General features: G+C 43.1%; 1 protein-coding gene across 6 annotated transcripts; it reads right to left on the bottom strand.

The window, feature by feature from the left end:
- Nucleotides 1–13,769: 13,769 nt before the first annotated feature.
- fhl2b (four and a half LIM domains 2b) lies at nucleotides 13,770–89,899 on the bottom strand. 6 transcript variants are annotated; one of them, XM_068033813.1, is made up of 7 exons: nucleotides 89,855–89,882; nucleotides 74,670–74,845; nucleotides 69,429–69,607; nucleotides 56,708–56,882; nucleotides 46,214–46,383; nucleotides 26,692–26,878; nucleotides 13,770–14,683 (listed from the first exon to the last, which is right to left on the bottom strand). In XM_068033813.1, the coding sequence occupies exons 3-7, from the start codon at nucleotides 69,582–69,584 to the stop codon at nucleotides 14,532–14,534; spliced, it is 840 nt and encodes a 279-aa protein (XP_067889914.1). In that variant the 5' UTR covers nucleotides 69,585–69,607; nucleotides 74,670–74,845; nucleotides 89,855–89,882; the 3' UTR covers nucleotides 13,770–14,531. The 6 variants fall into 6 exon arrangements, with proteins under 6 accessions (XP_067889914.1, XP_067889915.1, XP_067889913.1 ...); XM_068033814.1 differs by lacking the exon at nucleotides 89,855–89,882 and adding an exon at nucleotides 85,961–85,988; XM_068033812.1 differs by lacking the exon at nucleotides 74,670–74,845 and having other exon boundaries at nucleotides 89,855–89,899.
- Nucleotides 89,900–130,743: the final 40,844 nt, after the last annotated feature.

Below are 130,743 nucleotides of genomic sequence, written 5' to 3'. Positions count from 1 at the left end.
TGATTTCAAAATACTACTGTAAGGAATATACTTAACACCCCTGAACACCTATTGATTGTTGTTTGGCATCCTTCTATCTATGAAAGATGACGGACATGCAGCAAACAATCCATTTAGGTGGGGTGTCTTCTCTTTGTTGATGGCTGTGAAGGCTAACCTTTGAGAGGCGGGTTCTGCCACAAGTGCTGCACATGAAGCTGCCAAGTGATGCTGTGAGTTGTTGTTTTTGATGTTGGTATCTGTTACCAACCTGCTGTAGCAACTGGCCATCATGGTAGTGCGCACCAGTCCACAGGATGTGCCACCATTTCCCTCTTTCACCAGCTAGTGACTCCCAAGTGCGATAGTCAGTATTTAATGCCCTCGTGTCACACTTGCAAGTATCCCTGAAGCGGAGCTTTGGGCGCCCAACTGGTTGCCTGGTCCCGGCTACCTCACCATACAAAAGGTCCTTGGGTCTGCAACAGTCCTGCCGACGTGTCAAATCCACTGAAGCCGTCTCTGTTTGATTAGTACCAACACACTTGCAAGCTTTGCCTTTGAGTGCACTGCCACATTTGTCTTTTTGTCCTGCTGGGATATACCTACAATGCACTGCAGATAGCAAAGATGGAAATTATTGAGCTTTGTTTCCTGGTAGCTGTAGGTTGCCCATGTTTCACAGCCATACAGAAAGGTGCTGAGAACACATGCCTTATAAACCATCAGCTTAGTCCTAAGGGTCAGCTTGGTTAGCTATTATGTGACTGATAAAAAGTGAAACGTGGGGGTGTCTTTATATACTGCACAAATATGGGCTGGTCATTATTATTTCTTTTTTTACAACCGCACAAACAAGATACTAGGTCTTATTTTGTAGAAAACAAAACTTTATTATAATGATTTTAGTTCCAAAATATCCTTCAGCTATTATTTGAATGAAATGCAGGGCTAATTGTTAATTCCAGATGTAATACTCAGATTTCACCACTAGATGTCACATGAATTACACACAAAATCAAGAAGGCTTGAGTGAATAATTTCTAATTAAAAGCTATGTAATTTCTGTCTAAATGGTGTGAACTTGAAGGGTTTGTGCCAATTGCATTGACTTCAATAGTGAATTATGGCAACTGGAATGTATAATAGGGAAATTCAAGGCAAATAATCGGTTGTGGATGGTGGAAACAGCTGTGGGACAATTGAGGAAGTGATAATGTAGAGCTGGGCATCATCAGCATGCATGCAAAAGTTGGTCTCATGCTTCTGAATAACACTGAAAATGGATAATTTATAAATGAAGAAGAGGAGTGGGTCAAAGATGGAACTCTGCAATATACAAGTGGTGACTGAAGCTGAAATAAAAACAAAAAGTGCTGGAAATACTCAGCAGGTCTGGCAGCATCTGTGGACAGAGAAGCAGAGTTAACGTTTCAGGTCAGTGACCTTACATCAGATCGTCTCCCATGATCTACCCTCTGTAAATTTGAGATCATCCAAGAAAATGCACCAAGTCCCATTCACTCATCCCCATTATGCTACATTGGCTCACAGTTAGGCAATGCCTTGAATTTAAAATTCTCATCCTTGTTTTTATATCTCCCCACGGCCTCACACTTCCTTATCTCTGTAATTTCGTCCAGCCCCACAATCCTCCAAGATATCTGCGTTCCTCTAATTCTGATCTCTTGAACATCCTCGATTTTAATTGCTCCACCGTTGGTGGCTGTGCCTTCAGCTGCCTAGGCCCCAGGCTCTGGAATACCCTCCCTAAATCTCAATGCCTCTCTACCTCATTTTCCTCCTTTTAAGATGCTCCTTAAAACCTACCTCTTTGACCAAGCTTTTGGTCATCTACCGTAATATCTCATGGCTCAGTGTCAAATTTTGTTTTGTAATGTTCCTGTGAAGTGCCTTAGGCATTTTATTACATTAAAGGTGCTATATAAGTACAAGTTGTTAATAATGACCTTGCTGGGTGTGGTTTTGGTACTGTACGCTTTAAGTGGCAGCATATTTGTGAGGTACTGGCATGATTTACAGCTTTAGAAGAAAGGTATGAGATAGGGCAATAGTTGGAAAGGATGAAGGGCTTGCGAGTAAGGGAAAAATTTGTTCATGCCTCAAAACGAGCAGGCAGGGAGCATGGGAAGCAATCCATGTGCCTGAATGGATAGGCCCAAGGCATGCCTAATAATTGGCCTCATTCCTCATTATCATCAAACCAGCGAGCTGCTTGCCAAAGAAGGAGCATCGAAGATCTGGCTGCTGTGTCAGCAGTAGCAGCTCTTAGATAAGTCCTTAAAGGGGACCTGAAGAAGGAGGGAAGACAACCAAGATATTTTGGGGGGGGGGGGGGGGGTGCAATTGGGAGGGGAGCAAGTGATGCAGCCAGCAGGGAGCAGCGGCCGAGATCATGGAGGATGGTTCTTTTTAGGCACCTCGGGCAGGATATAAATCCTTGGAGAGCGTACAGTGCAATTTGGTCGGATTTAAAGGATTAAAAGGTAAATTATGAGGACAGGCTGCATAAGCATAGCTTGTGTACCCTTGAGTTTAGAGGCTGAGGGGTAATCTAATCGAGGTGTTTTAAATGATAAAGGGATATGAGAGGGTAAATAAAAAGACACTATTTCTTCTGATGAGGAAATCCAGATTAAATTGGAGCTTGACCCTTTAGGACTGCAATCAGGAAGTATTTCTTCACATAAAGTGTAGTAGAAATCTGAAACTCTTGCCCCAAAAAGCTGTAGGTGCTGTGTCAATTGAAATTTGCAAGACTGAGATCAATAGATTTGTGTAAAGGTATTAAGGGATATGGATGAAAGCTGGGTACAGGGAGTTTAGAACATACCATGATCTAACAGAAGAGCAGAAGTGTTGAGAGGGTCTCGGGCCTTTTCCTGTTCCTATCTTCCTATTTGTAAAATATTTTGTTTCCCTGGGTTAATATTCTTTTCTTTATATCTTAAGAGTGGTCCTCTCCGAAAGGTGGTAATGTGGAATTAAAAAGGGGCAAAATAACAGAATTGTCATTTGGAATATCAAAAAGCAGTAAATTTTATAGTTAGAATTTCTAATTAAGGGCAATTTATTCAGTTTGCAAAAATGTAACTTCAGTTTATTAGTCAATATGGTGGGGAGTTTTAGGGGACATTAACTGTGAAATTCCATGGGCAGTGACCCTGGTTGTTATGATTGGAGGGCACCTCATTTGCATCGGGTAAATGGGCACAAACAGCATTTGGGGGATAACTTTGGCAAACTGTCTGTCCCATGCCAGTAAAGATTCAACCAACCGCCTGCCTATCAGCGAAGGGGAGGATGGGTTTCTCAGGTCTTTGCCCCCACTCTGGCAATAGTCGTCAACAAGGTGAGGCAATCCAGCATAACATTTTTATAAAGTGTTCTTTTTCTTTTTCAAGGTTACAGGCAACTTGCCATGCTTGGAGCTCAAAGATGGGGTCCCTATGCACCCCAATGGAGGCTGGTACACCTCTTGTTTCTTGAAGTACTGACTACCACTATTATACCAAGTTCACAGTGAGTATCAGGAGTGGGAACTCTAGTTTACTGGCCTTCTGTCCTGGCCTTGTCCCTCATAGCCTGTCATTTGGCTTATTTCCACCCTTTGCAATGTATCCAAGAAATTCCTGGAAATAGTGGAGTCCTGACATATCCAGGTCTCCTTGGGGGTTCTGCTGATCTTCCTCCAGAGTTATGGCAGGAGACCAGTAGAATTCCTGTGGAATTTCAGGGCCATTGTCCATGCCGACTGCTATTATTTGACAATGCACACAGATTGCTCTGCTACAGATATTTCTATATAATTTTCTGTCCAAAATGGAAGATGTGAAATGCGTTCTTCTCCTCCCCAGCAGCTGCCTCTCCCCAGTCCCACCCACTGGAGAATTTTGTTTCATGTTTAGGTGAAGGGCACCAGTGTTGTGAGCTAAATATTTTTTCATTATGTGTGTTCAGTGCCAACATAACTTGCAGGGTGAGGAAGAGTAGGGATTACATAAATGATGAAGCGCTCTCACAACAGTGTGCCTGTGTGTTACATTTGATTTCCCATTCTGACAGCAGACACCTCTGTGGCCTTCTCTATGTATTGTTAATTTATTGTCAATTAGTTTTGCACTATTGACTCTGTCCTTCATTGCCTGATACAATGGCACAGTTAATCTTTATCATTGTATTTATAAATGGTTGCTAGCTGACATTCTACAATATAAAAGCAATAACACAATTTATGAAAGAAACAAAAATTCACACTTTTGTTAAAAGATGAAAGCTGATGGAGCTTTTTTTGCAAGAAATCCGGTAGCTAAATGTTATACTATTTGTACCATAAAGTGATAAATTAATATCATAGAGGAGGCAAACCCTCCCTTTTTTGTTCATGATAGTCCAACACACTGATGTTCAATTCATATCAAACTTTTTCAGTCCCAACACCAATAAAAATTGACTCTCTGAGGTTTGCTTTCAACATTTTTTAATCCTAGTTCTATATTTGGGGCAGAATGCAATGCTGAGTTGGAGGTATCTTGGTAGTTTGAATTGTGAAAAGGGTACACTCCTTCAGAACAGCCAAGATGATAGTTCAGTAATGAGTGAACCTTGGCCTAATACATGCCTGGAGAAAAATATATCCTAGGTTTTCTGATTAGTAATTCTTCTCTAATCCTCATCCTTACTACATTGATTTGTTTTTGAGCTTCAGGCTCAACTCTAATATTTCTGCCTCTAAGATAGGGTCTATGCTGCTGTATAATCATGATCTCGTGACTTTTTTGAGTGTATATAACAAATCTCCACTTAAATCATGGACTTGGAGATTGAAATTTCTTCCTGCATGATCCCAAATTTGTTCTGTTCATCCATGCTCAGTTAACAGCATTTTTGGATATCAAACAGGACCTTTGATATTTCACCAGTTTTCTTAAGGGATAATGCCAAGGCTATTCTTGCAAAGACAAATAGCAGCCTAAATTTGTAAGCGGACAAAAATGAGGGCGAAATGGTTAGCATGCTCCAATAGCACACCTGTTCTTATGAGCTCAACTTTGTGCTAAATTGGTCCCTGTGCCTACGTAGCATGGTATAAGCGAGCCGCCATCGCCTCTCGTGCTCTTCATTGACAACATGCCTAACAAGGGGGTGGTAAATTGAATGTCACTTGCATCAGTTAAAACCAGCCAGCACCTCTTAAAGGGGAGATGCATTCTGGCTGCAAATAACTTCATTCTGAACACCACTGAAATGGCAGGCAGGACAGATGTTGGAAGGGCATCCTGCTTTTCAGATGCAGTTTTGGAGGTGTTGGTGGAGGAGGTCAGCAGGTGGAGGAACCTCAACTTTCTAGCAGCAAGAAAGTATCCTGGCTAGCTATACTGCAACAAAGGTAGCTGAACATGTCAATGCCAGAAGCCTTGCTCCAAGGACCTGACTGCTTCACCCTGTATTACTTGTAGCCTCATTACTCATAGCCCTTCGCTCCCCCACTTTCCACCACTCTCCTCCAACCATGCAGCCAGTGCACTTCGCACCACCTCCTTCTGCTCTTACTCCAGCAATCTAAACCTGCTAATGTCCTCATTATCACTTCCCTCACCTCCGCCATCTTTCATACACCAGCAACACTATTCTATCCTGACATGCGCAGCCTCAAAACCTTTCACAGCCTAATACTAACACACTCCCTTCTTTCTTCAGGAGAAGCTGGCATGCAATAACAGGAAGCAGGCAGCCACAGGAGGAGGTGCAGCATCAATACACACTCTGGTCCCTCGAGAAGAGAATAGTCCTGGGATTGCTGCAGTGTTCCAGTGAACATCAACGCAAGATCGAGGAACAGCATCTCATTTACTGATTAGGCACGCTACAGTCTGCCCGACTGAACATTGAGTTCAATAATTTCAGAGCATGACGGGCTCCCCATTTTACTTTTATCTTTAGTTATTTTTTCTTTTTAAATTTTTTTTTGTGTTTATTTTATTTTAGTTTGTTCAGTTTGTTTCTACTGTGCCTACCCACTTTTTTCATGTTTGTGTTTGTGACTGTTCAGTTTTAAGTCCATTAACACCTTATCTGTACTAATGCTTTGTCTTTCAGCACACCATTAACATATTGTTTGCCTTTGCTCCATGGCCTTCTGGTCAGCTATTCTGGGACCTTGTCCTATCAGTGGTGCAGTGGTTAGCACCGCAGCCTCACAGCTCCAGGGACCCGGGTTCAATTCTGGGTACTGCCTGTGAAGAGTTTGCAAGTTCTCCTTGTGACCGTGTGGGTTTTCACCGGGTGCTCCGGTTTCCCCCCACCGCCAAAGACTTGCAGGTTGATTGGTAAATTGGCCATTGTAAATTGCCCCTAGTGTAGGTAGGTGGTAAAGAATATGGGATTACTGCAGGGTTAGTATAAATGGGTGGTTGTTGGTCGGCACAGACTCGAAGGGCCTGTTTCAGTGCTGTATCTCTGAATAAAAATAAGCACCTCTTTTGTTATCTCTTGCCCACCCCTGCTTTACTTGCTTAAAATCTTTTACATTTCTTATATCTGCCAGTTCTGAAGAAGGGTCACTGACCTGAAATGTTAACTCTGCTTCTCTTTCCACAGTTGCTGCCAGACCTGCTGAGTATTTCCAGCACTTTCTGTTTTTATTTCAGATTTCCAGCATCTGCAATATTTTGCTTTTATTTTAGAATATAATGGGCATTGTGCACAGGGTGCTGTCAGGAGTGTGGCTTCTGGAGAGGCTGGAGGAGAAGACCTGCAGGATTTTTAGCCTCTATTTCTTCTTACTTTCTTCTCACCCTTCCTTATACACTGTGCATGGCAAAGGTCTGCTGCTTTCAGCAGTCACTCATCTGTCTCCGCTTAGCTGCCACTAAATGCTAACTTTTTTCTCTTACCTTTCAGAACTTGAAATTCTAGAAGACCCAGCAGGACTGGAGGAAGAGGAGGACATCCCTCCAGAAGATCCAGTATTACTCAACCTTATTCAAGCAAGCACTAGCTCAGAGACTAGCATCCCATGTAGTTTAGGGGCTAGATTGGAGAGGTCTGCACTGGAAATTCACCAAGCACAACTTGCAGGTGGACAGGTCGGCCTGGAGGGTGACCTCCCAACCTAGTCCTGCTGCAGAGGTAGGAGGTGAAAACCATGAGGAACCAGCCTACAAAAGATAACTGTTGGCTATACAGTACAAACTTCTATTGCAATGGACAGCCTGCCACTGAACTTCCGTACAATGGCATGGAGCATGGAGGATTCGAGCTCCAACGTGTGATGGGTCTTCATGTATAGCATCCAGACCATGGAGTCAACCATGGTGTGAGTGGTTAACTGTATGAACACTGCAAAGGGATGCACATGATAGAGGCTCTGGTCGAAGCTGTGACAGCTTTGAAAGAAGCTCAGACTACTGCCATCTTGGCTCTGAGTGCCAGCATGTCTTCTGGCTTGCAAAGCATGAAGGGTAGCAAGAATGTCTCATTACTCCTGCACTCTGTTCAAGCACAGAATAGCTGGTGCTGAGGAACAGCTAGGGGCAATGGCACCATGGGAAAGGCAGATTCTTTTCTCTCACTGGCTGACAGCACGCTTACACCCCTGTTACACTCTCAACCAATACCCTTGTTGGTCCCAGGCAGCCAGCTGGGCCTGACTGTCCTGGCTGCTGCTGAGATATTGCAGTCTACGGCAGAGCCCAATATGGTCAGAATTACTTGATGTCATCCAATGTAGCCATCTCAGAATCCTTTAACAGCCTTCCACTTCCCTGTGTAGCCACTGAAGATGCACCTTGTAGGAGCACTCGAGAAGGTAGCCAGCACACAAAGCAGGTACCAGGATTTTTTTTCAATTTATTTCATCATGAGATGTGGGCATCGCTAGCAAAGCCAGAATTTATTACCCCACCCTAATTGCCCTTCTTAAACTGCTGCAGTCCATGTGGTGTAGGTACACCCATAGTGCTGATAGGAAGGGAATTCAGCAGTTTTGATTCAGCAACAGTGAAGGAACAGTGATATAGTTCCAGATCAGGATGTGGCTTTGAGGGGAACTTGCAGGTGGTGGTGTTCCCATGCACCTGCTGCCCTTGCCTTCTGGGCGGGATAGGTCATGGGTTTGGAAGCTGTTGTCGAAGCAACCGTGGTGAGTTGCTGCAGCGCATCTTGTAGATTGTACACACTGCACCAAGGTGCACCAGTGCTGGAGTGAGTGAATGTTGAAGGTGGTGGATGGGATGCCAATCAAGCAGGCTGCTTTGTCTTGGATGGTGTCGAGCGTCAGGCAAGTGGAGAGTATTCCATCACACTCCTGACCTGTGCCTTGTAGATGGTGGAAAGACTTTGGAGAGTCAGGAGTGAGCTACTCACTGCAGAATACCCAGATTCTGACCTACTGTTGTTGCCACAGTATTTATATGGGTGGTTGAGTTAAGTTTCTGGTCAATGGTGACCCCGCCCCCCACAGGATGTTGATGATGGGTGGATTCAATGATGGTAATGCTGTTGAACATTAAAGGCAGATGGTTAGATTCTCTCCTATTGGAGATGGTCATTGCCTGGTACATGTGTGGTGCAAATATTACTTGCCACTTATCAGCCCAAGCCTGGATGCTGTCCAGGTCTTGCTACAAGTGGGCATGGACTCCTTCTTTATCTGAGGAGATGCAAATGGAACTGAGTACTGTGCAATCATCAGCAAGCATTCCCACTTCTGACCTTACGTTGGAGGAAAGGTCATTAATGAAGTCGCTGAAGTTGGTTGGACCTGAGGAACTGCTGCAATAATGTCCCGGGACTGACATGAATTGGCCTCCAACAATCACAATCATATTTCTTTGTGCTAGGTATGACTCCAACCAGTGGAGAGTTTTACCCCTCATTCCCATTTTCAATTTTACTCAGGCTCATGATGTCACACTTGGTCAAATGCCATCTTGATGTCAAGGGCAGTCACTCTCACCTTCCCTCTGGAATTCAGCTCTTTTGTCCATGTTTGGACCAAGGCTGTAATGAGGTCTGGAGCCAAGCGTCCTGACAGAACCCAAACGGCGCATCACTGAAAAGCATATTGGTAAGTAACTGCCTCGATAGCACCGTCGACGACACCTTCCATCACTTTGCTGATGACTGAGTGTAGACTGAATGGGGAGCAAATGGATTTGTCCTGCTTTTTGTGGACAGAACATACCTGGGCAATTTTCCACATTTTCGAGTTGATGCCAGTGTTCAAGCTGTACTGGAACAACTTGGTGAAGGGGCAGCTAGTTCTAGAATACCAGTCTTCAGCACTGTAGCTGGGATGCTTTTGGGGCCCATAGCCTTTACTGTATCTAGTGTGCTCTTGATACCATGTGGAGTGAGTCAAATTGATTGGAAGTTTTGCACAAGGGTGATTTTTGATGTGCCATGTTCAGTGTAAGCAATTGTCAAATGAGGAGAAAAGAAGCATCTTTGTAAACATTTTTCTTCTTGGATTACTGTTGATCTTGATTCTCTTAGTCTTGTAAGGACAACAACCATGAAGTTGAAATATGAGGGCATTCAGATGGCAATTGTGAGGCCTCGGGTATGTGGATAGAGGGTCTGCTGATGCATTGAGGTGGAGAGGGAACATTCTGATCAATATCATGGAATACATTAAAGAATTTACAGTCAATGTCACCCAATATTAGCATGTTGACATTTCAGCCTGCTGAAGGTGAACTAGTAAGTTGTAGCATGTGGACCAAGTAGACAACCAGGCTTTCCATTTACAGCTGACATTACTTGCTTACCAGACTCAATATGAACAAAATATTTCCCATTACTGGAAGAGCTACCTTTGTATCACTTGGATTTAGTTCAATGTATGTGTGGTCACATTTCATTTGAGAATTAGAACCAGCAACGATAGATTATTAACTGGGCTTATCAATAATATTCCACGGACACCTGAAATAAACAAATACAAATTGGTGGCTCAGTGATGGATCTCTTGCCTCTGAGTTATAAGGTTGTATGTTCAAGTCCCACTCCAGAGACCTAGCTACAAAATCTAGGCTGACACTCCAGCGCAGTACCAAGGGAGTGTTAAGCTGTCAGAGGTGCTTGTCTTTCAGACGAGATGTTAAACCAAGGCCTCATCTCCCCTGTCAGGTGGATGTAAAAGATCCCATGGCACTATTTCAAAGAATAGCAGGAGAGTTCTCTCCAGTGTCCTGGACAAGGCATATCTCTCAACCAACATTTCATTTAAAAAAAATCATCTGGTCATTATTATCATGTTGCTGTTTGTGGGACCTTGCAGTGTGAAAATTGGTTGCTATGTTTCCTGCGTTACAATAATGACTGGACTTCAAAAGTACTTGACTAGTTGTAAAGTGCCTTGGGACATTCTGAGGTTGTAAAAGGCGCTATAAAAATTAAAATTCTTCTTTTTTCTTTATGAATGCACATAACTTCCAGTAGGTTGTTTTTCAAAAATGCGCTACATATTATGCTTTTTTGGACTGGCTATATTTCCATAGATATGTACCTGGCCATGTTTCATCAGATATTATTTTTGTAGAGTTCTACAATCAGATGATTGACAGCACTGGGAGAGTGATTTTGTTTCTCCCATTCACAATTTTTTTTTTTTGCCTTTTACTGCACGATCACAAGTATAACAGAGACTTTCCACCAAGGCACTGCCACAAATAATTGGAGTTAACCTGGCCTGACTGTGCTTTGGGTTCGATGTTTCTCCAGTTGAGAGACTTGTTGCTTAGCATCCACATCCGCTGCATAATATTTGGTTAAAACCTCAGAAAATTCGTGTTTACAGCACAGAAGAAAGCTGTTCGGCCCATTGTGTCTGTTCTGTTTCTTTGTTAGAGCTAATCCAAAACTAAATCGCTGCACTATCCCTATAGCCCTGTATCTTCTGCTTCAAATATTTATTCACATTAGCCCCAAAAGATGCAGTAATCTCTACTATTCCATGCTCCAATATGTGTAGAGAATTTTTTTCCTAACCTCTCACTCCCTTAGTGTCAATTTTAAATTACTAACTCCTTACCATTGACTCCCCACCTGGGGAAATAGCCTTTCCTTATTCACCCTACTAAAACTCTTCATTTTAAAAACCTCTGTTAAATCTCTGCTTAGCTTTTTCTGTTTCTGCACACTTTACTCAAACTGTAGCCACCAACATGTTGAATAAATTTATTGTTACTTCTTTACTCTCTCTCTCTATGCTCCTACTTATAAAACCCTAATTGTATTGACATAAGTTACTCATTTAGTTAACTGAACTTGCATTTTTAGGGAATTAGGCGTTTGAATGCTAAGGTCATTCAGCATCCTTCCATTAATTATATAAAATACTCTCACTTCTTGTTTTAATTTCTGAAAATGTATTACCTTACACTTATCTATGGTAAATTGCTCCTGTCATCAGGCTATCCATTCTTTAACATGTCGATATCTTCCTGAACTCTTTATAATGCTCACTGTTTGCCAGAACTGTTATTTTTGTCAGTATTAGCAGTAAATGTCAAGACTCTTTTCCCTACACCCAAGTCCAAATCATCTATATACACTGAAAACCCCAACATATATCACTTCCCATCCTTATCTCATCCAAAGAATATCCTTTTACTCTTAACTACTTCCTTTCTACCAACCAACTTTCTATCTTTGCTACCACATTTCCCCTTAAACCATATGTCTCATTTTTTACCAAAAGGCCACTTGTGAGACACCTTATCAAAATGCCTCTGAAGAAGGGGGCAGCACAGTGGTGCAGTGGTTAGCACCGCAGCCTCACAGCTCCAGGGACCCAGGTTCAATTCTGGGTACTGCCTGTGTGGCTTTTTGCCGGGTTCTCCGGTTTCCTCCCACCGCCAAAGACTTGCAGGTGATAGGTAAATTGGCCATTGTAAATTGCCCCTAGTGTAGGTAGGTGGTCAGGAATATGGGATTACTGTAGGGTTAGTCTAAATGGGTGGTTCTTGGTCGGCACAGACTCGGTGGGCCAAAGGGCCTGTTTCAGTGCTGTATCTCTAAATAAATAAATGAACTGTTGGCACATGAATCTATTCCCTTTTACTAACTGATCATTTTTTCAAACAGCTCCATTAAATTTGACAAACACAGTTCACTTTTTCTCCATATTTATTTCAGCCAAACTTTCTGTTGCTGTTCTAGTAGGTCTGTTATCAATCCTGTGCTCCTAGTCTCAAACCTAACCTTACCCAGATCCCTTATATATTAGTCCACCCTCTCTAAAGAGAGTGCCATTTTGTCTCCAGTGAAAACAATCCCTTTAACACAGCTCTTACGGAAATTACTACAATGTTCCACAAATGTGATCTCTTCCTTCCTGCACCAGCCCTTCCCAATCTTCCTTTCCTTAATTTGTCCAGCAGATGGTGCAGAAAGCAATCCAGAGATTACCACCCTTAAAGTCTTGTTTTGAAATCTGCCTGAGCACTTGCTGGATGTCCTTTAGCAGCTGGTCAGGACATCAGCACTGGATTTCAGGCTGCTGCATCACCAGCAGCTCTCAGGAAGGTCTGGGCTGGGATGTGGTGGAAAGGAGAGGAGAGAGGTTGGGAAGAGAGGAGAGGGGTGACGATCAGGAGGTGGGAGGGGGCTGAGCAGGAGCTGTAAATGGTCTGAGGCACTGCAGTGGTGTAGGGAGGAGTAGGAGCGCTCCTCCAAGCTTCTTCTGTAAGCTTTTTTTTTAAATACAAATTTACCTTTTGGACTGTTGTCTTGGTTGCAGTTAGATCCCATTTTTCTGAATGCAGCCTGTCTGGCGCTAGTTATGTTCAAGGCAAACCAATTTGACAATGAAGCCTCAAACAGGCCATAGGCCCATTTATTTGCAGATACAAAGGCCCAGGATTCAGGCACAATCCCCAGATGCCTCCTTTTCTTCCTTTACCAAGGCACACATCACCTACCATATTGGAAGCTTTGCCATCTGTTTTATGTGTCTTCTAATTGCTGGGTTATTTATTTTATTTTTTATTTTTATTTAGAGATACAGCACTGAAACAGGCCCTTCGGCCCACCGAGTCTGTACCGACCATCAACCACCCATTTATACTAATCCTACATTAATCCCATATTCCTATCACATCCCTACCTGTCCCTATATTTCCCTACCACCTACCTATACTAGGGGCAATTTATAATGGCCAATTTACCTATCAACCTGCAAGTCTTTTGGTGGTGGGAGGAAACCGGAGTACCCGGCGAAAACCCATGTAGACACAGGGAGAACTTGCAAACTCCGCACAGGCAGTACCCAGAATTGAACCCGGGTCCCTGGAACTGTGAGGCTGCGGTGCTAACCACTGCGCCACTGTGCCACCCTAATTCCTTTGATTTTAATATGCACATGTGCATTTATGAAAACCAATCTCCCTTTGCCAGTGCTATCATTCTCTACTCTTAAAAGGGAATTACCTTCATCAAAAAGAGGAATGTCTCAATGAATCTGGTTGGAGCTTTGAACAGAAGAAAGGTGAATCCAGATAAAGGTAATAATTTATCTAAAGTAGCTGCTCCACTGGGGGAATTGGTTGTAACTGGGTTTTTCTAAAAATACTTCGAATAGTCCACTGAACATAATAGAGAGCACTATGCCTAAGAACTAAACAATCAATTTCACAAAATGTTCCATATCTTAACGTAATTTTTAAACAAATGTGGGCCATTTAAGAATAAGAGGGAAGTCAATACTGACCTTTAAAAAACAATCAAAAGTCACATTCCATCCATTATGCACCATGGTATAATTGTTGTGTATTTTTTAATTATAGTACAATAGAATCAATGGCATGAGGAACCTACAGTCAGGTTTCTGGGTTCAGATGCTGCAGTTATCGATACTTTCTTCACAAGTTCAGGAAATTGGAGAAATACAGAAGCATATTTCTTCTTTGACACACTTAATGCATTGAAATACTTAATGTCTGACAAAAATATTGAAATGCAGGGTGGTGCCTTCAACCAATATTCATTTCACCTATATATTCATGCGGTATAATAAACATTTTACTTTCAAATATGTTTTACTAGATGTGAAAGCATACAGCAGGTCAAAGTTAGCTTATTATCAGAGTCTGCACATGGACCTTTACAAGTCATTTACAATTTATCCCAAACTTTTAAATTTGTACCACATTACTTCTATAGTAAAAAAAACCCCCTCCAATGTTCTTCCACAAACAATAAAGTTAATTCTTTACTGAACTAATGTAGACCACTATGTTTTGGTATTTTAATGTTATAGGGATATTTAATTTTGATTGGCATGTTGGTACATGTTTACTAGATTAGAATACTGAATTTTCACTTGAAAACATTACAGTGCATTCATGCAAACCCTCTGTGAAATCTTAAACATTTTGTAAACTGTTTTTATCAAACTGTCAACCTCAGTAACAGTAAATACAATTGTGGACAATTCATATTACAGTACATGACTGCCAGGTTGGTTTGTATTAATGCAACTGCAGTCAAAGTTGCTATAAAATCTTTTACTGACGGATTTGCTCTCACAGATTCTTGCCACACTCAGGGCAAAGGATATCATCTCGTTCTGTGAGGAAACCACGCCCCACTAGCGATATAGAGCATTTTTTGCAGTTGAAGCAATCATTATGCCACTGACGCTCCTCAAATGAGATGTACTTGGTTCCTCCAAGACCTGAAAAAAATTAATTGCAAAAGGAAGGCAGTTAGATAGGTTAGGCTTAACTATATTACACAGAGGGTGATAATTATATGGAACAGATTGCCAAGGAAACTGGAGGGAGATGGTACCAGGAACCTGCATAGATATTTGACACAAATGCAATTTAGGACTATTCTGTTCTGCTTTCATACCTTTACCCCAATTCATTGACTTGTTCATTCTAAACCAAACAATGCACAACCTCCCTATGCTGCTCAATTCTGAACTGAGTTTCAATCCAAAATTCATTCCATAACCAAGACCATTTATTTCCACTTCCACTATATTATCTGCCTCACCCCAATCATCACTGAAACTCCTGTCCACATCTTTGTCACCTCCAGGCTCAACAGTTTCAAAGCCCTCCTAGCCAACTCTCAAATACAAGCCTAATCTGTCTTGAACCTGCTCACTTCTGGTTTTAATGGAGGCAGGACGGGGAGTGTGGGCAGAAAATCAACACCCTCCCAGGAGACAGACTGCTCATTTAAATATCTTAATGAGGATGCATGCCTCAGATTTTAATCTCTCTTCGAGCTTTAACAGTGGCCAGCTGGGTTTCCTGGGCCTCGAGAAATCTCTCAGCTAAAAGGAGGCAAGGACTGTTGCATGGGAAATGCATTTTCCACACTGCTTGATGGCCAGGAAGCAAGATCCCCCCCACCCCCCCGACCCCAGCCTATCAAGCAAATCCGTTTCCCACTCCATGTGATAGGACACACCTTGCCCAACAATCACCGACCCCCACCCACAAAGATCCCTGACCATCCCCACCCGTGTTCAAAACTCCGCGATTACAGCACACCAGTCCCACCACGATCACCAATCCCAGCCACAATCACCCAACCTCCACCTGTGATCAATCCCCACGCATGATCATTGACAGCCCCACTATCAATGACCCTCCTCACAATCAGTAACCCCAACACGGAATCACCAACTCCTCTGTGAACAATGATGCTCCCCTGCCCCACTGCGATCACCAACTCACTGTGATCAAAGACCACTTCACCCATAATTACCAACCCATGCACGCGATCACTGACGCCAACCCACCACCCCAATCACAGAACCCCTCCTCTGTGACCACCAATCCCTGTCAATCAGGTTGGCTTCCAGGAGGGGAACAAGTTAAAATAAAACCACGCATGATGTGGAGTTAAAACTCTGCGTCATTTGGGGAAACCCAGACTTCCCAACAAGAACCCACACCGCACCTGCCCCTCCCACCCCCAACCACTTGGAAATTCTGCCCCAGTAAGTATCAGGGTCATTGTGGTGGTCATTATATCTAATTAGCTGGCTATTGTCAACTTTAAAGAACTCTATTTTAAAATAAAGTAATCCCATGGTACACTACTACTGAAAAATCCCTTATATTAGGAGTGCACGGGAAGTTTATTTTGTAATTCACTATACATATTAATCCAATTTGGAAACTTGATCAGTGTTAAATATCGATGCAAATTTAACAACATTATCCACCATAACTGAGAGGGCCCATATTGCACTATGGAAACTGTCAAATAATCAATGTTCAACTTTTGGTCTTAACAAATAGTGCACCAGGAATTGAGATTAAACAAAGCATTTTGTAGTTTTAGTCACCAAGGAAAGATGAAACAGAGTCAGAAGACCTTTAACTGTGCAATGAGGTTCCATTGTAATTTGCATACGTAAAATAAATTGATTACAAATTATAATTTATTTCATAATTCCCGTCAGATAAGATAACTTAGAAAGGGTAACACTTTTCTCACTGGAACCCATTTCTGCCATCTCCAGCGTGATACCACCAGCAACGCATGTGCCCCTCCTATCTCCTTTCAGCATTCTGAAGGGATCGTTATCTCCACGATACCCTGGTCCACTCCTCTGTCACTCCCAACATTCTCTCCCCTTCCCAAGGCATCTTTCCATGCAAGTACAGGAGATGCAACACCAGTCCTTTTACCTCCTTCCTTCTCACTGCCCAAAGGCCCCAAACACTGCTTCCAGGTGAAACAGCTGTCATGCCAACTTGCTTTGTTGAATGATAATTTTCTTCAATCCACTGAGTGAAGATCTGAATTTATATATTTTAAAGCAATTTAAAAGAGAACAGATAAAAGATGACTTGCTAGCAGCTTAAGATGGCCACCTAATTTGCAACACTGTATCCTAGATTGCAAGGCCTGTGAGGAGGGAGACGAAATGTCTGCTCATTCCAGAATCTCAGAATTCACAGAATTGTTACAGCACAGAAGGCGGCCATTCGGCCCATCATGTCCACACTGGCTCTCTGAAAGAGAAACTCCCTCAGTTCCAATCCCCTGCCTTCTCCCCGTAACCCTGCACATTCTTCCTTTTCATATAACTGTCTAATTCTCTTTTGAATGTTCCAATTGAACCTGCCTCCACCACATTATCAGACAGCACATTCCAGACCTTAACCACTCGCTGCGTGAAAAAGTTTTCCCTCATGTTACTTTTGCTTCTCTTATCTTTAAATCTGTGCCCTCTCGTTCTCAATCCTTTCATGAGTGGGAACAGTTACTCTCTATCTACTCTGTCCAGACCTCTCATGATTTTGAATATCTCTATCAAATCACCTCTCAGCTTTCTCTTCTCCAAGGAAAACAGTCCTGACTTCTTCAATCTATTGTTGCGACCAGGTCAGAAAGAGGTCTAGGGTTCCCTTTCAGCCTTCACCTGGTCTTACTGTAACAGGGTTTAATTTTAAACACGCTGTGTTTTTAGCATCCCCTTGGTGAATCCTTGTTCACCGCTTTCCAATTATAAGGCCAAAAATAAGCACAAACAGGCTTTCTTAGGTTTAAAGAAGAAAAGTTGAAATTTATTAAACTTAAACTCTAATTCAGTTAATGCCTACGGATACAGGTCATGCCCCACGCTAGTATGCACATGCGATATACACATGCAAATAGAGACAGAAAAGAGCAGAAGAAGAATAAAGTTGAAAGGTTTGAGGCAATATCTGAAGAGTTGTTGTTACGGTTCTTCAAGCCCACTGTACAGTCCTTGATTGTAGGTAGATCTTGCTTTTCACTGGGGCCCAGTATTCTTCTGAAACCTTGTTCGCTGTAGGAGACTTTTTTCTCTTGGGGTTCATGTGTCTTCAGTGGAATCAGAGGCTTGTGAGAAAGAGATGGGAGCAGACAGGAGAGAGATCTTCTCAGTCCAGGAGCAAGCAGCTTTCTGCCCAAACTGTTTGTACAAGATCAAAAAACTCAGGTTGCCCAGCAGGTTAGTCATGTGGGTATACCTACCCCACATGGACTGCAGTGGTTCAAGAAGGCAGCTCACCATCAGCTTCTCAAGAGCAATTAGGGATGGGCAATAAACGCTGGCCTAGCCAGCAATGCCCACATCCCATGAATGAATAAAAAAAATGTGACTAGCTGGTTTGACCATGTCCGTTTGTGTATTTGGCCATCTTAGCAGTCAACCTGGAATGCGAGCTCCCCCACCTTCAACGTCTGGTGATCAAAAGTCCATTATGGATTGAATGTCAGAGAATGGCTGCTTTGTTCTTCCAAACACTGTCTGTTAATATGCAAATGTCTTTTCCAGCCACAGCTGATCTGTTTAACAAGTCCTTTCTTAACTCCAGTAACAGTTTAAAATCAATGTTCATGACAAAATTAATGTGCCTCGTTCTTGGCAGGTGGGGGCCTAGCATGACACTATCTTCATAACTGAAATTCCTCGTCCCTGGAACCATTCTTGTGAATCTTTTCTGTACTCTCTCCAATGTCCTCACATCTTTCCTCAAGTGGGGCGCCCAGAATTGGACACAATACTCCAGCTGAGGCCGAACTAGTGTCTTATACAAGTTCAACATAACTTCCTTGCTCTTGTACTCTATGCCCCTATTAATAAGGCTCAGGATACTGTATGCTTTATTAACCGCTCTGTCAACCTGTCCTGCTGCCTTCAATGACTTATGCACATATACCTAGGTGCCTCTGCTCCTGCACCCCTTTAGAATTGCACCCTTTATATTATCTGTCCATGTTCTTCCTACCAAAATGAATCACATCACATTTCTCTGCATTGAACTTCATCTGCCATCAGTCTGCCCATTCCACCAACATGACTATGTCCTTTGGAAGTTCTACACTATCCTCCTCACAGTTTACAGTGCTTCCAAGTTTTGTATCATCTGCAAACTTTGAAATTGTGCCCTGTACACCAAGTCTAGGTCATTAATATATATATATATATATATATATATTCTTTTTTTCTTTTGGGCCTCCTTATCTCGAGAGACAATGGATACGCGCCTGGAGGTGGTCAGTGGTTTGTGAAGCAGCGCCTGGAGTGGCTATAAAGGCCAATTCTGGAGTAACAGGCTCTTCCACAGGTGCTGCAGAGAAATTTGTTTGTTGGGGCTGTTGCACAGTTGGCTCTCCCCTTGCGCCTCTGTCTTTTTTCCTGCCAACTACTAAGTCTCTTCGACTCGCCACAATTTAGCCCTGTCTTTATGGCTGCCCGCCAGCTCTGGCGAATGCTGGCAACTGACTCCCACGACTTGTGATCAATGTCACACGATTTCATGTCGCGTTTGCAGACGTCTTTATAACGGAGACATGGACGGCCGGTGGGTCTGATACCAGTGGCGAGCTCGCTGTACAATGTGTCTTTGGGGATCCTGCCATCTTCCATGCGGCTCACATGGCCAAGCCATCTCAAGCGCCGCTGACTCAGTAGTGTGTATAAGCTGGGGATGTTGGCCGCTTCAAGGACTTCTGTGTTGGAGATATAGTCCTGCCACCTGATGCCAAGTATTCTCCGAAGGCAGCGAAGATGGAATGAATTGAGACGTCGCTCTTGGCTGGCATACGTTGTCCAGGCCTCGCTGCCGTAGAGCAAGGTACTGAGGACACAGGCCTGATACACTCGGACTTTTGTGTTCCGTGTCAGTGCACCATTTTCCCACACTCTCTTGGCCAGTCTGAACATAGCAGTGGAAGCCTTACCCATGCGCTTGTTGATTTCTGCATCTAGAGACAGGTTACTGGTGATAGTTGAGCCTAGGTATATATATATATATATAAATATATATCAGGAAAAGCAAGGGTCCCAACACTGATCCCTGGGGAACTCCACTACAAACCTTCCTGCAACCCAAAAAACATCCATTAACCACTACGAGCAAGAACTAAGACCCAGGAAGTTCAAGGGAACTGCCTGTTTTGTTTTCTTCTAGCAAGAAGAAATACTGCTAACTATTATGCATGAATCATTGGGTGACTGTCATGTGACAAGCCCCCTCCCCATCTGTGCTTTTAAGCTTGTGTTTCTCTGCAGCAGCAAGGAGGAGCATCTGGACTCTGACATGTGCAGCCCCAAGTGGGGGTCCCTCTCTCTCTCTCCATTTCAACTTGCATGCTTCAAAACCTGCCTGTTGGCTGACCACTTTTGCAATCAGAAACCATGTTGCAGGAAATCATCCACATCGCTGTCTCCAGGAGACCCACCCGAACCCTAACCCTAACCCTAACCCACCGAACCAGTCATCTACTTCTTCAAACTAAAAGCCTCAGGACCACTGAATTCAGCTAGAAGCCAGCCAAATCACCGAACGCCACAGACTGTATACCCCTTTTTTCTATAGACTCTAACTCAACCGATCTACCTTTCCCCACTCTAACCTATTTGAGTGTGTGTAAATCTGTAGTGTGTGTGAGTGAGTGAAAGTTGATGCATAGTTTATTTTTTCATTAGTTTGCTTTAGGTACAATAAAGTTAACCTCTTTCTTTGTTAAACTCAAGAAAACCTGTCTGATTGGTTCTTGTTATGAACATAGCAAGTCAGTAATCAAACACCTACTGAATTGGCAAGTACATCCACTTTAAGAAAGAATTAAACCTGTCATAATCAAACAAGGAGAGGGAAAAAGGGAAGCCCTTCGACCCCTCCTCACTTGACCGTAACATAGCGATTTACTTGTACTTTCAAATGAGTATATTGTATTCACTGCTCACGATGTGGGCTCCTCTACATTGAGGAGAACGAACGCAGACTGGGTGACCACTTTGTGGAACACCTCCATTCAGTCTGCAAACATGACCCTGAGCTTCCTGTTGCCTCTCATTTTAATTCCCCATTTTGCACCCAGCCTGACCTTTCTGTCCTCAGCCTCCTGCAGATCCACTGAAGCGCAACGCAAGCTCGAGGAACAGCACCTCATCTTTCAACTGAACTTTACAGCCTTCTTGACTGAACAATCAGTTCAACAATTTTAGATTGTAACCTCTGCCTCCATTTTGTTTCCTTTTTCTTAGCTGGTTGGGTTTTTTCTCTCTTGTTTCTCTCTCTTTTTCCTTTTCTTTGCTTTCAGACAGCAGCCATTCAAGATCATGCTTTTCAAACCTCTTCTGGACACATGTTTTGTTTCTTTACTTGTCACATTACCATTTCCTTTGGCTGTGCACCATGAACATTTTTGGCATTTAATCTCTCCTGCTCTCCACCTGTCACTGATCTTCCCTTTGGTTCTTTTTCCCACCCTCCCCACTTTACTTGCTCAAAACCTATTGGCCAAAATTTTACATTGGATGGGAGGCCCCGCCCACCGGCCAAAATGTCAGGGGCGAGCCTGCCTCCACCAGGCGTGGGGAGCCATGCCAGGATTTTATGTGGCCCAGGCCTTTAATTGGACTTGGGCAGGACTTCAACCTCCTTGAAGCAGGAGGTCCCACCTCCAAGATCTGCTGGCCAATCAGCGGGCCGGCAGCTCTTAGTCCCAGCAGCGCCAGTGGGAGCTGTGACCACTGATGGGACTGCACCCAGCATCGGCAACAAGAGGGACGCTGGACCCAGAAGAAAGATAGGTTTTGGGGCCTTGCTGGCCGGGGATAATCAGCCAGGCTCTGGCAAGGCAAGGGGGCTGTCGGATGGGGGGGGGTCCTTTATTTTAGTGGGGGCAGTTGGGGCTTTGCAGCTGGCCTTCATGAGGCACAGGGTGCCCAATCAGGACGGTCCCGCCCCCCAGCCCACAAGGTGACTGCCAGGTTTTACCTGGCTGCATTCTGGGGGCCTAAGGCACCCGCCAGCCACTGGTAAAATACCAGTGGCAGAGGGAGAAAGCCCTTAATGCACCGTTAATTGGCCACTAAAGGGCCTTGATTGGCCTGGGACTGGCGGGCTGTTTCTCGCCACCGTCACCACTGGTAAAATTGCAGTAGGGGCGGGAAGGCATCAGGAATGCCTCCCCCAACCCTCCACTCAATTTTACGTACCCAACACTCTGCTACTGTTGGGGGGGGCATAAAATTCCAGCCATTATATTTTTTAGTTTTTGCCTGAAATGTTGACTCTGTTTTTCTCTCCACAGCTGCTGCCAGAGCTGCTGAGTATTTCCAGTATTTTCTGTTTTTATTTCCGATTTCCAGCATCCACAGTAGTTTGCTTTTGTATATGTGCTCAGATGTAATGTTTTCACAAATAACTACCTCTTGATTCTCATCATCAAAGCTCCTTTTCATTGCAGCAGCTTATTCGGAAGCAGAGAGTGCTGAGCGAGTGATCAGCTGGGAAGGTCAGTTTCAACTTAAACTTAATTTTCCTTTTGTTTTCAGGGGGCTGCTGGGTAAGTCAAAACCTATATATTTGGGCTGTTTCTGAACCCGAGACACTACACATGTGGTGTCTCCCACCCGCCCTCCTCCTCCAACCAAAAAAAAAAAGGACTCGGTGGTGTGTAGATAAGGTAAGGCTTTTTCTATTTCTTTTTTTTTTATCGTGAGATTGGTAAAAACTTTTCGTTCCTTTTTCATTTATCTAAGTTAAGCTTAAGATTAAAAATGGCAGGAGATCTCAGACCCGTGTTATGCTCCTCTTGCTCAATGTGGGAGCTCAGGGACACGGCTGATGTCCCTGACTCCTTCACGTGCAGGAAGTGTGTTTAGCTGCAGCTCTTGTTAGACCGCATGACAGCTCTGGAGCTGCGGGTGGACTCACTTTGGAGCATCCGCGATGCTGAGGAGGTCGTGGATAGCACGTTTAGCGAATTGGTCACACCGCAGATTAGGATTGCTGAGGGAGAAAGGGAATGGGTGACCAAAAGGCAGAGAAAGAGCAGGAAGGCAGTGCAGGTGTCCCCTGCGGTCATCTCTCTCCAAAACAGGTATACCGTTTTGGATACTGTTGAGGGAGATGGCTCACCAGGGGAAGGCAGCAGTAGCCAGGTTCATGGCACCGTGGCTGGCTCTGCTGTTCAGAAGGGCGGGAAAAAGAGTGGAAGGGCTATAGTCATACGGGATTCGATTGTAAGGGGAGTAGATAGGCGGTTCTGTGGTCGAAAACGAGACTCCCGAATGGTATGTTGCCTCCCAGGTGCACGGGTCAGAGATGTCTCAGATCGGCTGCAGAACATTCTGAAGGGGGAGGGTGAACAGCCAGTTGTCGTTGTGCACATAGGCACCAATGATATAGGTAAAAAACGGGATGAGGTCCTACAAGCAGAATTTAGGAAGTTAGGAGCCAAGTTAAAAAGTAGGACCTCAGAGGTAGTAATCTCAGGATTGCTACCAGTGCCACGTGATAGTCAGGGTAGAAATGAAAGAATAGTCAGGATGAATGCGTGGCTTGAGAGATGGTGCAAGAGGGAGGAGTTCAGATTTTTGGGACATTGGGACCGGTTCTGGGGGAGGTGAGACTATTACAAATTGGACGGTCTACACCTGGGCCGGACTGGAACCAATGTCCTTGGGGGTGCTTTTGCTAACGCTGTTGGGGAGGATTTAAACTAATGTGGCAGGGGGATGGGAACCAAATGAGGAAGTCAGTGGACAGTAAGGAGGTAGTAACTAAAGCCTGTAAGGAACTAGATAATGAAGTCAGCGTGACTAAGGGAAAGAGTAGGCAGATGATGTACGCAAAGGGACTGGTGGTCTGAGGTGCATTTGTTTTAATGCAAGAAGTGGAGTAGGTAAGGCAGATGAACTTGGGGCTTGGATTAGTACCTGGGAGTATGATGTTATTGCTATTACTGAGACTTGGTTGAGGGAAGGGCATGATTGGCAACTAAATATCCCAGGATATCGATGCTTCAGGTGGGATAGAGAGGGAGGTAAAAGGGGTGGAGGAGTTGCATTACTGGTCAAAGAGGATATCACAGCTGTGCTGAAGGAGGGCACTATGGAGGACTCGAGCAGTGAGGCAATATGGGCAGAACTCAGAAATAGGAAGGGTGCGGTAACAATGTTGGGGCTGTACTACAGGCCTCCCAACAACGAGCGTGAGATAGAGGTACAAATATGTAAACAGATTATGGAAAGATGTAGGAGCAACAGGGTGGTGGTGATAGGAGATTTTACTTTTCCCAACATTGACTGGGATTCACTTAGTGTTAGAGGTCTAGATGGAGCAGAATTTGTAAGGAGCATCCAGGAGGGTTTTCTAGAGCAATATGTAAATAGTCCAACTCGGGAAGGGGCCATACTGAACCTGGTGTTGGGGAATGAGCCCGGCCAGGTGGTTGAAGTTTCAGTAGGGGACTACTTTGGGAATAGTGATCACAATTCCGTAAGTTTTGGAATACTCATGGACAAAGACGAGAGTGGTCCTAAAGGAAGAGTGTTAAATTGGGGGAAGGGCAACTACACCAAAATTCGGCAGGAGCTGGGGAATGTTGATTGGGAGCAGCTGTTTGAAGGTAAATCCACATTTGATAAGTGGGAGGCTTTTAAAGAGAGGTTGATTAGCGTGCAGGAGAGACATGTTCCTGTGAAAATGAGGGTTAGAAATGGCAAGATTAGGGAACCATGGATGACAGGTGAAATTGTGAGACTAGCTAAGAGGAAAAAGGAAGCATACATAAGGTCTAGGAGGCCGAAGAAAGACGAAGCTTTGAAAGAATATCGGGAATGTAGGACCAATCTGAAACGAGGAATTAAGAGGGCTAAAAGTGGTCATGAAATATCTTTAGCAAACAGGGTTAAGGAAAATCCCAAAGCCTTTTATTCATATATAAGGAGCAAGAGGGTAACTAGAGAAAGGATTGGCCCACTCAAGGACAAAGGAGGAAAGTTATGCGTGGAGTCAGAGAAAATGGGTGAGATTCTAAACGAGTACTTTGCATCGGTATTCATCGAGGAGAGGGACATGACGGATGTTGAGGTTAGGGACAGATGTTTGATTACTCTAGGTCAAATCGGCATAAGGAGGGAGGAAGTGTTGGGTATTCTAAAAGGCATTAAGGTGGACAAGTCCCCAGGTCCGGATGGGATCTATCCCAGGTTACTGAGGGAATCGAGAGAGGAAATAGCTGGGGCCTTAACAGATATCTTTGCAGCATCCTTAAACACGGGTGAGGTCCCGGAGGACTGGAGAATTGCTAATGCTGTCCCCTTGTTTAAGAAGGGTAGCAGGGAAAATCCAGGTAATTATAGACTGGTGAGCCTGACGTCAGTGGTAGGGAAGCTGCTGGAGAAGATACTGAGGGATAGGATCTATTCCCATTTGGAAGAAAATGGGCTTATCAGTGATAGGCAACATGGTTTTGTGCAGGGAAGGTCATGTCTTACCAACTTAACAGAATTCTTTGAGGAAGTGACAAAGTTGATTGATGAGGGAAGGGCTGTAGATGTCATATACATGGACTTCAGTAAGGCGTTTGATAAGGTACCCCAAGGTAGGTTGATGGAGAAAGTGAAGTCGCAAGGGGTCCAGGGTGTACTAGCTAGATGGATAAAAAACTGGCTGGGCAACAGGAGATAGAGAGTAGTAGTGGGAGGGAGTTTCTCAAAATGTAGACGTGTGACCAGTGCTGTTCCACAGGGATCCGTGCTGGGACCACTGTTGTTTGTGATATACATAAATGATTTGGAGGAAGGTATAGGTGGTCTGATTAGCAAGTTTGCAGACGACACTAAGATTGGTGGAGTAGCAGATACTGAAGGGGACTGTCAGAGAATACAGCAGAATATAGATAGACTGGAGAGTTGGGCAGAGAAATGGCAGATGGAGTTCAATCAGGGCAAATGCGAGGTGATGCATTTTGGAAGATCCTGGTATGGAGGGCGCTAGCTATGAAGAGAGGTTGAGCAGATTAGGATTATTTTCATTAGAAAGACGGAGGTTGAGGGGGGACCTGATTGAGGTGTACAAAATCATGAGAGGTATGGACAGGGTGGATAGCAAGAAGCTTTTTCCCAGAGTGGGGGATTCAATTACTAGGGGTCACGAGTTCAAAGTGAGAGGGGAAAAGTTTAGGGGGGATATGCGTGGAAAGTTCTTTACGCAGAGGGTGGTGGGTGCCTGGAACGCGTTGCCAGCGGAGGTGGTAGACGCGGGCACGATAGCGTCTTTTAAGATGTATCTGGACAGATACATGAATGGGCAGGAAGCAAAGAGATACAGACCCTTAGAAAATAGGCGACATGTTTAGATAGAGGATCTGGATCAGCGCAGGCTTGGAGGGCTGAAGGGCCTGTTCCTGTGCTGTAATTTTCTTTGTTCTTTGTTGTTCTATATGAATCATGATGCTTGATTAGCTATGAGAAGAGAACCTTCATACCCCAGCAAGGAATCGCACAACTTAAAAAAGAGCAAATTTAACATAAAAAAGGGGAAAATGCAGCTTGCAGACTAAACAGTGGGGGTAACTTACACCTTCATCATGTGAGCAGCAACAGGGCAGAACAGATTGTCAGTGCATTGGAGAACCAGCTTGACATTTATCCCATTGCTTTTAATGGGATGAAAATTGGGCAGTTTCTACAACAGGCAGCTGCTCCATTCTGCTGGATGAAAATTGGGCAGTTTCTACAACAGGCAGCTGCTCCATTCTGCTGAATTACTGCCCAGATGGTAAAAGTGAAAATTACTCCCCATGCTTTACAGGAATCAGATGAAGTCCAAATATTTTTCTGTAACAGATGTCAAGTGAATATGTCTCACTGGGTAAGCAGCTCACAGATTCAATTGATAATTTCCTCCTTTCACAATTATGTCATACTGAAGAACTTACCAGTGATTGGATTGGCACAAGCGGCACATTTTTTGGCATAGAGATTACTGAAGCAATCCAGGCAGTAGGCAAATTCATCTCGTGAGGTGAAACGTTGTCCAGCCAGTGGCATTTTACATCCTGTGCAGAGAAAGCACTCTTTGTGCCAGGGTTGATCTTGGTAAGTGACGCCTCCAGTAGTAATGGCCTGGTTAGCAAGGTGAAATATGGGCAACTATTAGTTACTTCATCTTCAACAGGTAATGATTGTTAGCACTGTAGCAGATCTTTGGTGAAAATATTGATCATACAATGGAGAGTGGAGAAATTATATTTATTTTATTACATAAGTGAGAATTTGTTCATATAACAGAAGAAAAAAATTGAAATGAAATTAATAAGTTACTTTTGTTTGTGGAAACAGAGTGATGACAGACTTTTATGATGTCATAACAATACTATTAAAATTATTCAGCATGCCGTTTCACTGCAAATAAGTAGTAATAATGTCATACAATGGCTTTAAATATTAGCAAATGTTCCCACAGCATTACAACAGCTGGTTAGGTTTTCATAGCAGAAAAGGAGTAGACTGTTCAACTCTACTGCAACATTGTTGGATAGGCAGCTCTATTGTTTAAATCTCAATTACACACACTTAAAGCGTGGCCACCTGACCCGAACCTGACCAGACCCAATGATGTGTTGGATTGGGTCGGGTCGGGTCGGATTTCTCTTCCGGTTCAGCATTCGGGCTCAGGTCGGGTCGGGCTGGACGTGGACAGTGCTGTCTTACTCCAGGAAGTAATCTTCAAATGAACATTCATGACGTCAAGGCAGGAAATGTGCAGTCCGGACTCCGCACTCTGCAGTAAAGCCTGGCTACCTGACCAAACCCAACTACATGTGTCGAGTTCGGGTCGGGTCGGGCGTTTAAAAAAGTTAAAGGACTCGGGCCCGGGTCAGGTTCTGGTTGGCTGTTGTCGGGTCGGGCCTGGGTCAGGTTTTAACTTTACACCTGAGCCAGGCTTTACGCACACTTCCTCCATATCCCTTAATACCTGTACTTCCCAGGTAAGTACCTATCTCCATCATCACCATCATCAACATTTATGGCCTTCTGGGACAGTAAGGGTAATGTTCTCTTTGGGCGTGGGCAGAAAACACACATCTGCAGATGGGTTGTGAAAAGGAAATTCAGGTGGTGTGTATAACAGGTGACCAATCTAAAACTGCCAGTTTTTCACCCCACCATTATTCTTATTCATACAACACTGAAACAGGCCCTTCGGCCCACTGAGCCTGTGCCGACCAAGATCCACCCATTTATACTAACCCCACAGTAATCCCATATTCCCTACCACCTACCTACACTCGGGGCAATTTACAATGGCCAATTTACCTATCACCTGCAAGTCTTTGGCAGTGGGAGGAAACCGGAGCACCCGGCCAAAACCCACCCGGTCACAGGGAGAACTTGCAAACTCTGCACAGGCAGTACCCAGAATTGAACCCGGGTCCCTGGAGCTGTGAGGCTGCAGTGCTAACCACTGCGCCACTGTGCCGCCCACCAGAAGTGAAAATTCGCCAAGGTGAATGTTATAAATGCGTGAAGAATTTTTTTTCCTGGATTTTCTTAACCAACTAACTTCAAAATTCTAAGATTATATCCATTTGTTCCGGATTCACCTGCTAGAAGAATAAGTCATCCTCTATCTACCATTATCTACTTTATTTTAAATGTATTAATCAGTTGACTCCTTAATCTCCTCATCATTTATGAGTATACTCCACAGTTGCATAGTCTATGGTCACCTATAATTTATCTCCTGTAAATCATTAAGAGCAAAATTTTCCTCTTAAAGTGGGCTACCCAAAACTGAACAGACAACTTCTTCGCATGCCTTGTGATGAAGCCTAAAATTTTCGACCTAAGAAAAATAGATTTTACACCTCTGAGCTGGCTTTTAATGATTCATGTACCTATACTTCTAATGCCTTTTGGTAACTTACACCCCTAAACTTCCCCTCTTAAATTGGATTTCTTTCTGCTATTTTTATCTCACACTTTTCTGCATTAGACTGCATCTATCATTGTTTCACCCATTCACTTTATCCATCATTGCAATTTTCCTTTTTCTTGCAATTCATCATACATCTTAACTTAGGATCACCTGTCATATTATACAATTTCCTCTATTCAAAAATCTAGGAAATCTATTCCCAACCAGCTTCGCAGCCATAACACAAGGTTACCTCAATTCTGTGCCCCTCAATTTTAGTTGGCAGTATCTTGTGCAGAATATTATCATATTGTTTCTAAAATTCTGCATATTTGATATGTCAAATCCTCCTCTAAACACCCTTCAGTGACATTCAAAGAATTTTAGATTAGTTAGACATGGTCAGCCTTTTTCCAAAATCATCCTGATTCTCCCTAATCAATTTATACTTTTCCAAATGTTCTGATAATGGATTATTCTTGTTAGTGACCTTAAGCTCACTAGACCAGTTATTTGGTTTGTTCCTTTTCAGAAGAAGTGTTTCTTCAAGATTCTAAAGTCCACATAAATATTATCAGTAACCGTCTACCTAATATTGCTGGTTAACACCTGACTTTGCAGACACACCAATTGGTCAGCAATGGTCAGGTGACAACATCTAACCCTGTGATAAAGATGTTGGTGAGCGTTGACCAGATGGTTACACTTTATTAATACATTTAACATTTTGAAGTCAACAGTCAGGAAAACATGCTGTGCTGACTGGACCTTTGAATTCATCGGTTGGAAATCTACATTAAACTTAAAAATAAAAGCTGGAATCCGACATGCAACTTTTCAAAAACTGGCAGCTAAGATGGCCACCACAATTTGCATTGAAATAGCTCACATTCTAAGGCATCGAAGTGGAGGCACATGTCTAAAAAGTTCCCATCCAGGACAATGGCTTGAACGGTTGAGTAAATTACCTGCTGTCACCCTCGTTAGCAAGACATTCAAAGCCATCTTGGAGTGTGGTTTATTATTTTCATTTAGATCGAGATTTGATTTTAAGTACAATAAACTAAACTCTTTTTTGTTTAAACTCAAGAAAGCCTGTCCGATTGGTTCTTTTATGATCATAGCACATAAAGGGTTAAACACTCACTGAATTGGTAAGCACATCCGCTGTTTTAAAAGGAATAAACCCTGTTGTGGTCAAACAGGGAGAGGGACAAGAGGGGAGCCTTTTAACCCCTCCTCACCTGATCATAACAGAAATTTGGGGGCTCATCTGGGATCAAAACCCAAAAGACAAACGAGAAATTGGAAGTGGGAAATCAAAGTGATCCCTAGCAAAAATTTTAAAACTTCAATATAGGTTCTCTTGTGGTTTTCACTGCTAGAGTATTAAAATGTCCACATTTGAGGGCAGTACCTTCCTAGACCAGAGTGAAGTAACTCTTCAGGGCCACTCAGCTCTTGACGTCATTCCAGCCTTGGTCCAAACATGGACAAAAGAGCTGAACTCCAGAGGTGAGGTGAGATCGACTGCCCTTGACATCAAGGCAGCATTTGACCGAGTATGGCATCAAGGAGCCCTAGTTAAACGAGTCAATGGGAATCAGGGGGAAAACTCTCTGCTGGTTGGAGTCATACCTAGCACAAAGGAAGATGGTTGTGGTTGTTGGAGGTCAATCATCTCAGACCCAGGACATTATTGCAGAAGTTCCTCAGGATAGTGTCCTAGGCCCAACCCTCTTCAGCTGCTTCATCAATGACCTTCCCTCCATCATAAGGTCAGAAATGAGGATGTTCACTGATGATATTCACACCATTCGCAACTCCTCAGATACTGAAGCGGCCCATGTCCATATGCAGCAAGACCTGGACAAAATCCAGGCTTGGGCTGATAAGTGGAAAATAACATTTGCACCACACAAGTGCTAGATAATGACCTTCTCTAACAAGACAGAATCTAACCATCTCCACTTGATGTTCAATGGCATTACCATTGCTGAATCCCCCATTATCAACATCCTAGGGATCACCATTGACCAGAAACTGAACTGGACCAGCCACATAAATGCTATGGCTACGAGAGCAAGTCACCTCCTGACTCCCCAGTACCTGTCCAACATCTATAAGGCACAAGTCAGGAGTGTGATGGAATACTCTCACTTGTCTGGATGGCTGGATGGGTGCAGCTCCAACAAAAGTCAAGAAACTCGGCACCATCCAGGACAAAGCAGCCTGCTTGATTGGCACCCCATCCATCACCTTCAATAATCAACGCACAGTGGTAGCAGTTTGTACCATCTACAAGATGTACTGCAACAACTCACTAAGGCTCCTTAGACAGCACCTTCCAAATCCGCTCTTAAAGTTCTCCCAGTTGATCCCAAAGTTCAATGAGGGGGATGTGGAAGCATTTTTCATCTCTTTTGAAAAGCTTGCAAGGCAGCTGAAGTGGCCGGCAGAGAGCTGGACCCTGTTGTTGCAAAGCAAACTAACAGGAAAGCCCATGAGGTTTATTCACTGTTGCCAGATGAGAGTTCATCAGACTATGAGATGACTAAAAATGCAATCCTGTGCGCATATGAGCCAGTACCGGAGGCATACTGCCAAAAATTCCGAACCCTCCGAAAGCAGCCTGATCAAACTTACCTCAGGTTTGAAAGAATTAAGCAACTCACTTTTGACCAGTGGACACGGACACTTAAGGTACAGCCCACATATGAAAATCTGAGAGAGGTGATCCTTCTCAAGGAGTTCAAAAACTCACTTCCCCTTTCCATTAAAACCCACAGAGAGGAACAAACGTTTCCAAGAGCCAGCCAGGCAGCAATCCTCGCTGATGAATTTATGCTTGCCCTCAAGCCCTTACCCCAACGGAAACCCTTCCCTAGTCACCTCCAAAAACCAGAAATGAATAAAAGGTGGGCGGGTAATAGACAGATAAACAGCCATCAGTGAGAAGCTGGACATACTCAGGTCAAAAACGACAGTGGGAAGTGCACCCAACTCCAGCTCCTCGAGAACCGCGTTAGGGAGCTGGAGCTGGATGAACTTCAGATCATTCGGGAGGCGGAGGGGGTTATTGAGAGGAGTTATGGGGAGGTAGTCACACCTCAGGTAAAAGAAGTAGGTAGATGGGTTACCGTCAGGGGAAGGAGAGGGAACCAGCAGGCAGTGCAGGGATCCCCTGTGGCCGTTTCCCTCAACAACAGGTATACCGTTTTGGATACTGTTGCGAGGGACGACTTACCAGGGGTAAGCAATGGGGTACAGGTCTCTGGCACAGAGTCTGTCCCTGTTGCTCAGAAGGGAAGGGGGAAGAGGAGCAGAGCATTAGTCATTGGGGACTCCATAGTTAGGCGAACAGATAGGAGGTTCTGTGAGAACGAGAGAGACTCACGGTTAGTGTGTTGCCTCCCAGGTGCCAGGGTTCGTGATGTCTCGGATCGTGTTTTTGGGATCCTTAAGGGGGAGGGGGAGCAGCCCCAAGTCGTGGTCCACATAGGCACCAACGACATAGTTAGGAAGCGAGATGGGGATTTAAGGCAGAAATTCAGGGAGCTAGGGTGGAAGCTTAGTGCGAGAACAAACAGAGTTGTTATCTCTGGGTTGTTGCCCGTGCCACGTGATAGCGAAGCGAGGAATAGGGAGAGAGAGGAGTTGAACACGTGGCTGCAGGGATGGTGTAGGAGGGAGGGTTTTGGTTTCCTGGATAATTGGGGCTCTTTCTGGGGTAGGTGGGACCTCTACAAACAGGATGGTCTTCACCTGAACCAGAGGGGTACCAATATCCTGGGGGGGAGATTTGCTAGTGCTCTTCGGGGGGGTTTAAACTAATTCAGCAGGGGAATGGGAACCTAAATTGTAGTTCCAGTGTACAGGATGTTGAGAGTAGTGAGGTCAGGGATAAGGTTACAAGGACGCAAGAGGGCACTGGCAAGCAAGAACTTGGTTTAAAGTTTGTCTACTTCAACGCCAGGAGCATCCGGAATAAGGTGGGTGTGCTTGCAGCATGGGTTGGTACCTGGGATCTCGATGTTGTGGCCATTTCGGAGACATGGATAGAGCAGGGGCAGGAATGGATGTTGCAGGTTCCGGGATTTAGATGTTTCAGTAAGAACAGAGAAGATGGTAAAAGAGGGGGGGGTGTGGCATTGTTAATCAAGGAGAGTATTACAGCGGCAGAAAGGACGTTTGAGGACTCGTCTACTGAGGTAATATGGGCCGAGGTTAGAAACAGGAGAGGAGAGGTCACCCTGTTGGGAGTCTTCTATAGACCTCCGAATAGTTCCAGAGATGTAGAGGAAAGGATAACGAAGATGATTCTCGACAGGAGCGAGAGTAACAGGGTAGTTGTTATGGGGGACTTTAACTTTCCAAATATTGTCTGGAAATACTATAGTTCGAGTACTTTAGATGGGTCAGTTTTTGTCCAGTGTGTGCAGGAGGGTTTTCTAACACAGTATGTAGACAGGCCAACCAGGGGCGATGCCACATTGGATTTGGTACTGGGTAATGAACCCGGCCAGGTGTTAGATTTAGATGTAGGTGAGCACTTTGGTGATAGTGATCACAATTCGGTTAGGTTTACCTTAGCGATGGGCAGGGACAGGTATATACCGCAGGGCAAGAATTATAGCTGGGGGAAAGGAAATTATGATGCGATTCGGCAAGATTTAGGATGCGTAGGATGGGGAAGGAAACTGCAGGGGATGGGCACAATCGAAATGTGGAGCTTATTCAAGGAGCAGCTACTGCGTGTCCTTGATAAGTATGTACCTGTGAGGCAGGGAGGAAGTTGTCGAGCGAGGGAGCCGTGGTTTACTAAAGAAGTTGAAGCGCTTGTCAAGAGGAAGAAGAAGGCTTATGTTAGGATGAGACGTGAAGGCTCAGTTAGGGCGCTTGAGAGTTACAAGCTAGCCAGGAAGGATCTAAAGGGAGAGCTAAGAAGAGCAAGGAGAGGACACGAGAAGTCATTGGCGGATAGGATCAAGGAAAACCCTAAGGCTTTCTGTAGGTATATCAGGAATAAAAGAATGACTAGAGTTAGGTTAGGGCCAATCAAGGATAGTAGTGGGAAGTTGCGTGTGGAATCAGAGGAGATAGGGGAAGCGTTAAATGAATATTTTTCGTCAGTATTTACAGTAGAGAAAGAAAATGTTGTCGAGGAGAATACTGAGATTCAGACTACTAGGCTAGATGGGATTGAGGTTCACAAGGAGGAGGTGTTATCAATTTTGGAAAGTGTGAAAATAGATAAGTCCCCTGGGCCAGATGGGATTTATCCTAGGATTCTCTGGGAAGCCAGGGAGGAGATTGCAGAGCCTTTGTCCTTGATCTTTATGTCGTCATTGTCGACGGGAATAGTGCCGGAAGACTGGAGGATAGCAAGTGTTGTCCCCTTGTTCAAGAAGGTGAGTAGAGACAGCCCTGGTAATTATAGACCTGTGAGCCTTACTTCGGTTGTGGGTAAAATGTTGGAAAAGGTTATAAGAGACAGGATTTATAATCATCTTGAAAAGAATAAGTTCATTAGCGATAGTCAGCACGGTTTTGTGAAGGGTAGGTCGTGCCTCACAAACCTTATTGAGTTTTTCGAGAAGGTGACCAAACAGGTGGATGAGGGTAAAGCAGTGGATGTGGTGTATATGGATTTCAGTAAGGCGTTTGATAAGGTTCCCCACGGTAGGCTATTGCAGAAAATACGGAAGTATGGGGTTGAAGGTGATTTAGAGCTTTGGATCAGAAATTGGCTAGCTGAAAGAAGACAGAGGGTGGTGGTTGATGGCAAATGTTCATCCTGGAGTTTAGTTACTAGTGGTGTACCGCAAGGATCTGTTTTGGGGCCACTGCTGTTTGTCATTTTTATAAATGACCTGGAAGAGGGTGTAGAAGGGTGGGTTAGTAAATTTGCGGATGACACGAAGGTCGGTGGAGTTGTGGATAGTGCCGAAGGATGTTGTAGGGTACAGAGGGACATAGATAGGCTGCAGAGCTGGGCTGAGAGATGGCAAATGGAGTTTAATGCGGAAAAGTGAGAGGTGATTCACTTTGGAAGGAGTAACAGGAATGCAGAGTACTGGGCTAATGGGAAGATTCTTGGTAGTGTAGATGAACAGAGAGATCTTGGTGTCCAGGTACATAAATCCCTGAAAGTTGCTACCCAGGTTAATAGGGCTGTTAAGAAGGCATATGGTGTGTTAGCTTTTATTAGTAGGGGGATCGAGTTTTGGAGCCACGAGGTCATGCTGCAGCTGTACAAAACTCTGGTGAGGCCGCACCTGGAGTATTGCGTGCAGTTCTGGTCACCGCATTATAGGAAGGATGTGGAAGCTTTGGAAAGGATGCAGAGGAGATTTACTAGGATGTTGCCTGGTATGGAGGGAAGGTCTTACGAGGAAAGGCTGAGGGACTTGAGGTTGTTTTCGTTGGAGAGAAGGAGGAGGAGAGGTGACTTAGTAGAGACATATAAGATAATCAGAGGGTTAGATAGGGTGGATAGTGAGAGTCTTTTTCCTCGGATGGTGATGGCAAACACGAGGGGACATAGCTTTAAGTTGAGGGGAGATAGATATAGGACAGATGTTAGAGGTAGTTTCTTTACTCAGAGAGTAGTAGGGGCGTGGAACGCCCTGCCTGCAACAGTAGCAGACTCGCCAACTTTAAGGGCATTTAAGTGGTCATTGGATAGACATATGGATGAAAATGGAATAGTGTAGGTCAGATGGTTTCACAGGTCGGCGCAACATCGAGGGCCGAAGGGCCTGTACTGCGCTGTAATATTCTAATGTAATGTTCTAATGTTCTAAAGTGTTGACAGCAGGAGCGACGCCTGGAAAACTGTGTATTTCCATTGTAATGAGGCAAGTCACCTTCAAGCTGACTGCTGGAAGTTACGGGGAAAACCTATAGGATTAATCAGGGCAAACCAAACCAAAGCAGGGACAGAGGCCCTGATGGAAAGTACAGCAGACCAGGCTGTAAGACCCAGTAAACCGACCACTGTGAGTGCGGGAAAACTTAACAAAAGCCCTGAGAGTTTCCAGGATTTTGTGTCCAAAGGAAAAGTGGCCTCATACCCCTCGAGTGAAGCAAGCAAGCCCATAGTCATACTTAGGGATACAGAGGCCTCCCAATCCCTTCTGCTGGGAAAAGGCATGACCTTTCCTGCAGAGAGTGCATTGAATGCGAGAGTTTTAGTAAATGGTATCGGAGGAAGGTATATGCTCATACCTTTATATCGGGTGCACGTGGAGTGTGACCTTGTTTCAGGATTGGTAACCTTGGGGATTGTCTCTTGTTTACCTGTGGATGGAGTCGACCTGCTCCTGGGTAATGATCTGGTGGGGGCAAAGGTGGTAGCTTCCCTAGTGGTTTTATAGAGACCGAAAGAGGTCAGGGAGACAGAGTAGTTACAGGAGAAGATCCCCGGCATTTTTCCTGACTGTGTGGTGACTTGGTCCATAGCCAAACAAGCTCTGTCAGAGGAGGCTGAACTGGCACTGCAGACAGATTGACCCTACTGTCTGGTTATCCGAAACCTTCTTTGGGAAGTTCGAGGACCCTAAGGATGTGTTAAACTGCTCAGTGAGGATGAGTTAGAGGAGGTCTGGAGGGTTTCCAAAACAAACCCCCTACTGTCCGGTTAGCCAAAACTGAAATGTTAGGAAAGTTAGACACTGTACTCCCCTACTTAAATACAGAACAAAGAGAAGCCCTTATAAGGCTGCTTACAGCACTGAAAGGATTCTGCAGGGACACACCAGGGTGCACAACCTTAATCCTACATGATGTTTACAAAGTTATGAGCGGCATGGACAGAGTGGATCGTCAGAAGCTTTTTCCCAGGGTGGAAGAGTCAGTTACTAGGGGACATAGGTTTAAGGTGCGAGGGGCAAAGTTTAGAGGGGATGTGCGAGGTGAGTTTTTTTACACAGAGGGTGGTGAGTGCCTGGAACTTGCTGCCAGTGGAGGTGGTGGAAGCAGATACGATAGCAACGTTTAAGAGACATCTTGACAAATATATGAATAGGAAGGGAATAGAGGGATATGGGCCCCGGAAGTGCAGAAGGTGTTAGTTTCGGCAGGCATCAAGATCGGCGCAGGCTTGGAGGGCCGAATGGCCTGTTCCTGTGCTGTACTGTTCTTTGTTCTTTGATGTGGATGTAGGAGAGACCCCTCCCATAAAACAGAACCCCTATCACCTAGGTCCAAGGAAACTGACCCAGGTTCGGGAGGAAATTCAGTATATGCTGGAAAACAAGCTGAATGAGCCCAGCCAGAGCAGCTGGTGTTCCCCAGTTGTGCTTATGCCCAATCCTGGATGAAAAAAAAGTTAAACCAGAGACTAGCTATGGCAGTGTGAGTTTGAGAACTGAGTGTTTAAGAATGAATGTGTGTGTACAGTTTTTTTTTTACCTACGACCTTATAATGAAATGCTCCTGTTGTCGCATTCCATTACACATGGTGGGGAGATGCCAGGAAAACATGCTCTGCTGAAAGAGGATTTTTAATTCATCGGTTGGAAACTGACATTAAACTTAAAAATGAAAGCTAGAATCCTACATGCAACTTTTAAAAACTGGCAGCTAAGAGGCCACCACAATTTGCATTGAAATAGCTCACATTCCAAGGCATCAAAGTGGAGACGCATGTCTAAAAAGCTCCCATCCAGGACAATGGCTTGAACAGTTGAGTAAATTACCTAGTATCACCCTTATTAGCAAGACATTCAAAGCCATTTGTGTAGTTTATTATTTTCAATTAGATCAAGAATTTATTTTAAGTACAATAACCCACCTCTTTCTTGTTTAAACTCAAGAAAACCTGTCCGATTGGTTCTTTTATGATCATAGCAGATAAAGGGTTAAACACTCACTGAATTGGCAAGCACATCCACTATTTTAAAAGGAATAAACCCTGTTGTGGTCAAACAAGGAGAGGGACAAGAGGGGAGCCTTTCAACCCCTCCTCACCTATTTGTAGCATAACATGAAGGAATATTAAAATTCAACAGTTATTAATAACAATGCCATTAAGACAAAAGGTGCAATCTTGCTCAGGAGCGGAATATCAAATCACACTAAGGTGCTAATCATCTTTTCAGCTAATTAGGTTCTAGTGGATGCATATTTTGATGGTTTCTCTGTACTTCTTCTTTGGCCTCCTTGTCTCGAGAGACAATGGGTAAGCGCCTAGAGGTGGTCAGTGGTTTGGGAAGCAGTGCCTGGAGTGGCCATAAAGGCCAATTCTAGAGTGACAGACTCTTCCACAGGTGCTGCAGATTAAATTGGTTGTCGGGGCTGTTACACAGTTGGCTCTCCCCTTGCGCTTCTGTCTTTTTTCCTGCCAACTGCTCAGTCTCTTCGACTCGCCACCCTTTAGCCCCGCTTTTATGGCTGTACGCCAGCTCTGGCAATCACTGGCAACTGACTCCCATGACTTGTGGTCAGTGTCACAGGACTTCATGTCGTGTTTGCAGACATCTTTGAAGCGGAGACATAGACGGCCGGTGGGTCTGATACCATTGACAAGCTCACTGTACAATGCGTCCTTGGGGATCCTGCCATCTTCCATGCGGCTCACATGGCCAAGCTATCTCTGGCGCTGCTGGCTCAGTAGGCTGTATAAGCTGGGGATGTTGGCCGCCTTGAGGACTTCTGCGTTGGAGATACGGTCCTGCCACCTGATGCCAAGGATTCTCCGGAAGCAGCGAAGATGGAATGAGTTGAGATGTCGCTCTTGGCTGACATACGTTGTCCAGGCCTCGCTGCCGTAGAGCAAGGTGCTGAGGACACAGGCTTGAAACACTTGGACTTTTGTGGTCCGTGTCAGTGCGCCATTTTCCCACCCCCTCTTGGCCAGTCTGGACATAGCAGTGGGCGCCTTTCATATGCGCTATTTGATTTCTGCATCGAAAGACAGGCTACTGGTGATAGTTGAGCCAAGGTAGGTGAATCTTGAACCACTTCCAGAGCGTGGTCACTGATATTGACGGATGGAGCATTTCTGATGTCCTGTCCCATGATGTTTGTTTTCTTGAGGCTGATGGTTAGGCCAAATTTGTTGCAGGCAGTCGCAATCCTGTCGATGAGTCTCGACAGACACTCTTCTGTGCGGGATGTTAATGCAGCATCGTCAGCAAAGAGGAGTTCCCTGATGAGGACCTTCCATACTTAGGTCTTCGCTCTAAGACAGGCAAGGTTGAACAACGTGCCATCTGATCTTGTGGAGGAAAATTCCTTCTTCTGAAGACTTGAACGCATGTGAGAGCAGCAGTGAGAGGAAGATCTCAAACAGTGTCGGTGCTAGAACACTGCCCTGTTTCACGCCACTCAGGATAGGAAAGGGGTCTGATGAGGCATCACTATGCTGAATTGTGCCTTTCATATTGTCATGGAATGAGGTGATGATACTTAGTTGCTTTGGTGGACACCCGATCTTTGCTAGAAGTCTGAAGAGACCACATCTGCTGACGAAGTCAAAGGCTTTGGTGAGATCTATGAAAGCAACGTAGTGGGGCATCTGTTTCTCTGTACAAGCACTCTCTAATCCCATGTTCAGAACAAATCAGCCTTGTTTTATGTCTTTTTAGTTTATGCTCATCTGTACTATCTGGTTATTATCACATTGGTGTTTGTGGGAGCTCTAGGTGTGCTAATTGGCTGCCGCATTCCCTACATTATGACAATGACTATGGTCATGCAGGCCCCCACCTGCCAAGAATGAGGCATATTAATTTGGCCACATGGACATTAAATTTCAAATTGTTGCTGGGAATAAGGAAAGGCCTATTACAAGGACTGCCAGACCTTGGCTGAAAATAAAAATGTACATACTAACATACATTGAAGAGACAGGAGAGAAAAGTCTCCTACAGCGAATACGGTTTAAGAAGAATACTGGGCCCCAATGAAAAGCAAAATCTACCTCCAATTAAGCACTCTACAGTGAGCTCAAAGAACTGTAACAACAACTCTTCAGATATTGCCTCAAACCTTTCCACTTTATCTTTCTTCTGTCTCTATTTGCATGTGTGTATCACGTATACATGCTAGCGTGGGGTACGGCGTGTATCCATAGACGTTAACCGAATTACAGTTTAAGTTTTATAAATTTCAACTTTTCTTTTTTAAACCTAAGAAAGTCTGTTTGTGCTGGTTTCTTTGCCTTATAATTGGAAAGCGGTGAACAAGGATTCACCAAGTGGGAGCTAAAAACACGGTGTGTTTAAAATTAAACCCTGTTACAGTAAGATTAGGTGAAGGCTGAAAGGGAACCCTAGACCTCTTTCGCACCTGGTCGTAACAAAAATTTGGGTGCTAGCTTCCAGAATTTTACCCACAGACAAACAAGAGAAATTGGAAGTGGGAAGCCAAATTGTTCCCAATCAAAAAAAAAGAGCAAGGTTTCAATACAGGTTTTCTTGTGGTTGTGTGTGCTTGAATACTAACAGGTCTGCAACTGAAGCTAGTAGCTCTCCAAGCCAGGGTGAAGTAACTTGGGATAAGTTGAAAGTCTATGGAGGAGTTGAGGAAAATGGCTGAGCAGTGTGGGATCACTGTACGTGGCAAGGCTAGGAAGTCTGATCTCCTAAGGCTAGTGACCAACCATTTTTCCCTTGAATCTGAAGAAGCAGAAACAGGGTTAGAAGCAGACTCTGACAGGATATTGTTAGCAAAGATACAATTGGAACAAAGGAAACTTGAATTTGAGGATAGGGAGAGATAAAAATTATTCCGGTAGGAATACGAAGAGAGAGAGTTATAGTGGCTTGAGTTAACTAGGGGGTGACAGAGTAGCCCCAGTGAAAGCATGGTCAATATGGAGAAGCATAATTCAGGGCTGGGTACAAAATTGTTAAAACTAGCTCAACTAATTCCAATATTGAATGAGGAAGATGTGGAGGAATTTTTTCTGTCCTTTGAGAAACTGGCAAGGCAGCTAAAATGGCCAGCTGAGATCTGGCCTCTTTAATTGCAAAGCAAACTAACCAGAAAAGCTCATGAGGTCTTTCTTTTGTTGCCAGATGAGAGTTCATCAAATTATGAACGGACCATAAATGCTATCCTCGGGGCATATGAATTAGTACCCGAAGCCTATCACCAAAAGTTTAGAACCATCAAAAAGCAAGCTAATCAAACTTATCTGGAGTTTGAAAGAAGTAAGCAGATGGCTTTTGGCCAGTGGCTGAGGGCTCTTAAAGTACAGCTCAGCTATGAGAATCTCAGAGAAGTAATTCTGTTAGAGGAATTAAAATACTCTCTCCCACTCTCCATAAAGACCCACATAGAGGAGCAACGTGTTCAGAGAGCCTGGCAAGTGGCCATTCTGGCCGATGAGTTTGCTTTAATTTATAAGCTGGTTTCCCAGGGGAAAACCTTTCCTAATCACTCCCACAAATCTGAAAAGGACAAAGGGTGGGAAGGTGATAGAAGCCCAAGCAGTCCTGGATGAGAAAGGAAAGCAGGAGACATGGTGGGGGGGGGGGGGCCCTCCTCTAGCCAAAAAGGAAGGTGCTGTGAGCAAGAGTGAGACCCAGAGACCTGTGTGCTTCCATTGTCATAAAGCAGGCAATTTAAAAGCTGACTCCTGGAAACTAAAGGGAAATCCGGTAGGGTTAATCAGGGCACACCCGCTCAGTGAAGAAGGGAACTTGATGGAAAGCACAGCAGAATAAGCTGTGGCTTTAACTGCAGTAAGACTGAGACCCAGGAAGCCTACGGCTGCAAGTGGAGGAAAATTTAATAGGATTCCTGAAGGTTATCAGGATTTTGTGTCCAAAGGAAAAGTAACCCCATACCCCTCGAGTGGGCCAAGCAAGCCAATAGTGATTACTGGGGACACAGGGGCCAGTAGATCCCTTTTACCAGGAAAAGGCCTGACCTTTCCCCCAGAGAGTGCAGTGAATGCCAAAATGGTGAATGGTATTGTAGGGCAGTGTATGCCTGTACCTGTACTGGATGCACCTGGAGTGCGACCTAGTTTCGGGACCGGTGACCGTAGGGATTTCACCTAGTTTGCCTGTGGATGGGGTTGATCTGCTCCTAGGTAATGATCTGGCAGGGGTGAAGGTGGTAGCCCCCCCAGTAGTGAACAAAAGACTTCAGAAGGTCAGAGAGACAGGCCAGTGGCAGGAGACAGACCCCTGCAGTCTCCCTGAATGTGTAGTGGATCAGGCCATGATCAAACCAGCTCCCCCAGAGGAGACTGCATTGATACTGCAGGCAGATGACCATGAAATCTGCCTGTCCGAGACTTTCTTTGGAAAATTAGGAGACCCAGGGAATGAATTAAATGGATTTTCCCTAGCTGAGGCTCAGCGAGCCGACCCAGTATTGCGAGAGTTAGCACAGACTGGCCAGTCTGAAAGTGAAGCAGAGGGAGTCCCTGATTGCTACTATTTAAAAAATGAGGTACTGATAAGGAAATGGAGTTCTCCTCACAGACCTGAGAGCAAGGAGAGGACAGTAGTTCACCAGTTAGTGCTGCCACAGAGGTACCGGGGAGAAATATTAAAAAGGGCCCATGAGACTACAGTGGCTGTACATGCCGGTATACGAAAGGCCAAAGCCCACAAAAGACAGCAGTTTGACTGGCCAAAACTCGACTAAGATGTGGTGGAGTACTGCAGGAGTTGCCACATGTGCCAGGTTGAGGGAAAACACCAACCTACAGTGAAACCGATACCCCCAAGCCCTGTACTTGTGTTAGGAGGACCCTCCAGCTGATGATGAACTGTAAGGGACCCCCGCCGAGAACAAAAGGGGACAGGCAAGTACAAGGCTGGCAAAAGTTTAGAAAGAGATGGGGAAAAAGTGACCAAGACGGCAGGTTAAAGGTAGTCCAGGAGGAATCCTGGATGAAAACCCTTACTGTCCAGTCAGCCAATCCCGAAAAATGTGAAAGGTTAGAACCCACATCCTCCTATGTAAATGCAGACACTAGAAGCATCCCACCAGAGTTGCTAACAGCATTTACAGGAGCCTGCAGAGACAAAGAAAGACCTCTAGGGGGCAGAGAAACCGTAAGGGTGATGCCTCAACTAGTCAAAGTGCCACTGGGGAGTGCAGTAGAATCTGCACAAATACCTGCAGGCAGGAATGTCCTCTGGGACAAAGGGGAGATTAGCAAAGAATCCTCCCCCACGGTCAGAAAAAAGAAAACCAGCCATCCCCCTAAAGTCAAAAGTCTTTGCATGACTCAGCAAAGCACTGAAAGAGAGTTCTGTATAGACCCACCCACTATTGACTCTGTTGGGAAAAAAAACTCCAACTGAGTGCTAATTAAATTTAAATGCCCCCCTACACCCCGCCCCCCCCCCAGCACCGGCTTGCAGACCTCAGCCGGAACAAAGGCCCTAGGCAGTCATGGAAATGGGCGAACTAAAGAAAAACTTCCCCAAAGAAGCACATGTGTATTGGGATGCCAAAGAGTAGGCAATTCAAGCACCACTGGCACCAAGAAAAGACAGGCAATTTGAATAAGTTTTATAATTTATGAATGAATGGAAATGAAGGAGAGAATTGCATGTTTTTTTCTGTGTCATATTTTCTCTCAACCTTTTTAATTAAATACACTTTTCTCAAATCGCATTTCCTTCCCTTGGGTGTGGAGGTGTCATGCAGGCCCTCACCTGCCAAGAATAAGGCATATTAATTTCGCCACATGGACATTAAATTTCAAATTGTTGCTGGGAAGAAGAGAAGGCCTGTTACAAGGATTTGGCTGATAAAAAAACATTTACATACTAACAGACATTGAAGGCAGGGAAGCGCATTCCATTTCTTGCTGAGATGATACAATACACAGAGACAAGACGTGGTCAGACCAGTTCGTCACATGATTAACCTGCTTGGCAACCTGGGGGTTGCTGAATTGTACAGTTTGAACTGACAGCCTGCAGAAAAGCAGAATGTTCCTGGACTGAAGAAGACCTCCTGTCTGTCTGACTGCTCCCATTTCTTTCTCACAAGCCTCTGATTCCACTGAAGACACATGAACCCCAAAGGAGAAAAGTCTCCTTCAGCAAACAAGATTTAAGAAGAATATTGGGCCCCAACGAAAAGCAAGATCTGCCTACAATCAAGGACTCTATACTGAGCTCAAAGAACCCTAACAACAACTCTTCAGATATTGCCTCAAACCTTTCCACTTTATTTTTCTTCTGTTCTTTTCTGTCTCTATTTTCATGTATGTATCGTGTATTCACGCTAGCGTTGGGCGCGGTGTGTATCTGTAGGCGTTAACTGAATTAGAGTTTAAGTTTAATAAATTTCAACTTTTCTTCTTTAAACCTAAGAAAGCCTGTTTGTGCTGGTTTCTTTGCCTTAGAATTGGAAAGCGGTGAACAAAGATTCACCAAGGGGGAGCTAAAAACACAGTGTGTTTAAAATTAAACCCTGTTACAGTAAGACCAGGTGAAGGCTGAAAGGGAACCCTAGACCTCTTTCTCATCTGGTCATAACACTATACTCCAAAAAGTATTTCATTAGCTGTAAAGCAGTTTCTGATGTCCTTGGAAAGGCACTATATAAATGCAAGTTTTTTTCTTTTACTGTGCACTTAGCCAAAGCTGATTTACTTGCTTCACGTATGTTGCCCTCGTGCTCTTTCAACTAATTTCATATTCCCCTTTCCAGTTTTCATCCCTCCTTGCTGAATGTGCTGACTCATGCTGAGCTATAATCTCTTGGTTGGCAATTGCCAGCCAGTTACTTGCGCAAGTAGCCGTTCTTTATATGTCACCCCAGACAGTGAATGTTGGCAGACTATTTGAAAGTTCCAGCCTCAATTTGCTGAGTTAACTGCATTGATAGTTGGTTGGTACAGTTAACCTTAGTGCCCTGAGCTAGAGAGAGGAAATCAGCCAGGGTTCCTACTGTTAGTCACTATACAGTGAACCCTCTGGAAAGTGCATATATGTGGGCATTGGATGAGGAGAGGATTGGTCTTGACCTGCATTGCTTCAGAAAGTGGAATAACCTGGAACCACTCACTGTCTAGGTTCACACATGAAGGCTGGTCAGTGGAGGTCAGTGTTGGGAGCATTCTTTTTCTTAATATATGTGAAAGATCTGGACTTGGAATAGGAGTGCAACAACATTTTCAGATAACCAAAAATAGGGAGCATGAAGAAAAATTGTGGCTTACCTAAGATTCGATTTTAGTCAACCAGTCTTAACAGCACAAAGACAGTGGAAGGGTTGGGAAAGGTGGTGGAGAGGTAAAGCTGGGTGTCATCAACATAAATGTGGAGATAGGTGTCTGAATATGTAGATGATATTGCAAAGGGGAAGCATGTAAATAAGTAAGAGGACGGGGTCAAGGAAAGACTCCAGGGGTAACAGGGGTGCAGGGGTGAGAAGAGAATTCATCACTGAAAATCATCTTTCTATAATTGGATAGGTATAATTGGAACAAGGAAGGACAGTCCCACTGAGGTTGATAATGGAAGAGAGCCATTGGGGAAGGATGGTGTGGACAATCATGCCAAAAGCTGCCAAGAGGTCAAGGAGGACAAAGAGGAGCAATGCAAAACAGTCACAGAGATAATGCCATTTTTGACCTTGGTTAAGGCCATGTCAGTGCAATAGGATGAATAGAAATTTGATTGAAGAGATTCTAATTGGGAGAGATGGGCACAAATTTGGGAGGTGACAATGTGCATAAGGACTTTGGCGAGCAAAGAGAGTTTTGAATAGGAGTGGTAGTTTGCAAGGACAGAGGGTTTTTGAGAAGGAGTGTGAAGGCATTTTTGAAAGAGGTGTACTCTACTTGAGAAGAAGGAGCCATTTATAATTTACAGCTAGCATGGGGACTAGGAAGCTAAGTTAGGATGCCAACAGTTTAGTCGGGTCAAAGAAACAGGAGGTGGGCCACATGGACAAGATGAGCCCAGAAAGAGCCTGAGGGAGATGGAAAGAAGCTGAGAAAGATGTGGTTCATGGCTGGGTAGGAGAGAACCTGAGGGGTGTATTAGTTTTTGGCAAGTGGAAGAGGGAGGTCGCAGTCGATAGAGGTAACTGAATATATAGTCCCTAGCTCGGTGCCAATGATGGCTTCCTCACACTTGTTGGAGGTAAGGGCCGAAAAGGCAATAGAGGGTGTTTTAAGAAGGTGTTTATTATCTATTGCATAGTTTGTTGCATTTCCTTCCAAATGTTTGTCCTAATTTCCTACCTTTCCATGCCAAGTAACAATTCTTCACTTGTGAAACAAAATAGTGAATGCCCTTGGGCTCTTCAATAATCTGTTTCACGAATTCCAAATTCAATTTTACTTTCTTTCAACATTTGCATGCAGATTTCAAATAGGGATTGCTAACCAATGATGGCAAATGTAAATCCTGGAAGATTTTTCTTTTCCTTAGGTTCAGTGCTGCTGAATTCTGGTATCCTTAGTGCCTTCCATTGGATTTAACTATATTAATACAATGAAAACCTGAACTTTCCTGATTTGAATGGCCCAGTGCCACATCACACAATTGGTTTAGACCCATTGAAAGAGTTACCTTCCGCAGACCTTGTAATAAGTAGCTCACCTTCTTGCACTGCGCACAGTGCATAGCAAACTGCTTTTCATAACAAGGCACACAGTAGTTGTCATTGTCTTTGGGGATGAAGCTCTTTGTGCCCATTGGCTGTTGGCAGCGGTGACAGATGAAACAAGTCTCATGCCAGTTGTTACCCTTGTACTCCATCTTGCGAGTGCCTACGTTTTAGTAAGAAGGTACAAAGGAAAGTTAAAACCCAGATGCTATCTCTTCGATTCCTACAAAGTAATTTAAAAAAAGTAAAGAATATGCAATAGCTCTTTCTGTAACAGCCCAGTGGAGCGTGCTATACAAGCCATTATTATTAGATCTTGACAGCTGAAGCTGAAACAAGCTAATGATCTGTAACACAATAAAATTAAAACATGTCTGCTAAATTACATTTTCTCAGAATACAAGTGTTAGCTAAACACACTAAACCATGAAAAAAAAATTCTCCTCCAATCAGCTGTTTGGAAGATAGCAAAGTGTACCTAGCAAAGATCAACTTTATTAACACAAATTTTCTGGAGTCATTCTGCTGACCTCAGCTCATTGTTCCTGGTTCGCTGACAGTCACAAAGAAGAACACTGGAGCAAAGCACTGTCTATCAGTGCATTTCTGAAATTAGTCTCTGTTGCAGACATGTTCTTCCAAAAAGATGACATTTGGAGCACAGCTTTTCTCAACATTGAACTTCTTCAGGTGTTACATATGTGTGTGTGTATGTGTGCCACACTGTGGGTGGTGGTGAGGTTACTTGAGGAAGGGCAACTTTGAGGTTATGGCATTGGTCATTCCTCTTAAGCACAGAACTGTTCTAGTTCTATTTTTAAATGAGAAATCTCAATTCCAATGGCCTGTTCATTTTATCAATCAGACTAAAATCTTCATGTGACAGCAAACCTCTTTATGATCATTCATCACAACATAACATTCATTTTTGATAGCTAATAGCCAGGCCAAATGCTCATCACTTTTGATAGTTGGATATAGCATGCAGTGGATGCACCATATGGTCATCATCTATCTAAGGTGATTGAAGTTGCATATAGCAACCATATCAAATAAAGAGTTATAATTAAATGTGTGTTATGTAAATGATACTTTGCTGTATCAGCCTGTTACGATCAGGTGAGAAGGGGTCAAAGGGCTCCCCTCTTTTCCCTCTCCTTGTTTAACCAGAACAGATTTATTTCTTTTTAAGTGGATTTATTGCCAATTCAGTAAGTGTTTAACTGTTTACACGCCATGATCATAAAAGAGCCAATCGGACAGGTTTTCTCGAATTTAACAAAGAAAGAGGTTAACTTTATTGTACTTAAATGGATCTAAGTAAAACTAAAGTACGCTCCAACTTTCAAGCACACACACACACACACACACACACACACACACACACAAATAGGTTACGGAGTATGGGACAGATAGATTTGTTGAATTAGAGTCCAACAAAATAAAAAAGGTATACTGTCTGTGGAGGTTGGTGACTTGACTGGCTTCAGGCTGAATTCAGTGGTCTTGAGGCTTCTGGTTTGAAGACATGGACACTGATTCAGTGGTTCTCTGGCTTCTGGTTTGAAAAGGTGGAAGCTGATTCAATGGTTCTCAGGGAGACAGCAATGTGACTGAATTCCTTCGAGGGAGATCTCTGTTTTTTCTGGAACATTCTCTAAACTGTGTAGATGAAGGAGGTTTCTCTCTGTTCTTTCTGGAAAGTTCTCTCTAAACTGTGTAGCTGAAGGAGGTTTTTGTCTGTTCTTTCTGGAACGTTCTCTCTAAATTGTGTAGCTGAAGGAGTTTCTGTCTGTTCTTTCCAGAAAATTCTCTCTCTCTAGCTCCCTCCTCAAGCTTAGGTAAGCACAGCCAGCAGACAGAGTTTGAAGCATACAAGGTTTGAGTGTTTCATCTCCACCAGTTTAATATTCAGGTTTCCAGTTGGTGGTTTAAAAAAATCATCCTTTGAGCGAGCACATTTTCATAACACCTCCACACCATGCGAAATGAAATGTGATGACAGGAGCATTTCACCATAAAGTTGTAAAAATAAAAAAAAACTGTACATACACACTCATCCTCAAACACTCACTTATCAATCTCACACTATCATAGCTATGCTCTGGTTTAGTTTTCATCCAGGATGATTCTATGCTGAGTTAGACTCTGGATAAAGCATCAGCTATCAAATTGTTTTTCCCTGCAATGTGGGTAATCTTCAGGTGGTAAGGTTGCAAACGTAGGCTCCATCGAAATAGCCTTGCATTCTGAGTTTTGAATTTCACCACAAATGTCAAAGGATTGTGGTCGGTCTGAGGGACAGTCTCTCTCTATTCATTTCGAACATATACTTCAAAGTGCTTGAGAGCCAGTTACAGTCCCAAAGTTTCCTTCTCCACAGTAGAGTATCTCCTTCAATGTCTGATTAATTTTTTGGAGAAATGCCCATCATCTTGGAGCAGGATGGCACCTGCCCCGAGATCACTAGCATCAACTGCCACTTTAAATGGTTTGTTAAAGTTTAGAGCTGTGAGCACCGGCTCATTGTTAAAAAGACTTTCAGCCTCTTGAGAGCTGTTAGGCACCTTCTTGACCACACTATCTTCACTCTTTTCTGTAAAAAATCTGTCAGTGGAGCAGCTATAGTGGTGAAGTTTGGGACGAACTTGCGGTGAAACCCACACATCTCCAAAAATTGCATTATTTCTCGTTTGGGCCTGGGAACGGGAAAATCCGTCAATGCTGTACCTTCACTGTTCTGGGAAGGACACGCCTTTGACCCACAACATGCCCTAGGTAGGTTAGCTGAGCTTTGGTGAACTCACTCTTTGCAAAATTTACCACAAGGTTAGTGAGTGGGTAAAGACCTGGCAGATGGAGTATAATGTGGGAAAGTGGGAAATTGTCTACTTTGGCAGGAAGAATAAAAAGGAAGCATATTATCTAAATGGTGAGAGATTGCGCAGCTCTGAGATGTAGAGGGATCTGGTGCATGAATCGCAAAATGTTAGAATGCAGGTACAGCATGTAATTAGGAAAGCTAATAGAATGTTATCGTTTATCACAAGGGGAATTGAATACAAAAGTAGGGAAGTTATGCTTCAGCTATACAGGACATGGGTGAGATCACATCTGGAGTACTGTGTACAGTACTGGTCTCCTTATTTAAGGAAGGATGCAAATGCATTGGAGGCAGTACAGAGAAGGTTTACTAGACTAATACCTGGAATGGGAGGGCTGTCACGAGGAAAGATTGGACAGGCTAGGCTTGTATCCACTGGAATTTAGAAGAGTAAGAGGTGACTTGATTGAAACATATAAGATCCTGAGGGGTCTTGACAGGGTGGAAATGGAAAGGATGTTTCCCCTTGTGGGAGAATCTAGAACCAGGGGTCACTGTTTAAAAATAAGGGATCGCCCATTTAGACAGAGGTGAGGAGAATTTCTTTCTCTCAGAGGGTCGTGAGTCTTTGGAATTCTCTTTCTCAAAAGGCGGTGGAAGCAGAGTCTTTGAATATTTTTAAGGCAGAGGTAGATAGATTCTTGATAAGCAAGGGATGGAAGGTTATCGGGGGTAGGTGGAAATGTGGAGTAATCAGTTCAGCCATGAACTTATTGAATGGCAGAGCAGGCTCGAGGGGCCGAGTGGCCTACTCTTGTTCCTATGCTAGCTGACTGTAACCTTTGGAAGAGGGCTTCTAACTGGTCTAGGTGATTCCCCCCAGGTGTCACTGTACAGTAGAAGATCATCCAGGTACACTACACAGTTGGATAGGCTGGCCATTACCTGGTTCATCAGCCTTTGGAAGGTGGCTGGGGCATTTCTTAATCCAAATGGCATCACCCGTCATTGGAATAAACGGTCCAGGGTGACAAAAACTGAGATCTCTTTAGCTTGGGTGGTTAAAGGAACCTGCCAGTATCCCTTTAACAAGGCTACCTTTGTTAAGTAGGTGGCATTTTCTACTTTATCGATACAGTCTTCCAGGTGGGGAATTGGGTAGGATTCAGCTCTGGTCACTGCATTAACGCGAGCCTCCTTAAACAGTGTTCAAATCACACGCAGCTTCCACAGTGCGGACTGCGACACCGACCACTCCCTGGTGTGCAGCAAGGTGAGACTCAGACCAAAGAAGTTGCATCATTCCAAGCAGAAGGGCCACCCGCGCATCAACACGAGCAGAATTTCTCATCCACAGCTGATACAAAAATTTCTAAATTCACTTGTAACAGCCCTTCAAAACACTCCCACAGGGGATGCTGAGACCAAGTGGGCCCACATCAGAGACGCCATCTATAAGTCAGCTTTGACCACCTACGGCAAACGTGCGAAGAGAAATGCAGACTGGTTTCAATCTCATATTGAAGAGCTGGAACCTGTCATAGCCGCTAAGCGCATTGCACTGTTGAACTACAAGAAAGCCCCCAGCGAGTTAACATCCGTATGTAGCACTTAAAGCAGCCAGAAGCACTGCACAAAGAACAGCCAGGCGCTGCGCAAATGACTACTGGCAACACCTATGCAGTCATATTCAGCTAGCCTTAGACACCGGAAACATCAGAGGAATATATGATGGCATTAAGAGAGCTTTTGGGCCAACCATCAAGAAGATCATCCCCCTCAAATCTAAATCAGGGGACATAATCACTGATCAACGCAAACAAATGGACCGCTGGGTTGAGCACTACCTAGAACTGTACTCCAGGGAGAATATTGTCACTGAGACCACCCTCAATGCAGCCCAGCCTCTACCAGTCATGGATGAGCTGGACATACAGCCAACAAAGTCGGAACTCACTGATGCCATTGATTCTCTAGCCAGCGGAAAAGCCCCTGGGAACGAGAGCATTACCCCTGAAATAATTAAGAGTGCCAAACCTGCTATACTCTCAGCACTACATGAACTGCTATGCCTGTGCTGGGACGAGGGAGCAGTACCTCAGGACATGCGCGATGCCAATATCATCACCCTTGGTGACTGCAACAACTACCGCGGAATCTCCCTGCTCAGCATAGTGGGGAAAGTCTTTGCTCGAGTTGCTCTAAACAGGCTCCAGAAGCTGGCCGAGCGCGTCTACCCTGAGGCACAGTGTGGCTTTCGTGCAGAGAGATCGACCGTTGACATGCTGTTCTCCCTTCGTCAGCTACAGGAGAAATGCCACGAACAACAAATGCCCCTCTACATTGCTTTCATTGATCTCACCAAAGCCTTTGACCTCGTCAGCAGACGTGGTCTCTTCAGACTACTAGAAAAGATCGGATGTCCACCAAAGCTACTAAGTATCATCACCTCATTCCATGACAATATGAAAGGCACAATTCAACCTCATCAGACCCCTTTCCTATCCTGAGTGGCGTGAAACAGGGCTGTGTTCTCGCACCCACACATTTTGGGATTTTCTTCTCCCTGCTGCTCTCACATGCGTTCAAGTCTTCTAAAGAAGGAATTTTCCTCCACACAAGATCAGGTGGCAGGTTGTTCAACCTTGCCCGTCTAAGAGTGAAGTCCAAAGTACAGAAAGTCCTCATCAGGGAACTCCTCTTTGCTGACGATGCTGCTTTAACATCTCACACTGAAGAGTGCCTGCAGAGTCTCATCGACATGTTTGCGGCTGCCTGCAATGAATTTGGCCTAACCATCAGCCTCAAGAAAACGAACATCATGGGACAGGACGTCAGAAATGCTCCATCCATCAATATTGACGACCACACTCTGGAAGTGGTTCAAGAGTTCACCTACCTAGGTTCAACTATCACCAGTAACCTGTCTCTAGATGCAGAAATCAACAAGCGCATGGGAAAGGCTTCCACTGCTATGTCCAGACTGGCCAAGAGAGTGTGGGAAAATGGCGCACTGACACAGAACACAAAAGTCCGAGTGTATCAAGCCTGTGTCCTCAGTACCTTGCTCTATGGCAGCGAGGCCTGGACAACGTATGTCAGCCAAGAGCGACGTCTCAATTCATTCCATCTTCGCTGCCTCCGGAGAATACTTGGCATCAGGTGGCAGGACCGTATCTCCAACACAGAAGTCCTCGACACGGCCAACATCCCCAGCTTATACACACTACTGAGTCAGCGGCGCTTGAGATGGCTTGGCCATGTGAGCCGCATGGAAGATGGCAGGATCCCCAAGGACGCATTGTACAGTGAGCTTGTCAATGGTATCAGACCCACCAGCCGTCCATGTCTCCGCTTTAAAGACGTCTGCAAACGCGACATGAAGTCCTGTGACTTTGATTACAAGTCGTGGGAGTCAGTTGCCAGCGTTCGCCAGAGCTGGCGGGCAGCCATAAAGGCGGGGCTAAAGTGTGGCGAGTCGAAGAGACTTAGCAGTTGGCAGGAAAAAAGACAAAAGCGCAAGGGGAGAGCCAACTGTGTAACAGCCCCGACTAACAAATTTTTCTGCAGCACCTGTGGAAGAACCTGTCACTCTAGAATTGGCCTTTATGGCCACTCCAGACGCTGCTCCACACACCACTGACCACCTCCAGGCGCTTACCCATTGTCTCTCGAGATAAGGAGGCCAAAGAAGACTGCATTAAGCTTCTTGTAATCAATGCAGAGCCTTGTTGAGCCATCGGGCTTGGGCACGAACACAACTGGGGAACTCCAGCTGCCTTGACTGGGCACAATCAGCTTGTGCTCCAACATATACAGAATTTCCTCCTGAACCTGGGTCAGTTTCCTGGGAGCTAGGCGATAGGGACTTTGCTCCATGGGAAGGTTCTCTCCTACATCCACATTGCATAGTGCTAGGGTTGTGCACCCTAGTTTGTCCCTGCAGATCTCTTTAAATGCTGTGAGCAGCCTTGTTAAGTCTCCTCTCTATTCCGTGTTTAGATAGGAGAATACGGTGTCTAATCTCCCTAACATTTCGGTGTTCGCTAACTGGCTGGTAGGGGGTTCGATTTGGTAATCCTCCAGGCCTCCCTCTAACTTGTCCTCACTGTCCTTTTTGCCCTCCTCTTTCCTGACTGCCTGACAGACCTGTGCTTGTTTGTCCCCTTCCCAGTTGTGATACTGCTTTAACATATTGACGTGGCACAGCCTTTGCTTTTTCCTACAGTCTGAGGTGTCAATTAAATAATTCACCTCGCTAATCTTCTTTACTACTCTGTGCGGGCCACTGAACCAGGCTTTCAGTGGTTCACCCTGTATTGGTAGTAGCACTAACACATGGTCTCTGGGCTGAAATATTCGGGCCTTGGCATATTTATCTCCCTGCCTTTTCATAGCTGTCTGGGAGGTTTTTAGGTGCTCCTGAGCCACCACACAGGCTCTCACAAGCTGCTCCTGGAACATGGAGATGTAGCCTAACATGGAAGGCTGTGATCCAAAAATCACTCCTTGTTTAGTTTAAGAGGATCTCTCAGCTCGTGTCCATAAACTAATTCAAAAGGACTAAAGCCAGTGGAATCATTGGGTGAGTCCCTGGTAGCAAACAGAAGAAAGCCCAGTCCTTTGTCCCAGTCATGGGGTACTCATAGCAGTATGCGCTGATCATTATATTTAGGGTCAGGTGGTGCCGTTCCAAAGCCCCTTGTAACTGTGGGTGGTAGACTGAGGACTTTAGCTGGGTTATGCCCAGATTACCCATGACCTTTTGAAACATACTGGACATCAAATTTGTGTGATCTCGGCAGGCAGCCCATATCCGGTGAAAGATTGGGTTAGCCCCTCCACCACTACCTTGGCAGAGATAGTTCTGAGAGGGATAGCCTCTGGAAATTGAGTATCCATATCCATAATGGTGAGAACATACTGGTAGCCCCCTTTTGTTTTCAGCAGGGGCCCCACACAATCCACCAGCACTCAGCTGAATGGTTCTCCAAAAGCCAAATGGGAATTCGGGGTGGAGGTTTTATTGCAGGTTGGAGCTTCCCTACAACCTGGCAGGTGTGGCAAGTTTTACAGAACTCCACCACATTCTTGTGGAGTTGTGGCCAGTAAAAATGCTGTCTTATGCTGGCTTGGGTTTTTCATATAACGACATATCCAGCCATTGGAATTTCGTGGGCTTTTCTCAATATTTCCTTATGGTACCTTGGCGGCAACACTGCCTTGTGGACCACTGTCCACTCTTTTCATCCGCTGGTCTATGAGGAGGTCTCCATTTCCTCATCAGAACCTCATTCTTTAAATAGTAGCACTCTGGAACTCCCTCTGCTTCAGCTTCAGTTTGGGCAGTCAGTGCTAACTTTTTAACGCTGTGTCGACTTGCTGAGCCTCGACCAATGAAGATCTGCTTAACCCTTCCTTTGGGTCCTCTAAATTCCCAAAAAAGGTTTTGGATAACCAGACAGCAGGGTCATCCATTTACAATGCCAGTTCAGCCTCCTCTGATAGAGCTTGTTTGGCCCTGGACTGGATCACCCTACAGTCAGGGAAAATGCCAGGGACCTTTTCCTGTAACTGCTCTGTCTCCCTGATCTTTTACAGCGTCTCTATGACCACTGGGGAAGCTATCACCTTCACACCCGCCAGGTCATTACCAAGGAGTAGGTTGACCTAGTCCACAGGTAAAGCTGGGACAATCTCCATGGTTACCGGTCCTGAAATTAGGTCGCATTTCAGGTGCACCCGATATAAAGTTATGGGCATATACCTTTCCCTGATACCGTTCACTGATACCTTGGCATTCAATGCACTCTCTGGGGGAAAGGTCATGCCTTTTCCCAACAGAAGGGGTTGGGTGGCCCCTGTATCCCTAAGTATGACTATGGGCTTACTTGCCTCACTCAAGGAGTATGGGGGCACTTTTCTTTTGGACACAAAATCCTGGTATCACTCAGGGATTTTGTTAAGTTCTTCCGCACTACAGTGGTACATTTACAGGGCCTTACTGCCACAGTTAGAGCCACAGCCTGGTCTACTGTGCTTTCCATCAGGTCCCCTTTTCCAGCACTGGTCTGGTGTAGCCTGATTAATCCTATGAGTTTTCCCCATAACTTCCAGCAGTCAGCTTGAAGGTGACCTGCCTTGTTGCAATGGAAACATACAGGCTTTCAGGCGTCAATCCTGTTTTCAGCACCATCCTTTTTGGCCTGAGGAGGGCTCCCTGTGTTTCCAACTCTCCCTTCTCGCCCATGGCTGTTCATCCTCCTATCACCCTCCCCCCTTCTATCCTTTTCGGGTTTTTGGAGGTGATTAGGGAAGGGTTTCCCTTGGAGCAAGGGCTTGTGGACAAGCTCAGAATCATCAGCCAGGGTTATTGCCTGCCTGGTTCTTGGAAACTTTTGTTCCTCCACATGGTTTTTATGAAAAGCGAAAGCGAATTTTTGAACTCCTTGAGCAGGATCATCTCTCTGAGGTACTCATAGGTGGGCTGTATCTTAAATGTCCGTATCCATCAGTCGAAAGCGAGTTGCCTAACCCTTTTGAACTCGAAAATTTGTTCAGGCCGTTTTCAGAGAGTTCACAATTTTTGGCAGTACGCCTTCAGTACAAGCTCGTATGCGCTCAGGATAGCAATTCTGGTCATTTCATAGGTTAATGAACTCTCACTGAACAATAGGGAAGAAATCTCATGGGCTTTGCCTGTTAATCTGCTTTGCAGTAACAAAGTTTTCTGCCGCTTCAACTGGTTTGCAAGCTTTTCAAATGAGATAAATAATGCTTCCGCATCCGCCTCATCAAACTTTGGTATCAGTTGGGAGAACTTTAAGAGCTCAACACTTGATCCTGAACTAGGGGTAGTTCCCTCACTAGTGGTGCTTCCACTGGGTACATTGGGTCTTCCCCTAGTTAGATCGAGCTGCCTTAATTCCCTTCCCTGCCTCTCCTTCTGGAAAGCTCTTTCTTTCTCCCTTTCCTGGAATTCTCACTCTCTTTCCTCCTTCTGTTCCTGTTTCTCCCTTTCCATCTGCAAGAGAACAAATCAGTTAGCATTTCAGTTGTGGGCCCTTTGTCAAAACTGACCTATTCTCTCCATAGATTCTAATTGATGATCTAAATGTCTCTCGGTTTTTGTTTCAAACTTCCAAAGGCTGATCTTCACTTTCAGCAGTGGTGGAAAATATGCGCTAACAGGTTGGCTGCCTAGTAAGCAACCCAACCCATTTTCCTTTCCATCTCCTACTGCCCATTTTCTGTCACAACTGAAAGTTGAAATTAGCCCTCCAGCATCAGCCAACTGTCAACCTTGCCTCCACCAAACAGATGTGCATTTCCAGTTCTTGTCCTTACCACCACGTGGCGAAGCCTGTGGCAAGGGAATCTGCCTCAAGGAGAGAGGAAAAAACTATTAGGATCTGTTTTGTTCTGCTCTGTAGAAAACAGGAGCAGCACTGATGGAAGCCCAGGCATTAATCTATAGCCCGAACCTTCCCGGCTGAAGGTAAGACTGTGGTTGCGTGATGCAGCAATGAGGAAAGGAAACAAAAGAACATTTTTACCATACCTACTTGTTTGAAGAATCACTCTTCCACCAGAAAATATGTTACCTTGAATCAGATCGACCCTTGATGATTTAAGAGTAATTGTATGTAAATTTTATTCTAACCTGGAATTATTGTCTTCTTGCAGCTCTGACACTTGGAGGAGTACTCATTCGAGTAACAGTCTGTACAGAGCAATTGATCGTCCTTGGCAGCGAAAGGCTTATCCACCAGTGACCGTTTGCACTGGAAGCAATGGAAGCAAGCTTCATGCCAGTGGCGGTCCTTATAAGACAAGTCCTGTCAGAATCAAAAGATATATTAACAATGCAAAGCTGAAGCATCTCAAATTGTAGATTAAATGTCACCCAGTTTATATTAGAGTTAATGTTCCTTGCTGCTTCTATGGGAGTAGGGAAACTTCTTGATATGTTCTGTAGATAACACAGATGTTTCTGGTTTACATTTTTGTTTGACAATTAAAAGCATGAGCTGTACAAAAATGATGTTGCACATATGCACAGGAAGTGCTGCAATAATAACTTAAAAATGTGGATATACAATAACTCCTGTGGAGATTTATCTTTGTGGAAAATGTGAGCAGAATAAACCAACTTGTTAGAAAGCACGATCAATCTACTGAAAAGTTACGTTCGAAAGTAATTTTTCTTTAAAATTGGTCCCTTTTATTGCAATTGTATGCAGTTAAGCAAATAGACATACATGTATGCATTGTTGGGGTAGTACATGTGGCTCAGTAAATGTACAGCAGGGATGGAGTGCTTGCTCATAAGCATTAAAAAGTAGTTCACGGATGGAGAATGCACTGGTGAATTTACTTGCTGCCACTTCAGTGGGAGGCCCTCTTAAGCAACAGCTATGTGAACATACAAAATGAAGACCAGCTGGTCCAACGAGCCTGTCCTGTCCTATGCAGTGCAACCTACACACACCATTAAACCCATCTCACCCCAACAGGCCAACTCTCCCTCACAATAGTATCACTATTCCCATCAACCCAACTACCTTCTATAATTCTAGTGTAGTCAGGAACTTATCCAGCTCCATCTTTAACTCGTGCAGTAAATCACACTCACAGCTTGCACTGGTAACTTAAATCCAGAGGTTGATGTCTGTGTGCAAAAAAACCTCCTGACATCCAACTTAACTCTATGGTTTACAAATATATTGCACAAACAGGGCCAAATGTGACATTTTTGTGTCAAAGTTATTGGCACAAAAGGGAATCTTGCATTGTTACTTGGATGGCTTAAAGAAATACTGAAAACATCAAATAAAATCAATGGAAATTAACACTGGCATCATCTCCCACATGTGAAATATAATTTACGCTATTGCTTGTCAGTGTGAAAATGCATTTTCCATGCATTTTCTGGAAACATATAAATTAATCTTAAAAATAGGTTAAGGCAACATTAGGCTACATTTCTTCTGATTGAAAATTTGTTGGCCGTTTATAATATTCAAAACATTATGCTGGGAAAATTATTCAGGGAATGCTCCAGAAATGGCAAATACTTTGAGAAAGATGTGATTTTGTTCAGTGCAAACACAGCAAGTGTAAAAAAAAACACATAATAGGAAATAACCCCGTTGGTTTCGTGGGAAGATACTCGGCTGCATCAAGCTGTGTGTAGACCTCCAGTACGCAAACTCCAAGTGTCACTACGTGCTGAGGTTCTATCTGTCCCCAGTGTTGCGAAGGATGGGCCTGGTCACATTGCCGCGGAACGCTCCATGCAGTTGGGCCGTGCCGTACCACCTATCCTTCGTGGAGCAGTTTCTGCGGGAAAACACCTTTGACCACCGGTCCATCAGGCAGTGGTCTGCACGGAATGTCCTCAAGGCCCTACGGGAAAAGGAGACGGTGGATCCTGTCGGATGGTTCCCCGAGCAGACCGTCAAAGTCATTTGGCGGAATGCCTCATCACCAGAACTTTCAAACAAGCACCAAGACGTAGCTCGGCTGGTGGTGAGAAGGGCCCTCCCCTTTCTTCATTGCAGTTTTAATTGGAAGTAAATAGTGCTATTATTCAGCATTACTTCACGCACACCCGAAGTCTCGCCCCCTCCGCACAATGCCCCCGCGGTGGCTGTGGTGGGGAAGAGACGGTTGCCCACCTCCTCCTGGAATGTGTCTTTGCAAAGCAGGTGTGGAAAGAGATGCAATGGTTTTTGTCGAGGTTCATCCCAAGCAGCTCTGTAACACAGGAGTCTGCTCTACGGGCTGTTCCCAGGAACGCACACCGAGACAAACATCAACTGCTGCTGGAGGACCATCAATTCGGTGAAAGACGCCCTTTGGTCTGCCTGAAACTGGTCTTCCAGCGAAAAGAGTTGTCCACGACCGAATGTTGCAGACTGGCACATTCCAAGGTCCAGGACTACGTGCTGAGGGACGCACTAAAGCTTGGGGCAGCCGCAGCAAAGGCTCAATGGGGAAAGACCACAGTGTAAGGTCCCCCCACCAAGCTCAACTGAGGGGCTGGATCCATGGGAAACCCCTCGAACTGTATCGGAGAAATTTTGTGTGCTGTAAATGTAAAAATGTATATGGCATGACCATGAAATGGAAGGGTTGTAAGGCAACTCATGATTGTATAGAAGGTAACTGATCACCTTTGAACTGTTTGTATTTTTTGACTTGATGCTGTTTTAAACTGTTTGGGAATGTAATTTTTACAGATTTTTATGAATAAAGTATATTTTGGAAATAAAAAAATAAAAAAAACCACATGATGTGGCACTGAACTATACAGATCCCTTGTTTTTAGTGATCTTGACCAGTGTGACAGTGTGAGTGGTACAATTAGCCTCAACTTTCCTGGACTAGGGAGGGAAAAATTAACAAATATTTATCACTGACGCACTAAAAATGAGAATGAGTTATCATCAGTTGAGTACAGGACTGGCCTGCACTGTGATGTAGTGTGTGGTAAACCAATCTGTCCCAACTCACTGTTCAAACTCATGCATGATGGATAACTATTTGGGTGACATACCAGAGGGCAGCTGTCAGATGGTGAAATATGAGCTATAATCTTAAAAAGAAAGTAGTAGAAAGATAATTGGAGGGGAAAATGGGAAGAGAAAATAAAAATTGTACGAAAGATAATGTGTGACTATTGTTACAATATGGCTCTGAGTACCCTTTTTATTTATTTTTTATTTAATAACTTACTGTATCATAGGAAACAGAAAGTGGTGGTGGGTGGGATAGAAACAGTTACATAAATTTCTGGGTTTAGATAATATTCGAAAAATATCCAAACCTCAGCTCAAGAAGTGCTTTATTGTGTAGACTTATTTAATTACTGTAAATATATAAAAACAACCAATTTCTACAATAAGAGTATAATGTCCCAAGGCAAAGTACCCAATTGATTTATTGGCACAAAAATACCCATAAAGGCACAATGTATTGCATAATGTGATATTGAGCCCTACAAACTTGGAAAGTCCAGGCTCAATCTTTGAGCTGAGCTGAGTTAACTGCAATCATTATCTGTTGAAAGGTGTGTGTTTGTGTGGGTGTACGTGTGGCCATCATCAGGCTTGGCAAGACTTAGTCTCTATCTCAAATATAAAGAATGTCTGCGGAAGAAAGGCACTGGAGAGTTGTGGCGTGCTATGGAATTACACCCAACCAGAAATTAGTTTCAGAACAGGAGAGAAATTTAGGAAAAAAGATCACAAAGAGGAATCTTTCTGTTTAATATATAATCAACAGGTTATACAAAACATGGCCATCCTGTGATATGACAGATATCTTCAGAGATACGTTCTGCCTCACTTGTGGAGACATCGTCAAATTAAGATCTGGACATCCTATGCCCTCTGTGTTTCTTCATTGCAGTTTTAATTGGAAGTAAATAGTGCTATTATTCAGCATTACTTCTTGCAAAAATCTAAAGGACCCAATTGGTCTGTATTCAGGGAAACAAACATACAGAAAATGTTGATAAACGTGTCACTTCTGCAGTTACTCTGATAAAAATTTAAAGCTTCTCTAAAGTCTGTCAAGTGCATCCTGTGGCACGCCTCAGGCAGTCAAGATGTATTGTTTATGACAATATGTCAAACAGTTATACTTATTGTAAAGTTTATGTTAAGTGATGGACTGACAGCAAAATAATCTTAACAACACAGTTGCATTGGCCTTTTATTTCATCATCTCAAATATAAGGCCACATTTTGCATCCAATCTAAAAGCATGACATGAACAAACCTCGGTCTGGTTAACTCTTGAAGAATTATTTCTGAGCTTAGTCAATGAATACTATGAATTCAAATGACCTATGGCTACACGTCTTTCTCTTTTACAACATTCAGCATTTAACATGGCAAATGACCAGTACAAATGCCATGCAATAAAATTAATATATTATGAAAACTGCAAAGGATGATTAGTGCTCAGCAAGGTAGAGTGCTGTCATTGTTTGGCTACAAATATTTGCTGCACTTTTGAATTCCAAATCAATCAGCAAAGAATTTTTGAACCTAATAAATGATTCTGCTCAGCAGAAGAAGCAACAAATTAGAGAAGATAAATTTTTGTTTTATAATAGCATCTGATTCTTAAATGACTAAAAATGAGAATTGTTAAGTATTGTATATTTGCAATAATAAGAAAATGGCCACCATAGCTGGTAGACAGCTTTCTTGCACACCTAGATTTTGAATTCTTTGGAAGGCAATTCATTTAACTGCGATTCAGTAGTTAAAAGTATTTTACGAATACATTAAGCATGTCATTATACACATTGCATACATATATTATAACATTCATAAGACATCATGCAACATGCATACTTCATCACTCAACATGCAGAGGTCAATATGCAACATGCATAAGTCATCGCACAAAGTGTACAGGTCATCATATAATATGCATACGTGATCATGGAACATGCATCGGTTATCTTGCCACATGCATAGGTCATCACACAACATGCATAGGTCATCATGCAACATGCATAGATCATCACTCAACATGCATAGATCATCACGCAATGTGCAGAGGTTGTTACACAATGTGTATTGGTTATCATTCAATGTGTTTACATCATTGCAGAACATGTATAGGTCATCACACAACACGCATAGGTCATCATGCAACATGCATGGATCATACTACGTGAGCCAAGAGCAACAAATATTCTGGTTTTTGGAAGTGAAAAATAGAACAAATTGATTTTTACCCATTTATCAACCCAGAAAAATTTAGGCATTTATTAGTGGAAATTGGTTAAACAAAAAACAATTTAAAATTGCTATTCATTTGTGAACCGAGACGGTGTCTGCAGGCCATTACCAAAGGGGACATCACAGCTAAGCCAATGCCCACAGCAGGAATTTTTAAAATTCTTTCATGGGATGTGGGCATCGCTGGGACGGCCAGCATTTGTTGTCCATCCCTAATTGCCCTGAGAAGGTCGTAGTGAGCCTTCTTGAACTGCTGCAGGCCATCTGATGTGTATACAGCCACAATGCTGTAAGGAAGGGAGTTCCAAGTTTTTGACCCAGCGACAGTGAAGGAACAGTGATACAGTTCCAAGTTAGGATGGTGTGTAGCTTGGAGGGGAACTCTCCGGTGGTGCTGTTCTCATGCATCTGTTGCCCTTGTCCTTCTAGGTAGTAGAGGTCAAAGGTTTGGAAGGTGCTGTCGAAGAAGCCATGGCGAGTTGCTGTAGTGCATCTTGTAGATGGTACACACTGCTGCCACAGTGCGCTGGTGGTGCAGGGATTGAATATTTAAGGTGGTGGATGGGGTGCTGATCAAGCAGGCTGCTTTGTCCTGGATAGTGTCGAGCTTCATGAATGTTGTTAGAGCTACACTCAGCCAGACAAGTGGAGAGTATTCCATCATGCTCCTGACTTGTGCCTTGTAGATGATGGACAGGCTTTGGGGAGTCAAGAGGTGAATTACTTGCTGCAGAATTCCCAACCTCTGACCTGCTCTTGCTGCCACAGTATTTATATGGCTGGTCCAGTTAAGTTTCTGGTCAATGATAAACCCCACATGTTAATGGTGGGGGATCAGCGATGGTAATGCCTTTGAAAGTTAAGGGAGATGGTTAGATTCTCTCTTGTTGGAGCTGGTCCTCCTTGGCCCACAAAAACACTCTGCTTTTCTTCAGGCCTGTGTAAGGCCTCCTCACCTACCCCACCCAACACCATCCAGTTTTTGGAGAGAATTCTGAAACCCAGAGACATGCTCTTGAAAGGTTTGTCACTAAGTGAGGAAATTGAAATATCCTCACTTGAGTATGTCATCCAGACTTAGAAGAGTGGAAGGTATGAGCAAGGCGCAGAGCTCAGTTGCAGAGATAGGATTGAACAAGGCCATAAAGGATTTTTATAGAAATGGACAAGGATTTTGAAATCAATGGTTTGGGACATGGACAACCACTGGAGGTTGGCAGGACAGGGATAATAGGTAAGTAGGACTTAATACAGAATAGGATTCAGGAGGCCAAGTTCTGTTTGAGCTCATATTAGTGTAGGATGGAGGAACATTGAGATCTTTAACTTCATCAAAACTCTCATTAAAAGTTGCTGAGTGCCTTTGGTGTTTATTCACAGGAAGAGAACATCAGCAAATGAATCATTTGAGACTAATTTTTTGTACATCCTGGGGTAATTTTTAACTTCACCTCCTGTGTGGTAACATGATGGAGCACAGTATCTGATCTTTGTAGAACCTGCCCAATCTTCATTCCAGGTGGTGATCTAGAAGCAGTGGCATAGTGGTAATGTCACTAGACTAGTAACCCAGAACCCCAGGCTAATGCTCTGGGGTCATGGGTTCAAATCACACCACAGCAGATGGTGGAATTTGAATTCTATTAATAAATCTGGAATTAAAAGCTAGTCTAGTGGTGACCATGAAACCATTGTCGATTGTTGTAAAAATTCATCTGGTTCACTAATGTCCTTTAGGGAAGGAAATCTGCTGTCCTTACTTGGTAGGGCTTACATGTGACCCCAGACCCACAGCAATGTGGTTGACTCATAAATGCCCTCTGAAATGGCCTGGCAAGACACTCAGTTCTGGCAAACCACTACAAAGTCTAAGAGAAGGATTGAAACCGGACAGACCACCCGGCATCGACCTAGGCACTGGAAATAACAACGGCAAACCCAGCACTGTCGACCCTGCAAAGTCCATCTTACCAACATCTGGGGGCTTGTGCCAAAATTGGGAGAGCTGTCCCACAGACTAGGCAAGCAACAGCCTGACATAGTCATACTCACAGAATCATACCTTGCAGACAATGTCCCAGACACTACCATCACCATCCCTGGGTATGTCCTATCCCACCAGCAGGACAGACATATAAGAGGTGGCAGCACAGTGGTACACAGGCAGAAGGGAGTTGCCTTGGGAGTCCTCAATATTGACTCCGGAACCCATGAAGTCTCATGACATCAGATCAAACATGGGCAAGGAAACATCCTGCTGATTACCACCTACCGCTCCCCCTCGGCTGATGAATCAGTACTCCTCCATCTTGAACACCAATTGGAAGAAGCTCTGAGGGTAGCAAGGGCACAAAATGTACTCTGGGTGGGAGACTTCAATGTCGACCACCAAGAGTGGCTCGGTAGCACCACTACAGACCGAGCCCTAAAGAACATCGCTGCTAGACTGGGTCTGCGGCAGATGATGAGGGACCAACAAGAGGGAAAAACCTACTTGACCTCGTCCTCACCAATCTAACTGTTGCAGACACATCCATCCATGACAGTATTGGTAGGAGTGACCACAGTACAGTCCATCTTCGTACTGAGGGTGCCCACCATCATTTTGTGTGGCACTACCACCGTGCTACATGGGATAGATTTCAAACAGATGGAGCAACTCAAAACTGGGCATCCATGAGGTTCTGTGGGCCATCAGCAGCAGCAGAATTGTATTCAACCACAATCTGTGTGCTCATGGCCCGGCATATCCCCCACTCTACCATTACCATCAAGCCGGGGAACCAACCCTGGTTCGATGAAGAGTGCAGGAGGGCATGCCAAGAGCAGCACCAGGCTTACCTCAAAATGAGGTATCAGCCTGGTGAAACTAGAACACAGGACTACTTGCATGCCAAACAGCAGAAGCAGCATGCAACAGACAGGGCTAAGCAATCCCACAACCAACGGATCAGATCTAAGCTCTGTAGTCCTGCCACATCCAGTCGTGAGTGGTGGTGGACAATTAAGCAACTAACAGAAGGAGGAAGCTCCATAAAAATCCCCATCCTAATGATGGGGGAGCACAGCACATCAGTGCAAAAGATAAGGCTGAAGCATTTGCATCCATCTTCAGCCTGAAGTGCCGAGTTGATGATCCATATTGGCCTCCTCCTGAGGTCCCCAGCATCACAGATGCCAGTCTTCAACCAATCCGATTCGCTCCATGTGATATTGTTATGACTGATCGCTCCAGTCAAAGCCTCCAATCAAAATATACAATTCTGATTGTGATGGGAGAAACGCACTGTTAATTCAATCCCGTCCCGCCACAGATCGCCGAACATATCATTTTAAATTTTCCAAGTTAAAGAAAGGCCCAGCCAAATTGTACCATCTATTAACCCCCGAATGAGGCTAACCAAACTAGGCGTCTTTAAATCAACAAATTAACTTTTTAATTAGAAAAACTAAATTCTTAAACACTACAAAGATATAAACAACATTTAAAATAGAAAAAATTTGTGTCCTTGCAGATTTACGCTCCTGCCAGATATGGAACAGTTCAAGGTTGCTTGAAGTCCTCATAGCTGTCCAATGGGGGGAAAGAAGGTTCCTCAACAGTAGAACAGTCAGTAGTCTAATTCAGAAGTTGAAATTGATGCTTTCCCTCTCCAGCAATGAATTTCAACTAGTAACAACTTGCAAACACTTTTTAATGAATCAATTTGACTTTAGAATTTTTGAGGGATAAATGATTGCCACAGTCTAATTTCCCTTCCTTCAGTTTAAATTATCAGAGGTCACTGTTTTGGCTTGACCTTTTAGAATTTTGAGAGTGAATAATAAATAAACAGACTAAATTCTCTTCCTTCAGTCTAAATGGTCTGAGAAGTTTTCCTTTCAGGTGCTAACACACAGCTGTCTGTCTGGCTCTCTGAGTTAGAACAGTCTGTTTCCACTATAAGCCAGTTCGAAATTAAATTGTAACACTGTATCTCTTGATCTCTGGTCCTGAATGGCTGTCTCCCAGGCAACGAGGATGTACTCTTTAACTCACAGTCTCCGAATGGCTGTATCCCGAGGCAATGAGAATGCATTCTTTGACTCAGTTTTTACAGCTTGCTGCCTTAAAGCAGTACTGTTCCCTTTCCAGCCTTAAAGGCACACTGCATTCTTCCTGAAAAAAAACTACAGGATCATAACAATATCAAGTAACGGCTAAAGACATTTATTACTGCAAAGGCTATGGGCCCTGACAACATTCCAGCAATAGTACTGATGAGTGGTGCTCCAGGATTAGCCATGCCCCTAGCCAAGCTGTTCCAGTACAGCGACAACACTGGCGTCTACCTGGCAATGTGGAAAATTGCCCAGGTATATCCTGTACACTAAAAACAGGACAAATCTGACCTGGCCATTTACCGCCCTATCAGTCTACTCCCAATCATCAGCAAAGTGATGGAAGGGGTTGTCAACAGTATTATCAAGCAGCACTTGCTCAGTAATAACCTACTCACTGATGCTCAGTTTGGGTTCCGCCAGGACACCCAGCTCCTGACATCCTTAATGCCTTCGTTCAAACATGGACAAAAGAGCTGAACTCCAGTGGTGAGGTGAGAGTGAATGCCCTTGACATCATGGGAGCATTTGACTGAGTATGGCAGCAAGGAGTCCTACCAAAACTGACGTCAATGGGAATCAGGAGGAAACTCTCCGCTGGTTGGAATCATATCTAGTGAAAAGGAAGATGGTTGTGGTTGTTGGAGGTCAATCATCTCAGTCCCAGTACATCACTGCAGCCTGTTCCTCAGGGTAGTGTCCTTGGCTTAACCATCTTCAGCTGCTTCATCAATGACCTTCCCTCCATCATAAGGTCAGAAGTTGGGATGTTTGCTGATGATTGCACAATGTTCAGCACCATTCGCAACTCCTCAGATACTGAAGCGGCCCGTGTCCATATTCAGCATGACGTAAGACATCAAGGCTTAGGCTGACAAGGCTTGGGCTGACAAGTGGTAAGTTAAATTCGCGCCACACAAGTGCCAGGCAATGACCATCTCAAACAAGAGAGAATCTAGCCAACTCTCCTTGACATTCAATGGCATTACCATTGCTGAATCCCCCACTATCAACATCCTGGGGGTCACTATTGACCAGAAACTGAACTGGACCAGCCATATAAAAGCTGTGGCTATAAGAGCAGGTCATAGGCTGGGAATTCTGCCATGAGTAACTCACCTTCTGACTCCCCAGTGCCTGTCTACCATCTACAAGGCACAAGCCAGGAGTGTGATGGAATACTCTCCACACCTGGATGGGTGGAGCTCCAACAACACTCAAGAAGCTTGACACCATCCAGGACAAAGCCACCCACTTGATTGACACCCCATCCACCACCTTCAACATTTACTCTCTGCATCACAGACACACAGTTGCAGCAGTGTGTACCATCTATAAGAAGCACAGTAGCAACTCACCAAGGCTCCTTCGATAGCACATTCCAAACTCGTGACCTCTACCACCTAGAAGGACCTGGGCAGCAGATGCATGGGAATACTACCACCTGAAAGTTCCCCTCTAAGTCACACACCATCCTGACTTGGAACTATATCGCCATTCCTTCACTGTCGCTGGGTCAAGATCCTGGAACTCCCTTCCTAACAGCACTGTTGGTGTACCTACACCACGAGGACTGCAGCGGTTCTAGAAGGCAGGTCACCACCGCCTTCTCAAGGGCAATTAGGGATGAGCAATAAATGCTGGCCTAGTCAGCGATGCCCAAATCTCCCAAACGAATAAAAACCCCCACCCCATATTGAATTTGCAAGCAATGTTGACAAGTAGGTCTGAGGATTGAATAGTGCCCCAATCCATCAACCTGTTAATGGTGCAGGGCCCAAGGAGCAACCTAAAGATGTTAGAAAAATATAAATGACTTTGCGTGGGAAGACGCCATTGAGGAAAGGGAGGAAAACTTGGAACAATAAATGAGAGTACCCACAGTGGCTCAGTGAGTAGCTGAGACATACAGACAAGAAAATTTCAGGTTTCATCCCAGTCTGTGCTGAGTTGACTCATCTCAGTTGTAACACTTGCTGAGAGATTAATTGACCAAAGTGCTGCTTGGTTCAGTATGAGAAATTCTGCCAGCATGTCTGCTACTGATTGATATTCAGTAAGCCCTGCTGGAGGTGCACATGTGAGTACTGAATGTTGATGTAACTGAAGTTGACTATGATGTGTTTGAAAAGGACTGCCACACCCACTGTTATTGCACACATCTGTGAATCTTAATGGTGGGTTTCTGGCACTCATGGAGTTGTACCCAAATGCTTTCAATACTTTCATGGAATGTAGGAGGAGAGAAAGCTGGTTGAGAAAATTTGTGAAATGAAAAGAAGAACTGTTACCTGACAATAGAAACTGTCAGATTAAATACAGTTGAAATTGTGATGTGTACCGCATAGAACTGAATGTACTGCAAATACAAACTGCACCACAGCTTTGAGCATTGGAATACCAATGCACAGTGTTACAAGCTAGATTGATTGTTGGTTAAATTAACTTTCCCAATAGGAGCTAAGCTAAGCTAGTGGGGCACTGAGTGTGGCATGAAAGGAAATTCAGAAAGGAGAGTTACATCAGGGTGGTACACAGCACTTCCCAGCATAAGAACATAGAAATTGCAAAACAAAAGACCAAGGTCCATCTGGTTTGCTTTCCACTATCCTAGTATTTGCATGGCACAACAATAATAGAGTGTTGACTAGTCATGGCTGTCAAACTCTGTCAATTAGCTCACAAAAAACCCGGACATGATGAGAAAAACCACAGTAGTAGAGAGCTTTGAAAACTATAGGTTCAAAGTCACCTGTTCCTCCAAAATATGCTACACTTGTACTCCACGTCATGTCTCAAATTACTCGTATGTTGACAGCTACTATAAAGTGTTCAGTAGCAGTAGTCTTTGGAGCAACTCATGCATCTACCCTGTCTGTAGCAGCACTCTGAAAGCCAAATGGGTCTGAAGACAGTGGCTAATTTACAAAGAAAGAACAACATTACAAAAGAAGGTTTGAATAAACTGCAAATGCCAAATCAACAAGTTACAATCTGTTCTTGATAATTTGAAGCAGTTTTTTGCACTAAAAATCTGAATTATCCAATAATTTCAATTAAGCAGCGTAAATAATACAGCAAAGTGAGAATTTAGTATGCAAAGCATTTGAATTGCCAGATAGCTTGAATTAAGCAACTTTGAATTAAGAGGAACAGACTGTAGTTGTTAAGATGCACAACAGTGCTTCACAAGTTAGATATTTGATTTCCACAGTTGACAAATTCCAGTCTTGCATGCAATATGCCTTGTCGATTCCTGCCCCCTGAACAAAGGGGACATTAGTAAAATGGACAGCAATTCCTGTGTTCTCAATTATATTTAAAAGGCTGCCATTGAGCGCAGAACAGTAATAAAACAGCTAACTTACACTGAATTAATATTATTAGTGTTTTCATATGGCATTGTTCATTAACCCAACCTATTGTTCAGAACTGAGACAGTATTGTTAAAATGTCAGACTCCAACATTGCATTGCATGGCAGTTACAACTCAGTGAATGAAAATGACAGATCATATACCTTATTGTCGCATGCAATTGGTTTCTTGCATTCCTCACAGGTATTAGAATAAAGGCTTTCGTAGCACTTCACACAATATGGGTTCTCCTCTCTAAGGATGTATTTCTTCCCAAAGAGGGACTCCTTGCAGTAGTGGCAGTCAAAGCGTTCTGTCATGCTTTTTGGAAAGCTCTAAGCACCTAAAATTCAAAACAAGAGGAAATTAAAACAGTCCTGATTATCTCAATGCATTTCAGCATATCTACATTTGACTCAGTTCAGTCATAACAAGAATAAAAACATTACAGATCAACAGCTCTCAGTGTGACATCAGAAATGTAAATTGTGACAGATTATCGGTCACCCTCTGTTCCGATGGTCAGCCACAAGCTAAGGTGTTAGATCACCGGCCCCTAGAATTCACAGTTTGAACTGCTGCACGTCTAGTATCTGGTGAATGTTGTGTTGAAGCAATTGAGTGGCTGACTGCCTAATAAAACCCTGTGTCATTTTACCATATAAGGATAGAAAAGCTAGGAAATCATTCTCTCTCAGAGCTTCGCTACTGCTGGCAGCTCCATAGGTTTACTGTTTTGCACACTGTCTTCTCTCTAATTTTTCCTAATGAGCAAGTCACCAGGCTCACTTTAACTAGCACAGAAACATAGCAGGCCTCCGTAAATGGGTTTGTAAATAAATCCCTGGATAATTCATTAAAATGGATGAAGATATCATTAAATCATTTTGACTTAAATTAATTTCACATTCAGTGTGTATGTAACCATTCAACCTCTAATGTTGTAGGACTGTTGTAAAATATTATAAAATGTAGCATGTTGTAAAATGCAGGACTTTGAGAATTTCGATGTTTTTTTACTTTCTGTGTGGATAACCAAATAAACACACCTACATGTAGGGACATGTTATTACCCTTTTCCAGAGTGTAACCTGTCTTTACATTCGGATTAATCTGTATTTGTACTGTTAAATTTGGTTTTAGGACAGAATGGGTAATGTGAGAGCTTGAGTGACTAACAGAAAATGACTCAGTTAAAGTGTGTATATAAATATTTATGTATGTCCCATAAGTGTTTGAGTCCAGTTCAAAAATAACTTTAATTATAACCACTAAAGGAGTAGATTGTCTCAAAGAAGGTAAGCCATTCATCCCTCCTACATTTTCAGTACTGTATGAACTAACCCAATCTGTAGTCACTTTAACTTTGTGCCACTAATTGTATTCACAGAGGATGAGTTGCTCCTGGTAATGAAATGGATGGCAATCCAGGGTTTTCCTTCCAACTAATAATAAGAATCTTATTAATATTTTGGGACCCCATAGAGGAATTTACCATTATTGTTTCTTGAGCTGCTGTACCAAGCTTGTTGAGGAGAATATTAATTCAGAATGTGAGGCTTTCTACATTGAGATGCCAGATAGATCAATCAAGGTTAATCACTCCTTCAACTCAATTACTGGATAGAGCTTTCTTTCCAGTCCAACTCCTGGTCCCTTCTAGTTCTTTGAGAGAGTGAAAATTCGCACTGGAGCCTCTGCCACCAAGAATGTCCATTCCCGTTTGTTACACCAGTGGCCAGGACATACCTAGCATGTTTATTAATTGTTAATATGTACCGCCAGTATTGAGGCTCACTTAATAACAGAAAAATCATCTTCACTCCTGTAGGCTACAGTCACCATGAGCGAGATTATACCGGCTCCTAGGTGGATGGTTAAGAGACACGGGGGTGATAAAATGCCGGGGAGTCACTTCGGGATAGCGTCCCGATGCAAACCTGCTGCCGGGGAAGTTTCTCAGCAGCAGGAACAGCAGCGGCTTAGCTGCCCACCAATCAGAGGTGGGTGGTCGACTTAGCCTATTAAAGGCCCAATTGAAGGCAATCTTCCCGGGCCGCTGGCATTTTGCTGGCAGCAGAGTGGGTCCCCCCCACCCCGCTACGTGGGAAGGTCACCAGTTACATGGAGGCAGCCTCCCTGCGACTTCCCGGGGGCGGCGCTATCAGAGCCATTGGCTCCAAGACCCAAATGGGGGGGCCACCAGCGACAATGTCTGCTCCTGTGGCCCAGACGCCACCAGTGGAGGGATTTGCCCTCCAAATGCCGGAGCCTGCCTGCTTGGCCCCAGCAGAAAAATTAAGTGTCTTCCTCCCCTGCCAGAGCATCTCAAGACGGAGGCACCCTCTCATTATCCTTGCTGCCTCAGCAGCGGCCACCTCTCTCAGTGGCTTTACTGAGGCTTCTGAGCTGCCAGCCTTCTGATTGGGCTGGCAGCATGGAGTGTCCACTCGCTGTCCTTAATTGGATGGCAGGCCCGGCAGTGGCCAATTTAGAGGCCGCCTCTGGGAAGATTGCTGCTGCAGTCCCACTGCCTCGGGACCCGCATGTGGTCCTTATGTCGGGACTTACCCTCTTCCGAGAAAATCCCGCCCCATCTCTGTTGTATGGTCATCAGTGTATTGCTAATAAAGAACCCAACTGTTGTGTCTTTTTGACCTTAGGAAGTGAACCAGCAACTCAAAACTGATATAAAAAATCAACAGAGAAACAGTACTGGGTCACATTGTGAGATGTATGAATGCTATGAAAGGGTTTGTTTCCTGCTTGAAAATTGCTTGTGTTTTCAGTCTACTGTGCTTTTGTGTTTCTTTGTATTTTATTCCAATTTTATTTTGTGCTTTTTATTCTTTTATTGTGGAGGTTTTATGCTTTTGTTTTTGCTTATGCAGTTCTTGTTTCCTCTGATAACTGTGCCTTCCTCCCCCATCATCATAAAATTAGATGTCAGATGGTGGCACAATATTGGACAAATCTCTTGTCAATCCTAATAGCAGAAGTAACAATGCTGCACAGCATCAAGAAGCAGTCATCAGAGCAGCAAATGATGACTATGCATTGCAAAAATGTGCTAAGTATTTTTTTATTTTACTTTTCAGAGCTCAATAATAATTGCAGCCTGTTAGATGGCAACTGTAGCATTTTGGACAGTTTATATGCCTTGCAACAATAGTGTTTATTGGTGCTATTGCAGAATTGCAGATTTGAAACAAGGACTGACTTTCTGGTAGAATATTTGAATGTGCAATGACATAGAACACAGTCATGCATAACCAATAAACAGTATCATAAATTCCAATGACTTTCTAATAATGATGGAGTTGACATTATATCTAGTTCCAGAACTGAAAACTACAGGAGAATTTTCCACTAGTTATCCAGTGCAGGGACCTCTGAAATCATAGCTGTCAATAATCCTCAATTAAAGACACAATACTAGGAATTATTTCATGAAGTGCTACCACACACAGAGGGGTAGATCATTCAGCCCCTCGAGCCTGTTCTGCTATTCAGTTATATCATGGCCAATCTGTACCTCAATTCCATTTACTCACCTTGGATCCATATCCATTGATACCCTTACATAACAAAAATATATTGATCTTCATTTAGAACATTTCAATTGATCCATCATCCACAACATTTTGAGGAAGAGAGCACCTGACTTCCATGTCTTTCTGTGTGGAAAAAGTGCTTCCTTATTTCACTCCTAAATGGCCCTGCTATAATTTTAAGACTGTGACACTTAAATTTTCTCAATAATTGTTCTGTACCTATGCTATCGAATCAAGTTATCATTTCAAATATTACAATTTGATTACTCCTCAGACTTCTAAACTCAAAACATACGAACATATGAATTAGGAGCAGAAGTAGGCCATTCGGCCCCTCGAGCCTGCTCCATCATTCAATAAGATCATGGCTGATCTGTTTCTGTCTCGAATTCTTCACTCCCATCTACCCCCGATAACCCTTGATTCCCTTGCCTAACAAGAAATTATCTATCTCCGCCTTAAAAATATTCAATGATACCACCTCTACCACCTGCTGAAGAAGAGAGTTCCAAAGTCATACAACCCTCATCTCTGTCCGAAAAGGGCGATCCCTAATTTTAAAACAGTGCCCCCTAGTTCTGGACTCAGCCACAAGAGAAAACATCCTTTCCACATGCACCTTGTCCAGACTGTTCAGGATCTTATATACTTCAATCAAGTCTCCCCTTACTCTTCTAAACTCCAGTAAAAACAAGCCCAGTGTGTCCAACCTTTCCTCATAAGGCAATTCGCTCATTCCAGGTATCAATCTAGTAAACCCCTCCAATGCATTTACATCCTTCCTTAAATAAGGAGATCAAAACGTCACACAGTATTCGAGATGTGGTCTCACCAATGCCCTGTATAACTGAAGCATAACATCCTTACTTTTATTTTCAATTTCTCTCGTAATAAAGCATAGTATTCCATTAGCCTTCTTTATTACTTGCTGTATACTGCAAACTAACTTTTTGTGATTCATGCGCTGGAACACTGAGCTCCCTCTGCACCTTGGAATTCTGCAGTCATTCTCCATTTAAGTAATCTTCTGCTTTTTATTCTTCCTGCCAAAGTGAACAACTTCACATTTTCCCACATTATACTCCATCTGCCAGATTTTTGCCTACGGACTCAATCTATCTATGTCAGTCTGCAACCTCCTTATATCCTATTCACAACATACGTTCCTACCTATCTTTGTGTCATCTGCAAATTTAGCTACCATGCCATTGCTACCCTCATCTAAGTCATTGATACAAATTGTAAAAAGTTGATGCCCCAGCACAGACCCCTGCGGGACCCCACTAATCACATCCTGCCAATTAGAAAAGGACTCATTTATGCATACTCTCTCTTTTCTGCCAGCCAACCAATCTTCTATCCATGCTAATATGTTACCCCCTACACCATGAGCTCCTACTTTGTGCAATAACCTTTTATGTGGTACCTAGAAGTGAAAGGTCAGCCATGATCATATTGAATGGCAGGGCAGGCTCAATGGGCTGAATGGCCTACTCCTGCTCCTATGTTCCTTGTCAAATGCCTTCTGGAAATCCAACTACAGTACGTCAATGAGCTCCCCTCTATCCATAGCACATGTCACTCCTTCAAAGAACTCCAACAAATTGGTTAAACATGATTTCCCCATGCTGACTATTCCCGATTACCTTGAGTTTTTCTAAGTGCGCAGCTATAACCTCTTTAATGATCGATTCTAGCACCTCCCCTATGACAAGCTAACTGGCCTATAGTTACCCTCTTTCTGCTTCCCCACTTCTTGAATAGAGAGGTTATATTTGCTACTTCCCAGTCTGATGAAACCTTTCCAGACTCCAGCGAATTTTGAAAAATGAACACCAATGCATCTAGTACCTCAGTAGCCACCTCTTTTAACACACTAGAATGAAGTCCATCAAGACCCAGGCACTTGTCAGCCCGCAGCTCCATCAGTTTGGCCAATACCGCTTCCCTGGTGATTGTAATTTCGCCAAGTTCCTCTCTTCCTTCCGCCTCCTGACTTACAGCTATTACTGGAATGTTTTTGTGTCCTTTATAGTGAAGACAGAAGCAAAATATTTGTTTATTGCATCTGCCATTTCCTTACTTTCTACTATTAGCTACTCATGCTCACTCTCTAGAGAGCAAACACTCACTTTACTTACTCTTTTCCTTTTAAATACCTGTAGAAACTCTTGCTATCCGTTTCTACATTTCTAGCTAGCTTCCTCTCATACTCTAATTTCTTTTTCCTGATTAACCTTTTAGTCATTCTCTGCTATTCTTTATATTTTGACCAATCATCTGAACTGCCACTCATCTTTGTGCAATTATATGCCTTTTCCTTAATTTTGATGCTTTCCTTAACTTCTTTAGTAAACCACGGATGGTGGGTCCTCCCCTCAGAATTTTTCTTTGTTGTAGGAATAAACTTATTCTGAGTATTCTGAAATATCCCCTTAAATGTCTGCCATTGCTTCTATATTGATCTATCTCCTAGCCGAGTAAACAAGTTCACTTCAGCTAGCTCAGCTTTCATGCCCACATAGTTGCCCTTATTCAAGTTTAAAATACCAGTCTTAGACCCACTCTTCTCTTTCAAACTGGATGTAAGATTCAATCATATTGTTGTCACTTCTACCTGGAGGTGCCTTTACTCTGATTATTAGTCCTGTCACATTTGTTATGACCGGGTGAGGAAGGAGTCTCAGGCTCCCCTCTTGGCCCTTTCCAGGTTTGGCCGTAACAGGGTTTAACTTTTAAAACACAGTATTTTTAGCTTAACCTCTCAGTGAGTCCTTGCTCACTGCTCTAATTGTAATTGTAAATGAACCAATCAGACAGGTTTGCTTAGGTCTACACAAGAAAGATGTAAGCTTATTAACCTTACCACTCCAACTCGGTTAAAATTACTAAAATATGCGACACAACCACGCTAGCATGCATACATGATAAGCACACACAAATAGATACAGAGGGGAAGAAAGAATTGGGGGCAGGGGGGTGGTGGTGGTTGAGGTAGGGAAGGCAATAAATAGAATTGAGTTATTGTCTTTCAGTTTGGATGTAAAGTCCTTGATTGGAGTTGAAGTCTTGCAGTTCTCACTGGGGCACACTACACACTTTCAAATTTGTTTCTCTGGTACCAGAGGCTGAAGAGGTCCTCTATCGAGGCTTAAGCTGCTTCTGTGGGTCCCTGGGACCTTGCTTGGGAGAGAAACAGAGAGAGAGAGGGACCTATTCTTTTGTCTTCAAATAGCAGTCTGCCCTTAACCTTCCGGTGAGGCACAATTCAAACTGTTCCAGGTCTGGCAAGCAGGTAAGTCATGTGACCAATTCTTTGTTTGAAACAGCATCTTCTTGGGAGGATTGTTGATTCTTCAAAGCTTACTAGACACACTCAGTTGGGAGGGGGTGGGGTGGAGTGCTGGCTGTTACACAGACAAGATGTGGATCATCACTGTTGCCGAGACGAATCTTGTTAATTGAATCAGTGAGCACTTCTATTGTCTCTCTATTCAACTGTCTCTCAGAATGCAAATGTGCAGCCATGTTTTAGCTGTTCAGCTCTGTGGTCCTTTTAAACAAGTTATATTCAATGTCCAGTAAAAAGTTGAAGTAGTGTTCCATATGACGAGTGTTTCCATTTGGCCGGTGTGGTTTCTGTCACACATTACACAAATACCAAGTCTAATATAACCTGCTGTCTGGTTGGTTCCAGAATGTGCTGCTCTAAGAAACTATCTCAAAAGCATTCTATGAACTCTTCATCCAGGCTACTGTTGCCAATCTGATTTTTCCAGTTTATATGTAGATTAAAATCACCCATGATTATTGCCATCCCTTTATCACATGCACCCAATATTTCTTTTTGTATACTTCGTCCTACATTGTGGTTACTGTTCGGGGGCCTGTAGACCACTCCCACTAGTGACTTTGTTCCCCTACTATTCCTCATCTCCACCCAAATTGATTCTTCATCCTGATCTCCTGAACCAAGGACATCTCTAATGATTGCACCAATGCCATCCTTGATTAACAGTGCTACCCCTCCACCTTTACCGAGCTTCCTATTCTTCTTGAATGTCACATATCCCTCAATATTCAGGACCCAATCCTTGTCATTCTGCAGCCACGTCTCCATAATGGCTATCAGATCACATTTATTTACTTCAATGCATGCTATCAGTTTGTCTACTTTGTTATGAATGCTATGTGCATTCAGATACAGAGCCTTTAGTTTTGTCTTTTTGTTACCTTTGTAACATCTAGTCTCGACTGCTGGTGCGTTCTTGGGTTTTTCTCTCTGTCCCTACCTGCCATTTTCTTACCTTCATTTCCCATATTACTATTCTGCTCTCCTGCCTTGACTGTACTGTGATTTGCTACATCTACTCAAGCTTGATCCCGCACCCCCCTTGTTTGGTTTAAAGCCCTCTCTACTTCCCTAGTAATACGGTTTGCTAAAACACTGGTCCCAGCAGGGTTCATGTGCAGATCGTCCCAATGGTACAGCCCGCACTTTCCCCAGTACTGGTGCCAGTGCCCCACAAACTGAAACCCACACCAGTCTTTGAGCCATGTATTCATTTCACTAACCTTATGTGCCCTCTGCCAATTGGCACGTGGCTCAGGTAATAATCCAAAGATTATTACCCTTGAGGTTCTGCTCTTCAATTTGGTGCCTAGCTCCTCATACTGTATAAGCAGAATCTCTTTCCTAGTCCTACCTATGCCATTGGTACCTACATAGACCATGACAACTGGATTCTCCCCCTCCCACTGTAAGTTCCTCTCCAGCCCTGAGCAGATGTCCTGAACCCTGGCACCAGGAGGCAACACAGCCTTCTGGACTCACGCTCTTGGCTGCACAGAACAGTGTCAATCCCCCTCACTATACCATTGCCTACTACCACTACATTCCTTTTTGCTCCCCCCACTTGAATGGTTTCCTTTACCACAGTGCCATGGCCAGTCTGCTCATCCACTTTGCAAACCCCGCTTTCATCTACACAGGTTCAGAGCACCTCAAACCTGTTTGACAATTGCAAAGTCTGAGGCTCCTCTGCTACTGTCTGCTCGGCCCCGCTACCTGCCCCATTCATGGTCGCATCCTCCTGACACTCACTGCTGACCAAAACAGATAACCCTGTTCTAAGAAGTGTGACTGTCCTCTGGAACAAAGTGTCCAGGTATTTCTCCCCCTCCCTTATGTTAAGCAGTGTTTGCAGTTCGGCTTCCAGATCAATAATCCTGATCCAGAATTCCTCTAGCTGCTTACACTTTCTGCAGACATGTTTGGCCTGGATCACCTTGGCATCTAAAAGCTCCTACATGCCACAGATGCAACATAAAACCTGTCCTGCCATTGTTACTTATGCTTCTTTTGGGCCTCCTTATCTCGAGAGACAATGGATACGCGCCTGGAGGTGGTCAGTGGTTCGTGAAGCAGCGCCTGGAGTGGCTATAAAGGCCAATTCTGGAGTGACAGGCTCTTCCACAGGTGCTGCAGAGAAATTTGTTTGTTGGGGCTGTTGCACAGTTGGCTCTCCCCTTGCGCCTCTGTCTTTTTTCCTGCCAACTACTAAGTCTCTTCGACTCGCCACAATTTAGCCCTGTCTTTATGGCTGCCCGCCAGCTCTGGCGAATGCTGGCAACTGACTCCCACGACTTGTGATCAATGTCACACGATTTTATGTCGCGTTTGCAGACGTCTTTATAACGGAGACATGGACGGCCGGTGGGTCTGATACCAGTGGCGAGCTCGCTGTACAATGTGTCTTTGGGGATCCTGCCATCTTCCATGCGGCTCACATGGCCAAGCCATCTCAAGCGCCGCTGACTCAGTAGTGTGTATAAGCTGGGGATGTTGGCCGCTTCAAGGACTTCTGTGTTGGAGATATAGTCCTGCCACCTGATGCCAAGTATTCTCCGAAGGCAGCGAAGATGGAATGAATTGAGACGTCGCTCTTGGCTGGCATACGTTGTCCAGGCCTCGCTGCCGTAGAGCAAGGTACTGAGGACACAGGCCTGATACACTCGGACTTTTGTGTTCCGTGTCAGTGCGCCATTTTCCCACACTCTCTTGGCCAGTCTGAACATAGCAGTGGAAGCCTTACCCATGCGCTTGTTGATTTCTGCATCTAGAGACAGGTTACTGGTGATAGTTGAGCCTAGGTAGGTGAACTCTTGAACCACTTCCAGAGCGTGGTCGCCAATATTGATGGATGGAGCATTTCTGACATCCTGCCCCATGATGTTCGTTTTCTTGAGGCTGATGGTTAGGCCAAATTCATTGCAGGCAGACGCAAACCTGTCGATGAGACTCTGCAGGCATTCTTCAGTGTGAGATGTTAAAGCAGCATCGTCAGCAAAGAGGAGTTCTCTGATGAGGACTTTCCGTACTTTGGACTTCGCTCTTAGACGGGCAAGGTTGAACAACCTGCCCCCTGATCTTGTGTGGAGGAAAATTCCTTCTTCAGAGGATTTGAACGCATGTGAAAGCAGCAGGGAGAAGAAAATCCCAAAAAGTGTGGGTGCGAGAACACAGCCCTGTTTCACACCACTCAGGATAGGAAAGGGCTCTGATGAGGAGCCACCATGTTGAATTGTGCCTTTCATATTGTCATGGAATGAGGTGATGATACTTAGTAGCTTTGGTGGACATCCGATCTTTTCTAGTAGTCTGAAGAGACCACGTCTGCTGACGAGGTCAAAGGCTTTGGTGAGATCAATGAAAGCAATGTAGAGGGGCATCTGTTGTTCACGGCATTTCTCCTGTATCTGACGAAGGGAGAACAGCATGTCAATAGTCGATCTCTCTGCACGAAAGCCACACTGTGCCTCAGGGTAGACGCGCTCGGCCAGCTTCTGGAGCCTGTTCAGAGCGACTCGAGCAAAGACTTTCCCCACTATGCTGAGCAGGGAGATTCCACGGTAGTTGTTGCAGTCACTGCGGTCACCTTTGTTTTTATAGAGGGTGATGATGTTGGCATCGCGCATGTCCTGGGGTACTGCTCCCTCGTCCCAGCACAGGCATAGCAGTTCATGTATGCTATTAGTTAATTTACTTTAATTACTTTCTTAATTAACTTATAATAATAAAAAGAGTGCACTTCATAATGTAACCTTAAGTTCCCGAGATCATTCTGGTGAATCTGCACTGTATTCTCTTCAAGCCCAGTATATCCTTCCTGTGGTGCAGTGCCTAAAATTTAACATAGCACTCCAGAAGGGGTCTGACCAAGGCTCTGTGCAACTGAAGCATAACTTCTTTCACTTTGTATTTCAGCCCCCTTGAGATAAAGGCCAACATTCCAATCGCCTTTTTGATTACTTGTTGTACTGTGCATAAGTCTTTACTGATTTGTGTACTTGAACAACCCAATATCTTTGCTTCTCCACATTTCTTAGTTTCTTACCATTAAAAAAATGTTCTGTTTTTTTTTCTCAGATTCAAAGTGACTTCCCCAAATTCAAACCCTTCTGCCACAGTTTTGCCCACTCACTTAACCTCACTTTCTAAATTGCTGGTCCCATCTATAGATCATAAGATCCTTAGAAATAGGAACAAGAGTAGGCCATTCAGCCCCTCAAGCCTGTTCCGCCACTCAATAAAATCATGGCTGATCTGATTATGGCCTTAACTCTACTTTCCAGCCTGCGCCCCCCACCCCATCTCCCACCACCACCACCGCCCCCCACCCCCACAATAATCTTAGACTTTTTTGTAGATCAAAAATCTGTCTAGCTCAGCCTTGAATATACTCAATGACCCAGTCTCCACTGCTCTCTGCGCTAGAGAATTCCAAAGATTCTAAGAGAAGACATTCCTCTTCATCTCTGTCTTAAATGGGAGACCCTTTATTTTGAAACTGTGCCACTCAGTTCTAGATTGACCCATAAGGAGAAAAATTCTCTCAGCATCCACCCTGTCAAGCCTCCTCAGAATCTTATATGTTTCAATAAGATCACCTCTCATTCTTCTAAACTCCAATGAGTATAGGCCCAACCTGCTCAACATTTCCTCATAAGGTAACCTCTTCATCCCAGGAATCAATCCAGTGAGCCTTCTCTGAACTGCCTGTAATGCAAGTATATCCCTCCTTAAACGAGGAGACCAAAACTATATGCAGTACTCACTAATGCCATGTACAGTTGTAGCAAGACTTCCCTATTTTTATACTTCAGTTCTCTTGCAATAAAGGCCAATCTACATGCTAACGTTTTGTGATTCATGTACGAGGAGAGGACACCAAGATACCTCTGTATTACAGCATTGTGCAGTCTCTCTCAATTTAAATAATATTCTGCCTTTCTATTCTTCCCACCAAAGTGGCCAACTTCACATTTTTCCACATTATGCTTCATCTGCCAAATTTTTGCCCACTCACCTAACCTATATGTATCCCTTTGCAGACTCTTTGTGTCCTGCTCACAACTTGCTTTGCTACCTATCTTTGTATCGTCAGCAAATTTGGCTACAATACACTTGGTCCCTTCATCCAAGTCATGAATATAGGTTGTAAATAGTTGAGGCCCAGCACTGATTCCTGTGGCACCCCACTAGTTACAGTTTGCCAACCTGAAAATGACCCATTTATCTCGACTCTTTGTTTCCTATTAGCCAATCTTATATCCATGCTAATATATTACCCCCAACACCATGAGATCTTATGTGGCACCTTATTGAATGCCTCTTGGAAATCCAAATACACTATATATACTGGTTCCCCTTTATCCACCCTGCTTGTTACATCCTCTAAGAACTCTAATAAATTTGTCAAACACGATTTTCCTTTCACAAAACTATGTTGACTCTGCTTCATTGTATTATGATTTTCCAAATGTCCTGCTACTGCTTCCTAATAATGTATTCCAGCATTTTCCCAATGACAGATATTAGGCTAACTGGCCTATGGTTTCCTGCTTTCTGTCCTCCTCCTTTCTTGAATAGAGGTGTTACATTTGTTGTTTTCCAATCGCTGGGACCTTTCCAGAATCTAGGGAATTTTGGAAGATTACAACCAATGCATCCAATATCTCTGCAGCCACTTCTTTTACAAGCCAGGGGACTTGTCAAGCCTTTAGTCTCATTAGTTTTTCCAGTACTTTTTCTCGAGTGATAGTAATTGTTTTAAGTTCCTCCCTCCCTTTTGCCACTTGATTTTCTACTATTCTTGGGATTTTTTGTCTTTTCCCATGAAGACAGATACAAAATACTTGTTCAAAGTCTTTGCACTTCCTTGTTTTCCATTAATTCCCCAATCTCATCCTCTAAGGGACCAATGTTTACTTTTGCTACTCTCTTCCCTTTTATGTACTTGAAGAAGCTCTTACCGCCTGTTTTTATATTTCTTAGTGTAAGCCATAGTTATTTGCAGGAACCAGTTTTGGCACAACCCTAACATCTAGCTGGAGGATATTTTGACTCATCCAGGTCTTAAATCAGACAGTCAATTGGAGACATGTTTTAGGAGAAATAAATGAATATCTGTTACCTTCATCATGATGATATCATAGGCAAACAGTACAGTGGTGATTTTCACGCACATTACTTCAGCACATCATGTACTTCTAAGCAAACATATAAGTTTTCCAGAAACATAATGCCACTTTAAACCTACAGGTTGGAATGAACTGCTGCCACCATGTAATGAGAAGCTTTTCATGTTGTCTTATGCAACATTAATGAGATGTGTGGAGTTCAGTTGATTGAAGATCTCAAGCAGGTTTATTAAACAGCTAAACTATTATACAGTGCAGAGCTATCTTTTTGCAGGTCTTGCTTCTTGGTGTTACAGTTACAGAGTGACTCTGGCAAGTAGTCATGTGACTGCATCCTGGCACATGGCTCATTAGCATACTAAGATCTTAAAGGCAATGACACAACATCCCTCTTCTTTCCAAAGATAAGTCTCGTATGCTAATAGTAAAAACACATAACATTAGATAACATCAAAATTATTTACGTAACATATAGATTATAAAATGTCAAAAGTCCATATATTATCTTGGTGGTTTGACAACTCGTCTGGGAATTTGTGTCTCATCTGTTGCTGTTCTTTCTGAAGTTTCTCTCTCTCTGCAGTCAATTTCTGTTGCTCTACCTTCAGCCTGCTAATATACTCTGTTGCTTTTCTCAAGATGACCACTTTTGAGGCCTTTTCATTCTTGGAATGTTCGGCACCTCATCTCAAAGAGCTAACAGACAATGCTTCAACTCATTCCTTCTCTGCCTCTTCAGGACAGTGCTTGTCCTTCACCTCTTCTCATCCTCTGCATCTGAAGCCTTGGGGCTGAAGGTCAGGACTTTTTGGGGGAAGAGTACTTGGTCTGTTCTGGCTCATTGTGGTGCTGGCGGTTCCCTAGAGAACAGAAGTGAAGGCGCAGCATAGTTACGCAGTTGCTGGGTTTCCAGACTGCACCATTTGATGCTGGCCAGTGTCTGTTAGCGGGTTCTGGTGCTTGGAGACTTCCCCTTGGCAATGCTTTCATGGATGATTATGATGTTGAGGTCCTGCCACTGCTGGTCCACTGGTGTCTACTAGGTAGAACGTTTGTGGTTTCCATGCTAGCTTGCCATAGCTACATTGCAGTGTTAATATGCCACTGCAAGGGATGGGTGACCCATTGTATGCAGATTACTTGGCAGTTGTTGGTTGTATCATTGATTTCCACCGACTTTAGTACATATCTTTGAGGATTCAGACTGGTGGGATATTTTCACTAGCTCTGGTGTTAATCCTGACCCTGAGTGTATGTTTGCCAGCTTTCTTTGGGCAGATGATGTTAATAGTGGTGAAAGCTTCCAGTTGTTGGACTTCATCAACGTGATGTGTCAGGTTCACAATGTGAAATGCCTGTTAGTCTTCTGTCTGAGAACTACTTCTCTCTGAGTCTTGTCTCAGGTCTGTTTTGGTGGATTTTGTGTATTGGTTTGCATTTACGCCAGTCTCTGGCACTTTCCTTGCTGCTGTTGTCTTGTTGTCTGTTCATTTGTGTCTGACCGTGACTTCTGGCTGCGTCTTTAGAGCCTGAATTCCTGAATAGGCAGGCTCTGTGTCCTTTGGCACTGCATGCCTTGCACAGGTCATGAAAAGCAGGACAACTTCGCCATGAGTGGGACCAACTACACTTACAGGTAACCTTAAAATTGGATGTATTTTTAATGTAAAATAGTTACCCCTTTTGTTAAAAAAAAATCTAATTCCACAGTGCCTTTCAGATCCTCAGGATGTTCCAAATTGCTTTGCATCCAATAGGCTACTTTTGAGGGTTTATTATTATGCAGGCTATAATATTGTTATTCTTCAGCCAAGTTCCACTCACAGTAACTGACAGTAGATGACTCATATCTGTTTTTAGTGATGTTGGTATCAGGGGAACTAACTGCGATGATTAAAAAGTGCCATGGCTCCTTAACAGGCAGGCAGGACCTCAGTTTAATATCCAGTCTGAAAGGCAACACCTCCAAACATGCAGCATTCCTTCAGTACTGCATGAAAGTGTCAGCCTAAGTCATGTGCTCAGGCCTATGTTAGACTTTTACACACAGCCTTCTGACTTGAGCAAAAGTACTGCTGAATGCGCCAAGCTGATATTTATTAAAAAAATACTCAATAATTCTTCTCCCAGTTAGGAGAAATATTGTGGACTCTTTACAGCCCTGTTGGCAGCTAGTGGTCTACAATGTAAATGAGGCAAACCTGGTGTTTCTGGAGGACCAGAGAACCATCTCAAGTCTTGGAATGCTAACAGCACCCAATAATCCATTGTATCACAGAATCATGTTTACTTGAAGTACATCAATAATGTAAATGGGATTTCAATCTTTAGCATCTAACCTCTAGTTCCTGAGACATGCCACATTGACTCTATTAAAAAGAGAATCACTCTATGGTGGGGAAAGTAATTGCTTCTCTGCCTTAGGTGCCAATTCAGAGGTGTCAGCAAGCAACAAATGCACAGCAGGTCAGGCAAAACTATTATAAAAACAGTGCTTTTTAAAGTAAATACTTCCATAAGTCTTGCTGCAGCTATATCAAGACTTAAAGCAGAAGGAGAGTTGTCTGACAGTAATACAGCAGCTAAGAACAAAAATCCACCAACATACTTCATATTTAAATACAAATATCTTCTTAAATTCAATGTGACTAAGCAAAGCAAGGTGGACATTTTGCTTAGCTACTGTGCAAGGGAAAGTTCCATCAATAAGCAGTGAGGGAGAAAACACTGACAGGAACTAAGGGTCCTTATGCACTCAAAAAAAGCAACATAACAGATAGCTGTGAAACAAAAGGTTCTGCACTCTAGCAATGAGTGTAGCAGCACTCCTGGTGCTAGTTGCCATCCAGAAGTGTTGTGTGTTGCTGGAACTCTGTAGTTCCAAATTAATTGTGACATCAGAAAACGATAACTTGATATAGAGAAGCTTTTAAGTTGAGTTAAATTTTTCACCTTTCTATTTCATGCCCTAATTAGTGTTTTTCATTGTAAAATCGCTTAGTTACACAGAAAAATATCTTGGAGAGGCAGAAAGTCATTTTATAATGACTTCATTAAACCTTTCATTAAAACAAAAGGGCGAATTGCAACCCATACATCCCTTAGTGAAATTAGATAATTCCCTGGGAGCTGCAGCATTCCATGCTGATATCATTGGCTTCTCTGCAATGAGATGAATGCTGTGAAATGTACTGGTATGTATTGAGACAGGGCACAATCTAATTCTGGTTTGAACTTTCCATTTCCCCTAAGGACTTTTTTTTTCACATCTAAAAGGACAGCTTGCCAATAATAACATAACAGGTGCTGATGCTGTGTATTGAGTGTGCCCGCTGCCTCCTGGTGGTCTAAATAGGTATGTCTTGACAAAGTGATGACTGTGATATGATTATGGGAATGACTCATGTCAGCCTAGTCCAGTTAATCTCATTTGTTTGTATTTTCTGAAAGCTTTAGATGCCTTCAAAAAAGTATTTTGTGGTAACTATTTACTTTTTGTTTTCCCACCCATTTTATCCTATATTTTCTTCTGAATAGTGATGTTTTTCAGCAATGTTGCTGCTTCTAGGTCGTGTATAGGATTTCCTAGGATGCTCCGTGATCATCCAGCTAGTTAGCATCTGTGATCTGATGTGTGTCAGCCTTGTCTCTTCTCAAACCTTTGAACTGATTTAAGGCAATCAAAACCTCCCGCTTTAAAGTTGCTCCTATTTTCAAAATGGAAAAAGAGCAGAGAATATGAGAAAGACATATGGGAAACATGATAACATAACTGTACAAAATTAAAATGTGTGCAATGTTTCCTTTTCAATTAAATTTTAAAGCATTTATTTTTGTATTTTAGGTTTAACATTATCTCTTAATTGAGACCACCCCTTGAGCGAGACGATTGTGTGTTTGAGCCACATACCAGGATATGAGTGCGTAGATACTCCAGTGCTGTACTGGAGGGAGCGCTGAAGTGTCGGGAGATATCAACTTTTTTTATGCTTCCATGGGATGTGGGTGTTGCTGGCAAGGCCAGAATTTGTTACCCATCCCTAATTGCCCTTGACAACTGAGTGGCTTGCTAAATCATTTCAGAGGGCAGTTAAGAGTCAACCACATTGCTGTGGGTCTGGAGTCACATGTAGGCCAGACCAGGTATGGACAGCAAATTTCCTTCCCTGAAGGACATTAGTGAACGAAATGGGCTTTTATGACAATTGATGATAGTTTCATGGCACCATTACTGAGACGAGCTTTCAATTCCAGATTTTTACTAATTAATTGAATGTATTGACTAATTGAATTTAAATTCCACCAGCTGCTGTGTTGGGATTTGAACCTGTGTCCCCAGGGCATTAGCCTGGGCTTCTGGACTACTAGTTCAGTAACATTACCACTGCGCCACCATCACTAAAATTTCACCTGCCTGTTCCGGTAAATAGTAGAGATCCTACAGCACTATTCAAAGAAGATCTGGAAATCTACCTGGTGTCCTGACATTCTTCCATCAATCAACAGCACCAAAAATACAAATAAGTAACTGATCATGTTGCTGAATCAGAATGGCTGTTGTATTTGCCTACATTTCAACATTTTATTTGTTTTGAATGCTTTGAGACATTTGAATGACATGATAAGGCACCATGTAAGTATAAGTACTTCATTGTCTTTTTCAATAAGAGACATCAGGTTGGATTTTGTTCTCCCCCAGGCGTCAGTTCCGTGGCAGTAGGGACCTGAAGATGCCTCTAAGAGTGGACCGCCACGCACCCCGACGCTGGGAGGGCCTGCCCCGATATTACCGGCGGCGGTGGCGAGGCCTTGTGGCAGCCCCCCACCGCTTGGCGACGGGACGCCAATCTGAATATTTAAATAAATTTAAATTAATTAATTAATGAAACTTACGTCGCCGCCTGATGACCCGCTGCGATCTTCGGCCCAGTGGCCGGCACTCCCATGCCTTCGGATCCCCGAGGAAATGAGATGCCACACTGGTGGGGGGGGGGGGAGGGGTGTGGGTGGGGGTGTAGGGAGGAGGTAAGTTTATCAGTGTGGTGGGGGGGGGGGGGGAGCCGAGGTCAAATTAACGTCATGGGTGTAGGGGATGGTGGGAAGGGTTGGAGTTGAAAGTTTGTGCAGTTTGGGGAGGGAAGGTCAGATGGTAAAGGTAAGTGTTTTGGGGGGGAAGGGAAAATAATTAATTTAATTGTTAGCGGGGGTTGGGAGAGAGGCAAAAGAGATGCATTTATTTATTTTAATTCAATTTTCCTCTAAATATTTAAATTTCCCAGTAGGACACACAGCCCTTTAAAAATTGTGTCACTGCCTGCGCACGGGCAGCTGACGCCATTGCCGGGGACGGATAGCCTACCCCCTCCACATGATCGGTGGGGGGGGGGGGGGTGGAGATGTGGGGGTGGGGGGCAGCTTCCCCCGGCTATTTAAATGAGCCACCACACGGAAGATTGTGGCAGCTCTGCGACGTGTGGCCTGCCCTTTTTTGCGACTGCCACCAATTTCATAAAATTCAGCCCAATGAATTAACTCTACAGCTTCTAATATTAGTGTTTGTTGTCATGTCACAATACATGAGACTTACAAAACTTCCATAACCAGGGAGACAGTCAACTCCCAGCATCTGCTGGTAGTTTAAAGGTTAATTCAGTTATTTTGCACCACAGGGTCCAATAATACTTCTTAATCGATAGACTCTGCTTAAACAAATGGATTCAAAATCAAAATAGCCACAGAAAGTCAGAATGAAAGAAAAGGATGTGAGTGTTAATGAGAAATCTTTGTAACCTTCAATTTAAAAAAAAGATGTGAAAAGAGACCTGCGGGTTTTGAACTGAAGCACATTAAGAGGCTTCATTAAATTGTAGCAGGCAGTAACTGAATTAAACATTAGACTGCCAGTAGCTGCAGGGAAGCTTTTTGGGATAAAAGAAAGTTTGCATTTATATAGGGCCTTTCATAACCACTGAACATCTCAAAGTGCTCTACAGCCATTGAAGGACATTTGAATTGTTGTCACTGTTTGTAATGTAGAAACACAGCAGCTAATTTTGTACACAAGTAAGCTCCCACAAACAGCAATGTGATAATGACCAGATAATCTGTTTTCAAGATGTTGATTGAGGCATAAATATTAACCAAGACATCAGGGACAACTCCCATGCTCTACTAGTATTTTGTGATGTAAATACCCAAATCTGAAAATGTTGTGCAACGATCACGGAGGGTGTTATAACAATCTGATGGTTTCTTATTACCAGCGATCATCTCACCTAATAACAACAGAAGTATTATGCGGGATGAAAAAGATATAGGACTTTTTGGATTAATTTTCATGGATAAGTAGTGCCATGGGATCTTTTACATCCACCTAATAAGGCCTCAATTTAACATTGCATCCAAAAATACTGCACTGGAGTGTGTGCTTAAATCCTAAAGCAGGACTTAAACCCACACATAGGCAAGGGTGCTGCCAACTGAGCCACAGATAATGCACAATGCAGTTTCTATTGTTATGTCGGCAACTGTAACAGCCATTTGGCAATAGCAAACATCACATAAACAACAATGAGATAAACTATTAATTAATCCAATAAACTGTGACACAGTACTTCTACAAAAGAAATGAAAATGGTTCCCTTGAAGAGACAGTACATAACTACATAATTCAGCGTGATAATGGGCTATAGAGGTTCAAAAGATCCCAGATTCAATTCTTGGTCTGGGCTGAGTTAACTGTTCTCAGTTGGGAAGACAGTATGGCTGTCTGGGTTTTGGATATGACATCCTGTAGCTGAACAACTTGCTGACAATGTCTAGACTAGCATATTAGGAATGGCTACTTTTGCAAGGCATCGGAGAGCTGCCAATAGCTGTAGAACTGTACTCCAACAAAACTCAGTGCCTTCAGGAGAAATGGGGAGAAGATAAACAGAAAAAAGTGCAAAATGACTGAATGAGATATTTAAAGATAAGAGCATAAAGTCATAATTTCAAGATTAATAATAGGCATTTAACTAATAAAATATTTCCAATCTTTCAGTACTGAATCATTAGAAATGTTTCATTAATTTTTCTAAATCTACTAGTATTTTGTGATGTAAATACCCAAATCTGAAAATGTTGCGCAACGATCACGGAGGGTGTTATAACAATCTGATGGTTTCTTATTAACAGCGATCATCTCATCTAATAACAACAGAAGTATTATGCAGGATGATAAAGATATAGGACTTTTTGGATTAATTTTCATGGATAAAAATGAGTGTTTCCCCAACTGGACTAATTATAAGGAGAAATCAGTTGCAGATCTATGTTCAGTGAAAAGTTTCTAAACTATCCTGTGACAATTTAATAAATCTTTTTATTAACCTGTTGATTGAATGACTCCAGGGAGCAGTAGCAGCAGTTTGTTGATATTTAATTTGAGCATGCACTTAAAGCTATCTACTTAAAAGGACAATGAAAGAAAAAACAATGAATAGATAAAATAGTTACAGTAGAAATTGTCAATGCGGAATAAGTATAGTTGGAGAGACATTAGTCCTTACCTCGAAATTGACTGCAGCTATCTTCACTTCCAAGCAAATGAATGATAGAACAAGACAAGGGGAGAGACTGCTGCTTTATTTGCTGTCAAAGCTTCGTATTTGGTAGATGACACCAGCAATTAAGCAGATAGGCATTCTTTTGCCAAACAGTCTATAAATACAATATCTCTCAAGCAACTGCTGTACACTAGAGATAAGAACCACTATTGCTGTGCACAACTTCCTACCTTTTAAGGTATTAGAAATTTAAGAACATGTGGCCTGCAATGGAAAATCTGCACTAGTAGAAAAAGTAACCACTTATCCTGTTACCTCAAGGGCATATTAACGTGGCAATAAACTATGGTTAAAATCAATTATAACTTGTCATATTGCTATAACTTTAGTGTTACTGTTACAAAAGCAACTGAATATTTTAAAAAAGAAATTTAACATCTGTGATTTAAATTCATAGGTGCAGAATCATTCCAGATTATGTAACACTCTTAATGAGCTCCGCGAGTTGCTTTAGGTCGATTGTCCTAATCTCTCATCAGTAAACCAGCACAGTCATGGCCATGGTCAGATTTAACAATTGATCTCAAAGTAAGATCACTGTAATAAAATATAACTAACTATCAACAGAAAAGTTAGTAAGAAACAATCACAGAAGCTGCAAAACAAGAAAATGTAATTTTGTCGTTCATTTTAGTATGGCCTTAGAGGTCACAGTCTTCAAGCTACTAACCTATTTCCAGCTGGATACTATCTGCAAACAGTGTGGGAATGGTAGGATAATGGTTATGTGACTGAGGTAGTAATCTGGATGACCTAAACTAATTCTCCAGAGGTGTGAGTTCAAGTAATACCATGGCAGCTGTGGAGTTTAAATTCAGTTCGTTAATAAATTGTTAATTATTAACATTATTAGTAATGATGATGAAACGATTGGATTGTTGTATAAACGTACTAATGTTCTTCAGGGAAGGAAATCTGCTGTCCTTACCTGGTCTGGCCTACATGTGACTCTAGACCCACAGCAATGTTGTTGACTCTTAACTGCCCTCTGAAGTGGTCTAGCAAGCCACCTAGTTGTATTAAATCACTACAGAAAAGTCAAAAAAGAATCATACCAGACGGGCCACCTGGCATCAACAGAGGCAGCCGAAATGACAAAGGCACGCTCTGCAAAGTCCTCCTCACGAATATCTGGGGACTTGTGCCAAAATTTGGAGAGCTGTCCCACAGACTAGTCAAGCAACAGCCTGACATAGTCATACTCAACAAATCATACATTACAGCGAATGTTCCAGGCTTCTCCATCACCATCCCTAGGTATGTCCTGTCCCACCAGCAGGACAGAGTCATCAGAGGTGGCGGCACAGTGATATACAGTCGTAAGGGAGTGACCCTGGGAGACCTCAATGAAGTCTCATGGCATCAGGTCAACCATGAGCAAGGAAACCTCCTGCAGTGTACCACCCACCACCCACCCTCAGCAGATGAATCTGTGCTCCTCCATATTGAACACCACTTGGAAGAAGCACTGAGCGTGGCAAAGGCACAGAATGTACTCTGGGTGGGGTACTTCAATGTTCATCACCAAGAGTGGCTTGGTAGCACCACTGCTAGTCAAGTCTGGAAGGACATATCTGCCAGACTGATCCACCATCTCTCCAACAAGAGAGAATCTAACCATCTTCCCTTGACGTTCAACGGCATTACCATTGCTGAATACCCACCATCAACATCCTGGTGGTTACCATTGACCAGAATCTTAACTGGACCAGCCATATAAATACTGTGGCTACAAGAGCAGGTCAGAGGCCAGGAATTTTGCATTGAGTAACTCACCTCCTGACTCCCAAACGTCTGTCCACCATCGACAAGACACAGTCAGGAGTTTCATTGAATACTCTCCACTTGCCTGGATGAGTGCAGCTCCAACAACACTCAAGATGCTCGACACCATCCTGGATAAAGCAGCCTGCTTAATTGGCACCCCACCCACTACCTTAAACATTCACTCCCTCCACCACCAGCGCACAATGGCAGCATGTGTACTGTCTACAAGATTCACTGCAGCAACTTGCCAAGGCTCCTTTGGCAGTACCTTCCAAACCTACAAACTCTACCACCAAGAAGGACAAGGGCAGCAGATATATAGGATCACCATCACTTACAATTCCCCTCCAAGTCACACACCATCCTGACTTAGAGCTATATCGCCATTCCTTCATATAAACATACGAATTAGGAGCAGGAGTAGGCCGCTCGGCCCCTCAAGCCTGCTCCACCATTCAATAAGATCTTGGCTGATCTGATTGTAACCTCAACTCCACATTCCCACCTACCCCCAATAACCTTCCACCCCCTTGCTTACCAAGAATCTATCTAGGTGTGCCTTAAAAATATTTAAAAACTCTGTTTCCACTGCCTTTTGAGGAAGAGAGTTCCAAAGAGTCACGACCCTCTGAGAGAAAAACATTTCTCCTCATCTCTGTCTTAAATGGGTGACCCCTTATCTTTAAATAGTGACCCCTAGTTCTAGATTCTCCCACAAGGGGAAACATTCACTGTCACTCCGTCGAAATCCTATAACTCCCTTCTAACAGGACTGTGGGTGTACCTACACCAGATGGGCTGCAGCAGTTCAAGAAGGCAGCTCGCCACCACCTTCTCATGGGAAATTAGGGATGGGCAACAAATGCTGGTCTTGCCAGAGATGCTCACACCCATGAGTGAATAAAAAAAATCAAAAACTACTTTAAATATTTACTGGTGAAGAAACAATTATTTATGGTATGATAAAAACATACAGAAGGATGTAAGATGCCCTTGAGGCCTGGAACTATTCATCTAAAATGCATCTAAGAATGTAGTTTTCATCCCCTGTTGATTCTATTGTAAGATTATTGGGTCATTAAAAACTACTAACCAGTGTACTAATTGTTAAAATCTTGCTATTATAAACTAACAACTAACTAATTATCATAAGCTAACATATAGCTTTATTAGAACCCTTCTTTGTAGTATGGTAAAGTGGAAAACTTAGGAAATAGGGCACAGTATGGACAAGATGTCAAGGCAGAGGGATTCTGGGAGATTATGTCAAGTTTTAAAATGTTTATTTGCAGCAAAAGGGTGAGACCTTGAGAGCAGACGGTGAAAACAGCTTCTGTGTAGATTTGTCTCGTAGTGAGAAAGGCATCCTTGAAATGTAAAAGCATTGAGATAAAGTAGTCACCACAAAGGAAAACTACTTGCCCAAATCCGAAAGGTTAGCAACCATCACAAAGTTATCCTTGGTTGGTTAAGAAAGGCATCCTTTAATACAAGACTAATCACTGATTGGGAGAGGGGAGAGTTAACTGGAAAGCTGCCAGGATAAAAGATGTCTTGATAAAAGCAGTTATGATGAAAGGTCACTGGCCTGAAACATTAACTCTGCCCTGTTCTGATGAAGGGTCACTGACCTGAAATGTTAACTCTGTTTCTCTCTTCACAGATGCTGCCAGACCTGCTGAGTATTTCCAGCATTTCTTGTTTTTATTTCAGATTTCCAGCATCTGCAGTATTTTGCTTTTATAAAAGAAGTTTTGGCCTTGCTACTGTACGGCAGAGAATAACAAGAACAAGAGACAAGAGAGAGACCGACAAGGGAAACTTGAAGACCAAAAGCTGCAAAAGAAAGAGTCGTGTGCTCTGCCGTCCAGTCTCGAATACGGGTAGTACCTGTGTTAGACTGTTAACTACTGCCTCAGTTTGTGACTAAGGTTTATCTGAAAACTTAACAAACTTGTCCTTACGTTTATCTCAATAAAGTCAATTCATAACAAGCTTTGTGCCGCCAAGTCTGTTCCCACTTTAGAAAGGGGTATAAAACACCCCTATCTTATCAAATCTTACACTATGTAAGCTAAGAATCTAAAAGAGATCTATCATTTTGGAGTACCCTAAGTGCACATATAGATACTTAAGGACAATAGAATAGCTTTTTAAAAACAGTACAATCACTGGATATAACATCAACGGGACTGTTGTTCCAATTGCCTACACTGCATCACTTATTTAGCTGGTTCGTGGTACTCAGAAGCTTCTCTCTTTATATACTTGGCTCATTCAAGCAATTATGTGGTGTCAGTACTGCACTCAGTAAACTATCTGACATAAGTTCATATAAAGGTAATACTTCACATACTGAATGCCCTTTGTAGCTTTTAAATCATGTGATTAATAGATACACAATAAATTATATATCTGTAACAGTTGAAACAAAAGTTTATTTTACTATAGTTTGAATCATGGGTAGCTACATCTGGGAACTTACTTAATAAGAACATAAAACATAAGAAATAGGAGCAGGAGTAAGCCATATGGTCCCTCAAGCCTGCTCCGTCATTCAAGAAGACCATGGCTGATCTTTGACCTCAACTCCCCTTTCCAGCCACATCTCCATATCTCTTGATTCCCTTAGAGTCCAAAAATCTATCAATCTCAGCCTTAAATATACCCAACGACTGAGCATTCACAGCCCTCAAGGGTAGAAAATTCCAAAGATTTATAACCATTTGAGTGAAGCAATTTCTCCTCAGTTCTGTCCTAAATGGCCGATCACTTATCCTTAGACTATGCCCCTTGGTTCTAGACTCTAAAACCAGGGGAACAGCCTCTCCGCATCTACCCTGTGAAGCCTCTCAGAATCTTTTATGTTTCAATGAGATCACCTCTCATTCTTCTAAACTCCTGAGAGTATAGACCCATTCTACTCAATTTCTCCTCATTAGGCAAATCTCTCATCCCAGGTATCAATCTAGTGAACCTTTGCTGCACTGCCTCTAAGGCAAGTATATCCTTCCTTCAGTATGAGACCAAAATTATACACAGTACACCATGTGTGATCTCACTGAAGCCCTGTCAATGTCACTATCAATTTTTGGAAACAGTTAATATTCATTTGTATGTTATACATATAGAAGTGTGAATCTAGCGAGTGGGATGTCTGTCAGTTGTTTAGTCAACCATGAAGGGTACATTATCCCAATTCTTGGCCCCAGCCAATGTCCACAGACATTTTGGAGCATAGGTCACCGGATAGTGATCAGGAATTTAATCTTGGTTTATTTTATTTATTTTTTTAGCCCAGGAGTCCTGAGGAAAATTATAGGGCTTCTACCACCCCTTTGGTTAAAGATTGACAGCAGTCCATAACACCTTCACCCTAATGCCCTTCACGGTTGAGTACATAGCCGGCTCACTGTCTAGGTTCATACATGAAGAACAGCTTCCTGGCAAGATCTCTGATGGTGACCAGCAACTAGCAAGAGTTAAATGAAAGACTTGCATTTATGTAGTGTAGATTGAGTTACTTACATGATAAACTCTATCAGTTGTGAATGCATAGAAAGCTGATGTTTATTAGGGGACTATCACCTCAAATATTTCACACCTTTATACTAGAATGTGTTGTTCTAATTTTTTTTTTACAGTAATCCTAGCTGCATTCCCAAATTGTTTGACCCAGAACACAATGTGAAAGATGTGATGCTCACAAAGAGGAATATATTGAGGACAGAACTTAATAATGTGAATCCCCTGTTTTAACAGTGGTCAGATTATTCTTTTAAATTTATGTGCAACATCTTTAGGGGCTTATGGATTCATTTGGCCATTTAGATCATGACGGGTTAGTGGTTGATTACCCACAAAAAACACAAGAAATATTTCAACCCAATTGAGAGCCTTGACGCAGGACAGCAAGGAGGGAATAGATTAAAAAAGAAAACTTTTTTAAAAAGCTGTTCTTTTACTGTTGCACTCCAGAAAAAATAGAAGCTTCATATTACACAAATATTCATTTCATAATATATTTCAGCTCCCTGAGTTGTGAAAAAGATTTACAACATATTTTAGTCTTCTGGTCCAGTTTGCATATTTAAGAGATTTGGACTGGCTATTGTAGAACCTATTAACTCATAATAATCTAAATGACCAAACTAATCCATGAGCCCCTAAAAGTGTTGCACAAGTCACAAATTTAAAAATTCTAACCAGTATTAAAATAGGGGCTACATATTATTAGGTTTTGTCTTCCAATATACTCTTCCGTTTGTGAGTGTCACATCTAATGTTCTTGGACACAACACTTTGGGAATGCAATTAGGATTACCGTAAAACAAATTTAGCACAACATATTCTAGTGCAAAGGTGTCAAATATTTGCAGTGATAGTCCCCTAATAAGCATCAACTTTCTATGCAATCACTACCCATATCATTTATCATGTGAACAGTAACCCAATCTGTGGTAGTTTACTATCCAATGCTGATAGCTGGATGTTACAGCACCAATTTCCTTTGGTATGATATGCAAATCCTTCAAATGGTGCATAGAGTTTCACCCCCACTGGATGCTTGACAAACACTGTTAATGATGACAGATAAATTCACATGTAATTGTTCAGCTTATATCAGGCAGAATGGCATGAGTGTATATTCATTTTTCTTGAATTTTGCCATGATGACTGTGTTTTATAAAATATTTCCTCCAAAAAACAACTTGGGTGTATGAAACCAAGAACATAATGGGCTGGATCTTGCTGGAGAAAGGCATCTCACAGTATGCATCATTAGTTAAACCATTTGCTGCATCTATCAGCTTGAAAAACATTTGCACTATAACTTGCTGAAATTATGAGCTGATAACAGCATGGTGAGTGCAACAGATCATCTGGGATCTTTGGGTACAATGGGATCAATGGTATATCTTCATAACCAATTAGATTTAAGGATTGAAAAAGAACAGGGGAGCAATTGAGAAGGAAATAGGGTGAATTTGTGTCAAATCAGGTACATGAGAGAAAGAGAAATAAAGAGAGAGAAAGAAAGATTGGGTTGAGAGAGAGAGACAGAAAGGAAAAGTGAGAACATAATTAGAGTCATAGAGAGATACAGCACTGAAACAGGCCCTTTAGCCCACTGAGTCTGTGCCAAACAACCACCCATTTAAACTAATCCTACATTAATCCCATACTCCCTACCACATCCCCACCACCTACCTACCTACACTAGGGGCAATTTACAATGGCCAATTTACCGATCAACCTGCAAGTCTTTAGCTGTGGGACGAAACCAGAGCACCCAGCAAAAACCCACACAGTCACAGGGAGAACTTGCAAACTCCACACAGGCAGCACCCAGAACCAAATCTGAATCGCTGAAACTGTGAGACTGCAGTGCTAACCACTGCGCCACTAAATCGCTAAGTACAGTTTACTATCTGTGGGAATGAGACTGCAGTTTCAACTGTTTTCTTTCTGGGCTATAGAGGTTGAGGGGCATTGCAGGAACATAAATCTCATCATTAAAAGGAGAGTTAAGCTGTTAAGTACCAGCCATAACTTTCTGTGTTGGGTTTCATTGGTAGTTAATGTATAAGTGCAACAAATTTTTGAAATACAGGGAAGTTGATGGCAAGTTGTCATTTTTGTCATGCAGCACAGGGTAGCTTTTCCTCACAACAAATAGATGGACAATTTATACATTAATAATGGCTTGTGTATTAACCTTGCTGTTATATTGCCAGCAAATTCTGGCCCAATATAACCCTTGAAATTTGGCAACTATACAATCGGTGTTAGCATCATACACAATCAACTGCAGAATAAAGCTCCCCTTACTTTGCCCTAATAATGGACATGTATTTAAAATTGTTGATCCTGTCTAAGTGGCTCTTGGCTTCAGAGATGTGGAATAATGGAAGACTGATTGAAACTTTCTTGAGAGATTTACCATAGGAATCACCTAATTCAAACCCTTCATTATCCAGATTCATTAATCTAGTTCACAACAGGACATACGTGAGAACAGCTGAGTTCATGGATTTTGAAACTCAGGCTAAACAGAAATTTAGGATTTTGGAGTTTACAAGCCACCACAGCAGTTCAAATTACTGCTTACATTCAATCTAAAGCTTATCAAGTTAATGAGAGAATGGCATTGCTGTATTTAGATGTGGTGTTATAATGAGATCCCGTCAGCAATGTTAAACCCAACACATTTATGGCTTGATGCTGAAGTGTAGCTTTCGTGCTTAACCTTACATGGGCCTCTCTGTATTTGTCCTTTAGGTATTTGATAAGGACTTCCCTCCCCCAAATGTGGAAGGCCAAGAATCATGTGAAGGCTTCGTAATAATAGTTTCCCCTTTTGGATACCAGAGACCTTGAAAACAATCAAACACAGTGGCAAATTAACTTGAAAGGCGCAGTCTCTTGGTCTTAAGTATTATGCTATTACATCTGATATAACTCTAACCCTAAGTGTAGTTAGCAGCTCACAGTATGTGCAGTTTATATGTCAATAGCATATTCACTTATTTTAGAAATTAACTCGAACTTTCCAGTAAATCTCAAAAGTGAGTTAAAGATCTAGTTACCTCCACTGAGGAATAAACAATATTGCAAATCACTGTTTCTCCTTTAATTGTCTATTGATCACAAGATTTCATTGTTTAGCTGTATTGAAGGCTATCATTTGATTACTCTTGGTGAAGCTTGAATGTTTTTACATATATTTAGTTTATTACCCTTTATTAAATATTCACAATACAATCCCATAAATGACGTAAGAATTTAACCTTCAATGTTTTTTGACATAAATATAGTTCATTTATTAAATACATTGAAGGTTACATTACTGCTATTATTATCCTAAATCTTAGTGATTAATCAAGTTACCTTATTTATAAACTGACTTACCAGCCTTAACGACAGTCATTCCTAAATCAGATTTGGTTTGCATAATCAGTTTGATCATGAGTGATTGAATGCCATTGAACTCTCAAACAGAATAAGCTGCTAAAATTGCTACTTCAAAAAGAAATGAATCTACTCTCCAGTGCAAATTGAATAATTTTCATATTAATCTGATCCCAAAACTGAGCAAAACATTTTCTTTCTTTGCAATGATCAAATTTGGATTTCTGACCAAATTAGGGCTTGTCTTTTGTTGACATAGGGCCAGATTTATTGTTTTGGCTGCTGGCAGGTGGAGTATATCACAGAATCATAGAATTGTTACAGCACAGAAGAAGGCCATTCGACCCATCATGTCTGTGTTGGCTCTCTGAAAGAGCAATTTGCCTAGTGTCACTCCCCGCCTTCTCCCCGTAACCCTGCACATTCTTCCTTTTCAGATAACAATCCAAGTACCTCTTGAATACCTCAGCTGAACCTGCCGCCACCACATTCTCAGCTAGTGCATTCCAGATCCTAACCACTCGCTGCATGATAAAGTTTTTCCTCATGTTGCCATTGTTTCTTTTACCAATTATCTTAAATTTGTGCCCTCTTGTTCTCACTCATTCCTCCGATGGGAACAGTTTTTCCTTATTTACTCAGGCCAGACCCCTCATGATTTTGAATACCCCTATCAAATCTCCTCTCAGCCTTCTCTTCTCCAAGGAAACCAGTCCCAACTTCTCTAATCCACCCACATAACTGAAGTTCCTCATCCCTGGAACCATTCTCATGAATCTTTTCTAAACTCTCTCTAATGCCTTCATATCTTTCCTAACATTTGGTGTCCAGAGCTGGACATAATACTCCAGTTGAGGCCGAACCAGTATGCTATACAAGTTTAACATAACTTCCTTGCTTTAGTAATCTATACCCTTATTAATGAAGCCTAGGATGCTGTATGCTCTGTTAGTACTAGAGAACTAAAACAGCATATCACAGTACAGAAGAAGTGATCCTACCACTCTCTTGAATTCCAATTCTTTTCTATACTACTCACAAGAGGTGGTAGAAAGCCTTTCCTCACAGACACAAGGCAAATCGGAGGAAAAATTACATAAGGATCACTGGATTGCAGAGTGACTTTGGTAAAATCTAGCTCCCCTATTTGCTATAAAGTTAATTCCCTACACACACTCATTGACAGTTTTCCTGGTATTCTTTTATGTCCCATTATAACACCAGAGGAACAGATATTACCACTTCTGCACTTTTGACTTTAAACCACCATATCTGAAAACTCTTTAGCTGCTTACATCCTATGTCCATGGTATAATTTCTCCCCATACGTAATACTACTCCTCCTTCAATCCTGTCCCCTTTATTTGCTAATCACATTTGATGCTATATTCCTTACAATAGCCTAGAAAAAAGTGTTTCACAGTTCACCAGGTATGTAACTTGCTGTTTAGTCTCCCATAGTTTTTCTATCTGGCTTTTCTATGACTTGTACCAATAATTTTACCCTAGATATCAATATTGTTTTTACTTTCTCCTACTTAGTTTTTTTTAATCGTTCCTGGGATGTGGGCATTGCTGGCTAGATCAGCATTTATTGCCCATCCCTAATTGCCCTTGAGAAGGTGGTGGCGAGCTGCCTTCTTGAACTGCTGCAATCCATGTGGGGTAGGTACACCTACAGTGCTGTTCGGAAGGGAAACAACAATGAAGGAATGGCGATATAGTTCAAAGTCAGGATGGTGTGTGGCTTGGAAGGGAACTTGCAGGTGGTGCTGTTCCTATGCATCTGCTGCCCATGTCCTTCTAGGTGGTAGAGGTCGCTGGTTTGGAATGTGCTGTCGAAAGAGCCTTGGTGCATCGCTGCAGTGCATCTTGTAGATGGTACACACTCCTGCGACTGTGTGTCGGTGGTGGGGGGAGTGAATGTTTGTAGATGGGATGCCAATCAAGCGGGCTGCTTTGTCCTGGATGATGTCAAACTTCTTGAGTGTTGTTGGAGTTGCATTCATCCAGGCAAGTGGAGAGTATACCATCACACTCCTGACTTGTGCCTTGTAGATGGTGGACAGGCTTTGGGGAGTCAGGAGATGAGTTACTCGCCGCAGAATTCCTAGCCTCTGACCTGCTCTTGTAGCCACGGTATTCATATGGCTACTCCAGTTCAGTTTCTGGTCAATGGTAACCCCCAGAATGTTGATAGTGCGGGATTCAGCGATGGTAATGCCATTGAATGTCAAGGGGAGATGGTTAGATTTTCTCTTGTTGGAAATGGTCATTGCCTGGCACTTGTGTGGCATGATTGTTACTTACCACTTATCAGCCCAAGCCTGGATATTGGCCAGGTCTTGCTGCATTTCTACACGGACTGCTTCAGTACCTGAGGAGTTGTGAATGGTGCTGAATATTGTGCAATCATCAGCGACCATCCCCATTTCTGACCTTATGATTGAAGGAAGTCATTGATGAAGCAGTTGAAGGTAGTTGGGCCTAGGACACTACTGTGAGGACCTCCTGCAGGATGTCCTGGAGCTGAGATGATTGACCTCCAACAACCACAACCATCTTCCTTTGCGCTAGGTATGACTCCAACCAGTGGAGAGCTTTCCCCCTGATTCCCATTGACGCCAGTTTTTCTAGGGCTCCTTGATGCCATACTTGGACAAATACTGCCTTGATGTCAAGGGCAGTCACTCTCACCTCACCTCTTGAGTTCAGCTCTTTTGTCCATGTTTGAACGAAGGCTGTAATGAGGTCTGGAGTTGAATGGCCCTGCCAGAACCAAAACTGAGCGTCAGTGACCAGGTTATTGCTAAGCAAGTGCCACTTGTATAACATTGATGACAACATCTACCATCACTTTACTGATAATTGAGAGCAGAATGATGGGGAGGTAATTGTGTGGGTTGGACTTGTCCGGCTTTTTGTGTGCATGGCATACCTGGGCAATTTTCCACATTGCCAGGTAGATGCCAGTGTTGTAGCTGTACTGGAACAGCTTGGCTAGAGCGCGGCAAGTTCTGGAGTACGGGTCTTCAGTACAATTGCCAGAGTGTTGTCAGGGCCCATAGCCTTTGCAGTATCCAGTGCCTTTAGTCATTTCTTGATATCACGCAAAGTGAATCAAATTGGCTGAAGACTGGCACCTGTGATGCTGGGGACTTCAGGAGGAGGCCGAAATGGATCATCAACTCGGCACTTCTGGCTGAAGATTGTTGCAAATGCTTCAGCCTTATCCTTTGCACTGATGCACTGGGCTCACCCATCATTGAGGATGGGGATATTTGTGGAGCCACCTCCTTCAGTTAGTTGTTTAATTGTCCACCACCATTCACGACTGGATGTGGCAGAACTGCAGAGCTTAGCTCTGTCTATCGCATGCTGCTAATGCTATTTGGCACACAAGTAGCCTGGGTTGTAGCTTCAGCAGGTTGACACCTCATTTTGAGGTATGCCTGGTGCTGTTCCTTGCATGCCCTCCTGCACTCTTCATTGAACCAGGGTTGGTTCCCCGGCTTGATGGCTATCGTAGAGTGGGGGATATGCTGGGCCATGAGGTTACAGATTGTGGTAAATACAATTGTGCTGCTGCTGATGGCCCACAGCACCTCATGAATGCCTAGTTTTGCATTGCTAGAACTGTTCAAAATCTATCCCATTTAGCACTATGGTAGTGTCACACAACATGATGGAGGGTATCCTCAATGTGAAGAGGGGACTCTGTCTCTGCAAGGACTGTGCGGTGGTCACTCCTACCAATACTGTCAAGGACAGATGGATCTGCCGCAGGCAGATTGGTGAGGATGAGGTCAAGTATATTTTTCCCTCAGCACCTGCTGCAGACCCAGTCCAGCAGTTATTTCCTTTAGGACTCGGCCAGTAGTGGTACTACCTAACCACTCTTGGTGATGGACATTGAAGTCCCCCACTCAGACTACATTCTGCACCCTTGCCAGCCTCAGTGCTTCCTCCAAGTGGTGTCCAACATGGAGTACTGATTTATTAGCCAAGGTGGTGGGGGGGGTGGCAGCGCGGTATGTGGTAATCAGCAGGAGGTTTCCTTGCCCATGTTTGGCCTGATGCCATGAGACTTCTGGGGGCCGGAGTCAATGTTGAAGATTTCCAGGGCACCTCCCTCCTGCCTGCATACCACTGTGCCACCTCTGCTGGTGGGACAGGACATACCCAGGGATGGTGATAGTAGTTTCTGGGACATTGTCTGTAAGGTATGATTTGGTGAGGATGAGCTGTTGCTTGACTAGTCTGTGGGACAGCTCTCCCAACTTTGGCACAAGCTCCCAGATGTTAGTAAGGAGGACTTTGCAGGGTTGACTGGGCTGGGTTTGCTGTTGTCACTTCCGGTGCCTTGGTCAATGCCAGGTGGTCTGTCTAGTTTCATTCCTTATTGACTTCATAGCGGTTACATACAATTGAGTGTCTTGCTCAGCCATTTCAAAGGGCATTTAAGAGCAAACCACATTGCTGTGGGTCTGGAATCATATGTAGGCCACACCAGGCAAGGACAGCAAATTTCCTTCCCTAAAGGGCATTAACGAACCAAATGGGCTTTTACAACAATTGACTATGGTTTCATGGCCATCATTAGACTAGCTTTTTAATTCCAGATTTTTGTTAATTAAGCTCAAATTTCACTTTCTGCTGTGGTGGGATTCAAAACAATGTCCCCAGAGCAATACCCTGGGTCTCTAGTCCAGTGACAATACCACCACTCCACTGCCTGCCATAGCAGTCACATCCATATGCACACCAGGAATCTCATACCATAAAAAGTCCTTCTAGAAATGTGCTTGAGGTCTCAAGTTACTTCTGCAAACTTTTCAGTCATTTTTTTCTGCTTCTAATTGTGACACCATCACTTAAATTTTTCCAGTGATGCGTGTTTAGAACATACAAGTTTTGTGAAAATGTATATTTTCCTTTTCTGCTTAACTGAGTCTTTCTAGGCTCTGTATTACCATATTGTCCAGCACATAGTCTACACTCAACATTCCAGCCTTCCAACAAGAAACAATTCTTATTAACTCACATACTGATCGCAGCTTCAATATAAAATCATCTATATTTATGCTTCTGTGAAGTGTCTTCAGATAAAAAACTTACCCACTTTTTTTTTCATGTTTGTACTTGCGGCTGTTCAGTTTTCAGTCCGTTAACACCCTATCTGTTCTAATGCTTTGTCTTTCAACACACCATTAACATATTGTTTGCCTTTGCACCATGACCTTCTGGTCGGTTATTCTCTGTGACCTTGTCCTATCTACACCTTCTCCTTTGTTATCTCTTGCCCCACCCTGCTTCACTTGCTTAAAACCTTTCACATTTCTAATATTTGCCCGTTCTGAAGAAAGGTCACTGACCTGAAACGTTAACTCTGCTTCTCTCTCCACAGATGCTGCCAGACCTGCTGAGTATTTCCAGCATTTCTTGTTTTGATTCTATCGAAAGTGTTTGCAAGTCGTTAATTGTTGAAATTCACTGGAGAAGGAAAGCATCACCTACTACTACTGGAATTGGACAACATTCTGTGAGGACTTCAAGCAACATTCTGTGAGGACTTCAAGCAACATTGGACTGTAAATTTGCAAGGACTCTAAATTTTTCTATTTTAAATGTTGTTTATATCTTCATAGTGTTTAAGAATTTAGTTCTTCTAATTAAAGAGTTAATTTGTTGATTTAATGACACCTGGTTTGGTTAGCCTCATTCGGGGGGTTAATAGCTGGTACAATTTGGCTGGGTCTTTCTTTAATTTGGAAAGTTTTAAATGATATGTTAGCTGATCTGTGGAGCGACGGGATTGAATTAACAGTGCGTTGGTCCCACCACAATCAGAATTGTATATTTTGATTAGGGGCTTTGACTGGAGCGGTCAGTCATAACATTAGTGAGACTGCACCTGGAGTATTGCGTACAGTTTTGGTCCCCTTACTTGAGGAGGGAAGTAGTTGCATTGGAGGCAGTTCAGAGGAGGTTCACTAGATTGATTCCAGAGATGAAGGGTTTGTCTTATGAAGAGAGATTGAGCAGTTTAGGCCTTTACTGTCTCAATTTTAGAAGAATGAAAGGAGGTATGTAGATGATTAAGGGGATTGACAAAGTAGATGTAGAGAGGATGTTTCCTCTTGTGGGGCAATCTAGAATGAGAGGTCATAGTTTAAGGATAAGGGGTAGCATATTTAAAACAGAAATGAGGAGAAATTACTTCTCTCAAAGGGTTGTGAGTCTGTGGAATTCACTACCCCAGAGTGTGGTGGATGCCGGGACATTGAGTAAATTTAAGGAGGAAATAGATTTTTAATTAGTAATGGGTTGAAGGGCTTTGGAGAACGGGCAGGAAAGTGGAGTTGAGGCCGAGATGAGATCAGCCATGATCATATTGAATGGTGGAATTGCCTACTCCTGCTCCTAGTTCTTAAGATGTTTAGCCCTGCACTTTGTTAAACAGGTTGTAAAGTGTTGAAGATCCAGATTTACATTCTGATCTTGATATTCAAGCTGATATTCCATGACCTTCCAGCCTACTTTTGCCATAACTCTGGCAGGACTCTGGTGGAAGGGCTGCAAATTAAGCTAGGACCTGGACACCAGATCCTAGCCTTCCCTGGTAGTTTCCACAGGTCCACTGGCTACCCCAAACAAATCTAGCAGCATAAGAAGGAGCTGAGAAGGAAACTCCCAAGCTGAGCGTTCCTGTGTCCCCTAACTGGTGGTACATTGGCAGGCGGAGAAATAGTGTGTATGCCAATTCGCCAAATGGTGGAAGTAGGACCCACCTTGGGCTTGGGTTGTGGTGAACCTAAAAAATTGACAGCCTTTCTCAGTGGATCAATGGACTATGTAAAGGACATTTACAGAAACCTCTCCCCCAATTCTGTTGCTCTTTGCAGCCTCCTGTGCCTTAGTGACAAGGATAGTTACTGGCTGTATTAAAATGAAGCAACTTCCTCTGACACCACCAACTTTGGTCAGGTCAGTGTTGGAGGTGATGGGCAGGTATATCTCGGAAGTTGCACCATAATGCTTGGGCCACGGATTTTCAGTCCCTTTTTTTATTATCTTGTTTATATGATAAAGTAATGACAAACTGTCTGGGTTGTTTTTATAATATGATCCATGAGCTTACCAGTTTTAAAAACTGCAGTGACATTATTGGCTACAAATTTGCCCATGGATTACTTTTATTTCATGAGTAGTCAGTGTCCATGGAACATATTTAACAAATGGAGGAATTTCTATTTGTATGTAATTGTCAAATGAATTTCATTTTAGATAATTGTAAGGTAGTGCATTTTGGTAGGAAAAATAAGGAAGCCACATACTCCTTGAAAATAAGAGTCTAAATGGAATTAAGGAGAAAAGGGATCTAGGGGAACAGATACACAAACCACTAAAAGTAGTGACATAGTTAACAAGGCCATAAAAAGCAAACAAAGCACTGTGGTTAATTTCTAGAGGGATAGAGTTGAAAAGCAGAGAAGTTATATTAAACTTGTACAGAACCTTGGTTAGACCATACCTGGAGTACTGTGCACAGTTCTGGTCTCCATATTATAAAAAGCATATAGAGGCACTGGAGAAGATGCAAAAAAGATTTACAAAAATGATACCAGCACTCAACGGTTATACTTATCAGGAAAGTTTGAACAGGCTGGGGCTGTTTTCTCTAGAAAAAGGAAGGCTGTGGAGTGACCTGATAGAGATCTTTAAGATTATGAAAGGGTTTGATATTACTTACCAAATACCTCGATAAATGTAGTGAGCCCAAGGGTCAAAAGAAGAACCCTTGTCAGTGTTTTCTGGTGGATATATCACATGGCATCACATAGTTTCATTATCTTTGGAAAGATGGAAGCTAGGCCTTGGCAGTAACATATGTCACATGGAATGTGATATTAATGTCATTGTAATGTTTGCTCTTCTTGTGGTGCTGCCAGAACTGCTAGCTGCAGGCCATTGTGTATTGACCCTATAACCTCATGGCACACAACAACAACACGAGGGGACAGATGTCAGAGGTAGTTTCTTTACTCAGAGAGTAGTAGGGGCGTGGAACGCCCTGCCTGCAACAGTAGTAGACTCGCCAACTTTAAGGGCATTTAAGTGGTCATTGGATAGACATATGGATGAAAATGGAATAGTGTAAGTCAGATGGTTTCACAGGTCGGCGCAACATCGAGGGCCGAAGGGCCTGTACTGCGCTGTAATGTTCTAATTCTAATTCTTAACACTTATTTCACCTGTAGCAAAAACAAGCATAAGAATATCCTCTCAAGAGATTCAAATTTAATTTTGAAGCAAGGAGCATCAGATGAAGCAAACAACATGCGTGAGAAGGGACAAGTGCATCTGCAGCAGAAGATCAGATAGGATCTGGGCAGGGATCTGGCTTAAGCTCACCCTCAGCTTTAGCTCTTGGACTGCTATCATCCAGGGCTAGTATAGAAAGGAAACCTTCAAGGTGTTGTGGCCAGTATGGGAGGAGTCCATCAGTGATATCTGTGTAATGGTATTTGACTACATTGCAGAACTGCTGTCTACCCTGGAGAATGTGACACCTCCAGGGCCATCTAGAGTCGAGCCCCTTAACAGAGTTTGCAAGTATAGCAGTGAATTCCAACAGGAATATCCAGCTATCCAATTTAAATGATTCATGCAAAGCCGGGAAGAGGCAGGCCCAGACCACAGTGTCAGACATTGTCAGTTACAGACATTTCTTAAAACCCAGTAGAAGGTGGTTAAAATGCCAACTCCATCCTTGGACTACCTGATATCTATAAGGGTACAGTAGTGTAGTGGGTATTTTAATGGGCTAGTAATCCAAAGGCTGAAATAATGACTCATAAGGCATGAGTTCAAACTCTACCATTGCAATTTGAGTGCAGTTTTAAAAAAGCTGGTAAGAGTAAAAGTGACAATAAAGCTGCTGGATTGTTGTGAAAATGCAACTGGCTCACCACTGCAGGTCAATGGAGTTGTAACTGTGACTTTTCTTCTGAGAGCATAATTGTGTAGCATGCCACTATCATATTGAATAGCTTATAAGGGCTGTTTAACAGGACACCACCAGATTTGCTCAAGGAGTGGAGTTCTTGTTCAAACTTACCTATGATATGCTCTAATTGTACTCGTGCCTCAATATATTTTCTTCTGCTGTGGTTCACAGGTTTTTGAGTGACATCATGAGCCACAGCTCAAGGGAATATCCCTGGTCTTCCATTTCATCTTGATATTCTGCTAAATAAAAGTGGCAAGGTCAACTGCTGTAGGGAGAATGTATCATTGCAGTTCCCAAGCTACTTAGTCTACACCTGGTCCTGATGGTCATATATAACCAAACATTAATTGAATGGAACCTCGTCTGATCCATAAATGCCAGAGGATTGTTAACAGGGTCATCAGTGAGGCTCTGCACGCCTGGGAACAGGACCATTCTAAGAAGTGCAGAGCCCTTTCCTGTTGCTGGTGACTTTCCTTCAAAAATGTGATGCAGTTATTAGCCCTGGCAAACAAAGCACTGGTGACCTGATATCTACAGTGGTCCACTGCAGACTGGCTGATCTGACAGAGGCCACTCAAGGCAGCTTGAGACATCTATATAGAATTTAAAAGAAGTGCAGATTTCCCTGTCATGCACAGGGCTGTCGGTCCCATTCATGGAAAAAGTTTCAGATCTGGATACAGGAGACGGCAAAGTCCCAAGGCGGCCTTCTTGGTGAAGTATGAGCAGCAAATGCAGATTTCCTGAGATGAGTAATCCTGATGGGGTCTATAAACTCACTTCCTGGGGTAACAACATTGTGGGTCAGGCTGCCTCCACTGCAGGTACATCTGTCTCTGTGAAAGCTACTGGAACTCTTTCTCATTCTTTAGTGTCCTAAGTGCATGAGAAATTTCTAAAGGAATGTCTATCCTACCAGCATAAGGTGTTTAAATTGAGACTTAAACCCCCTTCAAAATTAGGCTATGATGAAGGAAAGTAAAGTGAAATAAAAGTAAATAGAACAAAAATTCTAAATTTAAGCTGTATAAGAAACTCAAAAAGTCAGAAATAGTAGTAACTTTAGATGCTTACAAAAGCCTATTTTTCAATGCAATCTCTGATATAAAGCTCTCCTATGTGGGTGAGTTTATTTTTTGCTGTAACAAGATCAAATGGCAAAATGCTAATAATGATCCCTTCAAAGTAGTTAGTAGAACATAGAACCACAGAACAATTATGGCACAGAAGGAGGCTGTTCAGCCCATTGTGTATGTGCCAGCCGAAAAACTAGCCACCCAAATTAATCCCACTTCCAGCACCTGGTCCGCAGCCTTGTAGGTTACAGCACTCCAGGCTGCACGTCCAGGTACCTTTTAAAATAATTGAGGGTCTCTGCCTCCACCACCGTTCCTGGCAGCGATTTCCAGAAACCCACCACCTTCTGGGTGAAAAAGTTTCCCCTCATGTCCCCTCTAATCCTTCTACCAATCACCTTAAATCTGTGTCCCCCTGGTAACTGACCTCCCCGCCAGGGGGAACAGGTCCTTCCTGTCCATTCTATCTAGGCCCCTCAATTTTATACACCTCAATTAAGTCACACCTCAGCCTCCTCAGTTCCAGGGAAAACAACCCTAGCCGATCCAATCTTTCCTCATAGCTGCAACTTTCAAGCCCTGGCAACACTCTTGTAAATCTCCTCGATACTCTCTCCAGAGCAATTATGTCCTTTCTGTAATGTGGTGACCAGAACTGTATGCAATACTCCAGCTGTGACCGAACCAGCATTTTATACAGTTCCAGCATTGCATCCCTGCTTTTGAATTCTATACCACAGCCAATAAAGGAAAGCAATCCATATGCCTTCTTCACCACTCTAATCTACCTGTCAATTTTAAAAAACATTGTGGGGGGGTGGCGGTGGTGGTGCAGGGTGATGAGTTACATTAGGATTCTCCTGCTCCACTGTTATAGCTTGGCTGAAGAACTATGTAAACCCCAGAAAAACAGCATAAATGCTCTTTACACATGACTCTTCCATTGAAGCTACGGTGGAAGAGCAGGAAAGACCTTGCATAATCCATCCTTGATCTGTAAATTGCTTAATTGGAAAACAGGAGATGGTTAAATGGCTCAGATGGGTAAAACATTTACTGAAATCTCTGCAGTAGTAAGCCTATCACAGAACAGGAAAAAATCTTAGGAACTTTCCAAATGAAATTTCACTAACAACCTTCAGCAAAGCCTGATGGGACCAACAGAAGGATAATTTCAAATAAAATTTCAAACTTAACTTTTTTGTTTTCTGGGCCACTGCTGTCTGCAAAATAGAACCACTGGCTATAATGTGTTCTTTATGCTGTCTGATGCAACATAAATGAGATGTGTGGAGTTCAGTTATACTGAAGATCTGAAAAGAGGTTTATTACAGCTAAACTATTATATACAGTACAGAGCAAATATTTACGGAACCTTACTCTGGATGTTACAGTTGCAGAGTGACTCTGGCTTTGAGTCACTTGACTACATCCTGGTACTCGGCTCATTAGCTCTTAAAGAGATATCACTCTTAAAGACGATCACACAACATCCCCTTTCTTTCTAAGAATAAGTCTCGAATGCTACAAGTAAAATTACATAAAATTAGATAACATCAAAATTAGAATTGGACAACATCAAAATTAGTTAAACAGGAATATAGACTGTGAAATTTACAAGTATAGAAGCTTAAAAGTCTCGGTGGTTTGACAACTCCTGCTCGGGAACTTGCGTCTCATCTGCTTCTCCCTCTCTATATTCAGTTTCTGTTGCTTTGCCTTCAGCCTGCTAATATACTCTGTTGCTTTTTTCAAGATGACAACTTTTGAGGCCTTGTAATTCTTGGAAAGTTCCGGCACCTCATCACGAAGAGCTTACAGACAACGTTTCAACTCATTCGTCCTCTGCCTCTTCAGGAAGCAGTACTTGGCCTCATGGACCTGTCCATTCTGGCTCGTTGTGGTGCTGGCGGTTCTCTAGAGAGCAGAAGTGAAGGCACGGCATAGTTGTACTGTTGCTGGATTTCCAGACTGCACCATTTGATGCTGGCCAGTTTTGCCAGAGTCTGCGAGCAGGTTCCAGTCTTTGGAGATTTCCCCTTGGGAATGTTCCCCACTGTCAGCCTTTGCTTCTCAGTGGTTACAACGTCACGCTCTTCTTCTGAGTCACTGGAGCGTGAATAAGCACTGCCTGTTGACAGAGAACTTTCATCGTCTGATTTTGGATCTTCATTCTCTTGGTGTGGCATATCTGAAAAGGGGCTGATATTTTCCAAACCAGAACCACTGAGATCCTGGAGGGACTGTGACTCAATGCGGGTACCCTTGGTCTCTTCTACTGTAATTGGTACCATAGTGACCTTATGGAGAGTTGCGATGTTGAGGTCCTTACATGCTGGTAGTCCTGCTACTGCTGGTCTGCTTGTGTCTACCAGGTAAAATAGTTGTGGTTTCCATGCTGACTTGCCATAGCTGCATTGCATTGTTAGTGTGCCACTGCAACGGATGGGTGAAACGAGGCAGTTTCAGAAAGACCTCTTGGGGATGCAGAAACTAGGCAGTTGTTGGTTGTTTTATTGATTTCCAACAACTCCTTCAGGATTCAGACTGGTAGGATTTTTGTACTAACCCCGGTGTCAATCTTAACCCTGAGTGTATGTTTGCCAGTTTTCTTTGGAGACATGATGTTAATGGTAGCAAAAGCTTCCAGTTGTTTGACTTCATCAACATGATGTGTTAGGTTCACAATGTGAAACGCCTGCTGGTCTTTTGGCTGAGAATTGCTTCTCTCCGAGCCTTGTCTCAGGTCTGTTTAGCTGTGGACCTCGTTTATCGGCTTGCGTTTATGCAGGTCTCTGGCACTTTCCATGCCACTGTTGCCCTATTGCTGCTTGTTTGTTTTTGTCCTACTGTGACTTCTAGTTGCATCTTTGGGGCCAGACTTGTTGCATCGGCGGGTCCAGTGTCCTATTGCACCACATGCCTTGCAAAGATCTTGAAATGCAGGACAACTTTGCGGTGAGTTGGACCAACTACACTTACCATACAGTTTGCTTGCTCCTTCCGACTTGGGTTATTGCGCTGATACTGTTGGCTGCTCCTAGTGCTTGCAGATGCGGTTGTCCAGTTGCAATGGCTTCATATTTCCGGCCATCTTCTAGCAGTGCATCAAACCTCTGACCTTTCTTATTCCCCAAGAGGTCTTTCTGAAATGATGTTGATACAATCACCAACTCCATTAGTTGCTCTGACAGTTTAGTTTCTGAGAAATTGCATTTGCTGCCCTTGCTACGGCATCCACTGATGAACTGGTCTAATGATTCCTGTGGCTGTTGCCTGTAGGACATCAATTCCAGGCAGTGAATTCTAAGATTCACTTGTAACTGGAGCTGATCTTCTAGCACCTTCCATATCTTTGTGGGATCTTTCTGGTCTTCTTCAGATAAGCCAGATGTATTGATTCTGTATAATCCCTCATTTCCAACTGCTATTTGTATTTTTACAACCTACTTCTCTGGTTCTGTTATCACTTGGTCTGTGAAGCATAACTGCATTCTCTGTTTGAAAAGCTTGAACTCAGATAGGATATCAACGGCCTTCCAGTTCATGCTGGAAAATTTGGTACCTATCTACCTGCTGTTATTTTGCTTAAACCCTGCTTCAAGATTGTTCTATGACTCTGCACTGTTTCCCCTTTAAGAAATTCTTTGTTTATACTAGCTGCTTGGATTGAGGTGAGCAGGTGTTTGGTAGTGTTCTTGCTTCGAGCACTTAAGCTGGTCTGTTTACAGAGCTGTTCACTACACAGTTCAATAGCTTTTTTTGCTCGAGTTTGTTTTTGCAGCATCTCTTTACACAGCTGTTCACTAGGCAGTTCAGTAGCTTTTTGTTCCGCTAGAGTTTGTTTATGTTCATGTTTGAGCAGTTTAAATTTTTTTTATTCAGTCATGGGACGTGGGCATCACTGGCCAGGCCAGCAATTATTGCCCATCTCTAATTGCCCTTGAGAAGGTGGTGGTTATCTGCCTTCTTGAACCGCTGCAGTCCATGTGGGGTAGGTACATCCACAGTGCTGTTAGGATGGGAGTTCCAGGATTTTGACCCAGCGACAGGAATGGCGATATAGTTCCATGTCAGGATGGTGTGTGACTTGGAGGGGAACTTGCAGGTGGTGGTGTTCCCATGCATTTGCTGCCCTTGTCCTTCTAGTTGGTAGAGGTCGCAGGTTTGGAAGGTGCTGTCTAAGCAGCCTTGGTGCGTTGCTGCAGTGCATCTTGTAGATGATACGCACTGCTGCCACTGTGCGTCAGTGGTGGAGGGAGTGAATGTTTGTAGATGGGGTGCCAATCAAGCGGGCTGCTTTGTCCTGGATGTCGTCGAGCCTCTTGAGTGTTGTTGGAGCTGCACCCATCCAGGCAAGTGGACAGTATTCCATTACACTCCTGACTTGTCCCTTGTAGATGGTGGACAGGCTTTGGGGAGTCAGGAGGTGAGTTATTTGCCTCAGGATTCCTAGCCTCTGACCTGCTCTTGTAGCCACGGTATTTATATGGCTACTCCAGTTCAGTTTCTGGTCAATGGTAGCCCCTGGGATGTTGATTGTGGGGGATTCAGTGATGGTAATGCTGTTGAATGTCAAGGGGAGATGGTTAGATTCTCTCTTGTTGGAGATGGTCATTGCCTGGCACTTAAGTGGCAAGTAACATTCGCGCCACACATCAGCCCAAGCCTGGATATTGTCCAAGTCTTGTTGCAGTTCTACACGGACTGCTTCAGTATCTGAGGAGTTATGAATGGTGCTGAACATTGTGCAATCATCAGCGAACATCCCCACTTCTGACCTTATGATTGAAGGAAGGTCATTGATGAAGTAGCTGAAGATGGTTAGGCCTAGGACATGGTATTTTTATAGCTGTGGCTGCGTGAATGAAAGCTTTTCTTCCCATTTGAGTGATTTAATTTGTTTTAAAAAAATTTTTGGCTGCGTGGTTGAGGTTCTGCAGTGTTTGTAGGTTTCCTATGCTTTTTGCAATCGGACACCTCCTATAATGGTGCCGACCTCGATCTGCCTGGTGGAGGACTCGGGTCTTCCCTTTTTTTAAAATGGAGTCTTTGGAAAAAATCAATCTTTCAAACACTTCAAAGCTTGTTTTTATTAAACAATGACTCACGATTTATTTGCAGCCTGTCATTCTGTGCTATGTCTTCTACAGCTGGAGGTCAGTTCCTTTTCTCTTTCTGTTGTTTGGGTCAGTATTTCAGTGGAACCTTCTCTCTTTTGGTTGTAGGAACGTCATTTTCAAAGCTGTTTTACTTGTGGTCTTCAAACCTAGACTTTTCTTCTCACCACAGCTGCCACCATGTAATGTGTTCTTTATGTTGTCTGATGCAACATAAATGAAATGCGTGGGGTCCAGTTATGCTGAAGATCTCAAAAGAGATTTATTGGAGCTGAACTATTATATACAGTACAGAGCAAACTATTTACAGGACCTTACTTTGGGTGTTACAGTTGCAGAGTGACCCTGACTTCAAGTCACATGACTACTTCCTGGTACTCAGCTCATTAGCATACTAAGATCTTAAAGTGCTATCACTCTTAAAGGCGATCACACAACACCGGCCATAATAAATTTCAGAGGAAGAAAGAAAAAAGTATGTATATCACAGTAGAGATAAGATTATTCGAATTTCACCACACACCTTCAGTTACTATATGCAAACATTATCAGGGACCAGGTTTATCGAAAGGTAAAGATCACAGGTAGAGCTAGAACTCTGGTTGTGCAGTTCATATTTTTCAGGCACTAAACAGCCTCCTAGGCTTGCAATATGACAGGTAGGAAGTGCAGGTTCATTATGAGCAAGAAGTGTGCATCGCCATATTGGCAAAGGCCAAAGAATCAGCAACCTGTGTCCACACCCCAAACATGTATAATGGCTATTTGAGGCAGCCACTTAAAAGATGGTTTCCCCTGAGGTAGCCAGAGCTGGTTGCATTCAGAAACAACAGATCTACAGTCTGCCTAGCAAGTCCTTAAATGGGCCGCCTGTTAGGCCAGAACCAACAAGGCAAGCTTCTAAAATGTACTTTTCTGAAAATGGATTTGGGAGGAGTTGGAGCAAAGGTTCACCAAACTAATTGCTGGGATGGAGGGATTGTCCTATGAGGAAAGATTAAATAGACCAGGCCTTTATTCTCTGGAGTTTAGAAGAATGAGAGGTGATCGCATTCAAACATACAAAATTCTTACAGGGTAGATGCAGGAAGGATGTTTCCCCTGGCTGGGGAGTCTAGAACCAGGGGACACAGTCTCAGAATAAGGAGTAGGCCATTTAGGACTGAGATGAGGAGGAATTTCTTCACTCATAGGGTGGTGATCTTTGGAATTCTCTGCCCCAGAGGGTTCTGGAGGCTTAGTCATTGAGTATGTTAAAGACTGAGATCAATAGAGGTCTACATATTAAAAACATCAAAGAATACAGGGATAGTGCAGGAAAATGGCATTGAAGTAGAAGATCAGCCATGATCTCATTGAATGGCGAATGGGCTCGAAGGGCTGAATGGCCTACTCCTGTAAAAAACAGCCTGTTTTTATATTGCACCTTTCATGACCTCAGGACATCCCAAAGCACCTTACAGCCAATTAAATACTTTTTGAAGTGTAGTCACGATTGTAATGTAGGAAAACACGCCAGCTAATTTGCACAGCAAGGTCCCACAAACAGCAATGAGTTAATGACCAGATAATCTGTTTTAGGTCTTGGTTGAGGGATAAATATTGGCCAGAGCACAAGGGAGAACTTCCCTGTTCTTCCTTAAATAGTGCCATAGGATGTTTTACCACCATCAGAAAGGGTCAGTTTAAATCTCATCTGAAAGACAGCACCTCTGACAGTACAGCACTCCCTCAGTACTACACTGAAGTGTAAGCCTGCACTATGTACTCAGGAGTGGGACTTGAACCCATGACCATCTGATTCTGAGGTGAGTGTGCTACAACTGAGCCAAGGCTGACACTTTCCTCGCAACCCCACATTCAAAGAACATAGGCCCTCTCCCTGCCTCTGTCCAACCACCAGTTCTTCCTCCCAACCCCATTAGTACCATTCCCAACACAGTTGGCTCCCCCCTTCCTATAGGGTCACCCTCTTCCTCGCTTATCTGACAGCTGCTGCGACGCCAACAGTGTACTGATCTTCAATTATGCTTTGCCAGTGAGCTGGATCAATAGAAATGAAGCCGAAGGTTCAATATCAGGGGCACCTTGGGCTTCACCATTCAGGCGCAGAGATTGTTCCTGAAAATAGGTGTGTAAAGTATTGCTAAGTCATGGTATTAAGATATATAAGTTATTTCTCACGCTAAGTAGTTTAGATTTTGTATGTTTGTAAGATTGTGTTGGTAGTTAATTTGTTTGCAATGCTTGGGTAATGAAGCTTTAATTATTGGTGTTTGCAGTGTGTAATCAACATTTAACCCACACCACTCAATACACCATTAATGTTTCAGGTCATTGACCTTTCCTCAGAGCTGGAAAAGTTATAGATGTGACAGGTTTTAAGCAAGTAAAGAGGCAAGGTAAGGTGGAAGGTGGGGAAAGAACAATTACCATCTTCTTTTGCTGTGCATCATCCTCCCTTTTGTCACTTAATTTCTCCTGTCTTCCACCCTATCACAGGCGTTCCCTTTTGTTGTTTTCCCCACCACTCCACTTTCTTACCTCTGTGCTTGCTTAAAACTTGTTACATCTCTAACTTTTTCCAGTTCTGACGAAAGGTCATCAGCCTGAAACGTTAACTCTGTTTGTTTCTCTCCAGATGCTGCCAAACCTGCTGAGCATTTACAGAATGTTCTGTTTTTATTTCAGATTTCATGCATCTGCAATATTGCTTGTATACTCAATACAGCCTTCTGTTGGGAAGAACTCTGAATTACATGTGTGTCAATTAAAAGGGTAATTGATGCTGAATTTCCGATATGTTTGCGCTTATATGTTTGCCATTGTTCCAATTTTCAAACTCAAGTTTATGGACAGTTAGCCAGAGCTATCTCTGAACACAATGCTCCATCTAAGCACATAGCCATGATACCATCCATTGAGATTAGCCCTTATTCAGGGACAAAACTATATTCTGGTTTAGGATGCTGCTTTCTGTTTACTGGCGAAGGATGCAAGACAATCACTAAGGAATGATTAAACGTATACATTTTAAGTATTATATTTTTACAAAACCCCATTTTAAGAATAAAAATAACAAAGGAAAACAAAAAGTTGCACAGCATCTAATGGATTGATATAGTTAAAATAAATCTCACAATCTACTTTGCACAACTGAGTGTTGTGTTAATCAGCTATGATAAAAGCTGCATGTGATCCCCTCAGGGAAGGTTGGCAATGCAGTGTGATTATAATAGTACAGAGCAACCAAGCTGTTGCCACAGCAACAAGGTTCACAAGACCACAGAGCCTGCCTTAATCTTCACAGCAGTGACATTCTTGAACAATTTTAGCGTTGTAATCCTCATCTGGAATCATCTGCATGGAACACAAACTTTGGAAACATTTTATAAAAAAACATTACAGCAAAGAATTCAATCAATGCATTCTCAGCAGCTTGCAATTCCATAACAAACCAATTTATTAATAAAACAAAACTTTCTGCCTTGCAAACCAAAATTTGCTGTCATTGCCATTTTATAAATATCCAAGGCTAGAAGTCACTGTTAGCAACGTTATCACATAAACACTTAAAGCATTGACATTAAATTCCTCTCTCCACTGTTTTAATGGAGGGGGTTATCTCCTTTAACATCCTCGACGGTATTTTCCAGTCTTTCGTGTAAACAATTCAAACTTTCAAACACTAGGTTATTTGATTTTATGTGATTTTGGCATAAATATAAAGTTTTCAAGGTGCTTTTCTTTTGTTAGTTTAAGACCAAACTCTATAGTTTGAAAATGGTTCACTAATGTCCTTTAGGAATGGAAACCTGACTTTCTCACCTCAGTCTGACCTATATGTAGCTCCAGTCCCACACTAATATGGTTGTATTAACTGCCCTCTGAAGTCACCTAGAAAGCCACTTAGTTGTATTCAATGGCTAAAATATTATGATAGCATATTCATCACATGGATTGCAATGGTTCAACAACATGGTCCAACAGCTTCTCAGGGAAACCAAGGATGAGCAATAAATGCCTACTTTGCTACTGACACCCACATCCTGAGAATGAATTTTTTTAAATGGTGAATCCGTCAAGTAGTTACAGTTCACTAAAATAAATAATGCCTGAAGAGATGAGACAAAGAATGCATTAGAGTTCTGTTATACTGTGCCATGGTAAAAACATTAAAGCTGCAATGCCTTGCACTATAGAGCACAAAGGCACAATGATGCATGCATTAGAACTGCAACTGTAGATCCAGATTTCTGTGTCCTGTGATTTCCTCTCATGGCAAGTTCCTCGTCTCAGCTGCAACATCAGCAAACGGGAAACATAGTACATGAAATTTAATAAAGGAGTGAAAATGGGAGCACAAGTTACCTTGGGCCATTCAAGTGCACCTCCATCAGTTGGTGTAGAATAGCATTGAATATTATTTGCCAGCAAGTCACCGGATCTCCACCACAGCCAGGGAATAGTGCATGTCATATGGTCATGTAGAATGAAGGAAAATTTATTTTGCAAACGTGGAAAGAAAATAAATAATGTAACAAAGTGAAAACTTCTTAGTTTAATCTGAGAATATCATGTTGTATGAAATGGGATTGGTTGTACAAACTTTGAATTGTTAAGAACAATAGAAGATGCCAAACAATTATTCTTTCCAAATATGACCAACATCATCTTATATTTTACAAGCACTCAGTACTTAACAAACCGCATGGAATTAAATTTAGAAATTCCTTGCAAGCTCTCAACTGGCTCAGTTAATTCATTTTGCAAGTAATTGAACCATAGAGAACAGGAAAGTTCCAACTTTGATCACTGGTCTGTAATGAATTAGCTGACCTGAGCTAAGGGGAATGTGAATTAACCTCATTGCCCTGGGTTAAGGAGGGAAATATTGAGCAGTAGTTAAAAAGTTCATTCAGTACAGCTTTTGCTAACATAGCTATTATCAGCTTCCAGAGGTATGCAATATAATCACTGAAGATTTGATGGACTCCACAGGCATAGCATATGGGATGACAGAGCAGGTGCCAGTCACCAGGAATTACAGGCCATCTGTCTAGTTCAGTATATCAAGAACATTTCTCATCTCTTATTTATTTGTTTATTAAATGTACTAACAATATCTGGCAACACAGTTTAATAGCTTTCCACAAAAATCTTGAGCTAAGAGGTGTGTTTATGTTCCTTTGTATCATACAATCCTTAAAGGCACAATGTTCATATTTAAAATCACACTGTGATATCTGAATTCCAGACACTTCTGAAGTAGTGTGTGGAAAGCCTTATGGATAACTATAGACAGAGATAATAGGTTAGGAATACACAAGCTGGAAATCAAAGTTTATTTCCAACTTGTAGCTTGGACCCAAGCCACCTGTTACTGTGCGAATACAGATCACCGGGTATATGATCATTTAACAATATATGTGAGTGATTTCTGAGATAATTACCCAAGTGGGGTAAGGGGCTTTTTATTGCGAGGGTACATATCCCTCTTTTTAAGGACATATTTTTCACCCTCCCATCTCCATAGCTGAGAGACGGGTGACTCATTCCACAGTGTGTTTTACTGCCACTCTTAGCTAGCTGTTTGGAGGTATTGATGAGTGGCAAATGAATCACATGCCCTCTGAGTTTTCTTCCCCCTGACACATGAGGTAGATTTTAACTTTCACCAGTGCACGGTAAACTGACAGCAGTGAACTGGCCACCTGGTATACACTCTGCTGGATTTTCTTTTCCGAGACTTCATATTAAAAAAAGGTAGAAGGAGCCAGTGCAGACTTGATGGGCTGAATGGTCTCCGTCTGTGCTGCACTATTCTATGATTCTATGAAAAGGGTACAGATTAGCCACTATGTCAGGGACAAATGGGAGGTAAATGAAGTAACAGGAACAAAAGCTTGTGATAGAAATTTCTAAAATTCAAGTTAACCCCAGGGGTATGATACAGATCATCAAAGGAGGAGGACACTTTGTTCTACGAAGACATAACAAGGCTGTGTGAGAATGGAACATTATTTTAAAGAAAGATTATTTCAAGAAAGATTTCAATGAATCCATTATAAATTGAGTACACCCAATTGGGATGAAGTCATAATTGGCATTTATAATTTATGACTGCTCCATGATTCAATAGATAAGAGAAGCCATGGGGGACTGACTCATCTTAATCTGATATTCATAAATGGACTAGACAATCTACAGGAAATGGAAGTTGGAGTGTCTATGCAGTGGTACAGTGACCACAAAATGATCTGCAATCCAATTACATCAAAGAGCAAAAACCAGGTTTATAACTTTAGAGGAGCTCAATTCAAAGTGATGAGTGAACAGTTAAAACTAATAGAATGGGAAAAAGAATGTTAACCAGTAGAAGATAATTAGAACACCATTAAATGCATAATTCTGGGCATGAAGAACAAGTGCCTACCTAAAATCAGCAAGGTCAGACTGAATGGATTAACAAGCAAATTAAAAGTGAAATAAAAAGGAAAATTAGTTCCATAGATCCAGCAAGGAAACATTAGGATTAGTAGACTCAATGTTCAACATACCCAATCAATATAGACAATATTCGACAGTCAATAGAATGTTGATCTACATAGCCAAAACAATAGAATGCAAATAGCAAATGGTGGTAGGAAAGCATGGGGAATGTCTGGTCTGCTTGGGAGGCAGTATTAGTGAGTGAAAACTAGTAGGGACATTGGTGATTTGGGACAATTTCACAATTTAGTAATCTTTGGCCATAACTCCATGGAAAAAAACCTGGACATGGGTAATGTTAAGGTGTTTTCTTTTAGCAGAATTGTAAATTGGTAGGCAGCTGAATGGTAATTGCAATGTGAGATGGGAAGTTCCTTCACTGAGACCCACATAATAGGCAGGTTTGGTCATTCAAAGAGATGCTGTACACCTCCAATGTTGAAGACTTTTAAAAATCAGCACACAGATATCAAGGCCTGGATTGTCCACCACTATTCCACCCAAATCAGATGGGAGAGCAACAGGTATGGAAAGAAACATTGGGCAGCCACTTTGATTTTCCACTAGTCTGCCAGATAATCTGTTTTAGTGATGTTGGTTGAGGGCTAAATATTGGCCAGAACATTGTAGATAATTGCCTTGCTCTTCCTCAAAATAGTGGCATAACAATTTTTGTCTACCTGAGAGGACAGTCAGGGCCTCAGGTTAATGTCTCATCTGAATGATGGCACACCTGACAGTGCAGCATTCCCTCAGTAGTGCACTGAAGTATCGAATAAATTTTGTGCGCAAGGGCTGAATTTTCCCGTTGAGGGCAGGAAACAGGAGCCAGGACTGCAGTCCGGATCCTGAACCCACCTGTGGGGGGAGAAAACAGTCACTGACCTCGAATTGTGACCAGGGTTCTGCCCCTGCCACACTACCAAAACAGCTCTCATCAAAGTCACAAATGCCATCCCATGACAAAGGTAAACTTTCCCTCTTCATCCTTCTCGATTTGTCTGCAGCCTTTGACACAGTTGACCACACCATTTCCGTCCAATACCTCTTCACTATCATCCAGCTGGGTGGGACTGCTCTCACCTGGTTCCATTCTTATCTATCTAATTGTAGCCAGAAAATCACCTGCAATAGCTTTTCGTCCCACTCCTGCATCGTTACCTCTGGTGTTCCCAAGGATCTATCCTTGGCCCCTTCCTATTTCTCATCTATATGCTGCCCCTCAGCAACATCATCCAAAAGTGCGGCATTAGTTTTCACATGTACGCTAACATCACTCAGCTCTACTTCACCAGCACTTCTCTTGACTCCTCCACTGGTGCTAAATTTTCAGACTGCTTATCCGACATCCAGTACTGGATGAGCCGAAATTTCCTTCAATTAAATATTGGGAAGACTGAAGCCTTCACTTTCAGTCCCCATTCCAAACTCCATTCCCTAGCTACCGCATCCATCCCTCTCCCTGCCGACAGTCTGAAATTAAGTCAGTCTGTTCACAACCTTGGTGTCACATTTGACCCCGAGATGAGCTTCCGATCTCATATTCGTGCCATCACTAAGATCACCTATTTCCATCTCATAACATCTCCTGACTTCACCTCTGTCTCAGCTCATCTGCTGCTGAAACCCTCATTCCAGCCTTCATTACCTTTAGACTTGACTATTCCAACGAATTCCTGGCTGGTCTCCCACATTCTAGGCAACTGAAGGTGCAACCACCAATGGTGGAGCAATTAAAATCAGGGATGCACAAGAGGCCAGGATTAGAGCAGCTCAGATATCTTGGAGGATTGTGGGGCCAGAGGAGTTTACAGAGGTCAGGAGGAGTGAGGCCATGAAGGAATTTGTAAACAAGGATGACAATTTTAAAATCAAGATGTTGCTTGACCAGGAGCTGTGGTGTATTGTTCATTTATTGTTCATTTGATATGTATTGTTCTGTTTATTTGAGGCCACCATACATGCTTCGTGTAGCATGCGCAATTTGCTACTAGAGGGAGTCGATAATAAAGGTCCAGTTTACAGCAGCAATCCAGAAGGTAGTGCCGTGTGTTTCTTCCAGAGATTTACAATAGCAGATCTACAATGTGAGATCTTACGGGAGCCAATGTAGGTCAGCAGAACAGAGGTAATAGGGAAATTGGACTTGGTTTGAGTTAAGACATGGGCAGCAGAGTTTTGAATGATCTCAAGTTTACAGAGACCAGCCAGGAGTGCATTGGAATAGTCAAGTCTAGAGGTAACAAAGGCATGAATGAGGGTTTCAGCAGCAGATGAGCTGAGACAGGGGCAAAGCCAGGCGATGTTACAGAGGTGGAAATAGGTGGCCTTAGTGATGGCACGAATATGAGGTCGGGATCTCATCTCGGGGACGAGAAATAGGAGGGGTCAAGGATAGATAATTGGGGGACACCAGTGGTAAAGGTGTGGGAGCAGGAAAAGAAGCTATTGCTAGTGATTCTCTGGCTATGATTAGATAGATAAGAATGGAACCAGATGAGAGCAGTCCCACCCAGCTGGATGACAGTGGAGATGCGTTGCAGGAAGATGATGTGATCAACCGTGCCAAAGGCTGTAGACAGGTTGAGAAGGATGAGGAGGGAATGTTGACCTTGTCATATAGGATGTCATTTGTGATTTTGATATGAGCTGTTTTGGCAGTGTGGCAGGAACGGAAATCTGATTAGAGGGATTCAAACATGGAGTTCCAAGAATGATGGGAATGGATTTGGGAGGCAACAACGCATTCATGGACTTTGAAGAGGAAAGGGAGGTTGGAGAGGGGATGGTAGTTTGCAAAGGCAGTGGGGTCAAGGGTTGTTTTTTTTTTTGAGAGGGTTGATGACAGCAGATTTAAAGGAGAGAGGGACAACACCTAAAGAGAGAGAACCATTTACAATATCAGCTAACATGGGGACCAGGATGGAAGTTGGGCGATCAGCAGTTTAGTGGGAATAGGGTCGAGGGAACAGGAGGTGGTTTTCATGGACAAGATGAGCGCAGAGAAGGCATGAGGGGAGATAAGAGAGAAACTAGAGAATTATGCGAGTGCAGGGCTAGGGCATGGGGCAGCTTTAGAGGAAGTTTGACCAGGTGGGCTAGTGGAAGGGAGGGATGCAGCAGAAGCAGCTGATCTGATGGTCTCTATCTTAGTGACAAAGAAGTCCATGAGCTCCTCACACCTATTGTTGGAGGTGAGGGTGAAGGGGACGAGGAAAAGAGGTTTAAGAAATGGTTTTGTCCTCAAGACATTCCTTAAAACATACCTCTTTGACTAAGCTTTTGGTCGTTTGACCTAATAGCTCCTTTTGTGGCTTGGTGTCATATGCTTTGTTTTATAATGCACCCCTGAAGCACCTTGGGATGTTTTATTACATTAAAGGCGCTATATAAATATAAGTTGTTGTTGTTGATCTGCCCTCCATCATGTCAGTAAACTGGAGGTCAACTGGAAAATCACAGACGGCCTCCTAAGCTTACTTTTAACAAGGCTCTTTCTTAACGAGCCTAATTGCCTGCCAGGCTCATGGAGGCAGGCAGCCTTCCTGAGACCGAAACCCACATTGGGAAGGGAGTTGGGAAGGCAGCACGCTGATTGACCTTGTAATTTTTCAGTCCCGTCCGCCTCCATTCCCGACGTTGGCGGGCCCCAAAGATTTAGCCCCAAGTCTCTGGAGTGCAACTCGAACCCACAGAAGCGAGAATGCTACTACTGAGTCATAGCTGACAAAACACATAAGACAATATCTCTCAAAAAAAACATACATTACTCAAAATTATCTTGCACCACCTAATAAATGTAAACAGCTTAAAGGTAAGGATGTGTATACCAAAGTTCAGCACCAGAGATATGGAATGTGATTTAGTAAAATAACTCTCCTGCCACCTTGTGGTATTTTGATATGCTGCATGAGAGAATAAATTACAGATGGTGACTTGCTGGGCAGAAGTTAACCATAATTTTGTTGAATGCATGTAATAGGTGAGATCTTTTTCATTGTGAGATTAATCCCAAAAGGCAGCTAAGGACATAAAATCAATTCATTTCATTTTCATGTCTTCTCGGCTGATTTCAAACAAAACCCGAGCTTGTCAATTATACTTCTCTGACGACTTGACATGGAATGACAAAGTTACTAGCCCCGTGAGCAGACTATATCAGAGACCCTAGTCAGTGACTTCTTAACAATTCAGGATCAATATTCCCTCAAAGGTAATTTCGATATAGAAAACACACTGAAATCTTGTTTGACTGTTTTGTCAAACACACTTGATGGCTAGAAAAGGATCATATTGTCCAGAAACAAGCTTTCTAATACAGACAAGTGAATGACGTATTGCCAAAATTTTTGCATCACTGTTTTTTCCTATCATATGATGATAGAGGTCACAATACAGTAGCTCTTTTTCACCATTTTAGCATGAATTGAACAGCATACCTTTAACATGGAATATCCTGCCTTTTATATGTTTTGTCTATGGTAAGCTGACATTTCTGTCCCTATTTTCTCTGTTAAATTTCCTTTATATTGCTAGTTCCATTCCTCTGTACTGATGTCTTCCTCATGTTTCTTAGTGTGTGAAAGTGATCTGCAAGATTAATAGAGCAGTTTCACCTATGCTAACCTCTGTTTTTATGTTATGAAAAGCAGCTAATATAACCAACAACCACAATGAAAGTATCTGATCCCTGAAAGACTGGGCATGAACCCAGAGAGGTGGAAAAGAAAATCAGTTAATTACATTAGCAGTGTACAAGAGCACCTTCTTGCAGTTGTACAAGTTGAGTCACAGCAACCAAAATAAGTAATTGAATAGTTGTTAGCTGCTAACATCATGCAGACAAATTTTCATGGGGTTTGTCACATTTATGTAAACCACATTGTGCATATTGTAAATTTTAAAACACAAAAAATGTTAACCTGTCATTTTGCATACTGATGAATCTGCAGTGTTTTACAGATTCTATGCTCTGCATTTACAGAAAACTACATCATCAGGAATAAGTTATCTGTACAACATCCATCTAGTTATCAAATCAACAAAAAGGGAAGGTCCTGTCTGAGCAATTCAAATGACAACCCAAGTCAACAGTGGCAAACCGAATTATATTTAGACTTCCAAAAAGCAATTATAAAGTTCCACACATGATTGCTAACTAAGCACAAAGCTGTGGGATTCAGGACAAAACTTGAGTCTGGGCAAAAAACTGAAGGGTAGAAAACAACAGTTACTGGTTACAAGTTACGTCAAGGTGGTGGGGTAGGGAAATACTGAATGCAGTGCCCAAGGGCTGTGTTTGGACCCTGCTGTTTCTAATTTACATTAAATTACTTGGATTCTGAAGCTCCATCCATATTGGTTAAATGTGCAGATGATACCAAATTAGGAAAGGCAGTGGAATCAAAGAAGGTCACCCAGAAATTAAAGAGTGTTCCAAGCAAAATATGTGTGTGGAATAAATAATGGCAGATAAAATTTAACGCAGACATATGCAAAGTGTTGCACGTAGGAAAGGAAAATGGTCAACATGTGTACTTCATGAATGATGTTGAAAGCCAAAAATGAAGTTGAAAGAGACTTCAACATGTCTAGCCAATGCAAAGCAACAATCAACAAAGCCAAAAAAATGATGAACTACATAGCCAAAACAGAAGAATACAAGCGAGAGGAAGTCGTGATCAAATTACAGTGCTCTGTTCGGACCAAACCTTGATAGCTATGTGTTAGAAAAAAAACTTGCATTTTTATAATGCTTTTCATGAGATGTATCAAAGCGCTTTACTTTTGAAGTGTAATCACTGTTAAGAAACAACTAGATGTAACAAAGGAAGAATGCAGGAAAGCAGATGCTGGAAATCTGATATAAGAACAGAAAATGCTGGAAATATTCAACAGGTCAGGCAGCATCTGTGGAGAGAGAAACACTGTTGATTGTCTGAATTTTACTGGAAGAGAGGAAGTCCCGACATCAGGGTCCAAATCGGGTCATGTGGCCACATGGGCAGGCAGCGGGACAGGAAACCGGATTTTGCAGTCAATGTCCGATTAACAGCTAACAGGCATAAGAGCTGGCCAATCTTGGTGAGTAGGAGGGAGTCCCGACAGCTGAAACAAAGTGCCAAATTTAAAGGGATGGCAGCACTCAGATGAAAGGCATAGCAGAGAGAGGCAACTGGGAAGGAGGCTAAAGAAGGGAGGCTTTCAGGAATGGCTGCAGTTAGAGGAAGGGTGGCTCCCAGGTTTAGTGATGCCTCTCTAAAGGTGCTGCTCCAGGCAGTGAAGGCATGTAAAAAGATGCTCTTCCTAGTCGCTGGTGTAGTCTGGCAAGGTGAGTAGCATTTATAATACCAAGATCATAGCCCTGCACGTAACAAAAGGCACAATGAAAAGAGAGAAGAGGTCGCTGATCCATGCATCGGGCATAACCAGGCACCAGCATTCACAGTGAAACACATAGCAGCCTTACATCTGGTCAGTCACAGTTGATCGCTGCATTGCCAATAGTGAATGGCTGCTTGCAGTAGACCTCCCAGTGGCACAGTGCTGGACATTGAAACTGGCACAGACGGAAAGGGAGGGGCACAGCTGGGCTATGAAAGACCAGTGACACTATGTACGTCTGTGTTTGCAGGAGAAGTGCGCTCACAATGCCAGAACTGGAGGTGGATTGCCATTGCTTGCTGTATTGATGCCGATGGAGGAGGAGGCAATGAAGCTAGGAGGGGTTTCAGCAGGACAGCCTGTTGCTGATGGGAGTCAGGTGTGGAGCCCATAGAGAATCAGTAATTTCATGGAAGCGGCCAATGAAACCTTCTGACAAGCACTAACTATGGTGCACCTGTGACCAATGATGAACACAGGGAGCTCCAGATGAAGGGCAGAGAGAAGGAGGTGGTGAAAAGCGCAGCATCCTAACATCACTCTTTTCTCTTCTGCAGGTCCACTAGCAGATGAGGCACCAATGGCAGTAGCAGGACCGCATGAGACCTCAAAGGAAGGGCCAGCATCTGAGGAGACAGCGTCACATTCTAGCGCACCATCCCACCAGCACAGATACTCTCATAGTGGTGGACATTGCCACGCAGTTTGAAAGGGTGGCACCAACCGGTGAGCATGGCATAGATGTGCATGATCAGCTAATGGAGGCTGTGACAGCTGTGGTCCCTCCCTATCGGAGGACCGAGGCAGGGCCCAGTGATGCTCAGCTTCGCACAGATGGCAAGTCTCGGGAGTCACCAGCAAAGCAGCAGATGCTGGAGCAGCAGTGTGAAATGTGTGGACATCTGTTTGAGTTCCCAGAGGCTGTTCACACCCATATGTAGACGATGGAGGAGTCCATCCATATCATGAGTGGCGCCATGTCTCAGACCTTTACGTGCATGGCCTCATCCATTGAGAGGGTGGCAACCCTCACGGAGAGCCATATGTAGCACACCACCCAGTGGATACAGGAGGTCCGGCTGACCTGGATACCATCATCTCATCCATGAGATCTGTGGAGCAATGGGTGGACAAGATAGGCCCGAGACGCCTAGATCCCTCGCCAGTTGCTCAAACATTTCAGGTGAGCAGGGAAGAACATGTGGGCCTTGAAAGGGTGAAGAGGCTGCCTGAAGCCCCTGGGGACTCTTCTCAGGGCACTTCTGCTGTTGACAGCAAATCCTCATCCCCTTTGACAATAACACCGCTTCATGAAGCTGCGATGACAGATATGGCTTCTCATGTGCTGGGGCCCTCTAGGCCTCAGGCACCCAGATGTCCACCACAGTCATCTAATGCACCAGAGCAGAAAGGAATGCTGCCTGCCTCCACTTCAGCTGCATGCACTGGGACAGCACAATGTAGGAGCCTACACAAGCAGTCACATAAATCCACCTAGTTGTACTTGAGTCTCACTGAGTGATTGTTTATTGTTGAATATGTCAAAAATTTGGCTTAAAGTCTCAAATGACAGGCAATTCTTTGCTTTTTACGTTTCAAGTGATCATTTTTGCAAAACTGAGCCATCACCAGTTGGTAAGCTCTTGAGAAGGAGGTCATGACAAGGTTATAGAATGGTTACAGCACAGAAGGAAGCCATTTGCTCTGGTCTCTGCAAGAGCAACTCACTGAGTTCCACTCCTCTGCCTTTTCCTCATAGTCCTGCAAATTTTTTTTCTTAGAGAATTGTCCAATTCCCTTTTGAAAGCCATGACTCAATCTGCCTCCACCACACAAAATGGTGAGAGATTGCAGAGCTCTGAGATGCAGGGGGATCTGGGTGGCCTAGTGCTATGAATCGCAAAAAGTTAGTATGCAGGTTCAGCAAGTAATTAGGAAAGTTAACAATGTTATTGTTTATTGTGAGGGGAATTAAATACAAAAGTAGGGAGGTTATGCTTCAGTTATACAGGGCATTGGTGAGATCATATCTGGAGTATTGTTTACAGTATTGATCTCCTTATTTAAGGAAGGATGTAAATGCATTGGAAGCAGTTCAGAAAAGGTTTACTAGACTAATACCTGTGTTATGCTAGGCCCCCAACTGCCAAGAATGAGGCACATTAATTTTGTCATGAACATTGATTTTAAACTGTTATTGAAATGAAGAAAGGACTTGTTAAACAGATCAGCTGTAACTGGAAAAGATATTTGCATATTAACAGATACTGCTTGGAAGGACAGAGGACCATTCCTTGACACATTCAACCCACAATGGACCTTGATCACCAGGTATTATGTGTAAGAGGAGCATTCAGGAGACTGCTAAGTTGATACAATCCAAGATGTGGTCAGACCAGTTAGTCACCTGACTAACCTGCTTGGTAACCTGGGTTTTTCTGAATTGTACAAACAGTTTGAAGAGAGTGTCTGTTTGCTCCTGGACTGCGAAGATCTCTCCTGTCTGCTCCCATCCCTTTCTCACAAGCCTCTGAATCCACTGAAGACACATGGACCCCAAGAGAGAAAAGTCTCCTATAGCAAACAAGGTTTAAGATGAATACTGGGGCCCAACGAAAAGTAAGATCTACCTACAATCAAGGACCCTACAGTGAGCTCGAAGAGCTGAACAAAAACTCTTCAGATATTGCCTCAAACCTTTCCACTTTATTTTTCTTCTGCTCTTTTCTGTCTCTAATTGAATGTGTGTATCACATATGCATGCTAGCGTGGGTGTGTCATGTATCCATAGGCATTAACCGAATTAGAGTTTAAGTTCAAGTGTAATAAATTTCAACTTTTCTTCTTTAAACCTAGGAAAACCTGTTTGTGCTGGTTTCTCTGCCTTATAATTGGAAAGCGGCGAACAAGGATTCACCAAGGGGAAGCTAAGAACAGTGTTTTAAAAATTAAACCCGTTACAGTAAGACCAGGTGAAGGCAGAAAGGGAACCCTAGACACCTTTCTCACCTGGTCGTAACACCTGGAATGGGCATGTTGTTTTATGAGGATAGGTTGGGCAGGTTAGGCTTGTATCCGCTGGAGTTTAGAAGAGTAGGAGACGATTTGTTTGAAATGTATAAGATTCTGAGGGGTCTTGACAGGGTGGATGTGGAAAGGATGTTTCCTCTTGTGGGAGAGTCTAGACTAGGGCTCACTGTTTAAAAATAAGGGGTCGCCCATTTAAGACCGAGACGAGGAGAATTTTTTTCACTCAGTGTCATGAGTCTTTGGAATTCTCTTCTTCAAAAGGTGGTGGAAGCAGAGTCTTTGAATATTTTTAAGGCAGAGGTAGATAGATTCTTGTTGAGCAAGGGGGTGAAAGATATTGGGGGAGATGGGAATGTGGAGTGGAGGTTACAATCAGATCAGCCATGATCTTGTTAAATGGCGGAGCAGGCTCGAGGGACTGAGTGGCCTACTCCTGCAGTCCAAATCCTAACCACTCACTGCTTAAAAAAGCTTTTCTTCATGTCGCTGTTGCTTCATTTGCCAATCACCTTAAATCTGATTCTCGATCCTTCCACCAACGGGAACGGATTCTCCCTATCTCTGTCCAGACTCATGATTTTGAACAGCTCTATCAAATCTCCTCTTAATCTTCTCCAAGGAGAACAGCGTCAGCTTCTCCAATCTATCCATGTAACTGAAGTTCCTCATCCCTAGAACTATTCTCGTGAATTTTTTCTGCACCCTCTCAAATGCCCTCACATCCTTCCTAAAGTGTGGTGCCCTGCACTGGACACAATACTCCAGTTGAGGCCGAACCAGTGTTGTATACAGGTTCATCATAACGTCCTTGCTTTTGTATTCTATGCCCCTATTTAGAAAGGCAGGGATTCTGAATGTTTTATTAATTGCTTTCTCAATCTGTCCTGCCACCTTCAATGATTTGTGCACCCATACCTGCAGGTCTCTCTGCTCCTGCACTGTCTATAGAATTGTATCCTTTATTTTATATTGCCTCCCTCATTCTTCCTACCAAAATAAATCACTTCACACTTCTCTGCATTAAATATTGTCTGC

The sequence above is a fragment of the Heterodontus francisci genome, chromosome 6, assembly GCF_036365525.1.
Source record: "Heterodontus francisci isolate sHetFra1 chromosome 6, sHetFra1.hap1, whole genome shotgun sequence".
Classification (NCBI taxonomy): domain Eukaryota; kingdom Metazoa; phylum Chordata; class Chondrichthyes; order Heterodontiformes; family Heterodontidae; genus Heterodontus; species Heterodontus francisci.
This window is presented reverse-complemented; position numbering and strand designations above follow the sequence as displayed.

Bases quoted from the DNA above. Each gene is read 5' to 3' on its own strand.
- fhl2b (XM_068033812.1), bottom strand. From the start codon at position 69,584: ATGACAGAACGCTTTGACTGCCACTACTGCAAGGAGTCCCTCTTTGGG. The intron at 46,384-56,707 runs GTTAGAATAAAA...ACTAAAACGTAG, and splicing joins CAAGAAGACAATAATTCCAG to GCACTCGCAAGATGGAGTAC. The intron at 26,879-46,213 runs GTGAGCTACTTA...CTTGCTAACCAG, and splicing joins ACTGTGCGCAGTGCAAGAAG to GCCATTACTACTGGAGGCGT.